The following is a 141,115-nucleotide window of genomic DNA, read 5'->3' on the forward strand; positions in this document are numbered from 1 at the left end:
TAGCATTTGCTTGATGCAAACCACAGTGCAAAGAGAGGAGGTCCCAGTGACCCAGCGAAGGTCACTGTGACCCAGCAAGGTCCTCACAAAACTCAGTGGGTTGAGTCGAATCTCCAGAGGCTGATCCGTGAGCTAGGGGAGGCCAAGCGGCAAGCAGGTCAGGTGGCTGAGACTGCCTGGGCTCCCTCTGCTTCACATCTGGCATTTGCTTTCTTCCTGTCTTCATGGATGGCTGCCACCTTTGGAATGGGCTTAGGTGGGAACTGTGCTGACACCCCTGTGTTGTTCCAGCATGTTCCGTGGTCACTCTGCAGTTCGTGGGTCTGACGGATGACTGTTGGTGTGATTTTTCCCATTTCTCTGGTTGACTGGCGATGTGTGACTTGTATTTTCACAGGACTCATCTGCATCTCCTCCTCTGGTTTTCTTTAGCGGCCTCGTTTTCCACTGAGATCCCTTTGTTTTTTGCCCCCCCCCCCCCACCTTGGGGATCTGCAGCTTTGCTTTGTCCTTCCATTCACCCATAATAATCCTCTGTGGTCTCACTTTGCATGCACTTGTGTCTTCCCCAAGTCTACTTTTGTCTGCTTTCTTTGCTTGATGTCTGTTATCAAACAGAAACTTGGCCAGCATGAATGTGGTCAAGTCTGTTTGTTCTTCCTTTAAGGGCCTTTTTGTAGTAGCTCCACTGTAGTAGAGATGCCCTCTTGTAGGAGCTCCAAGGTATTAGATATGCCCTCTGTGTAGGAACTCCGTGGCATTGGAGATGACCTCTGTGTAGGAGCTCTGCAGTATTGGAGATGTCCTCTGTGTTATAGGAACTCTGTGGCATTGGAAATGACCTCTGTGTAGGAGCTCGAGATGTTCATGATGTTCTCTGCTTTTTCCCATGGCTACATTTACACCTCTTCCTCTCGCACTTGGATCATCAAGGTCACTGGTCAATTTGAACTTTATTTTTGTACACACGGTGAAGACGATTCTAATTTATTCTCCTTGCCCAAACCCCATGACCTAAAAGGAAAAGGCGGTATGGCTCTGGACTTGCAATGCTATGCTACTAGAGCATGCTGGACTCTGTGGGTCACAAGTTGAGACCCAGAACAGAAGGTTCTTCTTCGATTTGTAATTGGCCCTTCCCAGCCGATAACTAGACAAGTTACAGCTGCTCTTCATCTCTCTCCCTTCTCTGCAGAGTGGAAACAACCGTGCACGTTCTGACAAGCCTGCAGAGTCAGTCTGATCATGGTGAATAACATCACATCTCTAAAGGTACCTCGTAAATGAACGTTGGCATACAGACACACAGCAACGTCACTAATTATTGTCCGGGCTACTCCAGCGCTAACATTTCTTCCCTCTGCTGGCTTGCATGTGAAATCACATGAGTTTTATAATAAAGTGGTACAAAAATGAAGGAAAAGAGGCCTAGATGTGGCGACACTCAGCTGTAATCCCAGCATTCTGCCTCCCAAGTGCTGGGATTAAAGGTGTGTACCACCACACAGCTACATGGTAGGGAATAATGTAACCAAGGCCATTGATGGCCTACAGGGATTCCTCATTGGCTGTTCCTTTCCAAACTCCTTCCTTCCTCTCTCCCCAGCACCATAAACTGGAAGCCACCCTAACTGAGGCATAACAGTGGGGTGATGATTCTGAGTTACACAACTTCTGCTGTGAAGAGATTTCTGATCTCTCCTTTTGTCCACAGGTGTGAGCTGTTCCAAGGGTAGTGGAATGGTCTATGGGGACCTGGGTACTCCCATCTCTTGTGACCCAGAGGATGTGGTCATTAGTAGTGGTGTCAAGTGCTCTTCTCCTGTACAGTCTACTGGTATGATGTTTATCATGAAGGGAAATCAGGGCAGGAACTCAAAGCCTGGAAGCAGGAATTAAAGCATAGGACACAGAAGAGTGCTGGCTTCTGGCTTGCTCTCCATGGTCTCTCAAGCTTGCTTTTAATACAACCCAGGACCACCTGCCAAGGGGCAGCACCACCTCATGACCTGGGCCCTCCAATGGCAATCATCAATCAAGAAAATTCGCCACAGACACGCCTACAGGCCAATCTGATGGAGGCATTCTCTCGCTTGAGGTTTCCTCTTCCTAGATGATCCTAGCTTTGTCAAGCTGACAAAAAACAAAAGCAAAACAAAACAACCCCCCAAAATCCAACACAAACAACCCCTAAACAACAAACAAACAAACAAACAAACAAACTGACCAGAACATAGTCCCAGAAAGTGCCACCTGTGGAGGTCTGCTCAGCATCTCCGCTGGCTGCCTGGGGTGAAATAAAGACAACTTTTAATGGACAGCTTTCCCTTCTTGTTCAGGAGATATCTACTTCCTGTATGTTCTTTGATATTAACATAAAAAAGACCTAGAAAAGATACCACCAACGAAAACATATTTTGGCATAAGAGTACACATTTGTTCTCCAGTCATAGCAAAGCCTTTGGACAGTTTTCCCTGGTAAAGAAGTTCTTCTGATGCCTTGAGATGTGTCTCCCACAGTCTCAGAGGTGAGGCCATCATAGTAGGGCAGACAGTCATGGGGTTGGAGCTGGAGCTGGAGCTGGAGCTGAGAGCTTATACCTGATCCACAAGGAGGAGGGAGATGGAGAGGAGGGGGAAATGGGGAGAGGGAAGGAGAGGGAGAGAGGGAGGAAGAGGGAGAGAGGGAGGGAAGGGGAGAGGGAGAGAAGGAGACAGTCATTCACTCTAAGGAAACCATGGGGCACACTGGCTGTCTTGTCTTGTGGGGGACTGAGCAGGGATTTCCAGGTGTGCCCAGGTGTGTAGGCATAAACTTTTCCAACTACTTTTAATAAGCGTTCAACCTCTCTTCTAGCCCAGCACGCAGCAGAGGGTAGTGGAAGAGAAAAAGTTATTAGGATATGGGGGAAGTGGATAGTTCTTTGGGGTCGAGCTTGATCTTGTCAGCAGTTCAGTCCCGTAGCAAACACCAAGTAAGATTCAGCAGCTGAAGACACCCTTTCACCCGTGTGGCCCAGCAAAACATCTTTTGACATAGCTGACCTTCCAGCAAACCAGAAGTTTCCTTTTCACTGGTGACAGATGTCAGAGGCAGGATGAATGGACTTTTCTTACCTCAAGTCCTTCCAGTCAGGCCCCCACATGGACAAAAGCAGGTCTTGGTGCTGGTGATTTAGTTGCAATACTGTTTAATGAGCAAACACTTTCCAGGGTCACCTTGCAGTGCCCACATGCAGAGAGCAGCGGGGGGTGGGGGTGGGGGACGTGAGTGGCCCCAATAGGATGCGGTCCCCATGTGGTCCCCAGTAGGTTGTCTCCCTGTGGGCTCACCTTACAGTCCCTGGGCATTGTGGGGAAATTCCGTTATTCACTGTGTCTGCCTCAGGAGCAGTAAGATGAAGTTGTGTTTCCTAAGACCACAGAGACTGAAACAGGAGACAGAAAAGGACAATGGGGCTAGAGAAGGAACCATCCTGGGTGTTTATTAGAATGAGGAAGCAGAGGGGTTGGGGGCTGGATGGAGAAGGCTGGCTGCTTCGGGTGGGGAAGGAATAGACAGCTCAGACCAAGCTTATGGTTATTTCAGAAGAGCTGCAACCCATGCTCCCAAACCTTCCGGGAACTTTATGTTTGGGGAGAACATAGAACATTTAAACAAGAATTAACTGCAGAGGGCTGACTTCTCTGATGAAGATGTTAGCTTGGTTTGTGATGTTTTGAAGAGGAAGCAAGCAGACCATCCTCGTTGTTTGGGTTGCTCACTTTTCTGTCTTTACCTTAATCTCAATTCTAGAGACCTTGACTCCTTTAAAGTTCTTTCCCCAGAGGGCAGTTGAGCCAGTAAACTGCTTGCTGTGCGAGCACCGGGACCCCATAAAGCACTTAGGTTTGGTTATCAATGATTATAACCCTAATGCAGGCTGAGGAGACACCCATCCCAAGAGCTCATGTGCACCATTCTAGCCAATCAGCCAGCGCCAAGTTCAGAGAGACCCTGTCTCAAAAGAAGAGAAAGCAGGAACACTTTCCTTGTCCGGTGCGCATATACACATATATGTAGGCTTAAAGCTTTCAGGATGGACAAGAAAGGAAAGTCTGTGGGTTTAACAGTGATATCTTGGTGTGTTGAGTTGACAAGGGGTCAGTTGTTCTGGCTAGTTTTATGTCAACTTGACACAAGCGAGAGTCATCAGAGAGGAGGGAGCCTGAAGTGAGACAATGCCTCCATAAGCAAGCCTTAGGGTATTTTTTAAAACTAATGATTGGTGGGGCGGTGCCATCCCTGGGCTGATGGTCCTGGGTTCTATAAGAAAGCAGACTGAGCAAGCCATGGAGAGCAAGCCAGTAAGCAGCACCCCTCCATGACCTCTGCATCAGTTCCTGCTTCTAGGTTCCTTCCCTGTTTGAGTTCCTGTCCCGACTTCCTTTGACAATGAGCAGAGCTAAGGAAATGCAAGCCAGGGGCTGGGGATTTAGCTCAGTGGTAGAGCGCTTACCTAGGAAGCGCAAGGCCCTGGGTTCGGTCCCCAGCTCCGAAAAAAAGAACCAAAAAAAAAAAAAAAAAAAAAAAAAGAAATGCAAGCCAAACAACCCCTTCTACCCACAGGTTGGTTTGGTAAGGTTTCATCACAGCCATAGTAAGGTTAATCAGGACAACAGGATGGTTTATTTTGCGGGGAGGATATATTGTAGGGAAAGCTGGATCTATGTCCAAGTCAGCAGGGACAGAGGAGGAGAAGAGGACGAGTGTATCAGGCTTTGGGAATGGACGGGAAAAGGAGGAGTCACAGGGATGAGTGGAGAAGGTCACCTTGTGACCTACGGTACTGGCTTTTCAAAAATGCTGGTTACTGATGTGTGACTGACTTAAGACTGGTTGGTTGGTGCAGGCAAAGAGTGTGTGTGTGGGTGGGTGGGGGGTTGCTGACACAAAACACACACACTTGCATCACAACAGTATTTATTGAAACACAGATGGGGTCAACCCAGGAGGCAAGGCACCCACAGACAGAAAGTGGTCATAGTCCCCATCCCGCTAGCTCTCCCTTGGACAGTTTCCTGTGCACAGGCAGGGGAGGCCTGAGCGAGTATGGGGCCTTTGAAATGTGCAAAGGCTTCTTGAACAGCAAGACCTGTTCAAAGCTCCCTAGATAGGGGCTGTAGGTAGTAGGCCTCCTCAGAGCATAGACTGTTTCCTGGGAGGTAACCCAAGAAGTGTAGTTACAGCAGGTTGCCCCAAGGAAGGCAGTCAGCCAGGGAGGTTAGCAAACCCAACCAACGATAGCCGGGTGCTTGCTGCCCCTGTACCTGGGGCCAGAAGGGGAAGCTGCTTGGGAAGGTTTCTCTCTGGTTCTTGGATGTTGGGGGCATGGCTGGGTGGTTAGGTCATGCTTGACCCAAGAAGGCCGTGTTATTGTCACCCTGGGTGACTGGTCGTATCCCAGAGAGCTTGGTGAACGATACAAATCATTTACAAGTATTTGAAGACATGTTAGGGTTAAGGGACGGGTTGGGAATGAATGACCTTCTAAAGTAAAGCCAGAGGAGAACTGGGAGACAACTCCCTAAAAGGAGAAGGCAGAGGAGAGTGGCCCTGAACTCTTTCCTCTAACAGGAGCATCTAGAAGATTCTCAAGCAAGCACACATTTTCCATTCACACACCACTCCACTCTGGGGCAGACAGGTGGCTCATTTGGAGGTCCTGGCACTAAGCAAAGCGCACAGAGCGGCTGCTCCCACAGGTGAAGCTGGAGGCACGGGGCTGGCAAGGAGAGCAGGAGTCAGGGGCCATCACTGTGATGCTGCCCCCGGTGACAGAGGGTCCAGAGGCAATCTGGCGCCCTGGGGTAGTGCCATAAGTGAGGCCCCCACATGTGACTCCTCCACGGGAGCTGCTGACACCTGTGGGAAGAGGAACAGGAAGAGATGAGAGGCTTGCTGGGGTGTCACCCACCCACCAGAAGTCTCTGAGGGCTTCACACACAGGACCTGCCTCCTCCTCAAGGGATCAGTTGCTGACAGGTTCTACTTTTCAACCTCAAAGCACATCTGGAGAGGTGTGAGGATTTCTAGACTCATTTCCCTGGACTGCAGTTCCTGGTGACCACCAATAAGGGGCACTCAACTTTTTGGATACCCTTTCCCACCCCCAGTAGTCCTTAGAGAGGAGCCTTGATAAGAAGAGGGACTGAGGAAGTTGGGGAACATTGGGGTTCAGTGGGGTAGGCCTGTGATCAGCTTTGCCCATCCCTAAAGCCGTTTTTCTAGGGGGCATTTCCAGCAGATACTTACAGACATTCACAGAGCCCACACCCTCGCATAGCCTAGGGGAAAAGAACGTGCCATTAGTTTCAAGCAGTGAGCTGGATTCCTTGAGACAGTTGCCTGGGGACAGACAGGGTCAGCTTTTGTCCTAGGTAAACTCTATCTCCTGAAAGGAGGAAGGGCTCCCCCAAATCCTCATCAATTGTTGACTTTCTTTTTGTGATGTATCCCTAATCCATGGAGACCAACCCTCTTTCTTTAGAGCAGCAGTGAGTGGAATTGTGACTTTCACACACTGCCTGCAATCAGAGTGACTGACCCTGCTGAATGCCAGTAGTGCTTTCAGCAAGGATTAGATTGAGCTAGATGAATACAGGGAACATCATCCTTATTACACATGAGCTTAATGTCAAAGGAAGCTATGAACGGGCTCTAGGAGGCCAAGTGTAGGGTTCGAGCTCTGCAGCTTAGTAACTTTGTGTCCTTGGGACATTGAGCCAATCTGCTTCTGCTTTTGGATAGGAAAAATGGTACCTTCCTGACAGAATGGAGGATTAAAAATGGGCACTTGACATAGAGCATGTGATATGTGATAGGTAACCATTAGTACTGAAGCCTGGCCTGGAGTAGGGTAGTCAGACTGTGTGTCACATTTAGGAACAGACAGTTCCCTGGGAGGACCAGGGTCATCTCCTTCCATCCAAGGTCTGACAGGCCTTAGACAGCTTGTCCCTCACATCAATTCCCACAAGGTTCTCCTCAGCTCACCTGTGCTCCTCGCCCTCCAGCAGGCGCCTGTAGGTGGCGATCTCGATGTCCAGCCCCAGCTTGGAGTTCATCACCTCCTGGTACTCCTTGAGCAGGCAGGCCATGTCCTGCTTGGCCTTCTGCAGGGCAGCCTCTAGCTCAGCCAGCTTGCCGCGGGCATCGGTGAGGGCGGCCTCTCCCTGCTGCTCTGCCTCAGCCACAGCAGTCTCCAGCTTTGCTCGCTGTGGGGGTATCGAGGGGGTATCTTGTTAGAACATGATATGAGTCGGGCGGGGCCCCAGCTGGGCTCCTCCTAGTGTGTAGAGCAAGAGAAGAGAGAGCCCTAGAGAGTCCACGGAAGGTAGTTAGCTCTTCTGGCAATCCAAAGAAGAGAAGGAGGCGGGAGGATTTTCAGCATTTCGCTTTGCTGGTGAACAATGGCTACTGGATGTCAGTGAATGTGTCACCCCAGTGTAAGGGCTGTATGAGATGAGGGAAACCCTGCCTTCTCTCTAGGTCCCTACTACCTCTCGAGCTTTATTGGAGCCATGTCATTTCATTCTAGCGGGCCAAGGGCCTGGTGATGCTGCCTGTCTCTTCTCATCGCTTGCTTGAATCTCCCTTCAACCCACCTGGCACTTGGCGTTCTCGATCTCAGCCGTCAGCCTCTGGATGATGCGGTTCAGCTCGTTCATCTCCTCCCTGGTGCGGCGGAGGGTCTCCCCGTGCCGGATCACTGTGGCCTTCATCTCCTCACACTGGTGATTGGAGATGGAGACAGACGTTCGTGAAGCACACAGTAGGACCATAACACCAACGAGTGTGCAGCTTGTACATTTCCACACAGCAGTGCTGACCGGCCACCCCAACCTGAGATCAGCCTGCCCTTCCCTTCCCAGTCCTTTTCTATTAGACACCTTGCATGGCTCCTACAACCAGGTCTAGGAGGCAATCACCTTGGTGCGGTACCAGGACTCAGCCTCTGCACGGCTGCGACTCGCGACGTCATCATACTGAGCCTTGATCTCAGCCACGACGCAGTCCATGTTCAGGTCCCGGCTGTTGTCCATCTTGACGATGACGGAGGTGTCTGAGATGTGGGCTTGGAGAACACGGACTTCCTGTGGAGTCAGCAGTAAGAGCATTATACTTGGTGACTTTTCTGGGCTTGGCGCCCATTCCTGGGGACAGTGTTGATTCTCTGGAGGAAGGTCTGTGATTCCTGCCCTTTCCTCCTTGATTCACACATGGACACAATATAGAACACCCAAGGCAGGAGCCCTAAACCTCACCTGGGGCCAGCCTCAGACTTGAAAATGGAAGATGTGTGGGAAAGGCCTAACTTGAAGACCCAGGCAAAGAATCTGGATTTGAATGCCCAACAGTATCTAGTCCACTTTAGACCTTCGCACATGGAATTCCTTTTATATCCATCTACAGATTAGCATGCACACACACTCTGACATGCAGAGAAGTCCACAGGCACAGGAACAGAAGCCAAACATATAGACATGGCTATCCTTATACCTGTCCTTATATCCTTATACAGATGCCTGTAGCTCTGTAACCCGACATTCTACACCCTGTGCAGTGGGGCCTTTTCACACGGCTGTGGGTGGTAGGTTTATCCATGTAGCATGTTGCTGTGCATTCTCAGACATGGGCCCCTGAACCTCCACCCTGTCTCTGTGTGTCTCTGGCATGCGAGTGAGTGAATCTACCTCTTCATAGAGACGCTTCAGGAAGCTTGACTCCTCCACCAAGGCCTCCACGTTGGCCTCCAGGTCCGATTTACGTAAGTAGGCGCAGTCCACATCCTGATGGGGGGACAGAGAGGAGGGAAGGCATGTGTGAAAGAGTCCGAGGGTAAGTGGTCTCGCTAGCCCTGCAACTGTGCCTGGAGGTCACAAAGGTGGCTCCTCCCTCTCTGCCCTGCAGGAGGACCCTTACCTTCTTTAGAACCACAAACTCGTTCTCTGCCGTAGCCCTCAAAGCCACCTCCTCTTCATACCTGCATGTGGAGAAAGGACTAGAACTCAGAGCTGGAGCCTCAAATCCTGCTTCAGCACCTAGCCAAGTTCTTCCAGGGGTCATAAGAGGGATCAGACCTTTCCCGTCTGACATTGTCTTTGGGCGATCTGTCTGTGCATTGCTCCCAGCTAGGTCTTATCTCGACTGGTATTCTCAAGTTCTTTGCCTCTGGGGCAGATTCACCCCAGGTCTAAATCATTCTGGCATCCTAGTACTGTGCTGGCATGGAGAGCCTTCAGTCTGGTGCCCAGAGCAGGAAGGCAGGCAAAGAATAGAAAGACAGCAGTGGGACTCCCATGCGGACTCCTATCCTAATGCACTTGGTCCCCTGGACACACTCTCCAAGGCCTGGGATGTCCTACGGGGGACCCTACAGATGCTGCAGCAGAGGCTTCTCGTCCCCTTCCCTCCCGGTGTCCTGTAGGCATGCACACTCACCTCTTCTTGTAGCCCTCCATGGCTTCCTGCACGTGGTTGAGCTCAGCAGCCAACCTCCCGCCGTCGGCCTCCACACACTCAGCCTCCCGCCTGAGGGTCTCTATGTAGCCTCCAAATAGTGGCTCCAGATTGCTCTCACAGCAGCGCTGGTTCTGGTAGAACTGCCACTTGGTCTCCAGCAGTTTGTTCTGCTGCTCTAGGAAGCGCACCTGTCATTCAGGGCAAGGAGAGAGACAGAGTGGGAGTTTAGAAAGTGTGTGTGTGTGTGTGTGTGTGTATGTATAGTGTGTGCATATGATGTGTGTATGTGTGGTGTGCATGTGTGTGTGGTGTGCATGTATGTGTGTATATGTGTCTGAGTGCATGGTGTGTGTGTGGTGTGGTGTGTATACTGTGTGGTGTGGTGTGTACATATGTGTGGTGGTGTGTATGTGTATATTTATTATGTATGTGTTTTGTGTGTATTGTATGTGGTGTGCATGTGGTGTGTGTCTGTGTGTCTCTGTGTGTGTCTGTGTGTGTGGGGAGGTGTGGTCTGAGGTGTGAGGTGTGTGTATGTGTATGCGGTATGTGTGTATTTTGGTGTATGTGTTATGTGTGTGAGTGCGGTGTGTGTGTGTGTGTGTGTGTGTGTGTGGTATACTTTGCCAGAGCTCTCTGCCCTTTCATGCAGGCTGAGAAACACAACTTTGGCTCAAAGCCAGAGGTCAGGCTGCAGCTGCAGTTCTGTGGTTGGAGATGGACAAGCTGTTGAGCCTCTTGCCATCATGCTCCTCACTTCTGAGATAATAGTGGTACAGCTATGAAAACTGAGCAGGTTCACACATGTAAAATGCTTAGTACAGTTCCTGACATGTAGCAGGGATAGCAAGTCAATAAAGCTACTCTAATTACCAATGGTCCCTCAATCATCCATTCCTAACAAACACATCATCAGTACCACTGTGTGGTACCCAGGCCTGTGCAAGAACACCCCCACATGTGTGCACCCTATACCAAATGTGTGTACACATACAGCACACACACAAACATACACATACCACACACATAGACTTCATGCATGTGCTCATACATATACACCACACACATACCACATACCATAACACAATACACACACTACACCATACCACATACATACACTACATGCACACACCACACCAAACCATAGCACACAACATCATACACACATACACCACACCACACACACACACACACACACACACACACACACACACACACACTCTACCCAATACCTCCGTGGCTCTCCGTTGACATCTATGTCTAAGACCTTTATTTTTTCTATGTTCATGTCTTCATCTGTTTCAGTGTTTTCTTTATCAATGTCTGTTTTTTTCCTGTTTTTATGGCTCGCTCTCTCTCTCTCTCTCTCTCTCTCTCTCTCTCTCTCTCTTAAGGTTTTGTGTCACTGCAGAGTGATGTCCCTGTCCACTGCCTTCACTGGTATACAGTGCATCTGGTGTCCCCAAGCTTCCTTGGTTCCATTTCTCTGTGTAATGTGGATATTAGGATCTACCCATGAGATGATTTTGAGGATTTATTAAGATCACTAAAGAAATATGTCACTCTTCTGGTCTCTAGAACCTAAAGTCAGACCTGCTCTGCTAAAAGACGGCTTTAGACTCCATTCCCATAGGCCCCGGGAGACATCTGCCAGCATTGATGGGTAACCTTCCAGGCAGGCCACCTCCCTATTCCTCTTCCAGTGCTCACTTCCTTGTTCAGCTGCCGTATGTCCACTACTGTCTTTGGGAAAGACAGTAACTATTGACATTTCTCCAATGATTGCTACTGTCCTATACTTTCCATAACTGCACCCCAGAATCCTTGAATAAATCATAAGGCTGGTCTTGCTAGTCAGGGCTGTATCCTGCTTGGGGTGTCACGTTGCTAAGTTGTCACAGCCAGTGCATGAAGAGGCAGTGTGACCTGCACAGCTCCTTTCTACTTCCGCTGCTGCCTAGACAGCCACTGTGCCTTCTGTTTGTGTGGCCTTCCATTCTCCTAACCCTCAGACCCCAACCAAGCTTCTGGGGACACCCATGCTTTTCCTATTACACACACACACACACACACACACACACACACACACACACACACACACACTTTAAACTGTAGACTCCGTTTCTAGACTACATAGTGACTTTTCCAAGTACCCAAAGAAGTCAGTGGATCAATCCATTTATCTATGTGGATCTATGTGGTCTGCATTTCTCCCCCTCTCCTGTCCATAACCTGGCAGCCAGTTTGTCTCCCCAACAGACTGGGACCTTCCCATGGAAGGTCAGCGCTGAGGTCTGCTCTGGACCATTGCAAGCCACACCCACCTTGTCGATGAAGGCCGCGAACTTGCTGTTCAGACACTTGATCTGCTCCTTCTCCTCATGCTTCACGCACTGAGCATTGGGGTCGATCTCCAGGTTGAGGGGGGTGAGCAGGCTCTCATTGACAGAGACGGTGGTGATGCAGGGTGGGCTTGGACCACAGACGCCTCCAGCTCGGTATCCAAAGCTGCGTCCACAGGAGCCAGAGCGGAAGCCCCCAACAGCCATGCGTGGCCCGCAGGGGCTCGGGTTACAGAGGCTTCGACTGCTGAAGCCTGTCAATCCCCGGTAGCAAGACACTCCTCGGAAGGGAGCTGCGCTGATGCAGCAGCGGTTGCCAGTTTTTGGGGCCACAGCTGAGCAGGAGCTGAAGTTTCTGGTAACTCCACATCCTGGGCTGATCCTGTAGGAGCGACAGGACATGGCGGGAGCTGGACGGTGTCTACGCGGCTGTGGGTTTGGTGCAGGTTGCAGAGTGTGAGACTTGGAATCCTTTGGGTCTCTCTGATCCTCTGAGGTCCTTTTATTGGTGAGGAGAGCTGGGGTTGGCCGTGTAAAAGCAGTGAAAAGCCATTTTATGTTGTTTATGGGCTTGGGGAGGTTGCCAGGAACTCCTTAGGGACTCATCTTAAAGGTGAGCTCAGAGGTGATTTGGGCCCCGTGAAGGATTGAAGATGTTATTACGGACACTGGGAAGCACTTTTCATCTTCAAAGCTCTTTACACACATTAAGTAATTAATATTCACACAGTCTCTCTGAGATGGCCTCAACCCACACCTGGAGACAGATTTGAACTCCATAACAATCTGGGGGCGGCTAGGTTTGGGATAGCAGTGGGGGGTGTAGAATCAAGAAAAGGCTGGAGTGCCAGTTTAGGTGAATCCCAGCTGTCTCTACTCTGTCACTGGCCCCACACAGACATATCCTCCTATGCTCATGTCCATCACTGTCCCCGGACCAGTCTCACAGTCCCCGACATCTTGCCCTAAGGTGGTTAAGGACTAGAGGGGTCTCTCTGACCATGTGTTCTTAAGGACAGAGGACCAGAGAAGATGGTCTCTTGGAACCTTCTGGATTCCAGCCCAGAGAGCTGTGGTCCAGAACCTGTCTTTCTCACCCAGCAAAAGTGCAAACCTCTGAAGTTTCAGTGGCCACATAATGACCACTTGTGGGTAATAGAGAAACTCTCTTCAGCCACTTTCTTCCATGTGGCCAACACAGAAGGGTGTACTCAACCTTGAGGTAACCTGAGTTTGCACATCGGTTTGCTCTGGGTCCAGTCTATTTGCTCCTTAAGAAGAAACATCTTGTAAGTACCAATCCCTTCCAAGACCATCAGCCACAGCAGTGAACCTTTTCCTAGGTTGTCCCAGAACTGTCCCTCTGGAGGTCTGCTTTGAGCCTGCTCTGTATGTATAAAGTTGGGAGTGGATTTCTGTCTCCTGGGGGCCTCCGAGACCAATGGCCTTCTAATATCCCTGTTTCCTCTGTCCCTGGGACACCTATTAGGATAATGATACCATTCCTCGATTGTTAATGGAGCACAAACACCAAGGATGTGGTCTCTGTCCCCAGGGAGGCTCTGCAGCCACCTGAGGACTTAGGTCCTCGAGGAAGGAAGAGAGCTGATGAACTTGCCTAGGGACAGATTCTTTTTACAGAACCAAATATTCCCACTTAAATATGCTCTGCTCTCTGCCCTGGGTCTGCCCTCACGCCCAGGGCCTGGCAACCTCAGGTCTGCCTGGCATTAGGTGAATGGACACCAATCCTATGTCCCATTCTGATTCGTCATGAGAAGTGGAGAGACTTTGAACAGCAACAGGGGAGACCTAAGTGCTTAGTGGTTGACCCTAATGGACATTCCAATATGGTGCCTCATGAGAAAGCAACAGGGGTGGCAACCAGGGTAGTGGGGTCACAGCTATAAGACCTAGTCCTGCTAGACCTTTTCTACTCAGGTCTTTGGAAGCTCTCTCCTCTCTAAAGCCCTCCCCAGCTCATCCCGTTCCCTTCCAGAGTCTGATTCTGTTCTAACCCTCCTTTTTGGTGGAGGCAAGTAGCACATGCATGAGACTGTGTTTGGGGGATCATAAAGGTCTGTGCAAGGGAAGACCCTCCTGTCGGAAATGTCCCCACCCCACCCCAGCCATGTGGGCTGGCCCTGGCTCTGCCCTTTGCAATTCGCAACTTCTTTACCCTTTCAAGGCTGCGTTTAATGTTTTCACGACCTGATTTCACTCTTATAAAAACTTGGGGTGGGGCCTGGGGGTGGAGGGAGAGGCTGTTCTGGGGTGCACAGGTGATGACTCCAAGCATGTGTGGAGCCCTCCTGCCTGGGGTCCGGGTGTACCCCAGGGCTTTGACAATAAACTCATTGGCTATTTTGTATAGGCCTGGAGCTTGTGTTGAAGGTATGCATGCAGTAGCTGAGGATTAGTGGGAGGGAAGACTCCTCTCTCCTCTGCATGGCTGCTTGAATCAGAATCATCTCCTGCTGTCCTTGGGGCTGCAGGCAGGCTTTATCCCGAGGGACACATGCATGCATGCGTGTGTGTGCACGTGCACAGACACACACACACACACACACACACACACACACACACACACACACTCTCAGTCCTTGGCTTTTTCCTTCCCAACACACACGCATGTTCTCCACCATCACCCAGAATCAGTGGGTACTAAGGAAAGGGAAGCCATGGTTGTCCACTGTTTCAGGGCAGGGCTCGTAAGCCAGGGATGGAGCAAGGGTGTAGGGAACAAGCTGTGCAGGTGTGCAAGGTGTGAAGTCTTGTGGTACATGGAAAGAATAGCTGTCTCTGCCTCAGGAAATGTGCCTCCCTGGGGAGAAGCTGTCCCACAAAGCTCTAGTTGGATTGGCTGAGTAGAAAGGGACAGGGAGGCCAAGTCCTCGGTGCTGACCCCATGTGGCACAGAGCAAGTGCAAAACTGGCAGGCCAGGTCAGTCTGGGACAGCTGTCCTGGAGGGCCCTGATAGCTGTCCTGGGTCAGGAGCTTTGAGGACAGATGGGAACAGGTCTTCCCACTGCCCCTCCCAGCTGTCATTGCCTGCCTCTGTGCTGTAGTCTCTATACCATGTTCTTCTCTTTGCTTCTGAGTTTTCTATGCAGTTACACCTTTGCTTGGAATGTTCCGGAACAGCTGTCTCTTCCAGGAAGCTGCTGTGAACTACTCCTAGGGAAGGAATCTGCGATTTCTCTTCCTCCCTGTCTCATAAAATGCCTCTGTGGGGTGTCCCAGGTCACTCGGATCATGTCCTTCTACAGCCTGTTATACTCCATGCTGTCCGCCATCGTGCCTCCTGGCCCTGTTCCCTCCCAGTCACTCATCTTTTAAGACCCCACCTGTTTTTAGAACTTCCATTCAAGAGGCCATAACTATCTCTAATGTGAAGTGTTTCCAAGCAGCCGTTTCTAAGGAGGCTTCAAAAGCTAACCGAATGAAAAAGGCTAGTCCTGCCTGCTCTGGAGTCCCTAGCTTCTGAGGCCCTCTGAGTCACCTATAGTCATCTACAGCTCTCACATCTGTGTTATTTGGAGGCCCAGGAACTCATTTCTTCTTGCCCTGCTTGGTCCTCTCCTCCTTCTCTCTCTCTGTACTGAGGCTGGGTGCTCTGGTCAGTCTGTTTTTTCTGGGCTTGGAATCGTCTGCTTCCAGAAAGCCTTCCTGAATTTACCAGAAAGCAGGGGATCACTGAACTTTTACTGGTCCTGCTCTGCCTGGCCCTGGAGATACCTGCTGTTCCTACCAGCTGTATATGATTATCTACCTGGCTGCCTTCTTCTGGGCCATCCCCAGAAGGTTTTCCACAGAGGAGCTCTATCCCAAGTGTGGCCATAGGGGCTCTGGGGACATCTGGTTCACCTCAGGAATAGCTGCTGTTGTTTTGTTTTATTCTGTTTTGTTTTTAAACTTTGCTGGTTACACTTAGGCTATGCCTCCAATTCTGTGCCAAATGCTCATGATTGGAACAGCTCTTTAAGGGGATTCTTGCCCCTCCTGACTTTTAAAAAACATGTTTACAGATTTGGGGCCAGTCTCAGAGACTCAGCATGACAGAGATAGGGACCAGAGAGGTAGGGAGCTGTTGGAGGAACAATCATTCCTCCCATGCCATCACAGGGTAGTCTCCCATCTGCGGCTAAGCTGATCCCTGTCCTGTCCCCACTTCTTTCTCATGGTTTTCCTTCCCAGAACTCCATGAGACTCCATTTCCTCCCATGGAGTCCTCACATGCAGGCATCTTGACTGGGACAAGTGTTCAGCTCAGGTGCAGTTGTCTGTGTTTGGCTGAACCACGGACCCAGAAAACAGCTGTGCGTTTCGTTCTGTATTTAGGTAGAGAACAGACAAGCTGTGTCACCGGTCTCCCTGCCGCTGGCCTTAGTCCCCAGACCCTAGTCTCAGCTCAGGAGACCTGCACAACTCAGGTTAGGCCAGACTGTGGCACTTACCTGTAATGTCCCTGGGACTCCTTATGTCACCCGGACTCTGAAGAGCAGGTGACAAAGGCCTCTCTCTGCCTGTCCTTCTGCCACCTCACATGTCTCTATCCTATGATCTCAACACTCATGCTGGCCCTTGATAGTGACAGGCACACTCCTATCTCAGAGCTTCCTCATGGCTGTCCTTCCTGTCCAGTGTTCTCTTCTTATCCATAGGCTTGCTCCATTGCTTCTTGTGGGTCTTCTGTGCAATCGCCGTCTTTCAGATTCTTCTTTCAAAAATGGTAACCTCCTACCCTTGGGCTGCCTCCATTTGGATTACCTTGCTTTAATCACTGCATGTGTGTGTGTTGTATGTGAGTGTGCATGCATTCTTGCATGTATGCATACATGTGTGTGTTCATGCATGCATGCATACGTGGTGTGTGTGTGTGTGTGTGTGTGTGTGTGTGTGTGTGTGTGTGTGCATTATAGCACATACCCATGTGTGAGCTTGTGGAGGCCAGGGGCCAACTTCGGTTATCTTCCTCAACTGCTGTACATCTTATTCAGAATCCCTTCACTGAACCACAGCTCTTTTTAGGTTAGGCTGGTGAGCTCTGCAGATTTACCTGGCCTTGCCCCATTGCCTTGGGGTTAGAGATGTTCATGACCACAGCCTGTTTTTGTGGGTGCAGAAGATCCAAACTTAGGTCCTTGTGTCCACATGGCAAGCACTTCACTCACGGAGTCATCTGGCAGGCTCCGATCTGCACTGTATAATCCACATATCCTTACATATCCACCATTGTGTGTTTCTTCCCTCATCCTGAAATAAACCAAAAGGGTACAGGCATTTTGTCTGTCATCGGTGGGTCCCTAGCATTTGCAACCACTCTGAGAACTCAGTGGGCGCTTATGTGCTGGCCGATTGTATAAGTGTATAAATGAATAGCTTTCTCAAATATTTGAAGGTGAGAAGAAAATGCTATATTTTTTTCATCCGTAGACTTCCAGCCCACAGGATCACTCCAAGTTGGAAAACCGCAGGCCTTAGAACCTAAGAATGGCTCTTTCTTGCCCCAGAGTGGTGTGAGCACCCTTTGGGAACAAAGACTGCAGGGCATAGGAGTCTGAAAAGACAACCATGCTATGTTGTTAGGAGGGAGAGATAGGATTCGTCTGCAAAGTTTTTCCACGGTAATGTTTGGGTCCTAAATACAATTTTGGTGGGGGAAAATGGTTTTAAAAGATGTTCAAGTTTCCAGTCACCACCTGTCTTGGATTCTCTAGTTTGAGCCTCTGGAGCTAGTGGCCAGCAGAGGGCAGCAAATGCCTTCAGTTGGCCTTCCTGAAACCTGGTGATGAGCAGGAGGGAAGTGAAGGAGGAGTCTGGAGTTGCCCAAGATGCCAGCCGGTTGGCAACTGAAGCTGCCCACAGATGCCTGTGCCCACCTGGCATTCACCTTGGATGAGAGTGCAGTAATGGGGTTTCTGTCCCTAGCTGTCCCTCAGTAGCAATAACAATATGGTGCATCCATCAAAGCAAAATCAAGGGTTACTTGTGCAACACCTACTGTGTACCAGACTACAGATTAGCTAAGCGCTTCAGGTACACTGTGGCATGAGCTTGATCTCCACAAACTCTTTGAGGTTGGAAACAGGTCTCCAGTTTACCCACAAGACAAGTAGCTCCTTCGTGTTCAGGGACAGGCAAGCATGTGTCCCTGTGTAGGACTTTAACCTCTTGGACCTTGGGTTTGCTTCTGTTGATGGAAGCAGAAGAGGGGAAGCTCATGCCCCCAGCACAATGATGGGCCATGTGTCTCACAGCCAATTACTAGCATGGGTCTGTTTAAGTCTATAACTTTATTATTTTTTTTTTCATTTTGATCTTCCTGGTGTTATCTTCTATTACCTCTTTCTTGTTTTCTTTAGAGTCCTTGAATACTTAAAATATTCCTTTAGGGGTTGGTGAGATGACTTGGTGGCTTGCTATAAAGGCCAGGTGACTTGAGTTTGATCCCCAGAACCCAAATCCATGCAAAGGTTAGGGAGAAAACAGACTCCACAAGATTGTCTTCTGACCTCCATAGTCACACCCTAACACACACACACACACACACACACACACACACACACACACACACACACCCCATTATAATAAAGTAAAACTTAAAAATTTACTTAAACTTATTTAGAGCCGCAGTGCATATAATAAAATATTTCTTGTTCTACTTAGAACTAGAATATATATGTGTGTGCACACACACAGAGAATGAAAGAGAGGGAGGGAGGAAGGGAAGGAGAGAGGGAAGAAGGGAGGGAGGGGGTCTTGTAGGTAGCCTAGATTGACCTGGGGGTGTTTATATAGCGTGGGCTAGCTTCACACTTACTTCCTCAACCTCCTGAACACTAGGACCTCAGGCATACACCTGTACTCCTGGGTAGAGCCAGGTCTTTATTACTTCCATCCCCATCTTCTTTATCTTACAGTTGTCATAACAACACTCCTGGGTTCATTACCGCCTAATCCAAGGAGGATGCTGTTTTGTTTTCAATAGTTCTGCCGGCTTTGAAGTCTATAAAGGAAACAAGACAGTGTCTTATATCTAGTTGGATACTTTGTATCCTTCGTCCCTGCATTCCTACAGAAAGCAAGGCAGTCTCATATCTAGTTGGACATTTTGTATCCTCCACTCCTGCATTGCTACATGAAGGAAGACAGTCTCTTACATCTATTTGGATACTTTGTGTCCTTCACCCCAGTGCTGCACGGTTCCCCACCATGTCACCTCCCTTTACTTTGAGGAGTTCAAGCCTGTGTCCACAAAGACTTGTAGGGAATTTCTCTCAGTTCTGACGAAGCATGCCTGTCTCTTTTTTTTTTTTTTTTTTTTTTTGGAGCTGGGGACCGAACCCATGCCTGTCTCTTTTTTTCTCCCTGCCTTCACTTCAGAAGAATGTGCTTGCTGGCTATGTACGGAATCTCGTATTTGCAGGGCCAGGATAAAGCTCAGTGGAAGAGGCTTTGCCAGGTCACACCATGCTCTGGGTTCCAGCTCTGGTACCATACACATAGAAACATAACCAAAGAAATAGGCACCGGAAGTCCTTTTCCTACTCGGCCCTTGGGACTTGCAGCACACTGCTCCAGTCTTCTGTGCTTCCGATGAGAACTCTATGGTGATTTGAATTATTGCCCCTGTATGCAATGTGCTACTTTTTTCCAGTTTAATATTTTCTAGTCCTTTTTTTCTTTGTTCTTTCTCGTGAATAATGACTATTATTCTGTCTCCGGCACACTGATTCTTTCCTGTGTCCATTCTTCTCTGTTCTCACTTTCCAAACATTCTACTTTCCAGTTCTAAAATATCTACTTGGTTTTGTCTCTTATCATTTGTTCTCTATTTCCCTATTTCTCTTTCTTTCTCCTCCCCTCCCCTTTCTTTCTTTATTGAGGATTGAGTCTAGGGCCTTGAATACACTGGGTACATACTCTACAGTGATCTATGTCCCATCCCCTTTTAAGCTTTCTGTTTTAAGGCAGGGTCTTGGAGTGTCTAACTTCAAATCTCCAAAGTCAGTTCGGCTGGCCTTGAACTCTGTCTGTAACCCAGGGAGACCATGGATTAAGTTTGTAATTTTCTGCCTCAGCCAGCGTGCTGAGATTATAGGTCTGAAATGTGTGTGAGAGTCCTCTCTTACTCTCTTACTCATCAGATGTGTGTCTCTTTACCTTACAGAGCTTGGTTACAGTCGTGTTTCATAGTCTCTGGGTGATGACCCTTGCAGGCATATCATTGGTGATGAGTATCTGTTGACTATCCCTCCCTGTGAAAAGTACTCATGTTTCCTTGGCTCCTTGAACATCAAAATAAGTTTAGTTCACACACACACACACACACACACACACACACACACACACACACACAGAGAGAGAGAGAGAGAGAGAGAGAGAGAGAGAGAGAGAGAGAGAGAGAGAGAGAGAGAGTGTTGGTGCTGTATTGACTCAGGGGCCTGATACCATTCTTTGGGAATGTTCAAATTTGGCGTGGTTTGATTTTAGTGGAGAATCAACCCTGTCAGCAGTTTCAGGTTGCATGCTCTAGGCCTCCTGGAGGGGTTGGTAGCCAAAGACCATTCACTTTCTCAAGCGTGTGCTGACTGCTTTGTGGCTGGCTGTTCTGTGGTATCGCTCAGGGCTTTGCTAGAAATGTGGGCGGGGTATAAGTCTAATTTCAAATCTCTAAGTCCTTGGAATGTTGCTCTAGGTTTGCACGCCAGTGGAGTTCAAGGAAAGCCCAGGATGTGGGTGGACTCCCACACACAGGCATTTCCTTCTCCAGTTTCTCAGCTTGACTCCACCTACCCTTCTCAGGAACCTTTTATTTTTTTCCTGGTTCCTCATGCCAGAGTCACCAAACTTCTTAGGGTTTTCACCACAACCCTGTTACAAAGTCGTGCCCAGCCCTGCAGGGCTGGGCCCTAATTCAAGCCACAAGAGAACAGGCCATGGACTTTGTTTCTGTGTTTTTCAACCTGGAGTCTCTCTCCTTTTGTATTTGGATGGAAAGGCTTTTCATGAGAATCTTAGCTGTCCAAGCTGATACTTTTCCACTCCCCAGCTGAGGCCCACCCTAAGCTCAAGGCCTCCGGAACAAAGAGAGAATAAAGACTTGGTCGCTTCTTGAATCCCCTGCCTCTGCCTTGATCTGCCCGGTTCTGTTCACTTTTCAGGAGACTCCAATAGTTGAATTTATCTAGACTGTTAAACTTTATTGCATTATTTTTTTAAATCTTCTTCATATCTAGGGATTGTTTGTAGGGCTTTACTTGTGCAAAGATCAAACTGACACTGAATTATAGCCTCAGCCCCTGGGCTTGCTTTCCACAGCATCCTTCTGGCTGCTCTTTGCCAGAGGCTGCCCAAGCGCCAGTTCTCAATGGAAGGCAGCGATGGGGGCAGCATTGGCAATTCTTTTTGGAGGCAAAACTAAAATTTTCAAGGGCTAAAATGTTGCTTATTTTGTAATATTTATCTTTCTTGACTCTTCACTGTTCTGAAACCAGAAACAGCTGGCTTCAGGAGCCTGGCATCTGCTGTTTAACAAGAGTTCAGTAAAGGAGTTATTGCTAGGGTTCCTTTCTCTGGCCAGGAAAGAGAGAGAGAGAGAGAGAGAGAGAGAGAGAGAGAGAGAGAGACACTAAGAGCTCATTAATACTTTGTGAAATAGAGTGAAAAGAAAAGGAAGAAAGAGAGAATTCAAGTACACACACACACACACACACACACACACACAGGCTAGGCCCAACCACTTGTCTTATGCATGCACTATGGTGTTCATGCATACTTACATACATGCATACACATACACCTACCCATGTATGTATATACATACATGTAGACAAACAGACATATACACATATACATTTCATAGGTGGGGCTGAGCCACACTTTTTCCTTCTCCCTGGCAATTCATAACTTCTTAGACATAAGTTCTTTTAAATCACCTCATAGATAAAATGTTACACAAAAGGAGTCACAGAAGGATGCTGATAGTAAGTTCAAAGCGGTGTTTCATTCTGTAAGCTCATCATAAGGTCAAAGCAACAGTGTCACATGGCCTTGCTTTATCATAGTGCACACCTGTGGCTTCGTCCTTGGACCTGACCTAGAATGAATGCTTGTCCTTGATCACAAATCTGTCCCAAGCCCTTTTCTCTTCCTAGTGAAATTTACTCAGTTGTACTCTTTACCATGCAGCCTTTACTTACACGATTCTATGAGGGGAGCACATTCTGTTCTTGAGTCTAACTTTATCATATCTTTCTGGCAAAACAACTAAAACCATTTTTTTTAAAAAAACTTTCTTCCTAAAATTGTTCAAATTGAACCAGGAATTCTATAAAATTCTATAAAAACCATTCATCCGTGTGAACAGCATTGATTCATGAACGTTCACTCATCCTTGTGTTGATCTGCAGGAAATGGGCCCAGTAGGATGGGCTGATGCCCAGGAATCATCAGGTTCTGTCAGAGAGATAGGAAAAGTCACATTGTCTGTGAGAAGCAAGGCTGAGGTGAAGTCTCTTGGGACCTTGCCTCTCAGAGCTCACCCATTGTAAGCCACGCGAAAACAGTGGGCCACCTCCAGAAAAGTCATCTGCTGGCCTTAGCTTCTCCTAGGTGACAGCTGTTTGACCACAGGTGCAAGGAAGGCAGAGGAAGTGTGGATCAGTGAGGAGTTGGCTACAGTCATCCAGGAAAGAGGTAACACTTTAGGTGTCAGTGCCAGCCATGAGAGCAGTGGGAAACAGCTGGATTGTGGGTTTTACTTAATGGCTAAGATGACAGGATTTTCTGATGGAGGGGATATGGGTATGGGAGAGAAAGAGAGGTTAATGGTGGCTGCAAAGATCTTTGTATAGCCACTAAATGCCACATTGCCTGGTACTGCAGACACCTGCTGCTGTAGACACCATCTATGCTGTGGGAACCGGGTTTCGGAGAACCTGAACAAGAAAGAGCCTTTGACAGAGCGAAGGGAAGTAGACCTCTACATTCCTGCGGTCCATTGATGTTTACTGAGATACTTGTTGGCAAGACTTGACGTCGTGCCAGCTAACACAAACAGAAAGGTTCCAGATGCATTTTGGAAGAGCGGGTGGTTAAGAGGTCAGTTTGGAGCTTGGGCAATAAATTGGTCACTAAGGTGGTGTGGGAGGTGTTGGTCTGGCTGAGAGAGACACCAAGGCCTTCTGGGGTAGCTTTCTATGTGGCTGCCTCTGAGGGACGCATGCGACTTTGCACATAGAGATGAGTTGGATATTCAGGGGCCCCTGGAATACAGGGCAGGGTCTGGTTAAGTCTTGGATTTGAGCAGGGTGAGATGCTTCAGGTTGCTGACTGGGGTCTAGGAAGGCAGGATGTGTGAAGAAGCAAGGCATGCTCCTGCCTCAGAAGAACTGTGATGGGTGTGGCTGAGATCTAGGCCCTGTCAGCTGTACCAGGCTGCTGGCTGGGTCTCATGTTGATGGACTCCTGTCTCCACTTGCTGGTGTGTCTTGCCCTCTAAGGACATTCTACCCAGCTCCAGGCAGGTCCCCCCTACCTTCCGTGTGCTCTACAGCCTTTAGGCTTTTGCACTTTTTTGCACAAACTGTGGCCTCTCTTGGGACTCTTTGTCTCACTTAGATGGCTCAGTCACCATCCTTTGCATCTGTCTCTACTGGGTACCACATCCTTCAGGAAGCTGGCACCATCTAAGTCTGCGCTGGCCTACTCTATATACTGTGGCATCTGTGCTGGCCTTAGCACAGCACTCAGCCTCTCTAAGTCCCCGTTAGATATCTATCCTCCTCTGAAGGGACGAGACCAGAAGCTCCTTGAGGATAAGAACCGGATTTTATTACCAATTATTTGCCTGGCGTCACGCCTGGCATGTAATAGGCACTGGACAGGTGTTTAATAGTAGGTTAGATGTATGGTGCACTGAGGGGGTGACTGGAAGTGGGAATACGTAGACAGATTCTGCAGGACCAGAACGCCATGTTAAGAAGCTTGGGTTCCTCTCTGAAAGGCACTGGGAAGCCACAGAAGGCTTTAAGCAGGGGAGGCACAGTTAGGTTTCTGTGTTGAGAAAGACTTCTCTAGTAGCACTGTGCTGAGTAAGTTGGATGGAGACAAGAGTGGGGACAGACTAGAGAGGGGACAGACAGACAGACGACAGACAAGGATATTATTATGATGATCTCAGAGGGCTTGGTTGGGAGAACACGGGCAGGTTCAGCGTGTTTGGGAAGAGGACACTCTGACCTGGAGAAGAGTGTGGGGATGGGAACTTGTTTTTTAGGACCTTGTCCTTGTTCTTTGTCACATCTGCCTTACAGAACTGTAAGTCCCTCCCTGGAAAGGCTTGTACCCCTTTCTTTCCGTGGGCCCAGGATATCAGCCCCTCCCTCGTCACACTCTCATTAGGGTGAACTAGTGGGTTTCAGTCAGCCACCTCCCCAGCGTGATGTGGAGGGACAGGCAGAGTCCTTGTGAAGTTAGCTTAGCAAGTTTATTGAAAACCCAGGAATACAAAGAATAGTACAAACAGTTGCCCACCCACCCCCAGACTCCCAGAGTTTGCAGACGCAACCCTGCGGCAACCACAGGGCCCAGAGTTGGGCCTTCTATCACCACAAGGACAAGGCACACGGAGCAGAAGAGACCACCTCTCCGTCTGAACTCCACCTACTTGGCAGACCCATATACCGCAGACAAACCAACAACCTTAAGAGAAATGGCCTGGATGAGCCACTGGGAGGAGAACCATCATGGGAACTTAGGGGCCACCAAGGACTGTGTGTCCTTTGGGGACAGGGGAGAGGGACTATGAAGCATCTTCTGCCAGGGAAGGGAAGAGGGAGGAAGGGGATGGGCTGAGGATGCCTGCAGGCCCCAGGGGTCTGTGCTCATGCTCATGCTCTGAATGACCCCTCTCTCCCCAGGAGGCTCTGCTTTCTGAAGTGGTGCTGAAAATACATTTACTGTGGCTGGAGCCTGCCGAGGAACTGAAGGAAAGGAATTGGGGAGAAGCCCCTGGGGCTGGGACTGGCGTGTCTACACAAGGACATGGGCTAGGTTTGTATACTGGCAGGGAGAGTTTCTGGAGATCCCTCAGGACCAGAGTCTATACACCTCAGGGGATAGGAACAGGGGATGTTCAGCTGGTTCTTCTCCAGGCGGCGGCCCCCTGGGGCTAGGTGCTCAGTACCTGCTCCTACGGGAGGTGGTGGTGGACGAGAAGCGGATGCTGGAGCTTCTGTTACCGCGACCACCACTGCAGCTGCTGAAGCCTCCCTCTGTAGGCAGTGCACAGGGGATGCTGGGGGCACAGGCGTCACCCACTAGCACTGAGCCTCCTCTGGTCCCAGAACTCAGCAGGTCTCCACCAGCCCTCAGGCTTGAGGAAGCCAGAATCCCTCCAGTGGCACGAATGCCACTGCTGCTGGAGAAGGTGACTCCACCGCTGTGGGAAAGGCCGGATCCGCAGACCAAGGACTCAGGCCCGCACAGCACACCTCCTCGAGAGCTGCTCACAGCTGTGGAGAGGAGGGGAAAGGATTATTGACTCTAGGACTCACCAGTCACCAGCTGACTGGCACAAAGACCAAGACTGCACGGAAAGCAGATATCCAGATGGAACTGAATGAATGCTGTTGTATCTATCCCTGGGTGTGCACACACCCATGCCCACAGACTGGCCACCATTATTGTGTGCACATGCATGCAAACTATTATTTATCTGTGTCCCACATCAGGTGGATTAGGAGAGGCTGAGCATCCAGACACGGGAGCAGTGACCTTCATAGAGCCATACGGGGGTTCCTCTGTCGCCATACTGTCCCTCTTGCTTGCTTCCATGTAACCTTCAGGTAAGAAATCCAGCCTGTTCCTGGCCAGCCATCTCTGCCCCACTGATGGCTCTGCTCTGTAGCCCAACTGCCTCACTCAACACAGCCCTTATGTCAGGACTAGAATCCAGTTTAGCCCTGATTGAAGCAGCCCCGGCCTGGGTGCTTTATATTCTCTTCTCTGTTGTTGTACCAGAGTCCTTGTGGCCCCTGTGACCTCCGGGCTTGACCTTCTGCAGAAGGCCATTGCTGACCCTCTCCCTTCCAGCAAATCATGGCTCTTCTCTGAGAGGACAGCTGGTATCCTTCCAGGATTAGCATGGCATTGGCTAGCTCTCCCCTTCTCAAGAAGACTGGAGTTCTCCAGAGTGGAGGCTCACCCTGCTCTACAGTGCTGGTGTATGCATTATGGCGCCTGCTTTAGGGACTGTCTATACTCTTAGAAGCAGCAAGAAGTTGAAGAAGGAGGGGGTTCATTTAGCATTGCCCTATCCCCATGACCCAGATACGAGTCACTTTTGTGACACAGCCTTTCCCCTACTTCTGAGTCTCTGTGATGGTGGCTTACAATGCCACCGAAAGCCAAAAGTTTCTTTCCAGAAACCTTCTCCTACTTCGAGAGCCACACAAACCGTTGCCTACTCTTTGTTCTGGGAGCCTCTGCTGAGGACACACTACAGTCTTGGGACACTGATGGCCCTGCGTCCATGACTGTACGTCTTGGCCAGATCAGCTATCTTGGGAGCTTCTTGATCCCCACAAGTGCCAAAAGGAAATTTGATGGGGAGAGAAGAAACGGTCTGAGAAAGGGGGAGATACTTACATATGTTTACTGGCCCAACACCTTCACAGATCCTGGGGAGAGAACCAGACAAATGAACTTCTATGAGCTAGGAACCTGCTTGCTGTCAGAGGGCATATTGTCTGGGTAGAGCAGGAACTGGTGGGTCTTCCCCCCAATTGTTAGTGCATTTTGAAACATGTCATGCATTTTGAGACACTGTCTCTAAACTGTCGAACTGAACTATCTGATGACCTATTACTACTTTAACAAATTGATCAGCTAAGCAAACTGCCCGTGACCTGGTGCAGCCTGTCTGTAATTGCATTTGACAGCATGGCGCCTTCTCAAACCCTGCCCCAGGGCAACCAGCTAAGATTTTTGCAAGATATATTGCTCCCTCAAGAGACTGCGCATCCCAGGATTCTTCACCTGGTTCCCTCCCCTGATTTGGTTAACCTTTCTAGAAGTCTGACCTCCATCCTTCCCCGTCTCACCTGATTTCCTCGCCCTCCAGCAGCTTCCTGTAGGTGACAATCTCAATGTCCAGCGCCAGCTTGGCATTCATGAGCTCCTGGTACTCCCGCAGCTGCCTGGCCATGTCCTGCTTGGCCTGCTGCAGGGCTCCCTCCAGATCAGTCAGTTTACACTTGGCATCGTTGAGGGCGGCTTCACCCTGCTGCTCTGCCTCAGCCACGGCGGCCTCCAGCTTGGCACACTGCAGAGAACAGAGTTTGTACGTGAACTTTGCTAGGGACTCAGGGGATCCCTAAGTTAGGTTGGAAACCCTGCTCATGATGGGAGACCTGGTGCCATGCCTGGGTTGCAGCTCTCTGTGGCTGCTTTTCCAGGGATAGTGACTGTGGTCAGTGGGAGGCAGAGTGTTGCTGTTCCCCCATTCTCCATACCCATTGGGTTTCTGCTGCCTCCAGACCTAAGGAATCCAGACTCTCCCACTCTTTCTGCCTCCCCTACTTAGAGAATCAGCCCCAGGCCTTTCTTCTTGTCCACATGTCCATATTTCTGTCCCCAGGGAAGGTTTTATGGCCAGCCCTTGGATTTGTGTCCAGGTCTTACTAGGTCCTTTACTTTCACCAAACTTGGCGCTCCTCAAAGCCAGGCCCCTGCCTCCCTCGCTCCCTCCACAGCTTTCTCCTCTTTTTCCCACCTGAGCCTTGGTGTGCTCGATCTCAGTTTTCAGCCTCTGGATCAGCCGGGTCAGCTCATTGATCTCGTCCCGTGTATTACGTAGATTGTCGCAGTGCTGGCCAGCGGTCACCCGCATCTCCTCATACTGGGGGCAGAGGCAGTGTTTTAACCATACACGGTCTGGGTTGAAGACCTCAGACCAAAGTCTTCACTCCAGGACACCCGCACCCCTACCCTGGGCTCCCGTTGCCCACCTTGGTCTGGTACCAGGACTCCACATCTGCACGACTCCGCCTTGCTACCTCCTCATACTGTGCCTTGACTTCCGCTATGATCCCATCCAGGTTCAGGTCCCGGCTGTTGTCCATCTTCACAATGACAGATGTCTCTGAGATGTGTGACTGCAGCAACTGGATTTCCTGTATTGGAGACACAGCAGGGCAGAGAGGCTCAGTGGTCCATCAGCAGCTGAGACTTAGCCACAGGGTCCCCAGTGAACCAGGGACAGGGAGCATCGCTTCTTGCTCTATAACTCTGCGAGATCGCATTCCTACCCAGCCTGGGGCTCAGAAAAAGGAATGCTTGAGAAGCAATCGAGTCTGACTTTAGAACCCTTGCTGTAAGCTCAGGCCATGCCTCTGGTACCTGCTTTGGCTTTAGTGACTATTGAAACCTGGGGTACCTCAGGTGAGCAGACCGACAGTTGCTTAAATTCACGTTTGTCTGGCCACAGTGGCCATGGTCCACTGAGCAGTAATGATATTTTAAAACACAGAGTAGAGCCTGGAGATTCCTAGATCCAGAGTCTTCAGAGAACCAAGGTCTCCACCCTGGTGTCCCCTTCCCCCACATCTCTGTCCGGCTCAACTTCAGACTGAATAGGTTGCTTGGAAGAAATGGCATCGGTTTGTGTAGTAAAATCATCCTTTCTTCTTCCACATTGCTTTGCCAGGCATTCCTACACTCAGTCTTTAGCTTGGACAATGAAGGTTTGAACCACAGGTGACGGGAGTTCATTGTCAGGCCTAATACGGCTGCGGAGATGTCTATCTCCCCAGCCTTCCTCACCTCCAAACACAGTGTCAGAGAGCCCAAAGGTCTGAGTAGGGGTGGATCTAGGCACAAAACCAGTATCTGGAAACCCGAAGGCCTGCCTCAGCCCCTAGGGCATGCAGGCTGAGCAGCCAGGGCTGAGCAGTCAAAGCCGTGAATTCTTACAGAAGGGCCTCACCTCCAGGTACAGAGCCTTGAGGAATTCAATTTCCTGGGCCAGAGCATCCACGTTGGCTTCCAGGTCAGATTTGTTCAGGAAAGCTGCGTCTACATCCTGCATAACAAAAAGAGAGGGGTGGGCTCACCACCTGTGCTGCTCAGCCTTCCTATTAGGAGGGGTCCGGCGATGGCAGGAGGAGCCGTCAGTTCCTCCTGGGTCTCTTTCCCTATTGCAGTGTGGACGCCCACACAGGGGTTGCTGGGCCTCATCCAGGGCTTTTGTAAAAGCAAGGAAGGGGCCATAGAGATGACTCGGATGGTAAAGTCTGAGTTCAATCCTGGAGCCCCACATGATGGAAGGAGATAACTAATTCATTCCCTTGAGTTCACGCATGGACCAGGGTGTACGTGTGCCCCTCCTGAACCAGCCCAACAAATGAAATGACTTTTACAGATAAAAGTAAAGAAAGCCTTGCTCATTCAAGAAATAGAAGAGTCCATCGTTTTCAAATGCACAGTACTCAAACTCAAATAATCTGTGGTCCTGTCAGAACTTTGAAGGGAACCTGATGTGATCTTTGGGGCTCTGCTGTTTGGGGGAAGTTTCTGGGGCAGGTGCTGGGTTTCTGGAGAACACGTGCTTCCGTGTAGAATTTCCCCTCATTGCATTCCCTTACCTTCTTCAGCGCTACAAACTCGTTCTCCGCATTAGCCCGGAACACCACCTCTTCTTCATACCTGGGAGCATGGGGATGAAGTGGGTAAGCCCCCGCTCACGTTATCCCCAAGCCCTCACTCATCCTGCAACGGGATCCTGGTTTGTTGAGGAACATGGTTCTCTATTGCCTCTCACAGGTTAGCATATCTCAGTCCTACCTTTAAAACATTCTCTAAGCTTCTGGCCCGACAAGTTCCTTAATTTCTCACCTTGAATTTAGGGTCTGAAATCTGGACCATTACTACATGTCTCTGTGAGAGACAACTCAGGGTCCTTGCAACTGAGCATAGAGGAAGTAGGACATGAATGAATGTGGGCACTCCTTCCAAAACAAAAGACATCTCTTCCAGAGTCACATCTCCACCAGTAGTATTAAGTCCCCTATTTCCTCAGTACCCACAGAGGGTCTCCTCATCCCTCCTCCTGTACTACTGTTCCCCACACATCCCAGAGCTGGGTTTTGTAGCCAACAACTATCTAATCCTCATTCATGCAGCTTCTGTCATCTGCACTGGGCAGCATATGGGTCCCAGGTGCATATGGGTCCCAGGTGCATATGGGTCCCAGGTGCATATGGGTCCCAGGTGCATATGGGTCCCAGGTGCATATGGGTCCCAGGTGCATATGGGTCCCAGGTGCATATGGGGCACAGGTGCATATGGGGCACAGGTGCATATGGGGCACAGGTGCATATGGGGCACAGATGTGGGCAGCTCAGAGCACTCACTTCTTCTTGAAGCCCTCAAGGATGTCCTGCATGTGGTTCCTCTCTGCCTGCAGCCGAGCCTGGTCGCTGACTAGTACATCCAGCTGCCTCCGCAGGCTGGTGATATAGTTATCGAAGAGAGGCTCCAGGTTGCTACGGGCACATTTCTGGTCTTGGAGGAAGCTCCACTTGGTCTCTAGGAGTTTATTCTGTTGCTCCAGAAACCTTACCTACATCCGGGAAGCAAAGGAGAGACATTAAAGTGCTTGGTAGTGCACCAGTGCACTTTGGATGGCCGGCAAAGACTGTCCTATTATCGGTGTTCTTCCCTCTGCTAGCTTACATTACGCTTCTAACTCACCAGAAGCCAGGAAGGCAGGTCTGTGACTCTCTCCCCACACCCAGGCAGTTAATAAAAACATTTAGTAATAAAGACATTTCAGTATTATTGAAGTGAGGTGTCAGCTGGTCCTGAGGGAGTGTGAAACATGAGGTTTTTGCTGGGCTTGGCTGCATCTGGGAATAGAAACCAGCTATCCCCAGCAGAGTGCACAGAGCAATGACACTACATTGGGAGTCACCGTGGTACTAGGATGTGGCTGCCTGGGACTGCACACCATGGTCAGCATTCCTGATATTTTATCAGCCAAGCTCCTTGGCTAAAATGAGGTCACAGAGGTTCCCTCCCATCTCCAGAAAGAAACCGAGCCTCGTCTCAATGCAGACATGCTCTACCTAGCATCTGCTTTTGGAAGGCTGACACTGTTATTTCTCTATAATAGCTACTGGTGCACGTCCCTCAGTTCTGACTAGGTCTCCGTAGCCTATGTTGGGCGTATGAATTCTTTGCTTGTTATTTAAATATCACTCACTCCATTCTCAATCAGCTTCAGAAACTATGAAAATCTCCTTCAGACCACCAATCGGACACTTGGCTGAAACCCCCCACCTGTGTGGGAGACATGGCCAAGTAACTGAGAAATAGGGCTTGGTTTGCCCAAATGCCCTTAGGTTTGGCTGGATGGTCTTTCTTTTTTCTCAGAAATTGTGGCCAGCATCTCAGTCTGTCTCATGGCGCAGCAGTTCCTCTGGCTTTGTCTATTTTCAGTGCAGAACGTTCCAGAAGCCATTCATCCCTCTATGCCCTTGGCAGATGCCTTGGCTCAGCCTGGACCAGCTCTTTTGAAGGGGAGAGCACCCCAGACCCCTTAATTCTAAGTACCTTCCCCAGAGATTCATCCTCCAAGCTACCTTATCAATGAAGGAGGCGAATTTGTTGTTGAGGGTCTTGATCTGTTCCTTCTCATCTTTCTTCACCCTCTGGGCATTGGGGTCAATCTCCAGGTTGAGGGGTGTCAGCAGGCTCTGGTTAACAGTCACAGCTGTGATAGCAGGGGCTGAGGGGCCTCCGATTCCTCCAATTCTGTAGCCAAAGCCAGGCCCACCAAAGCCAGGGCCACCAAAACCAGGGCCTCCAAAACCATAACCAAGGCAACTGCCAGCACCAAAACCCAAGCCAACGCCACTGCCGGCCCTATAGCCCAGACAAATGCCACTTCCGTCACCAGAGCCAAAGGCTATCCCATTGCCAGCTCCAAAGCCAACTCCATAGCGGATAGGACGAGAGCATCCGACTGCTATCCGGGGTGAGGATGATCCAAAGTTGATGACGCTCCGACTACCAAAACCACCCAAGCCCCGGAAGCCAGGTCCACTCCTGCAGGAGACAGAGCTTGCCCGGAAGCGGTTCAGATGCTGAGGGGTCATTGCTGAGCAAGAACTGAAGTTTCCCACTCGACGGCCAGAGCTGACTCTGTAGGAGCGGCAAGACATGGTGGCTTTGTAGATGGCAGCTGAGGAGCAATGTGGTGTGGGGTGAGCCGGAGCTGGGAGTCTCTGTGAGGCTAGTGGATCCCTCTCACCTCTTTTATGTGCGTGTGGACTTGAGAGTTGGCCTCATAAAAATGAAAAAAAAAAGCCATTTGGAGGCATTTATGAGCTTGGGTAGTTAGCAGAAACTCCTCACATCTATAACATCCTTCACAATGAACCAATTCAGACACACCTATTCTCATCAGGATGCGGGTTGGAGCAGGCCACCTATAAACATTAAAAACACATAAACACATAAATATTAAAGTCTTATTTCCCCCTATAAGTCCACCGCAATTGCCATTATGGGGACATTAATTTGCTTTGCTCATAAATCCAAAGGCTTCATCCCCTCCCCCCCAGCCCCACTGTAAGTGTGGCTAACCACCAGAGACTTAGAATGCTAACAGTTCTAGTAGAGGCTCTGGAGGAATGTGGATACCCAGAGTTACTCTCTTAAGACAGGAGGGGGAGTCACCATGCATCTCGGAGGGTAGAGTCAGTGCTCAGAACCCTTATCCTTGTTCTATCCACCCTTCGGGGTTTAGCTGTTTCCACGAGGGCTGAATATCATCGGGGCTGAGGTGGACATGTTTCTGACTTGAGACTCTCCGTGGACACTTACTCAGTCCCAGGTACTCTGTGTAAAGTCGCCCACATGACTTGGAGCCCCCACCCTCCACCCCAGGTATGTCCCGGAGCTGAGTGACAGCCCTATCCTCATGGGTTCCTTGAACCGTTCATTGGGTTATGTTTATTTGATTCTTTGATTGGGTTACAGAAGCAAAGCAGTAAGTACCCGGATACAAAATGAAACACTCCAAGCCAGCATAGATCATTGATCTTGGCAATATTGCAGATAACTCAGGACTTCATGCTTCTGCTCATCCTTCACATTCTAGTACGTTCCAGTTTTGAGATTGGGGAATCGTGCTTGCTTGGATGTCTGGGACATGTTTCTTATAGACAGACATTGATACATGTCTGTGTGTAACACACACACGCACATACATACACACACACATACATATGTTTACATATAAAGTTCTATCAGTGTATCAATGTTTTTTTCTGGGAAGCCCACTCAGGAGGGCATTGTTTGTTCTCCCAATTGTTTGTCTAAAGAGGAAGAGGAGGGATAAACAATGGGAGAATGTTTCTAGTAAAAATCACCAGTGACCTCTGCTGCCGACCTCCGTGGTCTCCTCAGCCCTCACTTCCCTTGATTCACCAGCAGTGCTGGATGCAATCCATCTTCACCTTCCAGGCATGGCCGCCTTTCCACCTGCAGACGCTGCATTCTTCTAACTCCTTTTCAGTCTTCTTAGCAGGTCTCCCAGCTCTACATACCCAGTGTCCCCGGGTCAGCCCTCTGACTGTTTCTCATCTTTGCCTGTGATCATACCCTGGTGACATCACACAGACTCAGACTTTAAATATTCTGCCCGTCAGTGAGCACCGCTGCACATTTGCACCTTGGGCTGCCCCTGCACTGTGTCCTGTTTAACATTTATTTTGTTTTTAATTATGTGCCTCTCCCCCACCTCTCTCTCTCTCTCTCTCTCTCTCTCTCTCTGTGTGTGTGTGTGTGTGTATACATAAGAGTTCAGGTGCCCACGAAGGCCAGAAGACAGTGTTGGGTCCCTTGGCATTGAAGTTATACTGAGCTTTGACCTCAGTGTAGGTGCTAGGAAAGAACTTGGCTCCTCTGGTAGAGAAGTGCATAATCTTAACCACAGAGCCTCCTCTCCAGATACCTAAGCATATGTTTTAGTCAATATCTCCCATTTAGATATCAAAGATTATATATATATATATATATATATATATATATATATATATATATATCCCAAACTTCCCCAATTCCTCCTACTTTGTATTTTCCCCTTGCCAGCCTCACAGTCTGCATTTGACAAGTTTAGGGATCACTCTTTTCTCTGTGTTTCCCTTCGTGTTTCCGCTCCATCCACCACACGCCCATCTTCACAAGTCTGGCCCTCCGGGGCTTCTTGCTCTGTGCTGCCAGCCCATTGCTTGCTCCTCACTGGGTCTGCTGACTCAGGCTCCCGAGATGTCCCTGGATTTTGTCTCTGTTCCTTCTGAGCACTCCCAACACCATGGTCAAGGGATCCTTCAAAGGCCTGTTAAGGCATGTCATATCTTTGCCGAGCGCCTTCAGAAGAAGTGCCTCTCTGCAGTGACTCTGTGGTCCCTTCTCTGACTGTACTTGTCCCCACTGTCCCATGGTCCTCTCTGCCCCAGCCACTCCTGTCTGTCTGTCCGTCACTCAGTCAGGATGAACTCTCCTGCTGCAGACAGACGTTCATCACTTGCTGTTTTCACTGCTGGGGCTGCTTCGCCTCTCACAGCTTTCTGGTCTTTGTTCATACGCCACTTTCTCACCTGCTTTGGGGCCATTCTCCCCTGCTTCCTAGGACTCCTTATCACTTGAGCATTCTTGCATGGGGTTCTCTGCAATCATCCGTCTACCCTGGCTGGAGAGCTCTAGGAAGCAACACTATCCTGTGTCTCCTAAACTGGATGGTGGGAGGGTGTGTAGACTTGCTGTTCTGTTTTGTTGAACGGATGAACGCATTTCGGGGGTTAAAAGCAGAAAGACAGAGCAGAGAAAGGAAAGAGAGGGCTACTTGGGCATTTGGCTTTGTGTGTATTTTAGGAAGAGGATCCTCCAGGCACCAGAGTGGATGGCGGTGGCTCTGGAGATGCCAGGGACACAGGAACTTGGGAGGTCCTAGAATGGATCCAGATCTTTCTCCAGGTTTGGTGGTTGGGATTTGGTTCTGCCTGCTTGGAGAAGAGGGATCTGCATGTCTCTGAGGCTTGGCAAAGAATCATGGGAAAATGGGAAGGGGACAAGAGAACCCCACTGGAGGTAGAAAGGGGAGGAGACAGAGGGGTGCAGCAAGGAGACCAGAAGGAGTGAGGCTTGACTCAAGGACAGAGTTGGGTATAAGCCCACTTTCACCACTCCGTAGTGGTGCGTGAGTAGGTGCAGCGATAGAAGTACCTGTCTGCAGAGAAATTAAAAAAAAAATAATTCACTTCCCATTAAAACCCCCAGCTTTACAACACTACCACACCCTCACCAGTGTTAATGGACAAACGTCACCCTGGTACGTGGTTTGCCAGTGACCTTCAGGGGCCTGGTTAGCTGTCTGAGGGTTGGTTTCCTCACATTGGTTCTCGAAGATGGTCCTCCGGCCCAGTCCTCTGTCTACTTCTGAGCAGCCCCCCTTGGTTCTGTACTGAACCCCACGTTCCCATTGCAAGATGGTCATTGCCCCACTAGGCATTCCCAGGCGGCCTTCATCAGGGCTCTCCTTGCGCCCTAAGCAGGAAAGGTGGGAGGGAGTGACTGGAGCCAGTCAAGCGTAACCCTGTTACCATCAGCACTTTACAGTTCTGAGCCATTATTTTGCCAGATGATGCATAGCACAGTCCTGAGCTGTGTTCTAAGGGGTGGTGGGTGGAGGCAGGGGGAGGAGTCGCCCTGGCAACTCCCGGGCTGGAGGTTTTGCTGCTGTGACAGTTTCTCTTGTCAGGAAGCCTGGGTGTAATCCCAGAGATCTGCCTCTCCTCAGTGGTGTGACTGAGTCGCCGTTGCTGGGTCATCATGATACTATCTGGGGCACGGGAGGAGGGAGACAGTCCGAGTGGGAGGGGAGGAGAGGGGAACCCCCTCCTAGCTAGCCAGGAAATGTCCAGGAAGCCCGAAGCCCTGGTCGGCCTGGCTGGGCCTGTGGGTGTGTGTGGGAAGGACAGGAGGGGAAGCCCAGGAGCTGAGGAGGCTTTGCTGAGCTCCTCCTTCTGCCTGGGCATGAGTTTGTGCTGAGTTTCTCATGCTGAGGCCTGCTCCTGCCTGGAAAGCAAGTTCTGGAGTTCCCCCCTCCAAAGTGGCTGGGTGGGTGGGTCAGAGGCTGAAGCCACCATTGTCCAGCACCTTCCTGTCTGTGCCTTCTCAGACTGAGGGTCCAAAGGTTTCCTTAGAGGAGGTAAACTGATCCACGTTTATCGAGCAACACCTGCTATCTACCAGAGGATGGGATTTAATTCCTTGCCCTCCCCACATAACCAGCCCAGAGTGAAAACGTTGCTCCCAGTAGTGTGCAGCTCAGATTGCTTCCCCATGCTTTCACGGTGTGAGCATTGACTGCAATCAGGCTGGCAGGGCAGCATCTTCCTGCCCTTCGGTTCCGATGTCCCAGCTTCCCTTCCTCTGCTCACTGTCCTCTTCTTCCTTTCCCTTCCCTCCCACTCCCCTCTCTCCCCTCCCCTCCCCATTCCTTCTCTTTTCCTCCCCCACCCCTCACTCCACCCCCACCCCACCCCACCTCTGCCCTACTCTATACTGGGATTGAAATGCAGGGCCTTGTGCATGTTAGCAACTGCTCTACCACTGAGCTGTATTTCCACCCCACATCTCATACTTAGTTGCCCAGGCTGGCCTAGAACTATCTGTACTCCATGCAGGCCTTGAATGTGCCATCCTTACGCCCTGGAATCACAGTGCCAGTTTTGAAACTATTGTCCCAATCCGAGCTGCTGGGTCTCTTTTCTGAGTGCTTGGTAACCCTAGCTGGAAAAAGGCTGGAGTGAGTGAGTCTGGGACACAGAGGGGACTGGGTGAGGAAGGGCCACTGGGAAGCACAGGGGTGAGGATTATAGGGACAAGTTCTGGGACAGAAAGCACTTGACAGCCAGGACAGGGAGAAGGGTATGGGCCCGTGAGACACCTAGGAAGGCAGACACAGGAATATGGTGTTCACCTCCAGCTCCTCCCACCTTCCTCACAGCCCTGCAAATTGTTCCCTGGCAGTCTTTACTGGAGCCCTCAGTGAGGAGCAAGGATTAGATTCATGCCACACACCAGGATAGGCAATTCCTCCTGTCTCCTGGCACCTGGCGGGGCTGCACAGAGGGAGGTGTTTTTGACAGTGGAATGAGAATTAGCAGGTCACCACCAGGGGGCACTTTCTGCCTGCTGTGAATCACCTCCCAGACCCGAAGGGAGAGCGCTTTACTGCAAGACAACACAACCTGGAGAAGAAGCTGGAGCCCCTGAGATGTAACCAGGCCTGAGCAAACACTCTCAGGAGCCCCACTGACCTGGAACCAAAGTCTCACAGGGGCTGGTTGCTGACTCCAGGCCTAGAGCATTCCTGTTTCCAGAACCTTGGGTTATAAACCAGGAGGGAGCATGGCTGGCACAGGGGCAGGCAGAGGTGGAGGCTCTCCCTCACTGTGCCCCTGCCAAGCTGCTGTGCCTCTCAGTAAGGGCCTCTCTCTCCTCATAGTCCTGCAGACCTTTGAGGTTCATGCTTGTCTGCTACCTGCTGCTCTTCCTTGGGGAGCTAGCTTTTGATTCCTGCTGACTAAACCGAGACCCCAGCTCTGTGATGCCCTGCCCCCACCACTCAGCCACATTTCTGTCAGAGACAGCTGCTATAATCAGTGCATCAGCTCCGCACGCCCATTAGGCTGCTCTTCAAAGCCCCAGAGTACAATGCAGGGCTACACACAACATGCTTATTTAAGGGGACTTGGTAAAGTGTCCGTTGGTTCCCTGATGTTTGCAGTTGTCATATCCCCCAGCTCCCAGCTTTTCTCTGGCTGGCCCTAAGGAGCTACCCTTCACCTTTTATGCTTCAAGGATTGCCGGAGTTGTAGCCACATTAGTGTCCTAGTCCCTCTCGGGAATAAAGTAATATTTCACTGTCTGGCTGTGCCATATCATTTTGCTTATGTGCCGATGGGTATCTGAGTCATTTTTAAGTCTTAGTTATTCGGAACAATGTAGCAGCTTCTATTGTGTAGAAACACATGTTCATTTCTCCTGGGTCTGTACCTAGGAGTGGACTGGTTATGTGTAACATTGTTGGAAACCAACACTCTGTTCTCAGCTGTGATTGTGTCAGTTAACATCCTGTCACAGGTGTTAGTAATCAGGTGATTTCCTTCCGCCTAACTTTGGGGACCTGGCAACAGATTACATCATCACCTGCCACCTCTAAGTACTCCAGGGGTGGCAGGTGTAGCTCATAAAAGGCCCTAGCCACCCCTGTTCTCCCCCCAGCTTCCACTGGGGACAGCAGGGAAATGGTTCTGTTTCCTTTCTCTGTCTCTCTGTCTCTCTGTCTCTGTCACTCTCTCTCCCCCTCTCCCTCCTACTCCCTCTCCCCTTCTGTGTGTGTGTGTGTGTGTGTGTGTGTGTATCTGTCTGTCTGTATGTCTATCTCTTTCATGTCCTCATTTCGAGGAGACCCTTTGCTCTCCTCCCACCTTTTATACTAGATCAGTTGCATGGCATAATTTCTTAATGGTGTGCACACCTTGGCACTAGCCTGCCAAAGGTACTCCAGTCTCTAACCTATCTAAGGTCTTTTAGCATTATTACTTACAGGGAGGGCTGTTTCCTTCTGTACTATCAGCTCCCAGCAACCTGACTCAAGCAGGTATTTAATATCTGTTGTTGTCTGGGTGTAGTGGTGCATGCCTTTAATCCCAGATCTCTGGAGGCAGAGGCAGGAGGATCTCTCTGAGTTTGAGGCTATCCAGGTTTACACAGCAAGTTCCAGGACAGCCAGGATTTCGTAGAGAGACCCTATCTCAAAAGTAAAAAACAAAAAACAAACAAACAAAAAAAAACTAGATTGTCTAAACAAAAAGTGGATGAACAGGTTCCTTTAAACAAGCTGCCCAGAATCTGCAGCTCTGGGCTTCCTGTCACATTCTGGTCTTAGGTCTCTGAGCCTCTTTAACCAGCTTTCAGCACAGCCACTAGCCTGTTTTGAGCATTATCTGTGGTTGCACAGTTTGGCCCAGAGTTCTCCGAAGTTGGACAGGGCCTCTTTCTCATTTCCGTATCATGGGCCTCTATCTTGGGGCCCTGCACAGGATGGAGGCTCTGAATGTGGTTGTTGGAAGGAGGAGGAGTGGTCTGACTCCAGCAGGGGTCATCACAAGGAACAGAAAACTCTCTGGACGAGGGGTGAACTCTGAAGTCAATGCAGTCAGCAGGGGCCTAGGGCCTCATGAAGGGTGGGACTGCTGGCCTCCAGGCTTGTCTCAAGTCTTTAGGCTCCTTAAATGAGGAGAGGTTAGGGGAGTGTCCTGATCCTCCTCCCAGGCCAGATGCCACTCATTTCCAAAGCTTTCCCCAGGTGGGAGCTCCGAGGCCATGGGGACGAATGGTAGCGATGGGAGACGATAACATTGACCAAGCATGATGAGGGCCCTATGGGTCACCTCTAGGTGTGTGTGTGTGTGTGTGTGTGTGTGTGTGTGTGTGTGTGTTTGTACGTGCACGAGTGCGTGTCCATGGAATGGGGAGGCTGTGCATAACACGTGCTGTACATAGCACGAAAAGGGTCTTGCATCTGTGTGATGTACATGTTTTGGTATGAGCCATACTATGTCATGCTTATCCCACAGGCCACTCCCATATCATGTATGTGAGGTTTTCCCACAAATGTAACTCCTTCATTTCTGTCCCTAGACTGCAGTCCTTGAAGGCTCCTCATGAAATCCCTTACCTTTATGACAACCCCACACCGAGCAGGGTGAGACAGTTTGGTTCCTAGAGTGTGAACAGGGTCAGTTTATTGGAAACAGACAACTGAGAGACTCCTCAGAGAGAACCTGGACTCCAGGCTGACAGGATTTGTATGTTAACCTAGCATCTCTTCCCTCTCTCAGATCCTAAACGAGCCTCCAAGTGACAGGGGCAGCCCCACTCCACTGTATGGGTGAACCATGCTCCTATTTGACCCAAGGCCCAAAGCTACAGGGACTAAATGAGAGGGGGCAGGAAGCAGTGCTATGTACAGAGGTAGGCAGGGTTGGGTCCAAGACAGAGTAACCAAACTTCTCTCTCTGAGAAGAAACCTTGTTGTGCACCATTTTAGGCACGTCTCACCATTAGCTGCCAATGAGCACTGTATTTTACTTTGAGCTCAACACACTATCCAACATTCTAGAGTCTTGAAGCTCAGGAGACACAGTGCCCAGTGACCCTGAAGCTTTGATTGTAGATCTCAGTTTTGAGATTCAGAATGTGATTGGGGAGTCACCTTTTGACTTTTTTTTTTTTACACATATGTAATACCGCATGCCTCAGGTGGGTGCTATGAGTTCCATTTTCTTGGGTATTTGAGAGCCAGGGGGAAAGGAGTGGGGAGGCTTGAGTTTGGGCTGGCTTTGTGAGGGAAGTGGTATGGAGCCTTTTGCGTGATAAAGCTGTAGTGTGTCCAGCTGGCCATCTCTCCTGGGAGAGAAGTGGTAAGACTATAGCCATTCTCTTGACCATATTAGAGTTGACTTGCTACCCCAAGTGACAGAGACAGTAAAGTCCCCTTGTCTGTGTCCCCACAAACTCTGTGTCCAGCTTGGGGTCTGCATCTAGATATGTGAAGGGTGGCTTTGAAGATGTGAGCAGGGCTGGGAATATCTCAGCTCGCAGGAATATCGTAGGGTAGAGCGGGGATTGAGAGTAGCTCAGCTCCCAGGAGTATCCTAGGGCAATGTGTAATTGGTGTGGGAAGGGAGAGTTTTGGAATATTCTGATTTTTAGACCTGTAGAAATGTGATATCCAGGGTTTTTAGACTCCCAGTAGCGAGTAGCGCTAACATCAGTGGCTGCATGAATTGCTTCCTGCCCCCATCTTCATGCTGGAGCTCCGCCCACTTCCACAGCCCAGGAGCCCTTGGGGCTCACAGGGGATGTAGAGTTCACCGGTGCCCACCACGCTGCAGCCCCCACTGTTCCTCAGGACACCGGTGGCCCCGGTGCAGTATTCGGTCCTCAGCATGGGCGTGCCCACCACACAGGGCTCATAGAGAACGGCTCCTTTGGAGCTGCTGACAGCTGTGGGGACAAGAAAGCATGCTTAGAGCCCCACGGGGACCATCCCCTCCTCTGGGCCATCCCAGTCTCTGAAACTCCCAGCACTTCTACCTGCCTCCAAGGATCCATCTATCCTTTCTAATCACACCCAGTGCTTGGAAGCACCCGTCTTTCCCTGGAGCCTTGGTGAAGCTGGGACTAACGCCCGACTCCCCTCACCGACTCTCCTCACCTTGCACCTCTTTCCTGACCCTGCTGCTAACCCTCCAGCAGCACCTCCTATGTTCAGGTGGTGACTTGGGTGGGCAGCCCTGCTGGATTTTCTCCACCCGTCCAGAAGTACGGCAGTCAAGCACATTCCGTGGGGATGTGAGAGGTTCCGGAGGGCTGGGTGGAATGTGGTGAGTTTCCACCCCGGGGAATTTTACCAAAACCCCGGACCCAGAGTCCAGGATTCATGACTCAGCTACTTACAGATATTCACAGGCCCGATGCCTTCACACAACCTAGAGAAAGAAGGGAAAAGAACTCAGGTTCCTGCCTTGAAGGGAGCCCTGCTTTCTGCCCTCACTGTGTTAAGGAGGGGTAAGGGGGTGGCAGATTGTGCTTTGCTTCCCAAGACTGTGGGATGCCAGCAGCAGCAGCTGCCCTAGGGAGGCAGGATAACAGCCACCCTGGTACCCATCTGTGCTCACCTGTGCTCCTCGCCCTCCAGCAGGCGCCTGTAGGTGGCGATCTCGATGTCCAGCCCCAGCTTGGAGTTCATCACCTCTTGGTACTCCTTGAGCAGGCAAGCCATGTCCTGCTTGGCCTTCTGCAAGGCCTCCTCCAGCCCTGCCAGTTTACACTTGGCGTCAGAGAGGGCAGCCTCCCCCTGCTGCTCTGCCTGGGCAATGGCTCCCTCGAGTTTGCATCGCTGGGGAGAGGGCACAGGAAGGTGTTACTGGGACTAGACACACAGAGGAAGTGTGGCCGGGGTAGGCAGGGGTGGGGTTCTGGCTAATAAATAGATGGTAGTGCCTGGCTGGTTTTCACAAGCCTTGGAGAATTGAGTGGGTCTAATTTAATAAGCAACTTAGTCATGTGAAGGTCAGGATCACAGGGTGAGAGCCTGGGTTCGGTCCTCTGAATCGCTGCTTCTCTGACAGCGGGGAACCTGACTTTGTGGGGCTGCTCATGCAGCTCATGGGCAGCTTGCTTCCTGTGACACAAGGTGTAACAGGCTTATCTCTCTTCCTCGATGACAAGGTTTGTCCTGCCCTGTATGGCCCAGCAGGAAAGTGGACCTCTGCTGGGTTCTCCCAGTCACTCTGGGACCTCACCTGGGCTTTGACTGTTTCGATGTCCTGCTGAAGCCTCTGGATTAGCTTGTTCATTTCCAGGATCTCGTTCTTGCGGTTTCGTAGGTTGTCACTGTGGTTCCCAGCTGTCATCCTCAGCTCCTCATACTGGACAGAGAGGTGAGAACCCAGCCCTTCACTGTGGCATCTCTTGGCCCCTTCCTCACTGTCCCCAGCCTCTTGTCCATCGGCTTGCTAGCTTTGGTGCTCCATGACCATACTTATCCTGAATCCTGTTTCTTCCTAGCTTAGGTGCTCCATGACCATACCTATCCTGCATCCCATTTCTTCCTGGCCTACATGTTCCATGACTATACTTATCCCACATCCCATTCCTTTTCCAGTTCTCATTGATGCCACGGGCCTTGTGTGTCTGCTCCTTGTTCCTATATCCCGCAGCCCCAGTCTCTGTTCCATACATTCCTAGATTCCTCCTTTTCAATCTGGTTCCTTCTCTGCACCAGAGCCTGAGCTCTGCTGAGGGGTATTCCCATTTTCTATGTCCCGAGGATTTTAGAAGGACTGTATGTTCACCCTGGAGTTGGACAGTCAAAACCAAAACAACATGATGCCTTGCTTTGGCTAACTTCAAAACAACAATCAGAAATCAGATTCAAAGTGGAAAAAAATATTAAGTTAGCGGTCCTCCTCCTGCTCTCTGCTTATAAGCATCGTGTGTCCTTTGAGAGCAGGACAAATGTCAATGTTTCTATTTGTTCAGACTCCATGTGCTGCCCCTCCTGTCATCTGTGGAAGCCTCTGCTTGTCCTTGGAAACTGCCAAGTGTTCCCATGGGCTTAGGTGTGACTGGACCAGTGTCTTTCCTGATGGGATCTTAGATTCCTTCGGACAGGGACAATCTGTTGTCACCGTCTCCTGCTATCCTATTTAAAGCCACACTCCACAGCACCTCTGTGGGTCACCCTCCCTTACCCTCTTCATGGCGATGCTGTGTGTGTGTGTGTGTATGTGCTGTGTGTGGTGTGTGTGTATGGTGTGTGTGTGTGGGTGTGTGGTGTATGTGTGGTATGTGGTGTGTGTGTGCTATGTGTGTATGTGTGCTATGTGTGGTGTGTGTATGTGGTGCGATGTGTGTGAGTGTGTGGTGTGTGTCTGTGTGTTTTGTGTGTGTATGTGTGCTGTATGTGTGTATGTGTGGTGTGTGGTGTGTGGTATGTGCGTGTGTGTGTGTGCTGTGTGTGTATGTGTGCTGTGTGTGTGTATGTGTATGTGTGGTGTGTGGTGTGTGTGTGTATGTGTGCTGTGTATGTGTATGTGTATGTGTGGTGTGTGGTGTGTGTGTATGTGTGCTGTGTGTGTATGTGTATGTGTATGTGTGGTGTGTGGTGTGTGTGTGTATGTGCTGTGTGTATGTGTGTGTGTGTGTGTGTGACCCCCCTCTTCCGAGCTGGTACTCCTGTCTGTCATGTTTATTGCCTGCCCTCTGCTCTGTCTCCAAGAAGGAAAATGGCGGAAGGCAGGCTTACTGCCCATCCCCGTTCCTGCTGCATCTGCAGCTCCATGTTCTGTGCTCCGCACGTGAGAGATTCTCAACGCACAGTTGCTGAATGTGGGAGCTAGTGTGTGAGCGCATGTACACTGCATTACACAGACAAGCCATTGAGGCTGAGATGACATGACTTGTTAGATCCAGCTGCCCCAGGGCTCCCCTTGTCCTCTCAGCGAGCCCCTAATTACTGAGTCTGGAGCACCCTTAATCACTGTTTCTGCTCCAGCACCAGGAACACCCAAGCCAGCGGCCTCCACCTACACTGTGAAGCTCAGAAACCTCTCTGCCACCAACACCAATTATACTGATTGAATGCTGCCTAGAGGGCTGCTCTACAGAGTCTGTGGATAAACAGAGCTAGGGACCTGGCACCCTGGTGACAAGGCTGGCCTGTTTGTGGGGTCCTGCTCTGCAGAGACCTGACCTGGCAGAAACAGCAGAGCTGAGGTTTCTGTGGGTCCCTGGGTGCTGCGGAGTGGCCCAGACTTGTTAGGTCCTTAGCTATTCTGAGGCAGAGAGCACTGGGACCCTGTCTTCTGTTTCTCCCCATTCCCTGCCTTTGCCCCCTCTGCTGTGATGCTTCTCCCAGCCCCTCTGCACCCCAGCCTTACCCTGCACTGGTACCAGGCCTCTGCTTCTGCTTTGCTGCGGCTGGCGATGTCATCGTACTGGGCCTTGATCTCGGCTACGATGCCGTCCACATCCAGATCCCGGCTGTTGTCCATCTTCACGATGACTGAAGTCTCCGAGATCTGAGATTGAAGCAGGCTGATCTCCTGAAGAGGTCACAAAGGAGGAGTGAGCACCAAGGGCACAGCCATGAGAGGAGCCCACTCAGATGTCCTATGACTGTTCCTGCTCCTCCCGGCCTGAAGTCCCCAGTCTGCTTCTTGTCTTGTCTTTGCCCCTTATTGCTGTGGTGACCCAGACCTTCTCTAGGGGAGACCTGAAAACCATCTATCTGGATAATATGACTCTGGGGAGTCTTGCTCCCGGAGTGCTTGAGATGTCCTTCTAGAGTTTGCCTTGGCTCTCCTGCACACCCGTGTCCCTCCGGAATTTGCCTGACAGATCACCCAGAAGACCTTAAGTGGCCATGGATACCTCCTCAAACAGGGCTTTCAGGAACTCAATCTCATGTTCTAGAGCCTCCAAGTTGGTTTCCAGGTCAGCCTTCACCAGGAAGGCTGTGTCCACATCCTGTAACACAGTGACAGACCATGACCTGGATCAGCGGTGTGCACAGCCGTGCCCGACACTAGCACAAGCCTGGGCAAGTTGATGGCAGGGACGGCTGTGGGCTCAGGCTCTTCTCTGAGCCCAGGTGGAGGCAAAGGGTGATGAGGCCAGCAAGGAGAAAAGGACTGAGCGTGAGCCCCATGGGGAGGATGTAGAGGGATTGCTAGGGGCTCCCCACAGCTCCTGCACAGGGGATCCTGGAACTGTGTAGTTAGCTTGGGGTAAGCCACACGGGCAGGCAGGCAGGTGCTTGGGTAGGTAGATTCACAGCCATTCCCCGGCTCTGAGCCCATGTAAGGTGGCAGGAGGGCATGTGGAAATCAGGCTGGTCCCTGTCTCTAGGCAGGTTGGAGCTGAGTGGAGCATCAGACCTTCTTTTCCAGGGTCAGCACAAGAGGCCAAGGGAGAGGAACTTATTTGTGGGCCTTGGGGCATGGACATCTGGATTCTCTGCTTCATTATGCACCACCTCACCTTCTTCAAGGTGACAAACTCATTCTCAGCACAGGGACGCAGGGACAGTTCCTCTTCATACCTATGGGGAGGGGGAGCATCGTTTTAATCAAGGTGTAGAGTTTGGAAGAGTCCTCTCAGGGGGCTCTGGCCTTCTCTCCAGATCCTTATGACTCTTTCCCTCTGAGGACAGACACTTGTCACCCGAACACCTCGGTTACCATTCATCCTGCCCCTTCTCACCGCCAGCAGCCTGGTTCTATGATGCTTCATACCCTGAGGTCCTCAATACTACCTCATTCTCTTGCTAAGGAGGAAGCCCCCTCATCTAACCATTTCCTTTGGAAATGGGAGAAAGGTCATCTTTCCCAAGCTGTTCTGAGGTGGCTGTAGTCCCAAGGAGATTCCCAGCTGACCCTGTGCCTCTTCCTTGCCTGCAGGGTATGTCTGGCCCCCACCTGAAGCCCAGTGGCAGAGGTAGCAATTACCTACTTACCAGAGCACAGAAACGCCCAGGTGTACCCCTCCCACTTCCTAGGGGCTCCTCAGCCCACACACTGTCCCCAAGGCAGAGGGAATGGGAACGAGGGTTCAACATGGCTACAGAGACTGTTTGGTGAGGAGAGCCAGTCCAGGGAAACATCCCTGTGCTCCTGGTGCCCACCTCTCTTTGGTTTAGCAAAGCTCTCCCTAGCTTTGATAAGGAGGTCTGGAGCTATTGTCTGAGTTCAAATCCCCACTCTGTCACACACTAGACATAACCCAACTGGGTGGGGGGCAATGAGTTTTCAGGCCCCATTATTCACAGGGGTATCCCCGGTAGAACGGGGGCAACCCAGGCCTGTTTCAAAAGCCTCTTATGAGTTAGTTGACACCTGGGATGTCCTCTGACAATGCACTGGCGGCGACAAGCGTTGTGCAAGACTCTTCCCTTGGGGTTGATGTGCCAGAAGGACCTCATATTTAAAACCCCTAAATCTCATTTTGAGCTGTGAGCCAGTCTAAACTTGCCTTGCTATGCACTTCTCAAGGAAGTCATGGCCCCTCTGAGTCTGACCTTTGCTCACCCCCACAACCTGCCTGGCACTCGTCTGCTCCCCTTCCCTCCCTTCATTTTTCTTCAAGTCTACAGTGGCCTTCAGTGAATAGATAAAAGGAGTTTCTGAGATAGAGTCTTACTCTGTAACCCTTGATCTCACTCACTATGTAGCTCAGGGTAGCCCAAACCTCACAATCGTTCTGTCTCAGCCTCCTGAGTGCTGGTATTACAAGATATGCACCATTATACCAGGCTTTTGGTATCTTTTAGAAGAAGGGGTCTACTGGAAGAAAAATTATCTATCAAGGACGTGGTCCAAACATGTCCCCTATCCCTACTCCTTGTCTCTTCTCTCTTCTGTGGTTCTTCTTGCCACTTATTCACATGTAAGTATAAAGGCTTTTGGTGCTGTGGGGTAGGGGTGGGACACTACATCCTAGCACAGTGCCTGTCACCAAGAAGGCCAATTGTTGACACTTAACAGTCATGTCCCCCAACATGGCTCCATTCTACTGACACGCTCTGTGTCCCATCTTCTTGTACCATTTCTCCTCAATGGAAACATGTCTCTCCCACCCCATGCCCTGTTTCTATGAGGCTCTGAGCGGACATGCCCCAGAATCTTCCAGATAACAAGTTCTCTCTCTGGGTTTCCTATAAGCTGGGGGTCTACATTTCATGAACATTGTGTGGCAAGTTCAGGACCTGTCTTCTGGAGAGTGGGTGAGATGGGACGGACAACAGAAACCCACAGTCCCTCTAGGGGACAACAGGGAAGCCAGATGTCTGTCAGGAGACAGGACGTGAGCTGTGATGTCTGGGTGGGGATGAGGGACTCCTGAAAGGAGGCTCGTCCAGTGGAGGGAGGAGGAGCCACAGGATCAGAGAGGAAATAGCACTGGGGACTAGAACATAGTTCTTGGTGTGTAAAGGGTTTGGCAGAATGGAATCCCAGCTAGGAATGTAGCTGGAGCAGCCCTGGGGCTCCATGAGTGGCAGGTGAGAGAACTTTTGCAGCAAGGTCTTTCAAAGTCCCCATTCAAGCAGGGCGGAAGGAAGGGAGACAGGGCAAAGACACTTTCCAGGGCTTCCATGGTTGGTGACAACATGGATGCTCTACACTACTTAATTGTTTTGCCGTCGAGTTCCCCGCTTTATAGGTGAGGAGACGGGGGTCGCAGTTGTTTCTGCGGCTTTCTTGCTCTAGTCCCTCTGCAGAATGAAGGTAGAGGCCACTTACTTTTTCTTATAACCCTCCAGCGCTTCCTGGAGGCTGCAGAGCTCAGCCTCCAGTCTGCCATGGTCCCCAGACACGCAGTCCAGCTGTCGCCGCAGGGCGCAGATGTAGCCCTCGAAGAGTGGCTCCATGTTGCTCTGGCAACTTCTCTGCTGCTGCATGAAGTTCCACTTGGTCTCCAGAAGCTTGTTTTTCTGCTCCAAGAACCTCACCTGCCCCCAAGAACGGGTGTCACCATGTAGAAAGGACCCATAGACCATCACCAGGTCTCTGCAGAGACCGACACCCAAAGGGATGTATCTTTGTGTCTCCTTGGGCTTAGGGACCTTAAAGGACTCTCACCTTCCCCCTCAGTAGTCAGAAGGGGCAGAAGGGCTGCCGTTGCAAATGCATGGGGCTGGCCACATGCAGCTCTCTGGCTGACCCCTCGGAAGCCCCATGACCCGGGTCAAGCCTCCTCCCTTTGTGGGCCTCTCTCTCCTTGCCATAAGCACACCCACACATCAATGCCCGGGTCTAAGGGCACAGGTCAGGTCAGGTCAGGAGTTGTGCCCCAGCTCTGCTGACTCTGTCTGTCTCTGATGCCCCACTTTATGTAGAGGCATCTGAAGGACATAGACTCCCAGGAATGCAGGCTGTGGTCTACCTCTTACATTTTTGTGGGTTGGGCTCAAGATAGGAAGCAGCTGCATGAGTTGATCTGGTCACCTGTGCACCAGTCACAGGCACACAGAGAGAGTATGGTCCGTAGCCTTGCTATGGGCTTCTTATAGCAAACCTGTTAAGATAGCTGCAGAGGGGATGTTACTCCGCTGTGGTCAGCAGCTGCAGCAGCAGCCTAATAGAAGCTCACGGCTGAGCCCCCCCCCCCCATGGAGTGTTTATAACTAAAACATAACAGACTTGAAAAGTAAAATAATGTTGATGGACCAGCTCCTTTCATTCATTTGCACGAGTGTGTCTGTGTGTGTGTGTGTGTGTGAGTGTGAGTGTGTGTGCATGTGTATGTATGTGTGTGTATGTGTATGTATGTGTGTGTATGATGTATGAGTGTGTGTGAGTGTGTGTGATATGTGTGTGTGCATGTGTATGTATGTGTGTGTATGTGTATGTATGTGTGTGTATGATGTATGAGTGTGTGTGAGTGTGTGTGTGTGATATGTGTGTGTGAGTGTGGTGTGTGTGTGCATGTGTATGTATGTGTGTGTATGTGTATGTATGTGTGTGTATGATGTATGAGTGTGTGTGATGCGTGTGTGTCTGTGTGTGTGAGTGTGTGTGTGCATGTGTATGTATGTGTGTGTATGATGTATGAGTGTATATAAGTGTGTGTGTGTGATATGTGTGTGTGAGTGTGGTGTGTGTGTGTGTGTGTGTGTGTGATGTGTTATCACACACATGTGGGGGAGTCAGATCTCTCCCACATCTGGGGATCTAGCTCAGGTTATCAGACCTGACAGCAACTGACTTTACTCTTTGATCCATGTTACTGGCCTGTGTTTTTGGGGGCTGGGGGTTGATGCAGGGTTTTATGTATTTCAGGCTGACCTTATATTCACTATGTAGCTGGGGATGACCTTGAACTCAGATCCTCTTGCCTTTACCTCCCGTGTGTTACAGGCAGGTACCACCATGCCTGGCATCACAGGCACATTTGTAAATCACCTCCTTTGAGTCTCCCACCGTATCATCTGTCTATCCCCAAACCAGGCAGCAAAATCCCCGAGGCTGGGCTGTGATCAGCTTCCATAGAGGTTCCGGGTAAGGGAGTGGGCTCTACCAGGATTCAGGGTATTTGCCCCAATCCTTGGAGTTTCCAGAAACAATAGCCAAATGCTTGGCCTGGACTCTGAGTCTCTAGGGTATAGAAACAAACCCAGGGGAATTAGGGGTGACAGGCCAGCTCAGTGTACCTAAAGGTATCAAGTCCAAAGCTCCCCAGAGCTTTGGTTTGGGGGCTTCCAAGTGCAAAACTCGGGTAACAGCCACCTTGTGCTCTGAACTCTGCTCCGCTTTTGCCTCACCCCAGGCCTAAACAGATGGAAAATTTGGGATTCGTGGTGTTTATGATCTCCGCCTCCAGGCCTAAGAGTTTGGGGACAGCTCAGGTACACGGGAGGCAGTTTTATTCCTCAGGCGGAAGGCCGTTAGTTAGCTCTGGAGCTTTGGGAGTCTCTCTGACAGTCTGCCCTCTGACAAGCTTGATGATCTGTCAGGTGGCACGCTGAGAAAGGTCATATTCTCACAAAGAGAGGAGTGCGGAAGGGCCTGGACTGGGCACGGTTCTATGCACCGGTAACCCAAGAACCCGGGACAGAGGCTGGAGGAGAGCTGCAAATTTCAAGCTAGTGTGGACTGGGAAGCAGGCATTTTCAGTCACGAGCGGTCATGGAATGCATAAGAGGCCCACGGGCGAACCTCCATACAGAACAGATCCAGGATGCTCTCTGCCGCAGTCCTCGCCCCGCCCGACCCTGGCTGCCCTTACCTTGTTGATGAAGGATGCAAATCGGTTATTCAGGCACTTGATCTGCTCCTTCTCATCTCTCTTCACGCTTTGCACCGTTGGGTCAATCTCCAGCTCCAGGGGGACCAGCAGACTCTCGTTGATGGTGACAGGAGTGATGCAGGCGGGAGATCCGCAGGCGGCTCCCGCTCGGTACCCGAAGCCTGGCATGCCGCATCTGGAGGCCACACGGGGTCTCCCGAAGCCCACGTTGCATAGGCTCCGAGAGCCAAGGCAGCCTAGGGCTCGGAGGCCCCCGCCAACCCCGGGCCGAGAGGGCACCTTGCTCACTTCATAGTGGGTGACCATCCGGGGCATGATGGCCGAACATGAGCTGAAGCTCCGGTTGCCACATCTGGAGCTCAACTGGAAATTTCGGCATGACATGGCTTGGGAGGCAGAGGTGGATCCCTGGAGAGGAAGGAGAACGGGGACCACGGGACTGACCAAACCGTGGCTCAGCTTTTCCCCTTTTTATTTGGTGGGGACTGGGGGACTGGATTGGTTCAAACCCCTAATCACTACTAAATCAGGTTTATGAGCTTGGGGTATTGGTAGCTGCTAGGTACAAGGTGCAAATTAGGGTAGCGAAGAGCAAGAAGGAACCAGTTGTCAATGTCAGGGGTGGGGGGTGTCCTATAAAAGTCCATCTGTCCTCCTTCCTTGTTTATGGAATGATGAAAGGGGTCAACCATGCACTTATAGATGCTGTATCCAGTGGCTCAGCCTCCAGGGACAGGAGAGTGGAACTTTGGGTTGCTCATCGAGGGGATTTCCCTGAGAGGGAGGCAGGAGTACAGAGATTTTAAAGACTGTATTTACTAGAGGGCTGTATCAGCGTTTTCCTCTAGATACCTCACTACTCCAGGGGCTTCCAGGACATATCCCTTAGACATATCCATGGAGGAAGAAGCTTCCCATGGTGTACCACACCTTGTCCCTGCATTGGAAGCTCCCGTGTCCCTGCACAGCTAGGTCACACGGTCCTCCAGGCACAGATACTGGATCCAGGACACACATCCAGACTGCAGGGGAGTTGGGAAGAGAGACCTGAGCATGAGGAAAGGAGAGAGGCAGAGAAGAGAGGATTAAAGAGGGGAGAGGAGAGAAGAGGGGAGAGGGGAGGAGAGGAGAGGGGAGGGAAGAGGGGAAGGGAGAGGGGAGGAGAGAGGAGAGGAGAGAGAGACAGAGGAGAGGAGAGGGAAGAGGAATGGAGGGGAGGGGAAAGGAGAGTAGAGGGGAAAGGAGAGAGAAATAGAGAGGGAGAGGAAAGGAAATGACACTCTCCTACACTCTGTGCCCCTGGCAAGAACGACTGTGTGAAGTCTGAACCATTGTCCGCACCCCCTCCCCAGATGATGATGAGGCCTGCTCCAGCTTGGGGGTGTCTGTGGGGACAGTATTGTCCTTGGGAATGTTCCAGATGGATCCAAAGTCTTGGCATGAGATGTTCAAAGCCTCCTCAACCTTTAACTCCTCTTTCTGCCCACCAGCTGGGCCAAATGGCTTTCCCTTTTTATTGAGATTATGTTCCGGTCAGGAGCCCACAGTATGGAAGTGTTGATAGGGGCTGTACTAACAATCCAAGACCATCCTGGGCCTTTTGTATCTATAATCTAATTAGCTATAGTCTAATATGGGGCTGGTGGCCACAAGGCTGGAGCTGGACCCCTTTCTGTCCGCCCTCATGTGCTCTGTGGTTCCAGAGGAAGAAGCCTGGGTTCAGAGCCTGTCTTCCTTGTCTTGCTACCTGTACATCAGCAGACTGGAATGCGAAACTGTCTTGGGCCTTGGGAATTCTTGCCTAATTGGGCCATTTCATGATGTCCTCTTAGCTTTGGGTCTGAGAGTGAGGGGTGTAATTAGAGGCCAGTCGATGGTTGGGAGGCAGAAAGTAGAGTGAGCTGGGGTGTTCCGAGGTGAAGATGGGAGTCTTAGGGCCCAGGAAGCGGTTTGAAGACCAGTGGCACTGCTACAGGGATGGGTAGTGGACTGAGCCACTCGGGTTGCTGGAGCCATGTGCATGCTACAAAGCCACAACCCTCCTCCCTCTGTCTCCAGGATGGATGCTGGTCTCAGGAACCCCAGGCTCAGGGCTGAAGGCAGGATCCTTTACAGCACTTGTGGGACCATTTGTAACCAGAGTTCGCAGTTCTGAGGTTCTGGCTGGGTATGAGACACAACACACTCGGTGACGACCGTGGGTGCTCAGTGACATTTTATTACAGCAGTTCTGGGACATAGACATGCGTAAGAAGAGCGGACATCTCGGGAGGTTTGGCTGCTACTCTGAAGCAGTTAACTTTCTTTTCACACAGCACAGAGGCAGACAGACCAATTGCCTTTGGGAAGTATTTTGGTCTTGAACTCGTAGCAGATATTTGAGGACTCACAACCCTTCAGACTAAACCACTGTGAAGACCAGGTTCTAAAAACCCTCTGTGCAATCCCCTCCTATAACCTCACCCTCCCTCTGTGCAACCAGGAGTGCCCCTGTGTCCCTAGAGCAAGAGCAGGCAGCAAAGATCTGCCTTTCTCTTCCAGCTTCCTGACTGCCTCTGCCCTGAGGGGATTAGAGTCTTCTTGTAGCCAAGACAAGGGATGCACGGTCCTCACATCTCAGAGTCACTCAGGGGCTGGGAATCAAAGAAAGGTGACTTTGGTCACCAAGGTCAAGTTTAAAGTTCCCATGAAGGACTAAGAGCCTCTTCCGGTTGCAGAGTCTAAGCAGGTTGAGAAGAACTTTTTGCGTACCCGCTCTCCCACTGCTTAAGAGGAAAGGTATAGCCTAGAGCAGTAGGGTCTGTGTGGATAAGGTTGGACTTTGAGATCAAGTACAGGCCACTTGCTATCCGTGCCTCTTGCTGGGGACTGCGGGCATGGGGTAAGCATCAGGCCTTAGTGCTGGGGAGCTGGGGGCCTGGGGACAGTGCGGAGGCAGGTGGTACTTTAGCTCCTGTAGCTCTTGGTGGACGATGTCTTGGAGACAATGCGCATGCTTGAGCTGCTGCCGCTCACACTGCGGCCGCTAGTGGAGCTAAAGCCTCCGCTGCTGCCTCCACCGTAGCAGAGGCCACTCCCACTGTAGCCGGCTCCGCCGTAGCCACCGCCGCTCACGCACAGGCCGCCACCTCCGCTGTAGCCTGTGCCCCCGGAGGAAGAGACTACAGCTGAAAGAAGAAGGCGCGGTGGTCATTGGCAGTTGTCAGACATCCCTCCCAGGCTCCTCCCTCTCCAGGCTGCCTCTCCTGCACAGGGCTTTGCTCCAGGCTGCTCTCTCCCCAGGGAAGCTGGGAGGACAGACAGCTGCCTCCATAAGCAGGGGGAGGTAGGGCGAGGCTGACTTCAGGACTCTGTCACTGCCTGACTGAGAATGAACATCCATAAGGGGCTCTGTGACTTTCGAAGCTTCCGCAGCTGTGATGTACAGGTCCCCCAAAGTGGCCCGGTCCCGCGGTTTACAGATGAAGAGACGGAGGTACAAGGAGATGAAGCATCGTGCACAAGGTCACCTCCGCCTGAGACCAGGTCTTAGGCTCCTGGACTGCATTGTCTCTTTCTGTATTGGGGCTCCACATGGGATGGGACATAAGGCTTCAAATTTGCATGAGGATTTTGTCCTCTCCTATCAGGACAGATCCAATGGCCACCTAGATCTCCCCACCAACTATTGGAGTCTCCTCAGCCTCGTTACTAGATATATTAGCATCTAGTGGGCCACAGGCTCTGGCTTCCCTGGTATTCTCTGACCCAGCAGAGGCTGAGGGGTTCTCATCTCCACGACCAGGACTCAGTGCTGCTACGCCACCTAAGACACCAGGGGGTCACCCCTTCCGGTCTCCTGGATGCCCAGGCCATGCTGAGATGTCTGTTTTACTTGTTCAGCCAACTTGCTTCAGTTCTATGGAAGCGGCTATGTACGCGGTACAGGTCTCTAGGCAGCTTCATATTTCTGCCAGAAGAGCTGAGGAGTGGGGACCCTGGCTGGCATGAGGAGTCCTGTCCTGTTCAGGAGCCTCTGAGGCTAGGCTGGACCTATGACCACATCACAATCACTTAGGGATAAGAGGTCCCCTGCAGCAGTCAAGGACACTTTCCCAGAATAAGGAAAAGACCCTTGGACTTCTTCCCCAGAGACTGGGAATGCTCAGCGTTCTTGACACTAGTAGGGAACAAAGCCAAAGGAAAGAGGAGAGGGGCTTAGTGACATATTCACCTAAGCTATTCATTTTCAAATCTCAGGGATGCTAGGGACTCCAGTTTGCCTCTCCTGCCCCACCCCCTCCACTCTTCTATCTTCCCAAGACATTTACTCACAGATGTTCACGGCACCAACGCCTTCTCCAGTGAGCCTGTAGCAGAAGGAAGGAGAAGGCATGTCATTGCTGAGGGCTTAGGGAGCTCTGGGTCCCTTGCGTATGAAATCATCAGTGCTGAGCACCCACTGTGTGCCAAGTCCCCTGTTTAATAAGCTTGTCGCTTCTCTCGTGATCTCTAGAAGCCAACAAAAATACAGAAGGGGCAACCTAGAGGAGGAATCAAGCCAAGGTACAGAAAGAAACAGAAACTGAGACCCCATGCCAATGAACCAGAATGGAGTAAAGTGCAAGACGTGTCTGGGTGATTTACTGTCCCTGAGGTCCTGTCAGTGTTATAAGGCCCAAGTCACAATGTCCCTGCTTAGGGCCTTCCAGGAGACTGTGGCTACCTTTGCCTCACAGCTTTGACCCTGGCCCAGGCCCAGAGCACCTGGAGGAGGAAGTCTCTGGAGGAACAGCAAGCAGCATTGGCATCTGACCTTGGTCTTTCTGTGCAAGGGCACTGTAGTGAGTAGCTCATGTGGCCTCAGTAGTGTACTCTCCTGTTCTGGGAACATCTGTCTGGTAGCCATGGTGGGGGCTCACCTGCACTCCTCGCCCTCCAACAGCTTGCGGTAGGTGGCGATCTCTATGTCCAGCGCCAGCTTGACGTTCATGAGCTCCTGGTACTCGCGAAGCTGACGGGCCATGTCCTGCTTGGCCTTCTGCAGGGCGTCCTCCAGCTCGGCCAGCTTGTTCTTGGCGTCTTTGAGAGCCAGCTCCCCACGCTGCTCTGCATCAGCAATGGAAGCCTGGAGTGCGGCACACTGCTCACAGGAGAGAGGAGGAGTCTGTGATACTGTTCATGGACCACATGTGGGGTAGATTAACTTCCCCGGAACACGTTAATGCAGTGGAAGTCAGAGTATTGTGTTCGAAAACAAGATTGTTCTCAGTCCCCAGGGGTGATGCAGAGTTAATTTGGATGAGAAAATGGCTTTCTGTGGTCTTTCTCTGGGCAGTGGGTAAGTATAAAAGCCAAGACAAGATTGACCATGTAGACGATCCAGAGGAAAGGCCTGTCCCAGTGTGCATCCCAAGTCCTGAGAGGCCCTCCTTCGAGATATTTCTATCTGGATAGCTTTATGTCAACTTGACACAAGGTAAAGTTATCTGAAAGGAAGGAACCTCAATTGAGGAGATGCCTCCATAAGATTGGGCTCTGGCGGACTTTCTTAATTAGTGATCGATTGGGAGGCAACCCATTATGGGTGGTGCAATCCCTGGGCTGGTGGTCCTGGGTTCTATAAGAAAGCAGGCTGAGCGAGCCATGGGGAGCAAGCCAGTAAGCAGCACCGTCCATGACCTCTGCATCAGCTCCTGCTCCAGGTTCCTGCCCTGCTTGGGTTCCTGTCCTGACTTCCTTTGGTGATGAACCTTGATATGGAAGCCGATTTCCCCTGAGTCGCTTTGGTCACGGTACTTCGTCACTGCAAGTGTATCCTTAACCAAGAGAGCCCAGATCCAAGTCTTCCCCGATGCAGGGGCATGGATGGGATGGCCTTTGAGATATCAGTCCTACCTGCTTCTTCAGGTTATCGATCTCAGAACGCAGCCTCTGCATGGCCCGGTTCAGCTCAGAGATCTCCATCTTGGTAGTACGGAGGTCATCCCCACGTTGGCCAGCAGACCGCTGCAGCTCCTCATACTAGGAGGAAGAAAGGACTTTGGGTGAGGGATGTGTGCAGCCACCGGGGATAGTCAGGCACAAGCGGTGAGGACTGTGGACCCTCTAGCCTTTTGGTGCACTGCTTGGAGAGTCCTAGGTTATCTTACCCTGGTGCCCACTGAATCCGTTGACACCATGCCTTGCTCTGAACTTACTCTCCATATCCACACACATCAGCCAACAGGAGACACCTGTGGCTCTTCCCCCTTTTCCTGCTCCCAGCCTCTCTTCCCTCTCTTCTGCTCCATGCATCTGACCCTCCCAGATCAGGGTCATACATGTGGGGATGCTTTTTGATAGGGAATCTTCCTTCACATACATTTGTCATGACACCAGAACATTCTGTCTCCATGACTCCTAGCTCAGAGTATCGACTCCAACTTTGGAAATCTCATTCTGTGATCTATATTAAGTCTTTGTGCCCAGAGCCAGTTCCAGCTGGCTCCTTTTACATCCTGTCCTCTTCTTGAAGGCATTAGGCCTTGGTCTTGACCTCACTGCTTCCTGTTGGTATGGTGACTGCAGCTGACCACTTATGCCCGTTTCTCTGATGTAAAGCTTTAGAGGTAGATATTATCTGTCCTGGAAGGAGACCTGGCATTTCTGCCTATATCTGACTATTCCCCTTGCTCCTGGTGGATTTGACCCTTGGTGATGCTCAGAACATGTGTTAGCTCTAAGTTAAACTCAGGTACTTTGGTTCCCACTAGGCTGAGACACTAGAGAGGGCAGACTGTTATCCGATTTGCCTATGAAACTTCTAGTTCCTGTATCCCGGTAGCTGGATAGATCTTGGCACCTCACCTTGGTCTGGTACCAGGACTCAGCCTCTGCCCGGCTGCGGTTGGCAATGTCCTCGTACTGGGCCTTGACCTCAGCGATGATGCTGTCCAGATCCAGGCTGCGGTTGTTGTCCATTGACAGCACCACAGAGGTCTCAGAGATTTGAGCCTGAAGCTGAGCCAGCTCCTGTGATCAAGCCCCAAGAGGAGAGGTGAGACCGGACATTCATGCATGGGCATATGTGTGTGCACATGTGTACAGTTTTTGTGTATCTGTGCAGATATGTTTGTGAGTGCACACATGTGCTTTGGAGATGGCGATACCCTGGGGCAGGCTCTGGCATGGAGGTTCTTGCATGGTGGAGTGCAACTCCTCTCTCAGTTCTGAAGGGCTGGGAAGGATACTTGGGAGAGCACTGAGTCTATAATATATATCTGAGAACACAGCACAGGTAAATCTAGGTAGAATTCTCCAGAAGTCGCTCCCATTTTCCAGAAAGCCCACTGACTGTCAGTACAATAATGTCTCACTTTCCGAAGAAGCCCAGCCCTTCACACCCAACCAAGACCGCACCTTGAGCAAGAAGCCTGAGTAAGAAGGGACCAGGCACCGCTCAGTCCCATCCTTTTCCCGACTGTCCTGCATGCTATGTTCTTTAGGGATGGGGCGTGAAGATTAGCTAGAAACAGAAGGGGCACCAGAGAAAACTCCAAAAGGGAGGGTCTTGATTATTTCTGTGGTGTTGTCCCTGCATTTCACAGAAGAGAATCCCGGTTTTCCACAAAAGCATGTCTTCAGGAGAGGCAGGCGATTGCCATAACTGGATAGAAAGCACCAGCGGGCTGGGCGATTACTGCTTATTAGCATAATTGCACTGAATTGTGCTCTAAGAACAGCAGAGGGGCGGGGCGGGGAGGGTGGGGCGGGGCTGGGCTGGGCTAAGCGAGCCATAGTGCTCAGGCGGATCTGTAGGAATCGCTAGAATTTGGTAACATGCAGATATTCTGTCTGTTCAACAGAACACACTTATTCGAATTATTCTAGTTGACCAAGATTGAGTTTTTCTCCCTTCAGAAACTTCTTGGTACTCAGGAACCTCACTTTTTTTTTACCCCTTCAAAGATCAGGATCTGTGTTCCAAGAATCACAATCCACAGATCGTTTGGGGGCAGGGTGCAGAGAGGAGGCCAGGAAAGTGATGGCAGCTTGTGTTCCCCTCCTCCAGTGCTTCCAGCTCTAGCCCTCTAGACAGGGGACCCGGGTCTCACCGCCTCATAGAAAGCTCTCAGGAAGTTGATCTCGTCCATCAGAGCATCCACCTTGGCCTCTAGCTCCACCTTGTTCATGTAGGCGGCGTCCACATCCTAGGCACAGAGCATGAGGTCATTCTGGGTCCTACCCTTCCTGGGTTGCCTATCGGCCTCTGGGAATTACTTCTGAATCTAGTGGGACAGCTTCAGCTCCCCAGGGAGCACATGCCTTTCCTGAATGCTATCAAGTGGCACTGGAGAGATGGGTGGTCCACATAGTATGACTCTCAGGAGTGCCTGTCTGTTGCTCATCAGCTAGTACCGTATGCGAGGGTCTCCTATGTCCTCTTCAAAGGTGAGGATGCTCTGCTGAGTGATAGGCTCCTATTGCCTACGAGCTCTTCAAGCCTCTCCCCAGACACTGCATGGCCTCTCATCCTCACGTCTCTGCCCATTCGGTTTCCCTTCCCTTTCCTTCTCGGAGATGCGGTTCCATTATTTCTTCAGTGTAATCCTCAGAGGTTTTTCCTTCCCTCTGCCCAGGACAGCCAGACCTTTAGACTTCCACTGCCTAATCCTCCTACTGCCCTGCCTGACGATTGGTTTTGTGTTCTGGATTCTGAGCTGAGGACCAGGTCTACTTGGCTTCCCTCCTCCTACAATGCCCTGTGCAAAGAGGGGAGCTAGTGTCACGACTCACATATATTGGACATGGGAGTCCTGGGTCCCGACCTGCTTCTAATCACCTCTGTTCAACAAACTGAACCTCCCCAGACCTCAGTGTCCTCATGTTTGAAGCCAGATAAACCTCCAGGAAACACACGGGCTTCCATGAAAGTTCTGCCTCGCCCCAGGAACCCGCCACCAGTGAGATTGCCTTTGCACTTACTTTTTTGAGCACCACAAACTCATTCTCTGCCGCTGTGCGTCTGTGGATTTCCTCTTCGTATCTGTGGGAAAGGCCAAGGAGGGTAGGTGTTGGAGGGAGGGCTTGACAGTGAGGTTGGACTCACCCTGTCTGGCCCGGTTCTTGAAGTCCTCCTGCCTACCGTCCTGCATATTCTTCAACTCAGGGGTATGGCAGGTGGACACACTTGGAGAACATTCTGTTGTAGTGTGGCCCCCTCATACATATGTGGCCCGGAATCAGACTGGGTGGTGTGGAGAACTACTGAATGCTATCAAGTGGACCTGGATAGCACCAGTTTCTCTCCTTTAGCCTGACCTCCCCTGGCCCCACAGCTCTGGGCCAGATAGAGGGGGACCCACTCACTTGTTCTTGAAGTCCTCCACCACGTCCTGCATGTTCTTCAGCTCCATCTCCAGCCTGCCCCGCTCCCCTCCCAGACACTCCAGCTGGCGTTTCAGGTTGGTGATGTAGGCTTCGAACATGGGCTCTAGGTTGGTCCTGGTTGTTTTGTGCTCCTGGAGGAGGCTCCATTTGGTCTCTAAGACTTTGTTCTGCTGCTCCAGGAACCGCACCTGTCCCCGCCAAAGGTAAGAGACTGTGAGGCCTTCCTTTCCTAGCCTGTTACATGCTCTGTGAGGTAGAACCCCCGATAGTGAGGGACACTGCGTGACTTCAAAACTCAGGTGGTGGCTTCTGCCTTCACCCTGAGCTGCAACGACCCTGGGGTGTGGAGCGTCAAGTCAGTGTTGGTACATGGGCTTGGGAGGCTTGATAGGTCCAGAGGGGCTGGAAGCCATCTAGGTATACCAATCCTGTTCGGTAACTTAGGAAAAGAGCACCATAGCTAACTGAGCCCTAACAGATTCTGATTACACAGGTTGAGAGAGTTACGGCAGAGAATTCTACCTGTCCATGTCCTCCTGGGAGAATTTTTCAGGATCTGGAACTTAGAATCAGTTGCCTGTCATTCTAGAAAGGTTAGTATAGGTCACTCTGGAATCGCATTGAGGGGGCATGTACACAATCCCAGCCATGTCTCTCACTAGTCACGTGGCCCTGAGCAATCGGCTCCCTGGAGTTGCTCTCGAGTCTCTTGTGGCCTTGAGCTATTATTTGGTTTCTGGACTTAGCTCCACCAGATCCTGATTCTGGGGGTTGTGCATAGCTTTTCCTCAGCCTGAAGTCCTTCCACTGGGAGGGACTGGAATGTCACTTAGCTTCCAAGACCCCATCCATTCAGAGACCGCGGTATCCCAACAGGGTCTTTCCCTTGCCACTCCCACCATGGGAGAGGGAGTCCTCTGTCTGGCTCCAAGTCCTACCCAATCCCCTGTCACCTCTGAATAAACCAGGAGAAGGCAGAGCCCAGGATTTCCCCTTCTCAGCCAGGTTCCTGGAAGTCATGCCCCTGTTGGAATAACCCGGGCCAGTGACACAGGTCGCTGAAGTGACAAGGTGACAACACTTAAGAGTCTTTGGTTGATCTATCCACCCAGTGATCTACTCTCCATGAAGAGGCATTATTACTTCAACAGAGCCACAATGGGACCTGGCAGTCCATCTGTTCCACCCTCCTGAGGCTTGAGAAGAGGGGTGACTTTCCTCTCAGTAGTCTACGCTATAGCCTGAGCCTCTCAGCGCCACTTCTTCATCATCCCAGGGAAGCCTGAGGGGTCCAGGGCTGTGACAGGGCTCTTTCTCAGCAGAGGCACCAGGTGGCACCCAATGGTATCAGGTCCCACAGGCCTCTCTCCCTGAACATGTAGGACCTTTAGGAGCCAAGTCACACAGCCTCTGGGGCTGAGGCTGCAGTCACACACTTCGTCTCACCCGACCCACACGGCTTCCTATACACCAGGCTATCACCAAGGTGCATCCACAGGGAAATACCTCTGCCTTGGGGAAAAGCAAGGGACCCTACGCACTTCCGTGCAATACAGCTTTTGTTTCGTTATTGCCTTCCCTCCAAAATGCTCTCTGGCTGGGTGGAGATGGGTGCCTTTCTGCTACCCCATCAGCAGACAGCCTAGGCTCTGGGTGCATGCATCCTGGGAGGCCAAAGGTGACCCCAGGAAAACCCAGAAAGCAAAGATTCCAAAAGGCTGCTGTTTAGCAGTGGGGAACCCCGCTTGCCTCTCACCTTGTCTATGAAGGAGGCGAACTTGTTGTTGAGGGTCTTGATCTGCTCCCTCTCTTCCTTTCGAACACGCTGGAGAGATGGATCGATCTCCAGGTGCAGGGGCGTAAGGAGACTCTGGTTGACAGTGACTTCATGGATGCCTCCAGCTCCAGGGGCCATCCCACCTCCGAATCCATACCCGCCATAAGATCCCCCAACTCTGTATCCTATGCCACTGACACCCAGACCACAGGCAGCACCTCCAAAGCTGGCTCGGCTGGAGCGGTAGCCCCCGCCAATGGAGATTCTCTTGTTACCCCCAAAACTGTGTAGGCTTCTTGTCCCAAAACCACCCCCTATGCCGCCTCCGAAACTCTTCCCGCTCTGGGACACGGAGACAGAGCTGAATCCGGGCCGACAGCCAGGAAGGAGGCTAGCTGAGGAGGCGCTGAAGTTCCGTGTGCCCCCAGACTTGATGGTCACCGAGGATCGCTGGGTCATGGTGGAAACTGGTGTCAAAGGGCAGCGGAGCAAAAACAATGGCACGAGTGGAGAGCCTTCAAAGTCTAGCCTGCTGGGACTCCCCTTGAGTTTTATCCCTTTCAAGAACTGGGCTTGGCCAGAGTAGATCAAAGACCACTGTGTTGTGTTCACCCCAATGGCATGTCTGGCCCCAGCCCATCTTCCTGCCCGCTAATCACGGTGGGGAACACCCTACCCTGGGCAGGACCAGGCCTGGGGAGTCCAGCCCGAGGCACACCTAGGTCCAGAGCTCCCCGTTTGCCCAGGTTGTCAGTTACACACTCTGGGCTGTCCCTGCCCTCTGGGCTTCCATCCACACTCCCTCCACCCCACGCCTAGCTCCCAGACTTAAGCATCTGACTATGCCCATCCCATATTGGTCATTTCCATGTGTGTTTTAAAAATTCATTTACCCAGGGTCCAGGCTGTGCCACACCACGTGGCAAGATCTACCACAAACATTACATTTTATTTTTTTTAACTTTATGAAAACAGATGATGGGGCATTGCCAACCTTTTTATGAGCAGTATCATGGGGGATGAACCCCAACTGTTTGCCTTCCAATCTTGGCTGCTTTTGCCCTTGGTTTTTACCTGCAATCATTGGCAACCATGTCACATGGCCAGGGAATGCTGGAGACAATACTAGAACCCAGTGGCTGATTGGGCTGTGTGCCCAGAATCTCTGTACTTCACATAGCAGGGGATAATGAGGTCTCTGGTCTTTCCTAAGTAGTATGAGGTTACCCCAAATCTCTGCCCTCTTCTCTTTCCTCCCCGGTCTTAGCTAGTGAATTTGACGATTATTCCCAGGGTTTTTCCTGTCTACTCTGAAATCATTCCCCTCTTAACCATTCTAGACTTCAGTCTCCTATTTCACCTTCCTCTCCTCTGACTCCTATAACAGAACTTCTCCTTTCTGAGCATGAGTGGTTTTCACAGTTCTGCTCGGCAGCTCCTGTCAGTAATCTTAAGTGACAAGCCCACCCTGTTCAAACACCTGGACCCTGCTCACGATTAGTCCCATCATCCCCCTTGGTCTTGAGGGGAGGGGTCCAGGAGACTGTAAACTCAGGAATGAGGAGCTTCCTGGGTGTCTCTGTGTCTTAACAATTATGGTTCTTTTGCTCCTTGGCCTCGGGGCTGACTTTTAACTCCTCTCCCGCCCTGTTATTTCTCTGTTCAGTCCTGCAAGTTTGAAGCTGTCAGGGAACAATCAGCTCCTTTGCTGGCCAGGGCCTTGGCCACCTGTCCTATGTCAGGCTCATTTGGGGAGGGTACCTCCCCACCCTGCATGACATACTGGGCAGGAGGCTGGCTGGGCAGGGCTCTGCCCAGGGGTTGGGACTTCCCAAACAAGCATTCCAAAGAATAGCAAGGGGAGTAGGAGCCGCTAAAGGAGGAAGACTATTGGCCTGCCGCCATCCCCGTGCTTCTCCCTCTCCATGCCCCTCCCTCCAGCCCCTCTGCAATGGGCAGCAGCTATTGTGCCCTGAGTACTGCTTGTGTGGAATAACACTGGCTGGGGCCTTCTGAGAGTCAGAGTTACTTGGGGCTCATCGATGCTGCACACAGAGGGCTGAGCCAAACACATGACACATGGATTTAATAGGCGCATTCCAGGAGGAAACAGAGGAGCTTTGACTCCAGCTGGCAGTGTGTAAGCAGCCAGAGAGGGACAAGACAGCCTGGTGTTGAGGTGGACTGGGAGACACGGACTCCTCCAGTGCTGCTGCACCTGGAGGAAAGGGGCCGGTGGCACTGAAGAGGCGTTTGCAGATGTCCGGCTCTGGCAGATCCACTGATTGTGAACTTTGGAGGGGTGCGAGCTTTGGGTCTATGTGTCTAACACAAAGAAGTACCAGGAGCAGCCTAGGGCTGTCGGGAGGCTGCCATAGGCCAGGGAATGGGTTCAGCCGGGATGCCAGGATCCCTGGCAGCTGGGGAGGTGGCTACTATGAAGAGGATACAGGACAAGGGCCCAGACATCCAGTTATAAATGTATGAGAGGCTTCGGAGCAGTGGCAAGGGGGACTGCCGGCTGACCACCTCAGTGCTTGTAACTCTTCCTGCTGGATGACGTGCTGGAGACAAACTTGATGCTGGAGCCACTGCCCACTGGGCCCCGGCTGCTACTGGTGGTAAAGCCAGAGCCTCCCAGACCTGTACCCAGGCTGTGCCCACCAGTGGTCGTGAAGGAGTAGCCACTGTTCCCGCCAAGACCCAGGCTTCCACCTCCGATGTTGGTGCCACCGCCGTAGCCACTGGAAACTGTAGAAGTGACCACAGCTGTAGGGAAGAGGAGGCGGGCTCAGAATTGCAGGCAGGAGAGAAGGTGCCAGTCAGCGCAGCCTGTGCCCGGGAGCGTCTACAGTCACAGATGCTGGCCCTCCTATTTCCTGCTTGTGCTGTGAGATTCTGCCTCGGGCCTCCACCTCTGCCGGTCTGTGGTGCCTCCCCTCTGCTGCCCACTGCTTCTCCTCTAGAACCTATTGGGGACATATCCCTCTCCGCTATGGACGGCCACTGCTGCTCTGTCTGAGCCTGCCTGCTTCTTCAGGTTTGACTTTGGAGTCTCCTTCCTTCTGAATGCTCACAGGAATATGCATGGCTTTCCCCTAGAGTCCCCCTGGCATGGCACTGTAAACCCTGATGGTAGCTTCTGGAAAAGCCTCGCACCTCCTAGAAGTAACCCTCTGTAATAGCAAACTCTCACCAGACTGTTCAGAGCTGGCAGGGCCATCTCGAGTGCTAGCTATGGTTTGTGTTTAGTGTAAGTGTTCTCTCCAAAGGACCTAGGCAAAGCCAGGAGTTTTTGTGTGTCCCTTCCCTGTCAAATGCTCATCTCCAAGCTCTTGAAACTAGACTTACAACACCAAGGAATCCTGTGAGATAATCTCAGGAACCACCCCGACCTGTACAGTGGTTGACCCCTAAAGACTCTCATCTAATCTGGGGAACTAGAGGTAAGATGGTGTTGGAACTTGAGGCCAGCCTGGGTCCCATGAAATCTGTCTTAAAAATCAAAAACATCCCTCCAGTTCTACACCCATGATTACTGAGGTGGCTTGGATTTAACTCAGTGGGAAACAGAATGCAAAGCCATGACCAGGATGAGACAGAGGTATGAGACAGAGGTAAGAGAGGGTGGGCATATGGGAGAGTATTCAGGTGAGGCCCTAGGTTCAACTCCCAACACTACAGTAAGCAAATAAATAAACAAGCCCCTCTAATCCAGCATGACTTTTTCCCCAACAAACTCAAGCCCCCAAACTTTCTCAAAATGAACTCTGCCTGTAGAGTTCTCACAGCTGCCTTGTACCCACCCTTCACCTGACCACGACAGCCCCGGGCCACAGGGGTCATACTCACAGATGTTCACTGGGGAAACTCCCTCTCCGCTCAGCCTGGTTGGGAGGAGAGGAGGGAAGGTTACTGTTCAGGTTGATGATGGGTTTTGTGATTGTTTTAAGTGCATTTTAAACCCCTTTATTATTTTTGTTTTATCGCAGAGGTCGTGCAGGCTGAAAACTCTTAAAAATACTTGAGATGCTAAAAATAGTAAGGGTCTCATAAACGGAGCCTGTGGTTTGTAGCTGTTAGGACATTGTCTGTAGCCAGATTTCTCTCTCAACAAGGGATTCTTGTTAGACACCGCCAAGGCTGTTGTTATAGGTGTGGAGAGGCGTGCAAATTGTGACCATAACAGTAGTTTCATCCTGTCGATTATTGTCTTAGCAACTGGCCTTCATCCCTAAGTGTTCACTGGGAGCTAACACTAACATTATCGACAATCCTATTAGGTAAGAATTATTATCTCAGCTTTACGGTGGGGAATTGACGATCAGAGAGGCTAGTGGTCATGGTCACAGGGTTTGAAACAGGATCCATCTACCCTCAAAGCCCATTCCTTTGGCCACTAAACTGAATGATAGCAATATTTTTATTTTTTAACTTAAGTAAAACTTTTTTTTAGGGGTGTAGAGATACTGTGGGGTTAAGAGCACTTGTTCCTACAGATGATCCAGGTTCCCACAACCCATATGATGGTTTACAACCAACCATTCAGGGGATCCAATGCCCTCTCTGGCTTCCACAGGTTCCACTCATACATATATAAATCAATAAATAAACCTTTAAATTTTATGTGTATGTCTATGTGTGGGTATGTGCATACAGGCGTAATTATCAGATGAGGCCGGGAAAGGGTGTTGGATTTCCTGCAGCTGGATTCACAGGCTATTATTACACACCCAAGGTGGGTGCCAAAAACCAAACTTTGGTCCTCTGTTAGAGCAGAACATGTTCCTAACAATTGAGCCATCTTTCCAGCTCCAAGGGCAAAACAAAACAACAAAAACCTAAATAAAAACCCCAAACACTTGTTACATGCCAAGAACTGTTTCAAGTGTTTTATAATATTGCCTTATTTTAACCTTTTTTGTTTGTTTGTTTGTTTTCTTTGAGACAGAGTCGTGCTATATAACCCTGGCTATGCTGATACTGTGTAGCACAGGCTGGCCTCAAACTCATCATTCCTCTTACAGCCTCCTAAGGACTGGGGTTACAGGGGTGAGCCATCACATCTGACTCTTCTCTATTTTAACACATTTTTAAGTGTATTTATTCTTTTATGTTATGAGTACACTGTAGCTATCCTCAGACACACCAGAAGAAGTGGGACACATCGGATCCCACTACAGATGGTTGTGAGCCACCATGTGGTTGCTGGGAAATGAACTCAGGACCTCTGGAAGAGCAGTCAGTGCTCTTAACCTCTGAGTCATCTCTCCAGCCCCCTATTTTAACCCTTTAAACAATATACGACATCAGAATTTTCACTACCCTCATTTTACAGATAGGAACACGGAGATGCAGGATGGTTAAGTAACTTGCCCTTAGTGACATGGCCGCCAGATGGGAGAATACCAAAATCCCATGAGCTTCGGGATGTCACAGAATCTAGTCCCTTTAATCTATCCCCGAAGAAATTAAAGGACAGAGAGGACCAACGAGTGGGGACCTATAAACCCAAATCTAGGACAGTCTCTTTCAGTCGGGAGTCTTTTACCCGACTTTTTCAAGTCACCAGGGTAACCAGCCCTCCCTTTAACAGGATGTGATTGCTCAGGCCTTAGGTCTTTGTGAGGTGCACCTAGTGGTCTGGAAAGAGCTTTGCACCTGCTCAACACCACAGCTCAGGCTGCTGAAGTTAAGTACTGTTTGCTTTGAGAACAGTCTGCTTGTTGGTCACCCTGCCTCACCTGCACTCCTCGCCCTCCAGCAGCTTCCTGTAGGTGGCGATCTCCACATCCAGGGCCAGTTTGACGTTCATGAGCTCCTGGTACTCGCGCAGCAGCCGGGCCATGTCCTGCTTGGCCTTCTGCAGGGCGTCTTCAAGCTCCACCAGTTTGGCCCGAGCATCCTTGAGGGCCAGCTCCCCACGCTGCTCCGTGTCAGAGATAGCAGTTTGCAGGCTGGAGCACTGAGGAGAAAGAAGTGCTGAGCCTGTGGACAGACCCTGGAAGTGCTGTGACTCCTGGGGTAGGCGTCCCTGGAGGTGGCGGGATGAGCCGGAAGGAGGCACAAGCATTCTTGTGCTCCCTGTGCTGTACCTGCTTCTTGACGGCATCAATCTCAGATCTCAGCCTCTGGATCATCCGGTTCATCTCCGAGATCTCCTGTTTGGTGTTGCGGAGGTCATCCCCGTGCCGGCCTGCTGTCACCTGCAGCTCCTCATACTGTTAGAACCAGAGCAGACCAGACCACCTAGTCAAATGCCTGTGAGCTGGGCAGGCACTCACTAGCCAGCCTTCCCCTCACTCGTTTTCCCTGGAGGTTCTTCCTGAGCCTATCTGCTTGTTGGGAGGTAACAGGCTGTGGACACAGCCTACAAGCACCGGCTAATCCTGGTTCCCAGATGCTTACGCTATTGCCCGTGTGTGTCTAAACATGTGAGACATGTTAAACATGTCTCCGGAACATGTGACACATGGTAAACAGACAGGGTCTCAACTTGGGTTTGAAGGTGGGTCGTGTGGTGGTGGTAGGGCATGGACGGGAAGCGACGGAAGGGGAAACACTAAGCTGTCATCTGCAGCGTGGGTAAGAGGGGCTTAAACAGTCAGCTCAGAGAGAGAACATTGCAACCCGGAGAGAGGACCTGTGGGAAACCCTGAGGCAGGGGAAATGGTGGTAAGTTGTAGAGGTGAGGAAGCAGCTTGCTCACTGCCGCTGTGCCGTGGGGGTTCTTGTATCAGAGTCAGCTATGCCCATGAATTAGGTAGCCTTGGAGACAGTGGTGTCCGGAATGCAGGAGGAAGGACAGGAAACCATGTGGACAGTGCCAAGGCTGCAGGAGGCACAGCATTGGCTTGGTAGGGGCTCTGGTCTCAGAGGCACTCACGCTAAATGTGCCCTGGGCAAGCCTGTGTACGAGGATTGCTACACCGGGCCTCCTCCAGCCTATCCTGTAGAAGGGCTCCTGTCCGAGTCAAGATCTGTTCTGTTTGGAAAGTGCTGGACAGCTCAGCGTCCTCTGCAGCCAGACTCTCAGGATTAGAAGGAACAAACAACCCCAAACACTCAGGGGTATGTCTGTTACCAATTTACTTCCTGCTGGGGCTAAGTGTATCCTAACTCCCACTCGCTGTCAAGGAGTTTCACAGTGGACCCCTGGCATCGGAAAACTGCGTCTTTTCTCCCACTTCCTACCAGAAGGGCAGGACAGTGGCTGGGGATGAGAGAGCAGTAAGCAAGGGCCCCTGTGACGGGTCTGAGTTTGGCAAGTGGACAGCTGTGGGTCTGCCACACTGTTCTAGGACAAGCCTTCTGGCCACCCAGGCTTTCAGTGGTATTTCTCTGAGGTCGCGTGCCTTCTGTCTTTCAGGAGTGCTCATCCTCGTCTTGTAGTTGCTTGTTAGCCCTAAACTTCATCTTGGTTCCTCACTGTCCTTTCTTAACCCTTCTCTGCTCACCTGCTGGGCCAAAGACCTAGGTCTCGCTGGAAGCTCTGTGGTGTCTTTTTCCCATTCTGCAAATGCCCATCCTCTTTCTGAACTTCTAGACCCCGAATCCTCTGATTGCAGCTTCTGTATTTGCAACCCTACACCTCTGGCAGAGCGGAGGAGACCGGATTAGAGGAAGAATTCGTAAACCCTTCAGGGCTGTGGTGCAGACTTCCTCACCATTTTGGAGTCTCACCCAGTTCCGTCTTTCGTGAGAAATGTGGACTGGGCGTGTCCTTCTGAGCGCCCTACACTTCCTGGGCCACACCCTGGTGTGTGGTTAGACTTGTGTAAGTGTTTAAGCTAGATTCCCCTGGTGTCAGACCTGCACTTGTGAAGTTTCAGTGAGGGAAGTGAAGGAGTACAGCCTTGGAGTACTACTCACCCCGAGCACAGTGCCTCACCTTGGTCTGGTACCAGGACTCAGCCTCTGCCCGGCTGCGGTTGGCAATGTCCTCATACTGGGCCTTGACCTCAGCGATGATGCTGTCCAGATCCAGGCTGCGGTTGTTGTCCATGGAGAGGACCACAGAGGTGTCGCTGACCTGGTTCTGCATCTGAGACAGCTCCTGCAGGGTTGTGAACTCAGAGTCACCCCAGGAACAAGCGGAAAGGACCTTGCACTTCTGAGGTGACTAACTACTTAGGCTAAGGATCTTGTCTCTGGCATCCCTGGCAGAAGTCATTCTGGGTGTCCCTCCCACCCCACCCCCCCAGTTCTGTTAATCGTGTCCCCGGAAGTTTCTAGGCGACTCATCAGTGAGGTGGTGGGACGGCTCTCTCTGATTCTGGTGATGCTCTCCACTGGTCGACACGATCACGACATGTGGCTTTCTATGCCTCACAGAGGTGTTCTTTGGAATCAGCCAACCTAGTCATCCCACTCCCACAGTGTGACTTCATCTGCTTTCCAAATGGCAGAGCCCCCTAATGAGGCCTCTTTTAGAGGCCAAGCAGCCATCGAGCCAGTGAGTTGAGCTATAGCTGAGGGAAGAGAGAAGGTACAGTCTTCGTCCCCTCCTTGCTAGGACTGTTTGCCATTTGTGAAAGGGGGAAGGTCTAGGTTGAAACTGTTTCTTGAGTCAAAGTTCCCAGCAATACTCTCCCGCACTATGTTTCCCCCAGGCTTTGACATAGGATGCCTCAAGGGAGAGACACCAGCTCAACTCAGTAGGTGAAGCATCCTTTCCTCTCTAGGCCTGGTACCAGGAGCAACAGAAACACTTGCAGACTCTTACTGCCTCATAGACCATCCGGTAGAAGTTGATCTGGTCAGTCAGAGAGTCAACCTTCGCTTCCAGCTCCACCTTGTTCATGTAGGCCCCATCTACGTCCTGAAATGACCCCAGATCAGAACAGTACGTCAAAGGGAGCTGAGAGTATCTAGCCTCATTTCAAGGGGTTTGGGCTGGATATGCTGGATAAGTCCCGCCCCTGAGCTGCATACTCAGCCTTTCTTTCTTTGAGGCATGGCATGACCATGTAGCCTAGGCTGGCTTCAGACCCCACTCTTCAGAGTGTGGGTTGCAGGCTCATAAATCAATCTCGCTCAAGAGACGTGCCCCCGCTCACCTTTTTCAGGCCCACGAACTCGTTCTCGGCAGCTGCACGCTTGTTAATTTCGTCTTCATACCTGCGAGGATGAGGGCAAGGGGGCGTGAGGTTGAGCAAAGCTTCCGCTTCATCCTCCTGCTGCTGTAGCAAGAGTTAAAAGGCCTTCCGTTCTTTCCAGCTCTTTGGTGACCTGCGCATGACTTTGGGTGATTCACTTAACCTCTGCTTCTTCCTCCATAAAAGGTAGATAATTCCTTCTGCCAGCTCTTTAAAAAGCAATCTTTTTTTATAAGATCAGAAGGTCAGCATAGACTCATGGGAACAGAATCACGTGCTCAGGCAGTCCTGTCACTTTATAGACGCGTAGTCCTGATCACCAGAAAGACGCGCTGCCTCTGAAAACCCCTCCTGAGACAGCAAAGACTGTATTTGCTCAGGACAGTCTTTCAGGTAATATCCTCATCAGGGCGACCATTGAGAACCATAGAGTGTAAGCTAAAGGGTTTGCTAGCGTAACCTTTGCACTGTAGCCCAAACAATGAATAGACAGTGTTCACCCCCACAAGGAAGAACAGAACCCCTCCTTCCTTGCTACCTTCCTTCACTCTGAGCTTATGTCATCTGGGGAATTCAAGCCATCTCAGCCCCTGGGCTCACATCCAGTGGAGATAAACAGCATGCCAGAGGTGAGGCAGCACCGTTTACCAGAACGAGCAGAGGTGATCATTTCGACAGAAGATGTTGGTGCCTACCTCGATGGTGTAGACAAATAAGAACAGACTCCTGGTTAGCCCTGGTGCTGAGATGAAGGCACCTTGGTCCCCTCCATCTTCTGTACTCCTGGCTGGTGTGGCATTCACACCACTGCATTTTCTGGACGGTTGTGTGCGGCCCGGAGCCCGTCTCCCACTCACCTGACTTTGAAGTCTTCTACGACCTCCTGCATGTGCCTCAGTTCAGCATCCAGTCTGCCCCTTTCAGCTGTGACGCTGTCCAGCTGCCGGCGGAGGTCATTGACGTAGGCATCGAAGAAAGGCTCCAGGTTCTGTCTGACTGTCCTGGAGCCCTGCTCCTGTAGGAGGTTCCACTTGGTCTCAAGGACCTTGTTCTGCTGCTCCAGGAAGCGTACCTGCAGGGGAGCAGAGAGAGTGAGCCCCACTCGAGGAGTCAGGGAGGCAGAACCAGGCACACCTGCTAACAAAGGAGGCAGCCGTGTAATGACAACTCCACTTCCAAATGGGAACGTCCACAGAGGCACCCCAGAGACTCTAGGATTTTTATGGACTGGGCATGGGAGTAGGCATAGCCTCTATGGTGGGAATCATGGAGTCGGGGCTGAGTTTCCCAATGCTGATACTCTGGGTCAGGGTAGCGGCAAGATAGAACCCCTCTTTCTGAAGGCGGACTCCCAGAGAGGAAGCATCTCCACAATGTCCTGTGGGCCAGATGATTTGAACATGTCTCTGTCCATGGCTGGCATTGGTTGAGGAAAGTTCGTCTCCTGGGGACCCCATGTTGTTGCTATTTCCAGGGATGAGCCACCCCCACCTAGTTACTCCATGCACTGGGGACTTGAATGGGTGAGCATGGGCCCCACCTTGTCGATGAAGGAGGCGAACTTGTTGTTCAGGGTCTTGATCTGTTCCCGCTCTTCTTTCCGCACCCGCTGGATGGTGGGGTCGATTTGCAGGTTGAGGGGAGTCAGGAGGCTCTGGTTGACAGTAACTTCTTGAATGCTTCCAGAGGGACAGACAGGGAAGCCAGGACCACCAAAACCCCCTCCATAACCAAAGCTACTGCTAGCCCTGCCACCAAAGCCACTCCTGAAGCCACTGCCAGCACAACCACCAACAGAGACCGGCCTGGTAGCCCCCAGGTTGTAGAGGCTGCGGCTCCCAAAGCCAGAACCAATCCCACTGATCCTGCCCAGCCCCCCACTGTTTCCTGAGGAGCGGGCTACGGACACCGAGCTGAAGCGGGAGCGTCCAGCGGTAGGGGTGGTGGCTGAGGCTGTGCTGAAGCCCCTGCGGCTGCCGGAGTGGAAGGTGACAGTAGATTGCCGGGACATGATGGGTGAGGAAGGCAGCACGGGCGCTCCGAGGTAGATGCGTGAAGGGGGTAGAGAAACCAGGCGGTTAGGGAGCTGCAGGTCCTTAAGCTTTTATGGGCCTCCCCCAAGGGGCGGGGCTTGATTAATGAAGGGAGACCTGCTGATGGCATCCCCTAGGCATCTGCCAGCCCTGAGCTCACCCTGAGTACCCTGAAGAAAATGGCATTAAAAAAAAAAAGCCAGCCGTTGGTTGGTTTGCTGCCTCCCTCTCCCCCTCCCCCACGTGGAAACTTCTTTCTAGTTGTAACTTGATCAGCAGACCAGTGAGAATAAACTTAATTGCTTTCAGTCATGTCCTAACCACGCATCTTCTAATGGACGCAAAAACACTGCCTCATTTTCGAACCGCTTTCTTAGGCCCAGGACCAACTCCCTCCAGTCCAAACACCTTGTGTCAACACAAGCGACTGCAACACACTGTCTCCTGTTCCTTCCTGTGTTTCTTACGCCCCGAGCATTTTCTCAGCAGCTTCTCCAGCCTCCCCCCAACCCCATCAGGCTGGTCCTCCAGGTCTGTGTTCATCTTCCTGAGGGTTCCACGCAGCGTTAATGGCCCTTTGACTCTGCTCTAAATCAGGCATGCCTGCTGGGTATCACATGAGACTTCCTGTAGCACATGTGTCAGTGTGTGCACACGCATGGATGTCATGTCTATACCGATACTTGCCTTTGATGATTGTCTTCTGTGGACCGAACTGGGAACAGAAAGACTTGGGTTTAGATTCCAACCCCTCCGGTGGTTAGCCATGAGTCCTTGTACTCGTGATATGACTTTTCTGAGCCCCAGTGTGTGTCTGTGAAATAAGCGTTTATGGAGAGTATTCACGTGTGAAAAATACTTTCAGAGTGCCTCGGCCATGTAAATGCAGGGTATACACCCATTGTGTCAGTCTCCTGCAGATAAGACAGGTATTAAGGAACCACACGTCCATCCTAGAGTGAGTCCCGTGAGGATTGGGGAGAAATAGAGCACACATTCTTGATCCGTATCAATAAGCTCATGGTCCTGTTGGGAAGACAAAACTGAAGCCTGCTGGGTAGCTTTGAATGAAATGATACACAATAACGCTGTCTTCCAGGCTATCTTCTTCCTGAACAAAATGATACACAATAACGCTGTCTTCGAGGCTATCTTCTTCCTGAAGTATCCCGTTCTGAAGATCTCTATCCCCAACTCTTATTTCTCTCACCAAAACAGCACCAAGTGATACTTAGTGGAGAAGCCCTCATTTGATGATGATGATGACGATGACAATGATGATGATGATATGATGATGATGATGGTGAGTGTGTGTGTGCGTGCACTGCACACACATGATAGTATATATGTGGAGATCAAATGGTAATTTTCAAGAGTTCTCTTCTTTGACTACGGGATCCAGGGATGGAACTCAGGTCCGGTCCTCAGGCTTGCAGAGCAAGCACTTTTTCCCAGAGCCATGTTGTTGGCCTCTCATTCACCTTGAGCACCTGATTCTGCATCAGGGCATGGATGGACAGGTTGTTTCTGGTGTGCCTCGTCCTCTTTCTTCCTGTATCCCTCTCCCTGTCTCTACTGTGAGCGGTGTGGCAGATGGCTCGTCCTCCTGGGTCTTGCTGTCTGCTTGCTTCCTGACATGGTTTGGAAGAGTGGGCGGGTGCAAGAGGAATTGATAGCAAGGCGTTCATACTCCATATTTGGATAAGGAAGCTAGACTCACGAAAGCTTATTTAGAGGCAGACTGATACAGGCTGGCAGGTGGGAAACAGTGCCAGGTGCCGTGGTCTTCCTGTACAGACATCCTCTGGGAACTCCACAGTGCTTGGCTGATGTTCTCACCTGCCTGGAATGGCAGCTTGGCACTCGGAGGGCTGGTCTCTTACCTGGGATTCTGGGCCTCTCCTCTTGCTGGGGTTGGAGACTCCTTGTTTCTTTAGGGAGCCTGTGAATCACAGCTTTTGTTGACGCGGGGCTAAGCAGAGGACGGGTTGTTACTCTGTTGCCTCTGTACCTAAGTCTGGCTCAGTTGGTGCATGCTCGCCTTTGCCTGTAGGAAAAATAAAAAAACTTTGTGTTCTTTGCTTCCCTCTGTGTGATAATCTGTCTCCCAGAGGAAGGCGTGCTGCTTTGTCTCCTGAGCACTGTAGACCCTTCTGCAGAACAAAGGCAGGTGCCCAGCATGGGACCTGCCCACCAGAAGGAGTACAAGCGAATGTCTCCCACATTCCCTCTAAGCTGCCTGTATGGCAACTCAAGGTTGGCATCTTCTTGGTCACTCCTCTGGCCACCTTCTCACCTGCTCTCCTGGCGCCCCCTTTTCTGTTACTGTAGCCTTATTTCCTCACAACCACATCTTCTCTGGGGTAATTCACTTACTCTTTCTTCTTCCCTTTCTGACTTTCCCACCCATATGGTGGCCGCTCAAGTTAGGTGGCCTCACTCACTTGGGAACTAAACCAAGGCAGGTGAATCTTTTCCATCGCGTCTCACGCTTCTTCTGTGACTTTTCACTGCGACCTTTTCTTGAGTCTGTGGCAAACACCTAGGGTAGCCACCATCCCTGACATAACCACTCCCCCTTTAGCTGTATTTGCTTTACTTTTGTTGTGTTGGAGGTCTTGCTCATGCTAAGCTTGCCCCCCCTACAAAACCTCAATATTGTGGCTCTTTTAGTAAAATAGTATCTTTATTTATTCTTTGTGTGCATACATATTTTATTCATACTATATACATATTCATATTGTGTATGTACATATTTATGTCATATATATATGTACACACACACACGGTCACATTATATTCATACATATTTCATTCATGTATAAAATATGTCTTGATCGTGTCCAAACCTCAAACCATACTCCTCCTCTCCTACTTACTTTTTTTTTTGAACAGGGAACAGATTTTATTCTAAAAATAGCCCTTAGTAACAACCAGATACCAAAAGTTGGTCATTGTGATAGAAGAAAAAGGTAGGGCAGTTTGCTCTAATTTCTTCCCCGAAGCTCCTACCTATTCTTAATACTTTTCTTCTTTGCTTTCCGCTAAGGAAGTTTGTTGGGGGTATTTATTTGTGTGTGTGTGTGTGTGTGTGTGTGTGTGTGTGTGTGTTAACGTGTATGCTCACAAGTATTGTGCAAGTATATGCGTGTGTGAGCATGTGGAGGTCAGAAGTCAACCTTGGATGTTGTTCTTTGGGAACAATCACCTTATTTTCTTCAGCCACAGTCTCTCACTGGGAGCTGGAACTCACCAGTTAGGCTAAGCCAGCAAGCTCCAGGGTCCATTTGTCCCTACTTCCCTTTGCTAGAATTATAAGCAGGAGCTCCCACGATGGTCTTTCTGGGGAATAAACTCAAGGCTTCATGCTTGTGTGACAACACATGCACCATCTCCCAGCCTTCTGACATGACTTCCTAACTTCCTTTGCTATTAACTAAACACTAACCTCCACGAAGCCTCAAGTAAGCTGGGGCCGTGTGCTAACTCCTTTCGACCTGTCCCAGGAACACATGCACTTCTGTGTGTCTGTCGGGCTTCTGGTGGTCTGGGTGTTGGGATATCTCTGTGGTTTGGGGTGTTTCTTCCCCAAGATGTGTCTCCTCTGATCCTTTGACAGAATGGCAGCAGGAGTTTATCTGATGGGGGGAGGAGTGGAGAGGAGGTGCATGGATCCCTTCTGCTCTCTGACCATGTTACTAGGCTTACCTGGGCTTTATTTGTGGTGTGGGGTGGTTCGCCTAAGGACACTGGGTGTTCTGGTATCCAAACCTAAGATAGCTGGATTCTGTGGTTCCCTTCATACCTGCTGCCCCTTTGGCTTAGGCTGACTGCCATATTCTCAGTGGAATTTGAGGCCCTTGACAGAGTGCTAAGCCCATTAGTAGTGGGCTAGCAAACGTTGAGATGGTCCTTCAAAGTGTAAAAAGTTGGGAGTATACCTGAGAGCTTTGGCCTTCAGTCAGGCCAGTGCAGAGAAGAAGCATGGTTAGAATGCAATTGGACCAGGAGGAGTGGCTTCCTCCCTAGGCCATGCTGAGGGTTTCATAGGACCCAAGCCACAGTCACACTCTACCCCATTGCCCCGAATCTCCTCCCTCAACAGAACCTATCATGTGCTAACTGCTCACTGTTATAGACATGGGAGGCAGAGCTTGGGGTAAGGACACAGAGCCTTGTTCCTCCTGGAGCTCATGCTGGAAGGGACAGTTTAAAGATGCCTTCACACTGAGCCTTCTTCCAGCTGGCTTATTCTGCAGGGCTGACTCTGAAGAAAGCAATTCTCTTGAGGAGGAACGATGGACATCCAGACTTGAGGCACTTTTTTTTCTCACTTGACTGTGCATGACAGTGGCTATACTCCTCAATATTTGGTGTGTCTGAAGGGCTCAGACTTCATGCTTGGTCCCCTTTGCACCTGTGCTCAGCCTTGACAATTGCTTTCTCACTGGCTCTGTCAGTCAACCTCAGTGTTCTGATAAAACTCAAGACTTGAGACAGCAGTCGAAGTGTAGCTACACTCATTGTGGGCTCCTTCCCCTGGGTTGTTCCTGTGGCCTGGGTGATGGGCAGTGCAGAGTCCTTGAGATTCTCCCAGGCAATTTTACTAGCAAAATGGCACACTCTTTCCATCTGAATTTGTACTTCTGAGAAGCCAGACATGCCTTCCTCTATAATCAAGAGCCTCAGATACACCCAGAGAAGTTACCTATGTGAAGGTCTACAGACACACACATCTTAGCATTAACTCATCCAACAACACATGGAGACATGCGGGTGACTGGGCACAGTGGCAAACAAATAAAACAAAGGAGCAGAGTTGGTCTTTTAGAGCCTGGAGAAGCTGCTTAGATGAGGAATCTTGAGGTCACAGAGGAGGCAAACCTGTTATCAATCATCCAGTCACTTGGCAGCTAGGCTACTTTGTTTCTTTGTTTCTTTGTTTGTTTGTTTGTTTTTTCTTTCTTTCTTTTTTGTTTCTGTTTCTTTCTTTGTTTCTTTTTTCTTTCTTTTTTTGTTTCTGTTTCTTTCCTTGTTTCTTTGTTTCTTTCTGCTGTCCCTCATATGCTTAAGCCTCCCTTAATCCTGTAGATTACTGAGGGACAAACTCTCTGTTGCCTGTGACACACTTTAGTTAGTTGCCTTCCTGGGGGACATGGTGGGTGAGATGTCATCATCTCATGGGGGTTGGGGGATCGAGACAAGCTGGATTTGAAATGTATCTTGGCCATTGACCTCCAACCACTCCAGTGGTCTTTTTTTGTCCCCAGGATGGGCTGTCTCATCCACTAAGTCTCTCTGGCTCTTGTCAGGAGGCTATGGGAAGCAAATGGTAAGGGAGGAAAGAAAGATGAGAATGAGATGCTGCTCTGTTTGGAGGCAGAGACCCGGAAGTCCTCCAAAGGACAAGGAGTACACTACATAGAATCTTGGCATGCTGAGCACTGGTGTGGAGACACAGCCTGTAGGCAACAGTTTGGGTGGGCTGGGCGATACTGCTGTACTGAGGGACGCTGTTGACACAGCTTTGTTGGCTTGCAACTGGTGTGGAGGTGGCTGCTGAGTCTGTTGTGTGCCTCACAGCTGGGGAGGAAATCTCAAAGCAGTCACCTCACCCCATTACCCCGTAGGCTCTGCTTTAGTATTCATGAACTTTGAGGACTTGGAAACTGGATCCTCCTTGCTTTCTCCACTCCTCTGATCCCAGTTACCTCAGAGACTGTTTTCTGCCATGCTGTACACTCACTTTGCACTTCTTTCATTTGGTTAGGGACTGGTGATGCCATTTTTAGATTTATTCTTCACATACTCCTCTATTCCTCCTCTTGACTTTTCCTTTTAGTATATTTACAATTTCTTTCATAGCTGTCATATCTCTGTTAGGTATAGGGTAAATTATCGCTAAGTGGTCTTTCTTTTAAAACCTGAAATTGTTCTTTTGTGGGGTGTGATTATGACAGGAAGGAAAGTCTCAGACTTGTTTGAACAACTTGTCTGTTTTCTTTCCAAGGCACTCAGGCAGTTGACTGTATTGGTTTGGTAATGGTATGTTATCCCTTTAGGGGTAGGTCCAGAATGCATGGAAGCTTTGCAGTCTCTGGAGGGGGCACCCCCTCCTTGGAAGCCCCATGCTTTATGAGTGAAAAGAGGGAGTCCCAATGTCCTGGAAGAAGTTTAATGTAAAACTGGACTCAGGACTACTGTCTTCCTAGCACAGTGGTTTCTATCTGTGCCACGATGGAAGGTGACTTTTTTCTATGGTTCCCACCCTCTTGTGGCTTTCTGGGCTATGAGGTTGACTAAAGGACCATATAGAAAACAGTAGTCATATGCAAGGGTGTATGATATTATTAGAAAATATAATATTTAGATAGTATTTCGGCCAGTTTCTGAATGGGCCTTGAGAACTTCAGAAGAGCTGTGTTCTACCTGGTTGCTCCATATGTCACCTTTTGGGCACACGCAAGAGAAAGACATGACTTGGTGTCTGAACATAGGAGAGAAGCTTGATGGTGGCTAGGCTGACTTGGATTAAATAAAGCCAGTACTGCACAGTTAACCTGCCCAAGTCCCTGGGGATGGGTCTGTGTTTACTTGTTACCCATTCTCTTTTTCTGTGTCACAGCTCTGTGGAGTACAGCTTACCTGAGTGCCTCTGGATGTGTGACTGGGCTTTTCACCTTCTCCAGGAAGACTGGTCTCACGAAAGACTCAGAACTGTGCTAGGAATCACTGTCCCTTTGGACTGCACGACACCTAGGTGAGCTGCTGGCACCAAATCAGGAATTCTGACCACGAAGATAGTGATGACACTGATGTTGGAAACTGGGAATGATTGACAGAAGGGGAACCATGTTCTGTTCCGCTTTCACAGAGTACAAATCCAAAAAGCCTAGATGCAGAGGGATAGATCAAGCTCGTGACTCACTAGCACAACAGAATCAATGTCTCTGAAGAGGAACTTGGTTGAGGGCCTTTTAAGTTAGTCAGCTCTCTTGATGTGTAATTGGCGTGTAGTTGATTGACATGTAGATCCAGGGTGTGAAAACAGACATGCCACTGGACTCAGAGGGGATGGAACACATGAAGAGATCGGGCTACATCTGGGCCATTTGGACACTGACCTTTATCTTCATGGAAAATGGTAAAATGGCAGGCGGCCTGTGGGTGAGGCTACTGTGCTTTCTGTATGGTTCCTGCTCGTGCATGCTCTGCATGTGCTCCCACCAGGCCAATAAGAGACAAAATTCCTCTTAAAGGAAACAGCTGAGAGTGCCCCTCATTCACCCTGAGCACCTCCTTATTAAGCAAGAGTTGGGCAACCTCAAGTGAGCTCAGAGACTCATGAAGAATGACGAATGGATTGAGAAATAACAGGCATGAGGAACGGGGGAGGTGGTTGTGAGAGAACCCATGGTGTTTCTTTGTTGTTGCTATGGCAACCAGCCAGGGACTACTTTAAGGAAGAATTCATTGAAGTATCAAAGGGTTTCTATGTTCTGGCACTATATGGGGAAAACTGTCTGGAGATGTCTAGACTATCTAGAGATGGTGTAGAGATTTTTGGAGTGGCCAAGGGACTGTGATTCTGGCCAGTTTATGTGTTTTGTTGTTTTGTTTTACTTCTCATTTCTACAAGATAAACTGTTCTCTGTCCTGATGGTGTTAGGGAAGCCTCATGGTATTTTCCTAAAATGTCCTCTTGAAGATACAAGTGCCCACTTGGCCTTTCTGAAACTGAACCTACCATGTTCACACACCACACACTTTTTACCCCCTTGCCTCTTGGTCTGTGTTGCTATGGTAGTAATGGCGTGTGCACGCATGTGTGTGTTTGTGTGTGTGTGTGTGTGTGTGTGTGTGTGTGTGTGTGTGTTTATGGCCACAACTCTGGAATTTACAGGGACTTTTTATTTTAAGAAAATTACAGAAGTCAGTTAAGTCCAACAGGCATTGAGTAATGTGCCGACCTTATTTTAAGTTTTTCTTCAATATTCAGAGCCTTACTCAGCCACAGGCAGACTTAAATTGTGTTGATGAGTGAGTGCTGACCTGCTAAGTTCCTAAAGATACAGAAAAGGCAGTAATAAGGTTTCAAAGAGAGTTTTGGAGGCAAAGTAAGAAGGCAACAAAGTAACAGGGCAACAAGAGCTGTTGACAGACATGTTTTACTCCTTATCACCAAAGAACAAAGAAGGGTCAGAACAGGGGAATGTGGTTTCAGAGGCACAAAAGAACCCTTGGAAGGTGACAGAAAAATGAAGCTTGGCTAGGGTCCAGCGCTGAGGGAGGAGAGAGTGGTAATTTATCAACCTCCCACTGCTGGCTGGAGTCACCAAGCTGAAGAGTAAGCATTGCTTGGACTTCACCCATGATGTGTAGGTGTATCTGTCACCAGCTGAAGTCATGGCCTTGTCAGGTGCTCCCTATCTCCTCTCTTAGTATTCTAGGCCATCTGTATCTCCAGCAGGGGGCAAGCAAGGCATGGAGGGCTGGAAGGAAAAGACACTGGCCAGGTCCTCTCCGTGGTCTGAGAGGGAGGTGACAGAGAGCCCAGTGCATAGTGAGACCAAGCCTCCCCGATAGAGGGAAAGTCCAGCATAGATCCTCAGTCCTCATCCCTGGGACCCAGCCTTTCCTATTAACTTGTCAAGGTACTTTTCTGAGGCTGGGTCTTTCCCCCTCTCAACTTTAAGATGGGATTGAGTAAGATCAAGAGAAAGACCAAGGAATAGAAATCAATATTTTTTTCATGGACTACCTTGGAGGAAAAACGAAGCATAGAGAGTTGTATTTCACAGTGCAGAACGATGATGCTATACCTAGGGATGCCCAACAGCAACGGCAACGAAAACAACTGGAAAGCACCGAACGTCAACAAGGACTTGAGGCCCTACTGTGTACACAAAACTGGTGACGACAATGGCAAGGTCAAAGGGCTCGATGGAATTTATAAGAAGCAGAAGAAATGGCAGCAGATCATAGTTGTCCCCTAAGACGGGGAGTAGGGCCCTCCCTCTGTAGCAGCAAAGTACACACAGCAGAGCAGGCTCTCTCACTGCTGAGAATTAACCAGCATTCATATTTTGGCCTATTTGCTTTTGTCCTGCTTTCCTTTGTGAGGACCTTTTAACCACATAGAGAGTAATCAATGTATTTTAGCACAATCCATGGCTCAATTCTTACCAACATGAGCCACCAGCTGGAGCTGCTCTCTCCTTCCTGCAAGGTCAGGAGATAGGGAAAGGGGTGTGTGTGTGTGTGTGTAACCAGTGAGGGGAAAGTTTTCAGGGATGATGGTTGGTCTTGGTTGCCACCCTGACTGGATTGGTAAAACACACCTATCCTGTGCCTGTGAGTGTGTGTCTAGAAAAGTGCATCCTGGTAGAGTGACTGGGGGAGAAACACTCCTATTGAATCGGGGCAGCACCACAATAAGGGCGTACGAGGGATCCATTCAGCAGTCAGCGCTACATAGCTTCAGGCTCACACACTGGGGATGGGTGCTTTCTAACTGCACCACTTAGTTTAATAAAAATATTTCAAAGCTGCTCTTTCAAGACAAAGGACTTGGTACAGAGTTCAGATGCTCTGGCCATCTTCCCAACAACTTCTGTGCTGGAGGATCAGTGCTGGATTCCCTGAGTTCCTTGAGGTGGGGAGTCAGAGGTAGAGAGTTCGGCAAAGAGCCTCGGAGACTTCGAGGACCAAATCACTAAAAGGTGGGGCTGAAAAGGAAAAAAAAAAAACCCCTGCGCTGGTCCAGTTTTTGGTGCATAGTTTCCCTTTCTATCCTGATGCTACACGGAGAAGAAAAACGTTGAGTGCAGAGGCCTGAGTTCATGGTGACTGCCCCTAGAGAGTTTCTACAGCACCAAATGAAGATGTCCGGTAAGTTTAGGAAGAGAGCATAGGGGCAAAGGACAGCCTTGGGTTCCCAAAGACATGGACAGTATGGGGGAAGAGGAAGTTTCTGAACCACTGTAGGTAAGAAATTGAATGTTTTAATCCCGCTCACTGGGGGCAGGACACTCGATGGGAACTGCTGAATATAACCTCCATAGGCAGGACAACTAGGATTCTCAGGGAGGACTCTGCATGGCAGAGATCAGCTTTCTTTCCTTGAGGGCACATGATGGGCCATTCTCAGATACACAGCAGACTCATATAGATGGGAGCCTTGCTGCCTGACAAGAGCTGGTGATAGAGAGAAGGACAAACAGAGAAATAGTGAAGGCACATGGTCTCAGCCCCAAGCAGAGAGCAGAGCTGGGAAGTTGGTGAGGAGAGCTTTTGAGCATGGAGCTCTGAGCAAAGGGCTCTGCAGCCATGATGTCTGGGATCAGGGTAAAGCTCTTAGAGACAGAATTCACGGCCTGTAGCTCTTCCTGGTGGAGGAGGTGGTGGTGTACTTGATGGTGGAAGAGCTGCCACCAGAGGAGCTGAGTCCACCGCTGATGCCTCTGCCACTGCGAGCACTGAAGCCACCTCCAAGGCCATGGCTACTGCCACAGGAGTAGCTGCTGCCTCCTCCCAGGCCTATGCTGCTGCTGGCACCACCTGCACTGCCATAGCCGCTGGACACGGTGGACTGCACTGTGAAGAAAGAGGAGGACAACACAGACATGGTGAACTCACTGTGACCAGCTGAGCCAGTCACAAGGGCAGGAGAAGGGGAAGCTGGGAAGAACGCTTACAGATGTCGACTGGTCCAACGCCCTCACCTTTCAACCTCGGAGCAGAAAGCAGCAGGTGAGAACTAGGCAGCCATTGCTTCCGTCACCATGGAGACCATCAATCTGATGCAGGTTTGCAGAGAATCCCTTCAAGGAGTTCCTTGAAGGAACAATTATGGCCACAGCTAGTGCTACCTCATCTTCTGCTCAGTTCCTGGCACTGTGGGGGATGTGGAGGTTAACCTTGTGAAGGAAAAAGTGGGATGGCGAGAGCGAGGCGCCACAGGCTCTGGAGACCCCTCGAAGAGTCCTGAGCTGCTGTACATGGCATTAGATCTAAGATGGCTCCGGAACACCGACGAGTCAGCAAAAAAGAACCGTGGCCAGGGAGGTGGCTGCTTCCCCTATTTCCTCGGAAGTCGGCGATGCTCCCCCCAACCCCCTCTGAGTTACCTCATCAGGCAGGGCTTCTATTGGAGCATGGTGATAGTGTGGTGAGACACGATTGGGTGAGGATTTAGGGGCTTGGGATTGTCTTGAACACTGTGCGTAAGAAGCTATGCACTGTTCAATAAACTTAGATCTGCACCCTGATGCTGGTTTCCCGAGTCTGATTCCCCAGGGTTTTTCACGTGACTGTGTCACCTCTTACTCCCCATCCTCTGTCCAGTTCCCACATGACACCGTGGAGGTGTCATCAGGGGTTGGAGGATGTAGTGATCCATCTGTGTGCCTCACCTTCCAACAGCTTCCTGTAGTTGGCGATCTCCACATCAAGGGCCAGCTTGATGTTCATGAGCTCCTGGTACTCCTTCAGCGCCTGGCCATGTCCTCCTTGGCCTTCTGCAGGACGTCTGCAGGGCGTCTGTCCTCCAGCCCTTCCAGCTTGTTCTTCCTGAGAAGTCGTGTGAAGCTGGGCAAAGCAGCACTGAGATGTGTGCTACTATACTCAGCTTCGCATGAATTCCGGGGATTCAAATTCAAGTCCTTACACTTAGGAGACAAATTCGCTGCCCACTGTACTGTCTCTCCAGCCCCCAAGGACCGTGGGGTTTTTTTTTTGTTTGTTTGTTTTTTGTTTTGATTTAAGATTAACAGTGGATTCTGCACTTTTTTTGTTTTACACCATAGCATGCCCATAGTGAGAGTGCAATGGACACTCCATCAGTTAGTGACACAATTCTCATGAATTCTGGCCCAATCTCTTCCTTTCCAGTCAGTTGCCATGGGTAACTGCAGTCCCTGGATCTCCTGCCATGATGCTTAGCCTGTGAGCCACAGCTGGGATCAACTAAGATTGGTTCTGCTTGGATGATGGGACCATTGATTAGACTGGCTGTATCTTGTTAATCAGCTTGTTTCCTAGGTGTGGGAATCACATGGCCTCTCCCTGGTGCTCTCCCTATCCCAGCAGTTATTCCTGAGTTAGTTGTTAGTTCATGCTCAGACCAGCCTATCCCTTCAACATTGCCCCTTAGCACAGTTACTTCTTGATCTCAGCTGCTGGGTCATGTAGGCTGAGAAATATCTCTCCTCATGGTGTACGGGGAGGGGGGCATCCCTCAGCAGAGTTTAGCAGTCAACCTCCTGTGTGTTTGTCCTCTTTGGACAGCATTCTGTCTGCAGATGAAATTGGGGCATTTCTTGCCCAGTGGCTGGTTTGCTGCAATGAAGTAACTCTGCCTGGAGTTATTGATGCTCAATATCGTCTTTGAAGTGGAAGGGGGTTATGGTAGGCAGTAGATAGGTCTTGTAGTCAAAAGATCTTTTAATAGTGAAATAACATTAAATATCATATTCTGTTGATCTCTGACACTTTTGAAGACATATATAATATCTATCTATCTACCTCCCTATCTATCTATCATAACTGAATTGTTAAACATTGTGTCTTTTTAGCTATTTACTGTTTGAGTAAGCTTGAACACACTTTATTGTCCTTAACTCCATCAGAATCTAATGTGACCATTTGTTTCACTTTCTGAGCACAAACTTGCATCATTTAATCATCCTAAAACGTTTGTAATAGCAGCTCTTAAAAGGACTGGGTCTAAGCTTTGTATTCTTAAATGAGTTGCATAAGCACAATGCCTGTCTAAGAGTAACAAAATTAATTTTAAATTCCATATCAATAGACAAAGACTTATACCAACGAAAACCTTAAACCTTCAATATCCAGAATTCTGTACCAGTGTAAGAGAATATAACTTCAAATCTGCATCAATATACAAAGATAAAAGATGTAAGATTATGGCAAAAAAAAAAACGCTCTCCATAAGAGTAAATTGAACAATCCACCCACATATATCTAATTTCTTATAACATTACTCTATCCTTCCTTTTTTTCCTTTCAATGTCCTTCCCTTTACCTAAGAAAGAAGGGTAGGGATGAGGAAAAGAAAGATAGAAATCCTTGAGTCTAAGCTCTCTATTTAGTTTCCTCCCTGTCCAAAATTACGACCATTTCCAAATCATCCCTTAAATGACAACATATCTATAAATTCACAAAATAACCAAAAACCAGACACCCCCAATTTAGGGGTTTGGGACAATGATTTTCTGAGACTGCTTCCTGCTGAATTGGGACAAAGAATTCCTTTTGGGGGTGGGGGAAGAAAATTGGAAAAAAATGGTTAGACTTAAGAAAGCCAGTGGTAGCATTTGCTGTCTAGTCTCTGTATGCTGAGAAAGTTCAGGGCTTAGCTGAAGTCCTACTGGAACCATCTGAAAGGCTGGATGAACTGAAGTCACTGGGCATCAGCGGCCATTCCTGGAGCTGCTCTGGAGACAAGTCTCTGGAAACAGCATCAGGTGAGGCAGGGATCAGGCAGGGAGCTGGCAAAGCAGGTCATCTCAGCGTCCCCGCGTGAATCTTGTCCAAGCCGAATTCTTGGTATTTCATTTTGTAATATATGAACCTTACAACCAATATTTAGTTCCATAAAGATATTTGTATGGATTGTGCAAGGTGCACAGATCAGTTAGGATGGACTTTTGCTCCTTGTTTGAGCAGGTGGGAAAAAAAAACCTGTCCTTTGTTTTATGAGTTAGTTTGATCAATAACTAAGTTGTAATAAATCTTCATTCACACCATATGAAAGGATGGCATAAGTGAGGATTCTGTACCCAACAAGACTTACTAGCTATGACTAGCTGAAGTTTGAATAGAGGTGTTTCTATATCTCAGCCAGTTTCAGGGCTGTTCCTCTGTAGAGAGATCAGCAAATCAGGTTACCTTTCATGTTTGATCTTCTTGAATTTTTCTTTCCTATCTGCACCCAAGATCTTTAGGGGGGGCTCTTCCTCTATCATGCTTGATCCATATTACTTTGGAGGGGGGTCCAAAGCCTTTTCTCCTTTCCTCTTGACACAAACACAGAGACTCTTTCCCCAAATACCATGTCCTTGGTCTGGCAAATCAATTGATTGATTCAAATCAGCAGCCTCTTTTTTTTTCCGTTAGGCTCTACTTTGACCTCTCTCAGAGAGGATTTGTGATCTCATTAATACCACCGAACTTATAACCTCCTTCATTTTCATAATTAAAGCAATCTAAAAACAATTATTACTTAAAAACACTTAAAGGCAATTAAAGAGACTTTCACTTATTCCTCCCTTCTATGGAGACTAATATCTCTTTAGAATACAATCACCTCCCCTTTCTCTTTTTATAAATTGAATTGATTTCCTTTCCTATGCATTTAACTTCAATCGAATTCCCTTCTATTTACTGTATAAGCCTAGTCTCGGGCCATCAATTTATCAAATGGCAGCTGAGTGATCCCAGAATTTCCTCTGAGCCCACATTCAAAGTTGTTTACAATAGTATTGACTTCTTAAATTTCCATTAATCTTTTTACTTGTATCTTGATTACCCCTGCTCTCTGTGTAGCCTGACTTATTTCCCAACAGGGGCTCCCAGAATCCCTGGCTTAAGCTCTCTGCCTCAGCTTAGAAGCATTTGAGAAAGCCTCAGGTGGATCCTTCACCCCCAGCCTGGGTCAGCTTGGGGGTGAAGCTGTATCCCCCAATTATGCAGGCCAAATTAGCATGAATTTTGTCCTAGTCCCAACCCACAGCTCCAGGATAAACAATGCAGCTCTGAGAAACCAGTTCTCCCCGCCTGCTAATCTTAAAGGGATAGCGTGCGCTTTTCATTCAGGAATCTCAAATTAATTTTTAAGAAGTGAGTTTTTGCCCCACGTTGAGTGCCATTTTAGTAAAATGTATTTTTAAAAAAAAATCCCTGTGTGGGGTTTCTTCCCACATTATACCATTTATATTCTTTGATGAAAGACACACACACAGCCTTTACATTCTAATATGCCTTAAGCAGCACAATATCTGGGCACTTAAAGAGACTCCATGCTGTGAGACAACCTCCTACCCATAACTACATTTCATCTGGGCTGCTCTTAGCTCCAGCGAGGCAGCCCTCTAGGCCATGTTCTCTTGGTCCCTAACCCACTTAGTTCTTCCTCTCCTGCACATTCTTCCTTTATCCCATGGTGGCTCTCTGTTCTCTCTAAGCCCACAAAAACTCAACCCCACCTCTTTCTCTTTTCCCCAGCTACTTTATTCACCAATCACAATCAACTGGGTCACTCAGTGTCTTATGAGCAGACTCACTCGTCTTTGTGGCAAACAGCCTTGGGGGCCCAAATTTGCATTAGAATATAAGCCTGTTTGTTTTCTAAAGAAAGAAGGGAAAGGAGCTGGGAAGCCCTGAGAGGGCTGTAGGGAGGAGAAACTGTAATCAGGATATACTATGTGAGGAAAAAAAAAACTATTTTCAATAAAAAATATGCTGAGGACACATGTGCACTGACTAAATATTAACTCAAAACTCAAATGCATAATGGATCCCAGGTGTACCAATGTTCCCTTGGGAAGTTTCACTGCAACCTTAGCTCTGGGTGTATGTGTGTATGTGTGCATACACATACACACAAACACATATACACATACAAACACATACATGCATATACATATAAACACCTGCACATAAACACATACACACATATACATACATACACACATATGTACATATACACACATACACACATGCACAAACACATACACATACATACATACATACACAAACACACAACATACACACAACATACATACACACGAACACACACACATGCACAGTTTGTGCACTCTCAGTGGTAATGCTGCCTACCACACAGCACTAACATGATTGAAGCAACCTCATATTGGGACTGCTGTATGTGAGGGATCATGGTATCTTTCTGGCCTACAAATTTCTGCTCTTACACAAATGGTTTGATTATAGAAAACAGAGGCTTTAGTATTTCCTACCACCATTCCTCAGCATGGAAGTGTCAAATTGGTGTATCTTTGGATTATATTGTTAGAACATCTAATTTTAAAAACTGGTGTTTGGCTGAAATTCTATTAAGAAAATTCAATCCCAAGGGATGCTCCAATATATGACAAGGACACGTGCTCCACTCTTCGTAGCAGCCTTATTCATAATGCCCAGAAGCTGTAAACAACCCAGATGTCCCTCAACAGAGGAATGGATACAGAAAATGTGGTACATCTACACAATGGAATACTACTCAGCTATCAAAAATAATGACTTCATGCAATTCACAGACAAATGGATGGAACTGGAAAATATCATCCTGAGTGACGTAATCCAGGCACAAAAGTACACACATGGTATGCACTCACTGATAAGTAGATATTAGCAAAAAAAAAACAAAACAAAAACAAAAACCAAAAAACCAAAGCTCTGAATACCCACGGTATAACTCATAGACCACATAAAAACCCAAGAAGAAAGAAGATCACACCAAAGTGTGGATGCTACAGTCCTAGTCAGAAAGAGGAAGAAAATAGGCTTGGAAGTAGAGGGATCTAGGGATCTGGGAAGAAGGGAGGAGTGGGCAGGAAAAGGGGGAATGATTCAAATAAGGGGAGAGGTGGGGGAGCAGTACAGAGGGTCAGAATTTGAAAGGAGATGTGTAGAAGAGGGGAGGGGGGACTGGGAGTAGCTACTAAAATGTCTCAGATGCCAGGGACCCAAGAGGGTCCCAGTACCCAACAGGGAGGACATTAGTCGAAATAACCAACAAAGGGGAGAGAGAACCTGTGGAGACCACATCCAGTGGATAGGCGTGTTCCCCACCCACCCGCCTCAAAAACATTAATCCAGAATTGCTCCTGTCAAAAGGAAATGCAGGGACAAAGAGTGGAGCAGAGACTGACAGAAAGGCTGCCCAGAGACTGACCCACCTAGGGATCCATCCCATACACTGTCACTAAATGCAGACACTATTGCGGATATCAAGAAATGCTTGCTGATAGGAGCCTGATATAGCTGTCTCCTGAGAGGCTCTGCCAGAGCCTGACCAATGCAGAGGTGGATGCATGCAGCCAAACATCGGAATGAGCATGGGGACCCCAATGGAGGAGTTAGGGCAAGGACTGAAGGAGCTTAAGGGGTTTGCAACCCCATAGGAAGAACAACAGTATCAACCAACCAGACCTCCCAGAGCTCCCAGGGACAAACCACCAAAGAGTACACATGGGGGAACCCGTGGTTCCAGCTGGATATGTAGCAGAGGATGATCTTGTAGGGCATCAATAGGAGGGGAGGCCCTTGGTTCTGTGGAGGCTTGATGCCCCAACTGAGGGGAATGCTAGGGCAGTGAGGCAGGAGTGGGTGGGCTGGTGGGGGAGCACCCTCATAGAGCCGGGGGAGGGGGAGGGCAAAGGGCATTTGTGGAGTGTAAACTGGGAGGGGGATAACATTTGAAATGCAAATAAATAGAATAACCCAAAAGAAAATTAAAAAAGGATCTCTTCCACCACCTCCCCCCTCTGTGTGTGTGTGTGTGTGTGTGTGTGTGTGTGTGTGTGTGTGTGTGTGTGTGTCTGTGCCTTGGAGGCCAGAGGTGTCAGATTTCCTGAAGCTGGGGTTACAGCTTCGAGCTGCCCTGTGTTAGGATTCAAACTTGGGTCCTCTGACGGAGCAGTAAACGTTCTTAGGTGCTGTAATCAATACCATCTCTCCAGCCCCTTGCCAACTGTTCCTAAGGCCAGCTACAGGGTTGAGTTATAGCTCAAGGATTCCTCAGGGTTGCCTCCTCAGGCTAGGAGCAGCCTGCTTAGCAAACATTTCCCTCTCTGACCTTGCTTCACCTCTGGATTGGGCTCCCGTGCACATGGGTAGAGTGGATTAGAGTGTATTCTTGAACTACTCAAAAATGTCCTCAGATTTCAGGGTACACTAAAACTCCTTTATTGTCTTCTGACCTGAATGCTAGCCACCTTTGGAGTCCAGTGAAGTGACAACCAGCCTTGTCATGGTGCATCCTTCTGTGTCTTCCTGTGCCAGTGCCATTGAGAAAGGACTCTGTTGTTTCTTCTGCCGTCCTCGTCCTCCTTGGGTGGGGGAATCTGGTGCAACGCTTCCTCTCAATGGGCCTTAAATTCAGAGTCCCTTCTCCTGTGTGACAGAAAGAATAATCAGGTTTTACCTCAGATGTTCTATGATTAAAGCCTGTTTGGGAAACTATTTCTAATAGTCTTCTCTCTTTAAAAACGTTTTTTAAAAGGCAGGTTCCCACTATGTAGCCCAAACTGGCCTCGATTTCATAGCAATCCCCCTGCCTTAACCTCTTAAATGCTGGGATTACCTACATGAGCCACTAAACCTGACCTCTTATTCCTTTCTAATATGTACATTAAAATTTCAAGAAAGGACCCAGACATAGTGACACACAACTTTAATACCAGTCAGCACTCAGGAGGCAGAGGCTCTGTAAATTGGAGACAAGCCTGGTCCAAGTGAGTTCTAGAGCAATCAGGGCCACACAGAGAAAGCTTGTCTTAAAAACTAATTAAGAAAGACCACAAATTTAGAAATGTTACAGTGAGGTGGGCTCACACCAGCTTGATAGAATTGGTATTTTAGTGAAAATCTCTGAATTCTGACCTGATTCCTTTCCCTTTCTTCTTCTCTCCCCTCCCTTACTTCTTTCCCTCCTCCCTCTTACCTTCCCTTCCTCCCCTTATTTTCTCCCTTCCCTTCCTCCTCTTATTTTCTCCCTTCCCTTCCTCCCTCTCTCCCTCCCTCCCCTTCCTACCTTCCCTCCCTCCCCTACTTCCCCTTCCTTCCTCCTCTTTTTCCTTTCTCCCTCTTCCCCTCCCTTCTTCCTCCCCTCCCTTTCCTTCCTTCCTCCCCTTCTTCTTGTCCCTCCCCTTACTTCCTCCCCCTTTCCCTTCCTCCCCTTACTTCCTTCCCTTCTTCCCCTCCTTGCCTTCCCTCCTCTTACTTCCTCCTTCTCTTCTTCCCCTCCCCTCCCCTTACTTCCTCCTCTTCTTCCCTTCCTCCCTCCACTCCCTCTTCCCCTCCCTCCTTCCTCCCCCTTCCCTTCCTCCCCTTACTTCCTTCCCTTCTTCCTCTCCCTCCCCTCCCTCCTCTTACTTCCTCCTTCTCTTCTTCCCCTTCCCCTCCCCTTACTTCCTCCTCTTCTTCCCCTCCTCCCTTCCCTTCTTCCCCTCCTCCCTCCCCTCCTTCCCTCCCTTCTTCTTCCCCTCCTCCCTCCCCTCCTTCCCTCCCCTCCTTCCCTCCCTCCTTCTTTCCCTCCCTCCCTTCCTCCCCTCCCTTCCTTCTTCCCCTCCTCCCTCCCCTCCTTCCCTCCCCTCCTTCCCTCCTTCCTTCTTTCCCTCCCTCCCTTCCTCCCCTCCCTTCCTTCTTCCCCTCCTCCCTCCCCTCCTTCCCTCCCTCCTTCTCCCCCTCCTCCCTCCCTTCCTTCCCTCCCTCCCTTCTCCCCTCCCTCCCTTCTTCCCTTCTTCTCCTCCCTCCCCTCCTTCCCTCCCTCCTTCTCCCCCTCCTCCCTCCCTTCCTTCCCTCCCTCCCTTCTCCCCTCCCTCCCTTCTTCCCTTCTTCTCCTCCCTCCCCTCCTTCCCTCCCTCCTTCCCTCCCTCCTTCTTTCCCTCCCTCCCTTCTCCCCTCCCTCCCTTCTTCCCTTCTTCTCCTCCCTCCCCTCCTTCCCTCCCTCCTTCTTTCCCTCCCTCCCTTCTCCCCTCCCTCCCTTCTCCCCTCCCTCCCCTCTCCCCTCCCTCCCTTCTTCCCTTCTTCTCCTCCCTCCCCACCTCCCCTCCTCCCTACCCTCTTCATTCCTTCTGCACACCTCACTTTCTTGCACGTCAGATCGTAAGTCTGCTTACAAAATCAGTGTTAGTTAAAACTACAGATGCCACTCTGAGGCGGGTGGCGTCTTAGTTTTGCTTTTTTAACCTCAGTTTGGAATCATTTTAGATACAACCAGATGTGAAGGCAGCACAGAGAGGCTCTGTGTGGCCTCACCTGGCTCCTATTAATATACTTCACAGTGACATGTCCACAGCTCATAGCTGAGGAACAAACAGAGTATGGAGGAGTCCACACTCCATCCCCTTAGTTTGGGGTCTTCGTTGGGTGCAGGGTACCCTAGCACAGTTTTACTACGTTTCCTTAGTCTCCTCCTGAACGACACAGCTTCTCAGGTTTCTGTGCTCTCGTGGCTTTGAAAGTTTTGGGGAACAGCAGCCTATTAATTGTTTTTTGACATTTTTTTTCTGATGACTCCAGCAGGGGTTCTGGGATTCTTGGAGGAGAGCCAGAGGGTAAGGCTCCTTCTGATCGTGGGATGATATCAATAGGTCCCATCGCTGCGGCTGGAGCCCTGGATCGCTTAGGTAAGGCGGCTCCACACCTTCCCTGCTGTACGGTGCCCCGTCACCTCCTTTCCACACCACACCTTTGGCAAGAAGCTGTTCTCTCGGAGCGCACACCTGAGGAGGAGGAGTTGCCCTCTGCCTCACTGGGGGAGGGATTCTTATACAAACGGTTTGAAATCCCTCTACCTAAAAGTTGCCTCTCTTGTGGCTGTTGATGTATTTCTTTAGTTGTTTGGTTATAATTATGTAGGCCCATGCATGTTTACTCTGTACATTGGGCCACAATCGGATATAATTCCTTATTCGACAAGTGGCTTAAAGTATTCTAATTCAGCCACCGGGGATCTGTCCCCTGTGGGTTTGCTTTAGGGGCTGGTTGATGCTGTACACTAGATGTTCATGCAAATGACTAAAGAAATCTGTGTCTGAACACTTCCTTACTGTCTGTCTTGGCCAGACGCACTAGGACCCTCCCTAAAGTGAATCATTTCTCTGAGGGGCCTCCCTTTCTGGTTGTATCAGTTAGCATTCTTCAGAACGACAGACCCAGAAGGACATTCATGCATGAAGACTTCCACTTTGTGGAACTGGCTTGCCTAATTATTGAATGGGAAGAATCGCAAATCTACAGAACTGAAATGTCACTTTGAGTCACTCACTTCTGCCTAGCCAGGAGGACCTAGAATCCCAGTTTAAAGGCCATGGATAGAAGCTCTGTCTCTCTTTCTCTCTTTCTCTCTGTCTGTCTCTGTCTCTCTGTCTCTCCTCTCTCTCTCTCTGTCTCTTCTCCTCTCTCTCTCTCTCTCTCTCTCTCTCTCTCTCTCTCTCTCTCTCTCTCAGACTCAGGTGAGCTTCCATTCTACCCTGGCCTCCCATTGGTGGAATGAAAGGTACTCACAGTGTGGTAGCAATTGTCCTTACTTGGCCTACTCTCCAAATGTAGACACCATCCTTGGAGGAATGCCCAGAGTAATAGTTGATCAAGAATCTGGACACTCTATGGTCCTTTTGTATTGGCACATGAAACTCAGTGTAATTGTGACATTGGGTCATAGTGTTAAAGACAAAGACCTAGATAGTAGATGTGTTTGGTGATACTAGAATGTCATAGTCTCTAGACCATTGGGTAACAGAAGGGAAAGAATATATGAATTAATATCATATATATTACATACATATACACATATACACATACACACATATATGCATATATATGTATATGTTCACTATTCATTTATATATGGTATTCATTTGTTTTCACAGTGCTGGAGATTGAAGCCAGAGGCTCCCACATGCTAACCAAGCACTCCACCACTGAGCTGCATCCACAGCTCCATAGTTTCACAAGCAACCATCTATGTCCAACTCCAGATCCTTAGCATGGTAATCATTCCAGGCTCTTCCCTTGCTTATCCAGAAAGTCATGAGAAATGTCACTCAGACCATCTGCCACCCATTTTTTTAATCGTTCCATTTCGCAATCTACATTATAATGATTAATTTTATGTGCCAACTTGAGTGGAACAGAGGAGCCCAGATACTTGGGTGTGTGTTTGTGTTTCTTTGAGATTAACTCTGCAATGGTAGAATGGAGCATACTGCCCTCAATGGTGAGAATAGCTCTTGTTAAATGAGTCGAAGGAAGTGACAGAAAAAAGAGGCCAAGTCACAGGGCATTCCCTTCACCTGACTGTCACTGGGCCAGCATTATCTTATCCCATCAAAGTAAATATTGACTGTCCTTGTCTCCAGTTTGGCAGGTGTAGATGTTGTAACTTGTCAGCCTCTGAAACAACACCATCTGAGTATGTAATAACAAATCCACCCTTCTCCTCCTCTCCCCTTCCTTCTGACGGATCAGTCTGTTTTTCTGTTGGCCCTGCAACACAAGCTTAGGAACCTAGAGCTGAGGGGTCAAGGCAGGAGGATCCCTGAAGCTTGTAAGACAGACAGCTCAGCTGGATTGGTGAGCTACTGGTTAAGAAAGGCTCTGGGAAATAGTATCTTAAACCAACTTATTGGGGATTTCATCCATGCTTACAGTGTATTTTGATCATATCTGCCGCCAGTTCCTCCTCCTACCAGATCCCGACCCTCAGCCATAGGTCATCTCCTCATTGCTCTCCTCACTCCTACAAAATGTAATTTGTGCTTCCTATGTACACATAGGTGTCAGGCCCCCCATTGGAGTATGATTGACCTATCAGGGGCTGCATCCTTAAAGGAAACCGACTCTCCCTTTCTCAAACGTATAAATCACTGAGGGGAGGGACTTCTGGGGAAACGGCTCAGTGAGCACAGTAATCCTGTGCAGGCACGAGTTCCTTCCTGTTCCCTCCTCTGCAGTGGTCCCTGAGCCTTGGAGGGAGAGTGTGACTTAGATGGTCTGTTTATGGCTGAGCAGGCCACAGTCTCTTATTCTCCACACTTGGACCTGTCTCGAGTTTTGTTGGATATTCTTCATCGAGCTCAGGAGAGTGTCTGTCAGCGGGGGCTTTTCCACCTGTGCCCCAGTTCCCGGATAATGACTCAGAGTCTTATTACTTAATAAATGCCTAGGTCTTGGCTTTGGCTTTTCCCTCAACTACTTCACAACTTCTGTTCTCCTGTTTTTAGTATTCTATGTCTGCCACAAGGGTAGTTAGTTATCTCTCCTGGCTTCCTCTAAGTCTGGGCAGGGAATCTTCCTGTGCCTGACTATATCCCAGAGTTCCTCTCACCCTGCCAGATGCCCCTCCCTTTGAGTCTATCCTTTCCTATAGGCCACAGGTTTTGTTTTGTTTTTTAATTGACAGGTGATGTTTCCACACAGTACACAATAGGTTAGCCCCACAGTTCCTTCTAGTCCTTATGAATTAAAAGTTTTATTTGTTTTACCTCAGAAGGGTGTTGGTTTCTTCCTTGCTGATATGATTGTATGGTCTTTTCTTCTTCTTCTTCTTCTTCTTCTTCTTCTTCTTCTTCTTCTTCTTCTTCTTCTTCTTCTTCTTCTTCTTCTTCTTCTTCTCCTCCTCCTCCTCCTCCTCCTCCTCCTCCTCCTCCTCTTCCTCCTCCTCCTCTTCCTCTCCCCTCTCCTCCTTCCCTCCCTCCTTCCCTCCCTCCTTCCCTTTCTCCCCTCTCTTCTTCTTCTTCCTCCTCCTCCTCTTCCTCTCCCCTCTCCTCCTTCCCTCCCTCCTTCCTTCCCTCCCTTCCTCCTTCCCTTCCCCCCTCCTCCTCCTCTTCCTCCTCTTCCTCCTCTTCCTCCTCTTCCTCCTCCTCCTCCTCCTTCTCCTCCTCCTCTGCTTCCTCTGCCTACTTTTGCTTCTTCTTCTTTGGCTCATTGAGATACTGGATTGTACTCTTCGCTTTTGGATGTTGAACCGGCCTTACATATTTGGAATGAAAACTGGTTAGTCACTATGTAGAATTCTTTGTCGCTGCGACAGCTTTCTATTCAGCACTGTCTTGTTGAGCCCTGTTGTATAAGGCTTGTGAGAGGTATTGGCTAGTTTGTGGTTTTCCTTCCTCTGGATAGCTTTATCTAGCTGTGCTGTTAGACTGACCCTGGCTCAATAGGGTGGGTTATAAATTTCTCCCTCTGTGTCTGTTTCCTAGGGGTGGTTACAGAGCACTGATCCCATTTTGTTTAAACATTGTTGGCATTCTCAGACAATGAAAATACCTGGGCCTACTGTTTTCATAGGTTTGACTGCGTTCTGTAGCTGGTACATGGCTATCCTGACTATTTCTCCATGTCTTACTGTTTTACAACCTTTAAGGTTTGGGTACATTTCATTGAAGTTATCAAATGTATTGACATAGAGTCATAGTTCTACCTTATAGTACTTTAGATTGCTATTTATGCTAAGATTTTAGTTAAATCCGTATCCATGTAGGTGAGAATGTATACATCTATAGGTGAGCTTTGTGAATCACTTCCACCATTCCTTGTGGACATAGAATCACATGTGCAGTATGTGGGCTTAGATCAGCCATCTCAGGCCTGATATTGGGGAAGAAAGTGAAGTGGTGCTCATGTAAGAGGGGGAGGCATCCATTTTCACGAGGCGGATGATGGTTAGGAGTGAACACAGGAGGATACCTAGATGCCAGGAACTTGAATTACTTCATACAAATAATCAATCATGTAAAATAGATCTAAATATTATGGCCTAGAGGCCTACATTAGTTTGATTTCTCTGCCAACTAAAGAACTAAAGGGCAGGGGAAATCTTGAATGCTACAGGTAACAGCAGGGGATATCTCAGACACAGCAGAGGCATGCACACACACACACACACACACACAGAGGTTTGCACACACACACACACAGAGAGGCATGCACACAGAGAGAGAGAGAGAGAGAGAGAGAGGCATGCACACAGAGAGAGAGAGAGAGAGAGAGGCATGCACACACACACACAGAGGCACACACAGAGAGGCATGCACACACACACACAGAAAGAGAGAGAGAGGCACGCACACACACACACAGAGAGAGAGAGAGAGAGAGAGAGAGAGAGAGAGAGAGAGAGGCATGCACACACACACACAGAGGCACACACACACAGAGAGAGAGAGAGATGCACAGAGAGAGAGAGAGAGAGAGAGAGAGAGAGAGAGAGAGAGAGAGGCATGCTCGCACACACACACACACACACACACACACACACACAGAGGCATGCATACACAGTAGGCACATAAAGCTTTTCTACAGAGCAGAAGGGGCACATAGGAGCTTCAAGAATGGTCTAGTCTCTCTTTAAAGGTGAGAGCTTTTTAAGGGTCTTTGAAGAGTCTTCCTCCCCTAATTTAGGGTTGATCCATTTGAAAAGAAGACAGGGAGGCTTGTGGGCCCACAGACTTTGAGCAAAGGTGTCCTGATCAGGCTTTGAACTTATCAGACTGGGAACCAGCAGGGGTGCCCTACTGGCTGGAGGAACAGCACTGGTCTTTTGTCTTGAGTTGCCAGGGCGTTGTCAAGAGGGTCAGGAGGGTGAGGAAAAGCAATAAGTTTGACATCTTCGTTATCTAGCTGTGATCACCTCTCCCTGTCTGTCTCAGAGCCTGAATGTTAGAGACAAACGTTACTTGTGAGGAGAATGGCAACTACTGCAGCCTTAGTGGGAAGCAGCTAAAGTGTCTACTTCAGTATGTCCTGAGCTTCCTCTTAGTCTGCTGTCTCACCCATTCTTAGTCTGCCATTCACCTTTTGAGGACTGGAGCAAAACACAAACTTAATATCTTTGAGTGAAGATACCAGGAGTGAAGGGAGTGAAAAGAGGGAATCTCATTCTCACTTTGCCCTTTTTGCCCCTGTGACTGAGCATCTGAGCTTTTGTGCCTGGCTCTAGGGGTTGTAATTTTATCAACAGAATATCTCTAGATTTTTCCCAGTTGGGACAATTATGTTCTATGCATCCACATGGATACAGCTCTTTATTCACAGACCCGAGGAAACCTCTCCAAAACATGATTCTAACCCCGAGGCGTGTATACCTGTTTGCTCTTGAAGATCCTGTGGTCAAGCAAGTATCTCGGCCATGAGGAAATTCTAAGAATAACATAGAGATGTGTAGTAGAACCATTTTAAGTTTATCCCTGACTAGTTTACCAAGAAATGAGACTCAGACAATGGTTATTTTATTTGGCTTTGGCAGTTACTAGGGGGTCACCCCTAATCTGCTCTTCTATCTGCTGACCTGGCTATCTTCCCAGAAGTGTACCCCAGATTCTTGCTGTTTCTCCTGGCCATGTGCTCACGGTCCATCTCCCTTCATGTTGGCTTCCTCCTCCCTTTTCTACTTCCTCCTCCTCCCAGGCTACTCTAATCCCACCTGTCTCTAATTCCTCCAGTGATTGGCTGTAGCCATTTTTATTTAGCCAGTCATTTTGAATCAAGGAACAAGGTCTGTACAACAAAGTCTAGTAAACATGATAAGTCACGCATAGGCCTAGACTGTCTGGTGTAGAACTTAGCATTACAACACATAGCAATAGATCAAACCTCAGTATTGTAGTTGGAAGATGGCTCAGTGGGTAGAATGAATCCCCAGAACCAACACACACACACACACACACACACACACACACACACTCACACACACTCACACTCACACACACTCACACACTTAAACACACACATATACACACACTCACACACGCACTCACACTTGCACACACTCACACACATATACACATGCACACTCACACACACACTCACACACATATACACCCACACATACATACACAAACTCATACACACATATACACACACTCACACTCACATTCACACAGACACATATACACACACTCACACACACAGACACATATACACACACTCACACACACAGACACATATACACACTCACACTCACACACACAGACACATATACACACACTCACAATCACACACACAGACACACACTCACTCACACACACTCACACACATATACACACTCACACTCACACACATATACACACACTCACACTCACACACACAGACACATATACACACACTCACAATCACACACAGATACACACTCACACACAGACACACACACTTACACACACACTCACACACTACACACACACTCACACACACAGACACACACACTTACACACACATACTCACACTCACACACTCACACACACACACACTCACACACATATAAACCCACACATACACACACTCACACATACACTCACACACATATAAACCCACACATACACACACTCACACATACACTCACACACACACTCACACACACTCACACAGACACACACACACTTACACACATACACACATACATTCACACTCATATACACCCCCACACACATGCACATACTCACACACATATACTCACACAATCTCTCTCACTTACTCATGCACACTCATATTCATATGCCTTTTGCTCTAAGTAGGTATCTCCAGCAGATATTCTAAGTGAACACAAGAATAGAGGGAGACATAGTCTCAGAAAAACAAGACAAGAGGAACTAGGCCACCGAGTTTGTATAGTTAGAACGGTCCATACCGTTCACATCTGTGAATTAAAGCACCAGGGAATGGAAAACTTTTGATATAAAATTCACTGAACATGTAGAGACCTTGTCCTTCTGTCAGTCTCCGACCTTTGCACACTGAGGGGTTAGCTGTAGTCCGGGGATGAAGCACAGCTTACAGAAAGTCATGGAAAGATGTTATGCAAACACTGCAACATTTTATACAAAAAGAGAGAAGCACCTGAGATCCTGGAGTCTTCTTTTTTTTTTTTTTTTTTTTTCCTTTTTTTGGAGCTGGGGACCGAACCCAGGGCCTTGCGCTTGCTAGGCAAGCGCTCTACCACTGAGCTAAATCCCCAACCCCAATCCTGGAGTCTTCAAAGGTCCCATAGTTAATATAGTATGGATACCATATGAGAAATAAATACATATGGGGCTGCTTCAAAGCAGCTGACTATGACTTGCCTCGTGCTCTAGAAGGGGTATTTTGCCAATAGCAGATAGTTCCTGCTACTGTGTCACATTTGGAATTCTGGGGACATCTCGGAGTCTATTGCAATACTAGATAGCCCAGATAGAAAGAGCTGATTGGCCAGTTGGTGTTTGGGTGCTGTTGGCTGCAGTTTATCAACTAGTCATGAGTGAAGTGACTAGTAAGAAGTAATTAGGTATCCTGACAGTGAAGATCAAACTTGACCCAAGGAACTCGACGCCCATAACCAGCAGGAAGTAGGCTAATGATATCACCGTCCCATTTCCCCTCTATCCTTTGTTCTCTCCTACCTAGTGTTAAGGGGTTGATAAGGTAGAAGAAGAGGGGTGGAGAAGGACGGAAGAAAGGAACCCACAAAGTACCCAAAAATCTGTGGTTATAATACCCTGTGGTTAGACAATTGGCACAGCCTGGAGGTGTTTTTGATGAGATATATCAATAACTTCCCCAGGAGTACCTAAAAGTTCACCCCTAATTTCATCATGGGCTGTCTAGGATTGCAGGACTATTAATCTGAGTATCCCACTGTTGTACTTGACTGCCTCCCCATAGATTTATGGCTATGTCAGCCACATAAGGTCTTAACTTCCCTATTAGACCTTCTGGTCACACATATTTCACCCATTGCACACTTGGTTATCTGAAATAACTTTCCAGTTCCTAGGAACTGGCTATGAACCTTTTGAAGTGGCCATTCTGAATTCCAAGGTTTTTATGAAATGATATGTGTTATCCCAGCTCCTGTATCCATCAAAGCATCTACCTAAATACCATTTGCTTGCAATTTTAATTTCGGCCTCTGATCATTAACAACCATTTGCCAGAACACAGGCTTTCCAGTACTCCCAGACTTTCCTATTGTGCCTACTGGAGTGGCTTTGCCTTTGACGGAGGGAAACAATAGCAGCTGAGGAGTCTATCACCTGGATTACATTGCGTCTCTCTTTTTATATAGGCTATTGATTGGCGTTGGTTACAGGTGCTACAGCAGAGAAGTAAACTCACCAAGACGCTAAAGCCTTCCTTTCCCAAAGGCACAGAGGGGTTCAGCCTTCTTGGGAAAGACTGACACCCAGCTAGCTCACTCCAGTTACTTTATTCAAACATTATACAACATTGACTGGGACTGGGAAAGGTTCCAACTACAGGTTATCTTGCCCTTGCGGCCAATGAGAGCAGACAACCCACACAAGTATTAGTCCCGTTTGAGCATGGCTAGCCATAAGCCAAAAGTAAAAACCACTTGAACCATGGCCGCCAAGTTCTCACATAGTATCAAGTGTAGCTGCTCTGGAGAGACAAAATTTCTTCAAGGTTCAAGCAGTCTCAAAACAGTTTATCAGCCTCTAGTGATTGACCCAAACATAGCAGAGGCTTTGCTGAAACATTTCACTCAAAGCCAGACACAACGGCTTTACCATTCATTCACTTTGAAAGCCAGCCATAAAAGCTCTATTGCACGTATCGCTACAATAGACCATAATTATGATTTTCCCTTTGAAATATTCACCTGTAATTTTCGGATGTACAATGAGTCCTTGGGAAGTCATTCCATCCTTCCTAAAATCATCCCTTTTGTCCCTGCAGGCAAAGGACCATAAACTCCACTAGTTGTTTCATAACATTGAGTTTGGGGGCATAGAATACGATGTTTATCTATGTCCAAACCTAGAGCAGCACTGCTTGTGTAGCATGCGTTGGATATGCAATACTTAGTTGAGGTTTTTAGGTCTGTGTGTTACTCCTTGTCCAAAAATAGGCAAATTTGGCTTGTACTTCTTTTGTGGGGCCTCAGTCCAGGCTCCCAAGGCTGTTTCCTGATGGTAAGAAATTGTCTTGGATATCTTTCTTGAACCTGTACTCATTGGTCCAGTGGTAACCATTGGCACATCACCTGCACACCCCCAGGAAGCCTAGGCCTTCTTTCTGGTAATATTTAGAAAACCCATTGCCCTTAATTGTCCTCAGAGAAGCTTTGTTCATAATTTTGTTGCAAATGACCACATTTCTCACAATTAAAACACTGAGCATTTTGAGATCTGAGACCTTTAGTGGCTTAGTTATAGTCTCTTTGTAAATGACTATTTCCTGCAGTTGAATTGCCCTGCATTTGACATTGGAGATCGCTAGCCACAGCTTGACCTATGATGTTAGCATGGTACACATTACAACCAATATTGGTCGTATCCCTTATCCAATCATCCATAGGTGCTGCCTGATAACATTTTTACATTTGGTATTTGCATTTTCAAATGCTGTTGTTGTAAAAATATAAAAAATAAAAAAAGTACAGCTGTCTTTTATCTCGCTAGGTCCGGCACCTCAGTGCCTCAAGATATCTGCTAGATATCTTGGTGGAAACATATCCCAACTCCTCAGTGGCAGCCCAGTGTCTCCAGCTGCCGCACACTTTCCTACACTCAAACCGTCACATAAAAGAACACACAACACAATATCCTTAGATTCAATTGATAATCTATAATTGCCCACCTAAACATACAAAGTCCAGTACCATCCATCCCTTAAGAACATTAATAACAACCTGTAAATACAGAGCAGAATCTTAATGTCATCTATCATGGCTTCTCACCCTCTCCCTCCTATCTCTTCCTATCCGTTCTAGTCTCTTCCTCTTCCTTCAAACTTCTCTCCTGCCCATCCTTCCTTCTCCTCCAATGACAGGCCTCCTTCTATCCTGTACCTGCCCCTCACCTGTATTTTACAAATTCAAGGGGAAGAAGGTTCTGGTGAAGTCACCTGAGTCCTGAGCACATGACTAGGCAGCAGTCCTTGGGGCAGCAGGATTAACATCAAAATACAGATAACTCCAGGGCAAACCACAACAAAATGCCAAGGTCTCTATCAATACCTGCCTTGTAATGGGGTCTGATATGCCTTTGTTCACAGTTGAGATGAATATTTGAAAAAAAATTCAGTGAAGTCTTCTCCAGAGTCTTGAATAATCTTTGTAAGTGAGGTGGACCTTTTCTAGGGATCCTCAACTTTGTCCCAAGTTCTTAAATCTGCTAAGCAACATTGTCCTATAGTAGAATTGTAAAAATGAATCTGTGTGGGGTCAGGGAGCCAGGAGACTGGAAAAAACCAGTCCAGAGGTAGAGTGGGGTCAAGGTCTATCCAATCCTGAGATTGGCATGAGTAGAACCACTCCCTCTTCCCTCACACTGGACCCGTATGTCCCAGTGCAGGTAATCCTGTGCCACCATCTACCTTTGGCTCAATGGAGGAGGCCACCTAGCAGGTAGCTACATTAATGTCCTTTCTCCTTGTAAGGTCATATTCAACAGCACCTGGAATTCCTCCTCATGCAAATGAGACATCCCCAGCACCCTGGCCATAGCCAATGATGTACACTTAATTCATAGCCCCTATTCACCCCACAAAGGTTTAAGTAGCCTTTGTCCCCCTTCCCCCAATAACTGAGGTGTCTCAACTGAAGCCTGTCTTCTGAGAGTCTTCTTGCCAAGCTCATTCACTGACCAAGGTCTCACTTGGCAGTTCCCACCTCGCATTGTCTCTCAGGCCATTTGTTATGAACTCAGGAGATCATGCCATTACTGATAGGGGAGCAGAGCAGGAAAGACAAATCTGTTCTTATGTATCAGACTACCACTCTTTATCCAGCAACTCATCTTTTACTATATTCATTCCCATGTTCATTTTCACTCTTCAATATTCACAGCTTCTTCCCTCCACCATGTTAAATTACTGCAACTTCAGACCGGCCTTAGGCACATCTGTTAACCAATCCCTTCCAGTCTTGGGGAATAACTCTATTTTGAGTAACTCAGTTATTTGAAATTTGTCTCACATAAGGTGAGTGCATCCCATATGAAATCATAGCATTTTGAAAATGTCTTAGATTTATTATTTGTCTAGGATGCCATCCTATTTTGTTGTAATCTTGCTCCACACCATTAGCAGGCGTGGACTGTATGACCACTGGAAAGTTCATGGTGATCTCATAACCCCAGGCCACCCCTCCTCCTACTCTTCCATGGCAGTTGTTTTGAGATTAACCCTTTCTCTTGAAATAGGCTGTTCAATAAGATTGCCCTCCAGCTTTTCTTCGACCCAGATGCTCTCTGTCACAGTTTCTTTCCCTCTTTCCTCCTGTGGGAAACTCCTACTCTCTTGCTCAGTCACAGGGACTGAGCCATATTTCCCCCTCCCCTTTCTGTTGCTCCTCTCTTTCCAAGCACTTCCACTTTCACCCACAATTTGTTCTAGTTGCATAGCCAACTTTGCAACCCTTTCATAAATGAGAGAACAGAGTGATCCTTTTTGTTTTCTCATTTTTTGTTTCTCAGGCCCCTTCATTTTCACCCACATTTTTTCCAACAGCTCAGCCATTCTCCCAACCTTTTCCGAAACAGAATATACAACGAAGAAAAAGAAAAAAAATGAAAAATTCCCTCTGGAAGCAAAGTGGGAGATATTCCCAGGCCATAATACATTTTCTTTTCTTTTTTTCTCTCCTTCTCCTTCTCCTTCTCCTTCTCTTTCTTCCTCCTCCTCTTCCTCTCCCCTCCCCTCTTTCCCTCCCTCCTACCTTCCCTCCCTTCCTCCCTTTCTCTCTCTCTTCTTCTTTTTCTTCTTCTTTCTTCTTCTTCTTCTTCTTCTTCTTCTTCTTCTTCTTCTTCTTCTTCTTCTTCTTCTTCTTCTTCTCCTCCTCCTCCTCCTCCTCCTCCTCCTCCTCCTCCTCCTCCTCCTCTTCCTCCTCCTCCTTTTTTTGCTGTCATCTTGGAAAAAAATCACATCTTCATCCTCTGTCATTTTCTCTATGGCATTGAAATTAGATTTCTTACTGTGCCTAGGCTCACATCTGGGTGCCACTTTTAGCCAGTGTTGCTAATTTGTGGTTTCTGCTTTGTTCCACCTTTCAGCTCTATAACATTAGGTAGGAGAGAAAAAGGATAGAACAAAAGGGGAGATGCTATCAATAGACTATTTCTTGCTGTTTAGGGGATGTCAAATTCCTTGGGGCAAGTTTGATCTTTGCCATCAGAATGTTAAAATTCTTCTTCTTGTCGTTTCTTCTTTCCATACAACTGCTTAAACAAACCACAGTCAACAACAAACAACATCAACCAACCAACAACCAAGAACTCACTCTGCCTCCTAAAGTCCTCAGATACCAAACATCACACAATTGCAGAAACCATCTGCCACTGGTAACTCCACTTCCCTGCTACAGCATGAGACAAATCATAATGAGCTAAGGTCTGAAGCAGTCCCATATCCCACACCAGGGATAAAAAAGGACGACACATTCTTATAATATTTCTGGTTTTTAAAGAACGCAAAATCCCAACATAGTCACTACACCCACCCCACATGCATACCTTCTTAGCACTGTCAGTCTATAAACTTGAGGACTGGATCATGTGATTGCTCTCTGTCATATCCTACTTTCTTGTCCCCAGGTCAGTTTGCTGAAATATTTGAAGCTCCTCACACTGTATACATAGGAGAAAGACAGCAAAATATGTTTATTGTTGTTGTTGTTTGGTTTTTACCTTGACAACCTCTAAACTTATGTGAGTCAGTTCCTAACTCCTTTCTCTCTCTCCATCTCTGTCTGAGCCTCCTTCTCCATCTCCTGACTTCCTCTCTGTCTACCTCTCCGTCTACCTCCCCCTACCCCTACCTCTCCCCTTCCCCCCTGTGTGTATGTCCCTATCCCATCTCCCATGTCTTTGTTTCTATTTGTCTTTATGTTTGAGAAGTTTTAGATTTAGAACAGAACACCCATGTTTTGGATTCAAAAAAGCACTACTTTGTGCATGGAGTGTTTTCAGAATTGTTAGTCATGGCTCAATGAGAACCAGTCATGTCAAGTGCAGCTATCACAATGCAATTATTTCCCCTTAAGGCTCATATATCCTACTCACTCACTCCAGAGTTGCTCAGTCAGCCTTTTTATCACCCCTCCACCCTATATTTTAATAAGGTTAGATTCTTCTGTCTTGTCTTACTCTCTGTCTTGGGTTATCTTGATCTCATAGATTATTAGTTTTGCTTTTAAGAATTAAGGTTTGCTCCAGTGTATAAAACTCTGTGAAGGCTGTGTTCAAGGAATCTTTGTGGGGTCAAGCTACAGACCAAGCAAATGCTGGCATGGGGCTTATCTCATAAATGATATGGATTAACAAATTGTGCAAAGAATTTTCCTTTTTATTGAAAATAGATTCTTTATTGCACATAATATATCCTGATTATGGTTTTTCCTCTCTCTACTCCTCTAACTTTCTCCTAACATCCCCTCCCATCTGGATCCTTTTCCTTTCTAAGGCTTCCAATGAATAATAATAAAAAGTCATAATAAGTTAAAGCAGAATTAACACATCAGAATAGGACAAAACAAACAAACAGAAGGAAAATACCCAAGAAAAAGGCAAAAACCAAAACAAAACAAAAAACCCAAAACTAAGCAGATATAGATTGAGAAACCTATTTGTTCACACACTCAGGAATTCCATAAAGAGACTAAATTGAAACCCATAATATTTATACAAGGACACTTTTTATGCTCCACTTACACAGGATTTGCTGAGTCTCTTGGGGAAGGATTTGATGGAGACATTTTGTTTTGCACTGAGGTTTCAAGATCTCCCTCTCCACATGATCTGGCTCTGGGTCTTTGTAATTGATCCCACCAGCTTCACTGGTGATAACTAAGTGTGGCACTGAATGAACTATGAATTAAGCAGAACATCATTAGTAGTCATTTTACTGCTATGTTCTTCTAGTAGAACAGTAGTAGTATTTGGTATTACCCTAGGTCCCTTAGGCTACCTAGTCTCAGGTTCTTGGTTACCCAAGTAGTGCTGGCGATGGATTCCACCTTGTGAAGTGGGCCTTACTCTTACAGCATTGTGCTTTTATATTGCACAAGCATATCTTCTAGGCAGGACACCTTTGCAGATCAAAGGGCTTGCCGCTGTCTTGCTGTTTACATTTCTCCTTTGGAAGAATGAAGAGTACTTGCCCATACTAAAGATGCTAGGATGTTGAGGTGAAAGCTCTCTGTGTAGGCACCAACTGGAGCTTTCCATCTTCAATGACCTGTGTAGGTGTTCTCTGCAGCAATAGAGCCTTGCCATCATGTTGTGTAGAGCAACTTAGAAGTTTGGCAACAGGCTGGGTTGTTTGGGGTAGAGGTTGTGAACTCTTTGGACGTATACTCAATTAGATGCCACCCAATCCTGGCACTGGAAGTCTCATTTGGTTACAAGATGTCCAGTGGGGGCTCTGTGTTCCCCATTATTTTTTATTTCAGTTAGATCATATTCTATGTATATATTTTAAGGAGCTTTACTCTATTGGTTTTCCATGCTGCCCCCCAAATGGCTGTTACATTTAGGAGTTTCTCCCCATATCTCCTCGCTCACCTACCTCTGCCATCCTCCTCCAAGCTTGTTCCTCCCCTTCCAGTCCCCCAATGTCCATCCATAACTATATTATCTTGTTTCCTCAATTATCCTGACAGAGGTAAAATGAGGTCTCAAAGTAGATTTGACTTCCATTTTTCTGATGATCCAGGATGCTGAACATTTCTTTAAGTGTTTCTTAGCCATTTGAGTTTTATCTTTTGAGGTTCCTCTTTTTAGATGTATACCCCATTTTTAAAATATTCTTTAGCAGAATTTTTTATTGAATATTTGGGAATTTCACATCGCACACTCTGATCACACTCACTTCCCTGTCCTTCCATTTCCACCCCTCCCTTGTCACCTCCCCCCTAAATTTAAAAATTAAAAAGACAAAGAAATTAATGAAAAAGAACTCAAATTTGTGTTATCTACATATTCATTAGAGCATGGTCAGACCGTTAGCTGTCTGCCCCTTAAATAGAACTGAGTCATCCCCAGAAGCCATCAATCGTGGGGAGCTAACTTCAGCATCCTTATTAACACTTCTTAAGAGTTAAAGACTTCTCTTTAGTGGCCTTCTGCTACTTTTGGGGGGTTGGGGTTGGGTAGAGGTTGTCACACAAGCCTTACATGTCCCTTTTTCTCAACAATGCATCTGAGGTCAAGTATATCATAGCAAAAATAGCCTACATGTTCTTTACAGTCAGCAGTGACATGGATCATGGCCTTCCACACTGTTTCTGGTGACAACATAGACCGTAAACCCAATACCCAGCTGTAGTTGGGCCTTGGTCAGCTGCATCAGCCTGGTCCTCCCCACGGTCCTGTCTCCAGTTCTCTCCACAGTGCACATCCTGCTCTGTCTTTCTATCTATCCAAACAGTGCACATCCTGTTCTGCCTTTCTGTTTTTCCAATCTCTCCATCACATACTCATTCATCATAGTGGTACCCAACTCCCCTGTACGCACAGTGAGACTAGTGGCCTGGTTGGCTTCACCAGGGCAGCATCTATATCCATTTTAAATTTGGGTTATTTGTCTTCTTAATATCTTGACCTCTCTACATTTTTGGATAGTAGCCCTCTATCAGATGTACAGATGATAAAAACATCTTTACTCACTAGGCAGGCTCCTGCGTTTTTCAAAAGATTGCATCCTTTGCTGTACAAACACTTCACAGTTTCATGGGGTCCCCTCCAAAAATTGTAGCTCTTTTGTAGCCTGTATTAATGGTGTTCTGTTCAGAAAGTCTTTTCCAGTGCCAATGATTCAAAGCTATTCTCACTTTTGCTTATATCAGGTTCAGTGAATCTCATTTTAGTTGAGATTTTTGATCCATTTGGAGTTGAATTTTTAGCAAGGTAAAAAGTATGGGCATATTTGGAGTCCTCAACATGCAGACATCCAGTTTCACCATCCCCATTTGTTGAAGATGCTGCTTCTTTTTCCCAGTGTGTATTTCTGGCTTCTCCACTGGGAAAAAAAAAACCAAAAAACAAAAAAACTGGGTCTGTAGGTGTGTAGATTCAAGTCTATTTCTTCAGTTCAATTACATTCATCAACTATGTCTGTTTTATGCCAATGCTGTGCAACCCAATAGTTCTATAGTGCAATTTGAGGTCAAGGATGGCAATTGTGGTAGACCCCCCCCCCCGTGTGTGTGTGTGTGTGTGTGTGTGTGTGTGTGTGTGTGTGTGTGTGCGTGCGCACACACGCGTGTGCACACATGTGTTTCTATAAAATTGAAAACTTATAGATTGTAATGAATCTGTAGAGTGCTTTGGTAGTTTATCCATTTTCACTATGTTTATCCTACTGATCCACGAGCATGGGAGATCTTTCCACATCTTGATACCTTCTTCAATCTATTCATCATATTAAAGTTTCAATCACAGGAGTCTTTTTCTTGCTTGGTTAGGGTTACCCCAAACTATTTTATATGATTTGAGGCTGTTGTGAAAGGTCTGTTTTTCCTGATGTTTTCATAGTCAGGTTGTTATTTGTGTATAGGAAAGGTACTGATTTTTGTGACTTAATCTTATATCCAACTACTTGCTGAAAGTGTCTATCAGCAGTAGAGGTTTCCGAGTGGACTTTTTAGGGTTACTCATATATAGTCTTATACCACCTGCAAATAAGGATACTTTGAGGTCTTCCTTTTCAATTTGGGCATGTTGACCTACTTCAGTTGTCTTATTTGTGTAGGTAAGACTTCAAGTTCCATATTGAATAGTTATGGAGGGACTGGATAACTTTGTCTTGTTCCTGATTTTAGTGGAATTGCCCTGTGGTTCTGTTCAAGTTGATGTTGGCTAAGAGCTTAGTGTAAACCGCCACGTATTATGCTGAGTTATGTCCCTTGGATTCATAGCACACCTGGGCTTTTATCTTGAAGTGTGTCATACTCTGTCAACGGTTTTTTTTTCTGCCTCTAATGAGATGATTATGTAATTTTCTTTCAGTTTATTTATATGGTGGATTATATTAATTAAAGGACATATGTTGACCAATCCCTACATGTCAGAGATGTAACCTATTTGATCATGATAGATGATCTTGCCCATGTATTCTTGGATTTGGTTTTCAAGTATTTACTGAGAAGTTTTGTTTCTATGCTTATAAGGGCAATTGGTCTGTAATTCTCTATGTTGAATTTTTATGTGGTTTTCATGTCAGGGTTACTGTGACCTTATGAATGAATTAGACAATGTTCCTTCTGTTTCTAGTTTTTGAAATTGAGGAGTACTGGCATTAAATTTTCATTAAAATATGGTAAAATTTGGCTCAAAAAACCATCAGGCCTAGCGTGTTTTGGTTGGAGACTTTTAATTACAGCTTCTCTTTCAGTAGGGGTCACAGCTGGCTTCAGTGGCTATCAGAGCTTAACTTTGGTAAATGGTAAGTATAAGAGAGAAATTAACCATTTCTTTTAGTTTTTCCAATTTGGTGGGCTAGAGGTTTTTCAATATGTCTTTGCATTCTCTGGATTGCCATGGTGACTTTTGTTATGTCAGGCTTTTCTCTTCATTAATTTGGATATTTGTACTTTTTCCTTCTAGTTAACTTGAATAAGGGTCTGTGATTGTATTTATTTTTATCAAAGAACCCACTCTTTTTTTTTATTAACTTAAGTATTTCTTATTTACATTTCGAATGTTATTCCCTTTCCCGGTTTTCGGGCAAACATACCCCTAATCCCTCCCCCTCCCCCTCTATTTGGGTGTTCCCCTCCCCATCCTCCCCCCATTACCGCCCTCCCCCCAACAATTACGTTCACTCAGGGTTCAGTCTTGGCAGGACCAAGGGCTTCCCCTTCCACTGGTGCTCTTACTAAGCCATTCATTGCTACCTATGAGGTTGGAGCCCAGGGTCAGTCCATGTATAGTCTTTGGGTAGTGGTTTAGTCCCTGGATGCTCTGCTTGGTTGGCATTGTTGTTCATATGGGGTCTTGAACCCCTTCAAGCTCTTTCAGTCCTTGCTCTGATTCCTTCAACGGGGGTCCCATTCTCAGTTCAGTGGTTTGCTGCTGGCATTCGCCTCTGTATTTGCCGTATTCTGGCTGTGTCTCTCAGGAGAGATCTACATCCGGTTCCTGTTGGCCTGCACTTCTTTGCTTCATCCATCTTGTCTAATTGGGTGGCTGTATATGTATGGGCCACATGTGGGACAGGTCCTGAATGGGTGTCCCTTCTGCCTCTGTTTTAATCTTTGCCTCTCCCTTTCCTGCCAAGGGTATTCTTGTTCCCCTTCTAAAGAAGGAGTGAAGCATTCGCATTTTGATCATCCGTCTTGAGTTTCATTTGTTCTAGGCATCTAGGACAATTCAAGCATTTGGGCTAATAGCCACTTATCAATGAGTGCATACCATGTGTGTTCTTCTGTGATTGGGTTACCTCACTCAGGATGATATTTTCCAGATCCATCCATTTGCCTACGAATTTCATAAAGTCATTGATTTTGATAGCTGAGTAATATTCCATTGTGTAGATGTACCACATTTTCTGTATCCATTCCTCTGTTGAAGGGCATCTGGGTTCTTTCCAGCTTCTGGCTATTATAAATAAGGCTGCGATGAACATAGCGGAGCATGTGTCTTTTTTTATCAAAGAACCCACTCTTATGTTATTCATTTTTTGCATTGTTTGTTCCTATTTATTGATTTCAGCCCCAAATTTGATTATTTCTTGCCATCTACTTTTTTGGGGGGGTATAATTTCTCCTTTCTGTTCTAGAGCTTGGAGCTGTGTTGTTATGAAATCTCTGCAATTCTATTATAGGCACTTAGTTCTATGAACTTTCTTTCATTGTGTCCCACGAGTCCGGGTATATTGTGTATTCATTTTCATTCAGTTCTAGAAAGTTTTAAATTTCTTTTTTAGTCATTGTTTTCGGTAGTGACTTGTTTATTTTCCAATGAATTTGCAATCTTTCTGTTGCTTCTGAAACGGTTTGCTTTGTATCCAATAAGTGGTCAATTTTGGAGCACGTTGTATGAATTTCTTAGAAAATTATATTACTTTGGGTTTGGGTAAAATATTCTGTAAATATCTGTTAGGTTCATTTGGTTTAGAATATCAATCAGCTACAGCATTTCTCCCTTTAGTCTTTTCCTGGACAGCCTGTCTGTTGATGAGAGTCAGGTACTAATATCTCCCACTCTCAGTGTGTGAGGGTATATAGATGACTTAAGTTGTAATAATGCTTCTTTTACTAACCTGGGTGCCTTTGTGTTTGCTGTATAAATGTTGAGAATTGCAATGTCCTCTGGGACATTTTCCTTTGAGAAGTATGTAGTGTTCTAACCAGAACGACAGAATCTTAAATAAAAGTAGCAAATAATAGCCCTGGTAGAATTCTTAAATCTTTTCTTTGAAATGTCACAAGCCAGGCCTCCATCTTCTGCACTACTCCAAAAATTCTTGCGTACACAGTTCTTAAAGAAGTTCCCACTGAGGTCTAATCCTCTCTGGCTTTTCTAGATCAAAGTTCCAAAGTCTTTCTACAATCCTCCCTAAAACATGGCCAGGGCTGCCACGGCAATACCCCCACCACACTGGTACCAACATCTATCAACTGCTGCACCCAACCACCATGGCAATAAAGCAAATCGGAGAAGAAAGGGTTCATTTGTCTTATATTTCTGGATTATCATTCATTAGTGAAAGAAGTCAGGATAGGAACTCAAACAGAGCAGGATCTTGGAGGCAAGAGCTGAAGCAGAGGCCATGTGTACTTGCTCAGTCTACTTTCTTTTAGAACCCAGAGCTACAAGCCCAGGAAAGACACCACCCATAGCTGAGAAGCTGTTTTACAGCTAGACCCCATGAAGGCATTTCCTCAGAGGAATCTCTTTTCTCTCAGATGTCTCTACTGCGTGTCAAGTAGATGCACAAAACCAGCCAGTATACCAGGATTGATACACAGGGCTGAAATCATCATGCCTGCACAATGACATGGAAACCCAAACTCATTGAGTATTCATGGGGGCAATAAAGTTATAAGGATGGAGGAATATTCTCCTAAAGTCTTTACACATCCCACAATAAGAATTTCAGGTTTTGAATGAGTCTTGTGTTCCTTAATTTGAACAGCTTCAATGCCTCCAGTATTTCTCAGTTGTAGGTGTTATAAGTGGGGTGCACAGTCATTTTTGAATAGCCTGCTGTGTTTGAACTCTTTCTTTTCTTTCTTTCTTTTTCTTTTCTTTCTTTCTTCCTTTCTTTTGTTTTTTAGTATAAAATAGAGTTTATTCAGGGCATGGGGAGGGGAGGAGAAAGGGAGAGAGAGAGACAGATAGACAGAGACAGAGAGAGACAGAGAGATGGAGACAGAGAGAGACAGAGAGATGGAGACAGAGAGACAGAGAATAGAGAAGTAGAGACTGGCCATTAGCATGTGGAGAGAGGGGGGAAAGGGGCGAGAGGACAGAGCAGGAACAAGAAGACAAGAGCAAGCGGTTTTTTTAAGATGCAGTTTCAGTAATGAAGTTTGAGCTCAGGAGAAAGCGATGTTCCCTGCTATTAGTTCTGGTTGTCAGGCAAGTTTCTTGGTCATGAAAGCAATTATAATTCTAAAACAAATACCTTATTCTCTTGTCAAATGCCCAGGCTATACCTGTCCAAGAATATGTTTCTCTACACAAATGCTCTGGCTGAGTACTGTGATCTGTTGGCAATCCCATCAGAGGAACCTCACCACTAATTCCTAACAAGGTGCTGTTAGCACAAAGTGTATGCCAACAGCTGCAGATTCTTGTTCTCACTGACAGGAAGGCCATTCATGTGGGAAGGAACTCTGAATAGACATTTGTTGAAAATCTCTGCAGAAAGAGAGAGAAACACATGGGGGAATGGGTACAGTGAAAATTGTTTAATAAAAATGAAGGAAATAAAGGATCCCCAAAAGACCATCAATTTGAGAATGGAGGAGCAGGTGAGGGTTTGAGGTGAGGAGGGACTGGTGGGCGTAAGTGGGAAAGTGATGAAATTCTATTTTAATGAAAAATATTAAATACAATAAAAATAAGAACTTAAATTTACATTAGAGTATAAGAATAAATGAAGATATATATAGCTGGGAGAGGGAGCAGTAATGATACCCTAAAATTACCTTGTACAGCAAGGTTGCAGACTTTCTATAGCAATGTATTTGCTATTAAAAATGTAGTGGAATTTCCCCCTAATTGATTAAATAATAAATACAAGAAGCCAATCACTGGGCGAGAAGGAGACAGGACTTCTACTTCCAAGAGGAAAAAGGAAGGCAGGAGGAGGGGACTTCCTTTTGGACCGTGGAAGCAAGGCAACCAACATGTAGGCTGGCGACTGTTAACTCGGGTGGTGGATCTACTAGGATCTGCCAGTGGGAAGATTTCTAACATAAAATAGTTGGTGCAATTAGAATTCTAGATTCTGCACCCAGCAATTGTGATATCTGTTGATTCTAAACTCAGATTGTCTGGTGTTTTCCATCCTGTGTTGATTCAACTGAGCTCTGGAGTAAGGTAGAAATATGCGGTTTAGGTACCAGTTGAAACAGACCTAGACCACAGGCCAGTATCTAGCTAGCAGTGGTGTAGATTGCTTTTTAATATTACATGCAACAAAAAAAAATACACATGGCAAAAGTCATTATGTTATAAACCTGCTTTATTTAGTAATTTCCAGAAAGCAGACAGTAGAGAAGACATCACATGAGCAGAGACTCTATCTACATCACAGGACTAGTGACTGTGCTATCACGGTTACTGACAGGGAGGTTTATGATGTTGGAAGATGGGTTTTCCCTGGCCATTGGAAACTGAAAGGGAGGTACCCATTTCTTGAGGAGGACAATGATTTCCAGAGTGAAGGGGACAGAGACACCCTTTCACAGGCACCTCAGAGACAGAGGTAGGGAGGCAGCATGAAGCAGCAAATGTGAATGAATCACGACGTGAGCTCAGAGGGTGACAATCAGAAGGTGATCAATGGCAGTCATGGGAAAAGGAAGAGGAGCAACAGAACCCAGCCTCCTCGGCTCCAATCAGAGAGCAGAGGTCAGAAGACAGCAAGGAGATGCCTCTGACCACAGGTCTCTGCAGCCAGGGCATCTGGGAAACAGGAGAAGTTATGGTAGCTGGGACTTCAGTGCCTGTAGCTGTTCCTGATGAGGAGGTGTCGTTGGTGTTTTTGATGGTGGAAGAGCTGCCACCAGAGGAGCTGAGGTTACTCCTGATACCTCTGTCTCTGCCTCTGCCAGCACTGAAGCCACCTCCAAGGTCATGGCTACTCATGTAGGAGTAGCTGCTGCCTCCTCCCTGGCCAGAGATACTGTTGGCACCACCTGCACTGCCTTAGTCTCTGGATATAGAGGACTGCACCACAGCTGTGAAGGAGGAGAGAGAATACATTAGAAATGGTGAGGCCCCTGTGATCAGCTGAACCAGACACAAGGTCAGGAGAAGGGAATGCCCGCAAGCAGAGTACTTACAGATGTTGACTGGTTCAACACTTTCACCATCCAACCTAGGAGGGAAAGCAGCAGGTGAGACCTAGGTAGCCATGCTTCAGTCTTCATTGGAATGCTCCATCAGGTGGAGGTTCACAGATAATCTCCTGTCCAGGAGTTTTTGGAAGGTACCATTGTGGCCACAGCTAGTGTTCCCTTACTTTGGGCTGAGTGATTAGCACCATGGAAGTGTCCTCAGGGGTTGGAATATGTAATTACCCACCTGCCTTCCTCATCCTCCAGCAACTCTCTGTCGCTGTTGATCTCCACATCAAGGTACAACGTGATCTTTATGACTTTCTGGTACTCCTTCACCCAACTAGCCATGTCCTGCTTGGACTTCTGCAGGGCGTCCTCCAGCCCTTCCAGCTTGCCCCTGGCATCCTTCAGGGCCATCTCCCCACGCTGCTCAGCCTCAGCAATGGCAGCTTGCAGCTTGGCAATCTGGGCAGAGACAGCAACAAAAGCAATCGTGTAGAGATGTAGAGCGCATCTCTACAGAGCCTGAGCCACACCCATCGGTTTCCAGTGAGCAAGAGCTAGAGGACAGGAACAAGGCCAGCGTCCCCTCCATTTCTCTGAGTACCCACCTGCTTCTTCACGTGGTTGATCTCAGACCTCATCCTCTGGATCATGCGGTTGATCTCAGAGATCTCCTGCTTGGTGTTGCGCAGGTCGTCCCCGTGTCTGCCAGCTGTGATCTGCAACTCCTCATACTGAAGTCAATGGAAGAGAGAACATTTGTGTGATTGTCACATGCAGAAACAAATCCACCTCTAAGTGTCATGCACTTTCATGGATGAGTTGACTTTTCCTCAAGAGAAGCTTTAGGAGACCTCAGACTCCATAGCTCCCTCAGGAAGAGGAAATGTTTTCTAGTGTCTCCTGAGGACTGGTGTTTAGCATACAGCTCAAGCAGAGAAAGCACAGAATTTATGGCAACTTTGCATCTATCTCTGGGTTCTTTTTCTCTTAGATTAGAACATCATTCTATACCACAAGTACACAGTACATTTGCTTTAAGAAAAACCTCAATTTCTCTTTAATGGACCTCCATGAGTGAACTCAGAGATTATGACCTTCAGGGTGAGTTCGAGGCATTCTTATTAACCTTAACCTCAATACTCACTTTATTTTGGTACCAGGATTCAGCCTCAGCCTGACTTCTCTGAGCAATGTCCGAATACTGGGCCTTGACCTCAGCAATGATGCTGTCCAGATCCAGGCTGCGGTTGTTGTCCATGGAGAGGACCACAGATGTGTCTGAGATGTGAGTTTGCATCTGAGGCAGTTCCTGCAGATCAGAAAGAACTACTGTCGTTTCTATCTGCGTGGATCACAGAGGTTTCCAACATTTTGCACAGGGGAAAAGAAAGGGAGTGGGGAGGTGGAGAAAGGGAGAAGAGAGGGGCCTACTGCCTCAAAGAAAGTCCTCAAGAAGTCGATCTCATCTTCCGGACTGTCTGCCTTGGCTTGCAGGTCAACCTTATTCAAGTAGGCAGTGTCTACATCCTGAAGAAACCATCAAGAACATGGAATCAGGCTGTCTCTCTTGTCCAGACAACTTTCCTTAGTCTCTAAGACCACCACTTCTCTGTAATGACCCAGACATTCAAGGCCATTTCATTCTTTCAGCTGAGAAACCCCTCCCTGTGATTGGTGAGCTCACCTTATTCAGGGTTACGAATTCATTCTCTGCTGCCGTGCGCTTGCTGATTTCATCGTCATACCTACAAGAGGAAGGGTGCACCACATTGGAGCCAGTGTGTAGGTGCCATAATGGTGGCCTCTGACCCAGATGCCATTTCTATAACATATCCACTTGTGATTAAAAGATACACTTTTATTAAATAGTTCATTCCTTTTCTGTCCCTCAATGCCCTATAACCCAACTTGGTCTGAGGCTTTTGCTCTTTGCCAATGAGTTGTCCTGTTCATCTCCATAGCCAAGTTTTCTTGATTCCTGCTGCCCATGTCTACATTTGGGTTCCCATTTTTATAAAGTTTAGGAAACTGGAGTCTTTCTTCCCCACGACTCACTTGTTCTTGTACTCCTTCAGTACATCCTGAATTCTCCTCAGCTGAGTTCAGGTTGCCTTTCTGACCAGTGACGAGGCTCAGCCTTCTTGAAAGGTTGTTGATGTAATCCTCAAACATGGGCTCCAGGTCAGGCCTCCTGGTGAGCAGGGCACACTTGGTGTCCAGGACCTTGTTCTGCTGCTCTATGAACTGCACCTGGATGGGTAGAATGTGAGAGGAAGAAGTTTGAGTTTCCTCCTTCTGTGACCCCTTCACTAGTGTGTATGTCCTTTCAGGCTGTCGGCCTAAACTCACTCAGTGTAGTTAGAACCTGGCCCTGGGTCTGAGATGGACAAACCAGACTGACTCTCCCAACGCCAGCTCTCTAAGGAGGGCAAAGCACCCTTGCAGGGCGCTGGCAGCCTAACTGTGTGTTGCTGGACTGTGTTGATCTTACTGAGGCTGGCATGGCTCCCACTTCATATAGATAGAGTACATTCGTCTGTGTGTGAATCTTTAGGTCATCCCAGTCCATTGGGATCTGACACCCTAATGGGGCAACCTCTGGAGGAGAGGAACTCTGACCCTGATTTCCAGATGCCCATCTAACTGAAGAGGACCGCAAAACCAAGACAGAGGGTCAACTAGAAACAAAGGCAACATCTGAGCCAAGCCTGAAGCCTCTTCCCTCCACCTCCATTCAGCATTCACTGCAGACACACAGGCTGCTCTAGGAAGCACCATGTCTCACCTTGTCGATGAAGGAGGCAAACTTTTGTTGAGGGTCTTGATCTGCTCCCTCTCCTCAGTCCTGACCCACTGGATGGTGGGATCGATTTGCAGGTTCATGGGTATGAGGAGGCTCTGGTTGATGGTGACCTCTTGGATGCCTCCAGGTGGGCAAACTGGGAAGCCGGCTCCCCCATAGCCAGCTCCAGCCCCAAAGCCAAGGCTACCTCCAGCTCCTCCTCCATAGCTTAAGCTTCCTCCGAATTGGCCGCCATAGCCTCCTCCAATGCCACAGCTGCCACCTCTGATGGAGATCCTCTGGGAGCTGCCCACTCCACAGAGACTCCTGCTGCCAAAGCCAGCTCCTCCACACACTGCACGGGAGCCACCGCTGCCCCTGGAGCGGCACACAGACACACTGCTGAAGCCAAAGAAGTTGAGCCCAGGCAGTCTGCTCTGAAGCTATATTGGCTGGTTTGACTTCTGATGGTGGTTTTGGTGGATGTGGTTCCTTGAAGTGAGAAGGCTCCAACGTTGAGAGAGGCAGAGCAGGGCTGAACTGATGAGTGTGTTGTAATCTGGGCAGTGGCTTATATATGATACAGATGGGATGGGCTGGGTCCTGAAGGTGGAAAGGACAGGGCTTTATAAACACTGACATCACCCCTAGATTATTTGAAACTTATAAGGAATACTCAGGTTGCAGTTTTGGCCTCCTATAGTCAGGGACAATGCTCCTGCCTCTGGTGTTAACTTGATGTGAGTACAGTATGTCATTCTGTCACTGCATCTCAGAATTAGTAGCCAACTCTACACAGATTTTCCATGTTCTGCTGAATGAGCTGCCCACTCTGCTTCCTGCCTTCTCTTCTCTCTCATGGAGATACCGTAGACCAACTGTCATCCTACGCCAACAGAAAGACTGTAGCTGACTATCAGTGATTAGGAAATATAACCTGTTTTCCTATAGATCCCCTTTCCAATTGATGGAAAAGTCAACAACGCATTTGTCCCACACTTGTGTGACTGGCTTTTAAACAAGCAGCTCATAGCCAGCCTTTTCTTTGTTTCCATTCAACTCACTCAGTAGATCTCAGAAAACATGAAAATTTCAGTGTAAGTTATGGTGTTTTACACGTATGTAGAAATGACATATGTCTTAAAATTCTCACATATATATTCGTTTACCTTAAAACATTATTTAAGGGACTGCAGAGTTGGCTCACTGCTGAAAAGCAAATGCTCTGACAGAAGACTTGAGTTTAGTTCCCAGCACCCATATGTATTCCTCTAGTTCCAGATAATCCCATGTCTGTTTCTGATGTCTGAGGGCATCAGACACATCTCCAGTATCATACTTACCTTTGTGAAAATATTCCTATACATTAAAAAAGCAATAAATATAACAACAGAAGTAATTGATTTTTCTGTAACCCAGTTAGCATTAGTGACTTTAAAATGGCGATTGTTCAAATTTGTAAATACATTTCATTCTTGTTTTATTTAAGTCATGTATCTTAAACAGTCCAATATAATTTGTAATTCTCCTACAATTTTTTTCTCATGGTATGCTGAAAATATGTTTTGTCTGCATGAATAACATAAACCACTTCCAAATCTTGTTCCCTCAGAGGCCAGAAATGGGAGTCAGATCCCTTAGAGCTGGAGTTAGCAGAGGGTTGTGAGCTCAGAGCCATCATGTGGGAGGTGGGAACTGAACCCAGAACCTCTGCAAGAGGAGGCAGTGCTCTTTACCACCGAGCTGCCTCTCTACCCTCTCTGCTAGTAACTCCTGTGCTATGGAATCCAGATCAACTGTTCTCAATGCTTCAGCTGATGCTTTTCTACTTAATTGTTCCTGATTTCCTCTTTGGAAAGCCACTGTATGTAGGCTTAGATTTTTCTCAACCCTATTTTTAATCATGTTCCTTAAATGCTTTAACCTCCCTTCTACACCATCATCCATCACAAGTACTGGAAAAGAAAGGTTATTAGGATATAGGGCAAGTAGACCTGTTTAGAAATGGCTCTTTGGAACAAATCCCATCTGCACCGTAAGGAAAGCAACAGTGAAACAGAAATCAGTAGCAGTAGCCCCATCCACTTGTAAACACTTCACAAATATACCAGCAGTCCAGTTTGGTAGTGTCAGGGTTGCAAACAGGAATCAGCAGTGGCAAGACCTAGCAGAGACCACTAGGCATCAGCAGAATCCGTGTGAGTCAGCAGGAGGAACCAGGACCAGCAGGGATGCCAGAAGTTCTCCGCTGGGCCTTTCTCAACAAAGCAAAGGTCATCAAAGACAAGAAACTAAGAACTGTTGCAAAGCCAACCATGCAAGCCCCTCTCACAGTCTATTGAGTCCTATTTATACTCCTTCCAATCATCATGCATCCTCCACTGGTCTTGCTTGCCTCAACACTTGTCTCCCCTCAGCGTATGAGTCTGTCTTTGCAAAAACTTCACATGAGTCTGTATCAGCTGACATCACTCTGCCAATTGGCCTGAGTCCACAGAAATGTTAAGAAACCACTAGTACAGCACCAGAAGTTTCTTGGTGTGTTTCTCTCTTTAGAATCATGACAAAAGGAGCTCAGCAGTGCATGTAAGGTAAGCCAATACACTCATGTCATTAGCAAAGAATCCTTCATCATGCTTCCTTTCACATGCTTGCTTTAGCAGAACATCCTTTTACGTGTGTTCACTTCAGGGAAACATTCCTTCATGTGTGCCCCAGCAAAACACCACCCAACATTGCTGTTTTTCCAAGGAAGCCAGAAGTTTCCACTTCATATCTGTTGTAAAAATAGAAAATAGAAAGTGTAGGTGTCTTTTACCCTGCTGGGTCCTGCACCGCAGTGCCCAAGGTATCTTGGCTAGATATCTTGGCGGAAACACATCCCAGCCGCACACTTTCCTACACTCAAACCCTCACATAAAAGAACACACAATACAATAACCTTTGACCTAATTGGTAAGATATAATTGCCCACTTAAACATACAAAGCCCGGTACCATCCATCCCTTGAGAACCATTAATAACAACCTGTAAATACACACAGCAAAATCTTAACATCACCTGCCATGGCTTCTCACCCTCTCTCCATCTCTCCTTTCTCCTCTAGTCTCCTCCTCTTCCTTCAAACTTCTCTCCCTCCCATCCTTCCTTCTCCTCCAATGACAGGCCTCCTTCTATCCTGTACCTGCCCCTCACCAGTACTTTACAAATTCAATGGAGAGGTGGTTCTGGTGAAGTCACCTGAGTTCTGAGTCCTTGACTAGGCAGCTGTCCTTGGGGCAGTGGAATTAGCATCAAAATACAGTAACTTCAGGGCAAACCACAACATTTCACCCTTTTTGTCCAGTTAAAAAGCCTTTTCACTTATATATTGAGTACAATTACCATTCTACAATTTATAAAGCATATGATATACTCAACGCCCAGTCCATCACTATATCAGTTAAACAGAACATTCCATTCCAGCTTAAGAAAGGCTTAGAATCTATATCTTGGCTAGCTTGCATACTACCTGATAACTATCCAATAAAATATGTATATTTAGAGTTAAACAGCCTGATCGGCTATTTAATGTCTTCAACCCCGTCAGAAATCTGGGAATGACCAAATATCTATACACAAAGGAAGCCTAACACAGCTTCCAGAACTGAGAGGTTGTAGAGACAAATCTCCACTAGCACAGTCCCCTGTTAGCAACATGTGAGCGCAAGTCTTCAGCCTTCTGGCCCAAAATCAACTGACAGACTCTTGAAATGCAGGTTTTTGAAGGGCTGATCACTCTGTCTTGGCAGAGTTTATCAGTCAACTATTCTGCACAATTTGTCCTTTTCTGGACAGTATTAGTCTGCAAATGAAACAGGCAGTTTTGTGTGGTGGCTGCCCAGCCACAAAGTATTGCCTCACCTGGATGTAGAGATGTTCACATTCTTCATTAAATCCACCAAAGGGGAACTGTAGGGGCAGATATGTCTCAACAAAAGATAAATAACTTTAAATCTCAAATTGTATGGATTTCTGATGTTTTTGAAAACCATCTATCTATATAAGACAATCTGGACTGTTGTCCCCATATCCTAAATTTTATCTTGAAAGCACTCTCAAAAACTCAGAGCCATGACTTTGCTATTTGAATCTTAACTCACAGGTGTAATCAACTCAGAAGTTTGTAATGACAACAATAGAAAAACTGGCTCTAAACCTTGTACTTTTAAACTTTTAACAAATAAATTCTACATCAAAGCAAAGATATGATTTTAGTTTAGTTACCAAATGAGATTATGACTGTACAATTCAATCTAGCTAATTCCTCCCGGTTAAATTACAACCAGTTTTAAATTCCTCATAAAAACAATTTTAGAATAACCACTTTCAGCCCCCCAAAGTCCAGGGAATTGGGGCGACGACTCCTCCATAACTTCTTCAAGCTGTACATGGGCGTTGAGATATCCTTAGGGGTAGGGGGTAGGAAGAATGAAGCAAATGCTGTAGCTGATGTGTCCTGACTGGACCCAGCTGAAAGTCCTTGAGACCAGGATTCCAAGTAGGCACACTCTGTAAAATACAACTCTCAAGTCAAAAGTTTAGAATACAGATATCTTTTTGTTTGATTCTCCTGAATACATTTTTCAGGCAGTCTACCTCTATCAAATCTGATCAGTATGACTCTGTGAGATTTCCAGAGCCTAATCACACTTTTTAAAAACACAAAGACAAAATCTTTCTCCCAAAATACTGTGTTCCTTAGTCTGAAACCAGAAAAGCTTGTATCTTGCACTCTCTCCCAGAGTAACAATATAACCATAAAACTCAAAGTCACACCCATCATGAAGACTAAACAATTTTTTAAAAAGGAAGTAAGCTAAACAATGAGCCTGATAGGCTTTTGTACTCTATGATATCAGGAAATTAACCTAAAATTCCCGTGGAGCCCTTGTTAAGAGAATCTGAGCTTCCTGTGGTGGTAGATATCAAAAGTAACCACAAACCCTCACTAGCCGGCATCAACGAGCCATATGGCCTTTAGCAGGGTAATTCATAAAACAAACTAAACACCTTTTATCAATTCCAATACCAATAAGCAATACATCAAACCAGGACTTTTGCCCAAAATATCTCAATCTGTTAAGCTCTCTACCCGGAGCCACAGATTTTTCTTTAACCTTAATAACTTCTATAATATATGCCTGCATTCACTCTCCCTGGTGTTACAGACATTGATCACAACTCTCTACTTGGAGGTAGTGACTAATTTTTCCCTATCTAAGTTCTGAACCGTGGATGAAAATCCCCACCTGATTCAGGTAATCTCTTTACTCTCTTCTTTCTAAAAACAAACTCAATCACCTTTTAATAATACCTGTAATTAAGAAGTAGCTTGTCTAACTAGGATTTCAACCCAAAATTCCCGTGGAGCCCACGTTAAAAAGAATATGAGAATCCTGAAAGTCTTTCTAAACAACCTTCTTTAAAAAGCAGCTTTTAATCTCTGACTCTCTGATCTGTCATTATTTATCACACTGCAGGGGACCTACAGCCTGCCAGCCCGGGTGGTTCCCCTTTCTTTGTTTGAATTCCCTCAATTAAGATATCACATGACTTAACATGGCGCCAGCCTCCTCTTACTTAGAAAATAAAAACTTTCTCTCAACTGGTAGGATTACTAGTGGATTCTTGCCCATCACTTTGACTCACCATCTGTTGTTGTAAAAATATATACATAATCAAAGTATTGTTGTCTTTTGCCCTGCTAGGTCCGCGCTGCGGAGCCCAAAGATATGTGCTAGATATCTTGGCGGAAACACATCCCAGCCGCACGCTTTACTACACTCAAACCCTCACATAAAAGAACACACAACACAATAATCTTTGACCCCATTGATAAGATATAATTGCCCACTTAAACATACAAAGCCCAGTATCATCCATCCCTTAAGAACATTGATAACAACATGCAAATACACAGATCAGAATCTTAATATCACCTGCCATGGCTTCTCCATAAGTTCTTTTTATAAACTATACATGTTTGCTTTTTGGATGTTTGCCATTAATTTCACCCAAGTAGTTACTACAAGTTCATTGCCCATCTTCACTGATCACCCATAATGACATAATCTCAGCATTTGTAAAATGGCTGCATCTGTTTCTGACAGTTAACGTAGGCTTATTCTACCATTTATAATTAATTTACAAATCGTTTCTATATAGTTCTTCAATTTTTTTACTTTGTTTATCTTTGTTTATTAGCTAAGGAAATCCATTCCATAATACTATCTTCCCTTTCTATAATGAGCCAATAGGAGAATGTGTTGAAGGTAAGATGACCAGAATACAATCAAGCTTAGGATTAATTCTATCCACATATCCGTATTGTAGACTTTCTTCTACCATAGTTAACTCTTTTTCTGCTTCAGCTGTTAGACATCCTGGACTGTTCAAATTTGAATCTCTGCGTAATGTTTGAAAACATTACTTAATTCCTGTGAACTTCATCCAGTTGTAGGTCTTAGCCAATTAATATCTCCCATTAATTTTTGAAAAACCTCAAAAGTTTGAAATTGGTCCCTATAGACCAGTACCATTTGTGGTTGAATTTTTTGTGGATTGACTTTATAACCTAAATAACTAAGTGAATCCATTCTTTGTATTTATTTCTGGAGCAACCTGTAATCTCCAGGGTGGCAGAATTCTTTGTGTCACCTTAAACATATCCCCTTAAACATCTTTGGCAAAGTCGGCCAACAAAACATCATCCATATAATGATAAATGATGGATCAAGGAAATGGCTCACAGATGGTTTCTAATGGTTGTTGCACTATATACTAACATAAAGTTGGCCTGTGTAATTCTCTATGGAAATACCTTCCAGTAGAATCTCTTTAGTGGACGGTTATTATTCAGAGTACGTACTGAGGAAGCAAACCTTTCCCCGTCTTCCTCATCCAAGAGAATTGAGAAAAAAACAATCTTTCAGAGCAGTTCTTATTATTTTAGAGCAGGATTTTGGTAACAAAGATGGTAAAGGAAATCCAGGCTGTAAAGAACCCATTGGTTGAATGACCTTATTCATTGCTCTTAAATCCATTCATCATGCTTTATTTACGTGATTTCTTTTTTACAGCAAACGTGGGGGAAATCCTTGGGCTGGTAGACTATCTGTCTGCTCTTGCCCAAGGGCCTGCAATATTTCTTTTGGTGTTATCAGCCACTGCTCTTGCTGGAGAGGCTGATTTGATAACCATTTTAGGGGCAAGGCTGTCGGTATGCTATTTAGCATTTCTTTAATATAAGAAGAATGTAAACTCTCACAATCTGCTATTTCCTCTACATTAGAACTAGAGTTAACCATTATGACTAATCCAAGTAGTTTTTCTCAACCCTACTTGTAGTAACAGTCCTTAAACATTTTTTTTTTTTTGGTTCTTTTTTTCGGAGCTGGGGACCGAACCCAGGGCCTTGTGCTTCCTAGGCAAGCGCTCTACCACTGAGCTAAATCCCCAGCCCCAATCCTTAAACATTTTAACCTCCCTTTTAGCCCATCACCCACCAGAGGTAGTAGAAAAGAAAGGTTATTAGGATATGTGGGAAGTGGACCTGTTTACAAATTGTTCTTCGGAGCAAATCCTATCTGTGCTGTTAGCAAGTCAGCAGTTCAGCTCACAGGAATCAGAAGCAGCAGCTCGATCCACTTGCAAACACTTCATGTATACACCAGCACCCCAGTTCCGTAGTGTTGGGATAGCAAATAGGAATCAGCAGCAGTGGCATGACCTAGCAGAGATTCCTTGGCTTCATCCAAACCACTGCAAGTCAGCAGGAGGGAACAGGACTAGTAGGGATGTCAGGAGTTCTTTGTTCTGCCTCTGTCAATGAAGCAAAGACCAGTGGAGTGGGGAGACCAAAAACTTGCAAAGTTAGCTATACAGCCCACTCTCACAGTTTGTTGAGTCCTATTTATACTCCCTCCAAGCATCTTGTGTCCTCTAAGACTCTGGCCTCGCCATGTTTCTTGCCTGAGCATGTGAATCTGTCTTAGCAAAACTCCACTTGAGTCTGTATCACCTGACATCCTCCCTCTGTCAATCAACCTGAGTCCTTGGAAGCAGCAAGAGGCTGCCGTCACACCACCAGAAGTGTTTTGTTGTGTGTTTCTTTCTACAGAGTCATGGCAAAAGGAGCTCAACAATGCATGTAAGGTGAAGCAATACGTTCACGTCATTAGCGAAGAATACTTCATCACATGTCCTTTCAGTGCTTTCTACAGCAAAGCATCCTTTGCCTGTGTCTGCTTCAGGAAAACAGCCCTTCGGGTGTTTCCCCAGCAAAACATTATCTGACACAACTGACTTTCCAATGTAACCAGAAGTTCCGCCTCAACTGTGCCCACCATGTCGTCTATACACTGAAATTACTGAAATTATGAATCTTAAGATATGTTCAAGACACTCAGTTAGAGTGAAACTGCCAGAATTTTGTATACTATTGAAAATAGTTATAGCTATTCTGGGTTTTTGTGTCTTTCAGAAGCTAAAAGTTTTCCTCTAAAAATCTGTGAAGGATTGTGTTAGAATTTTCGTGGGGATTGTGTGGGCATGGAATCTATAGATTCTTTTAGGTAGGATGGCCATTTTGACTGTGTTAATCCTACCCACCCACTAGCATAGGAGATGTGTCTGTGTTCTGATATCTCCTTCACATTCTTCAGCATCTTAAAGTTTCTATTCCAGGAGTCTTTCCTGGCTTGGTTAGGAGTTACCCCAAGATATTTCATAATATTTGAGGCTATTGGGAAAGGTGATGTTTCCTTGACTTCTCTCAGTTTTTCATTCGTATATAGGAAGGGTACTGACTTTTGTGAGTTAATCTTATATCCAATTCTTGCTGAAAGTGCCTATCAGCCGTAAGTGTTTCCATGTGGCCTTTTAAGGTCACTCATGTATAGTGTCATACCATCTGCAAGTTAAGAGACTTTGACTTCCTCCTCTCTAATTTATGTCCCCTTGATCTCCCGAAGCTGTCTTATTGGTCTAACTAAGACTTCATGTTCTAGATTGAATAGGTATGGAAAGAGTGGACAGCCTTGTCCTTGTTCCTGATTCTAGTGGAATTGTCCTGAGATTCTATATATTTAATTTGATGTTGGCTATGGGCTTATTGTAAACCACCTTTATTACGTTGAGGAATGTTCCTTGTTAATTTTAGTGAAATATGCACATGCGAGTGTAGTAATAGTGGGGCCCTATGTGGGCACTGGGAACTGAACGTCTGCTCTGCAAGAGCAGTGCTTTTTATTGACCACTGACCCATCTCTGTAAGTCGTACTTTTTAAAATAAATGTCTCTACATCTTTTAACCAGGGAATTAGGGTCACTTTAAAGACATATTTACTCATACCGATGGTTTGATGTTATTTTCCTGACTGACCTATTAGGATTTGTTCTTCTTTAAAACTCTTTATTCATTTTGAGGCAATGCTTATTTACTGAGTTGGACATGTTTGATTCTTTCCTTTTTCTCATTTGTTCAAGCTTCTGCTTGGTGATTTTTTTTTTATCTTCTAAGATTTTGTGTTTCTGGTTGCCTTACTTCTATTTTGTATGATCCGTTGAAGTGTCCTCTTGGATATTAACTTATAGGTTATAAACTGAATTAAGCTGTCTTTATTTCTCTACCAGTGAAAGCTAACTTTTATGGCTATACTGACCGTAGTGGGCAGGTACTTATTTTCAGGGCTTTCAATATAATATTCTAGTCAGGCATGGTGGCACACACCCTAAAATTCCAACACTTGGGATGTGGACGCAGGAGGTTCAGGATCCTGTTCAAGGATGTCACCTGTTACACAGGAATTTCCAGATCAGCCTGGGATTCACTGATAACCTACTTCAACAAATATATATATATACACACACATATATAAACATTAAAATGCATATATGCATATATAAAATATGAATGTATATACATATAAAAGAAAACACACATGTGTGCATATATGGGTGTATAAATATGATGTTTTTTAGGATTTTAGAGTCTTGGGGGCCTGGGGGGTTGTTTTGTTTTTTAACAGTTTTTAAATTTATTTGCGTTTTACTTGTTCACTTTATATCCCACTCACTGCCCCACTTCTGATAGCCCCCTCCCACAATCCTTCCCCTATCAGCCCATTCCTTTCTCCTCTGAGGAGGTGAGGATACAGTGGTTACCCCCTTAACCTGGCACTTCAAGTCTCTGCAAGGCTAGGCACTTCCACTCCCACTGAGGCCAGACAAGGCAGCCCAGCTAGAACATATCACACATATAGACAATGGTTTTTGAGATAGCTCCTGTTCCAGTTGTTCAGGACCCACATGAAAACCAAGCTATACATCTGCTGCATGTCTTCAGGGAGGCCTAGGGTCCAGCCCTTCTGTGCTCTTTATTTGGTGGTTCCATGTCTGAGAGCCCTAAGGGTTCAGGTTAGTTGGCTCTGTTGGTCTTCCTGTGGAGTTTCTATCCCTTTTGGGGCCTGCAATCCTTCCTCCTTTTCTTCTTCCATAAGAGTCACCAGGTTCCATCCACTGTTTGTCTGTGATGTGCCATCACCAGGCTGAGCAGTTACCAGTTTCCCTGTGGGAGTTCACATTCATGGAGAGCATCTGTTCAATGTGGTGTGGCGCCATAATCCATGTTAATCTCTAGGATTTTTTGACCATGGGAGGCATGCAGCCCTGCTCTCAGCACCCTGAGAGGCAGGACGTTGCCTGCTGTGTTGTGTAACCAGGGCTCTCAGTATCTTAGCAATTAGGCTTCGGTCCATTCCAAGTGGCCAATGCTGCATATTTGGCAGTGTAGAGCAACACCCAGCAGAGCCCAGGCTGGGATATTAGCCTGCCTGTTTGTAGCTCACGGGCATTGATTGAATGGATTCAGGGGGCATAGCTGTATTTTAGCTCATGCCTTAACTCCTGAAAACACCCCCCCCCCAAATTATTTGTGCCAAACCAGCATGTTTTCCAATCCTTGCCAGAACCCTGCAAGGCTTGAGGAAAGGTCAACATTGTTATGGAACCATTTCTCCTTGCCTCCCTAGCCTTAAATGGGCAGTGTGCTTTTCTTTTTAAATCCGGGAATCTAAAAATCAACTTGTTACAATTAAGTTTTTGCCACATGTTGGGTCACCAATATGACATTGTAAATGCTTAATCTCAGTCGTGGGTTTCTGTCCAGCCTTCGATCATGCAGTTCCCAGATAAAAGACGCACAACATTTGTACTCATAATAGGCCTTTAATGCACTATAATTGGGAAGATATCTCTCCCCTAAACTATTAAAATCTACTTCCCCACCAATAACCCCAAGTTATAACTTGCCATGTTCGCTCTGGGCTGATCTTAATGCCGATTGGCCCTACTAGTCATGATTTCAGGACTAAGTTACCCCATACCATCTTCTCCCCTCCCCACCTTCTCTCCAGTGATCCTCCTCACACCCCAAGCCCAGGAAACTAAACCCCACTTACTTTTCCTGTGTCCGGCTATAGGCTGTTGGCATCTTTATTCAATCAATACTTTTAAAGAACAAGGTCACATAACATCACTTGGTATATGTGCAAATCCTCTTGTTCCCGAGAGCCAGCAGGCCCTGGGGGCAAGTATTTAGCTTACAATATATGATATTTTCATATATCCACCCATATATGTATACACATATACATGTATACATGTATACAAATATGCACATACACACATATGCATTTATACAGGTGTACACTTGCACACATATCAAGTGGAAATTTTTGGTTTCTTTGGAGACTCCGTTGTGTCATGATTTTTGGAAACTGTCTTAGGAGAGGATGATTTTTGCCAAAGCAGACACATGAGAAGCTGTTTTACTGAGGTGAGATGTGTTTTGTTTTGTTTTATTTTGCGTGGTAAAAGGGCATGTGATGTTTTTCTAGAGTGGACGCTTGAAGAACACATCATGTTAGGAAAAGGCATAAATAAATATAATCCAACGGGCAGTTGACGGAACTGTGTGGTGTTGGTTCTCCTTGCCACTTTTTGTTGACCGTCTTTTTTCAGGACTTCATAGAGAGAAAATGCACCAAAGATCTTCTGGTGGTGTTCCAGCAGCTCCTTGGTTCTTCTGCTGACTGTGGCCTAATGGCAGAGCCTTGCAGTATCTTCTGGACTGAAATGTAGTTGCTGATTCGTGAATGGTGTTTGTGAGTGGGCCGAGCTACCACTGCTGATTTGTGTGAGTTGAACTGCTGATGTCCTGACAATGCAGATAGGATTTGCTTGAAAGAACTATTCCTAAACAGGTCCACCTATGCCTTTGTCCCATTAATCTTTCCTTTCCCCATCCTCTGGAGAGTGGTGGGCTAGAAGGGATGTTAAAGTCTTTAAGTGCCCTTATTTCAGTGGTTTTGACAAATATAAACCCATAAGGCCCTGATGGTTTTTGAGCAGAACTGTGCTAGATTTTCACAGAAGACCTAGCACCAATACTCCTAAAATCATTCCACAAAATACAAAAGCAGAAACATTGCCTAATTCATGTACTAGGCCAAAGTAACTCTGACACCCAAGCCACATAAAACCCAACAAAGAAAGAGAATTAAAGACCAATTTCCCTTATGAACATAGATGGAAAATTTATTAATAAAATACTTGAAAACAAATTCCAAGACCACACCAAAAACATGGATGGATGCATCTTGATCAAGTACACTACACCACTGACATGAGGGGGATGGATCAACATATGTAAATCAATTAACTGAATCCACCATATAGACAAATTGAGAGATAAAAACCACAGAGTCTTCTAATCGGAGGCAGAAAAGACAAAATAATACATCCTTCAAGATGAAAGCCCTGGTGTATTATGAATACAAGGAACTTACCTGAACTTAACAAAGGTGTTTTTTTTTTATTTAGACCCATAGACAACATCAACTTGAATGTATAGAATCTCAGGGCAATTCCACTAAAATCAGAAACAAGACAAGGCTGTACACTCCCTCTATACCTATCAGAACTTGAAGTCTTAGTTATAGCAATAAAACAACTGAAGTGGGTCATGGGACACAAGCTGGAAAGGAAGAAGTCAAAGTATCTTTATTTGCAGAATGTATGACAATATACATGAGTGACCCTAAAAAGTCCCCTTGGAAACACCTATGGCTGATGGACACCTTCAGCAAGTATTGGATACAAGATTACCTCACAAATCAGTACCCTTCCTATACACAAATGAAAAACTGACTGAGAGAGAAGTCAAGGAAACAACACCTTTCAAAATAGCCTCAAATAACATAAAATATCTTGGGAGTAACTCTAACTAAGCAAAGAATAGAAATTTTCCAAGGCTGAAGAAAGAAAGTGGAGAAGATATCAAACGATGAAAGATCTTCCATGCACATGGGTGGGTAGGAGTAACACAGTAAAAATGGCCACCCTACCAAAAGCTCTGTACAGATTCAAAGTTACCAAAGTTTCAACACGCTTCTTCACAGAATTTGAGAGGAAAACTTTTAGCTTCATACAGAACATAAGAAGCCCAGGATAGCTATAACTATTCTCAATAATAAAAGAAAAGCCGACAGTACCACCATTCATGAAAGGCTTAAGTATATCGTAAGATTCACGATTTAAGTAATGATGGTTTACAGAGGATGTGGTAGACAGTGATTGCTGAAAACAAAAGCAGGGGCAATTAAGTGGAAAAGCAGCAGCCAAAGCATTAAGGACGGTTAATCTGGATTCCGTATCACAGTTACTAGCAGAGGGGACAGAGAGACGGTAAAGAGCACTGTCTGCCCTTCCAGAGGACCTGGGTTCAATTCCCAGTTCCCACATGATGGCTCAGAGCTCACAACCTTCTGGTAACTCCAGCTCTAGGAGAATCTGGCTTTTTGGCCTCTAATGGAACCAGGCATATAAATGGTTTGCATTATTCATGCAGACAAAAGAAACATTCACATTTTGAAGTTACTGGAATAAAAAAAACGATTATAGGGGAATTAAAAATTCTGTTAGGCTACTTAATATCTGATATATAAATAAAACAAAAATGAAAAGTATTTACTAATTCACACAATCAAAATAGTAAAATGAATGATGCTAACTAGGGTATTGGAAAATCAACCATTTCTGTTTTTTTTTAATGTATAGGAGTATTTTCATGAAAGTAAGTATGTGTAACACAGCTGTGGTGCCATTAGAGATTAGAAACAGACACGGGGTTCCATGGAACTGGAGTTATGGATGGTTGCAACTCACCATGTGGGTGTTGGAAACTAAACTCAGGTCTTCTACAAGAGCAACAAGTGCTATTCACCAGTGAGCCACCTTGAACGTTTAAAGCCCTTTGAACAATTTTTAAGGTAACTGAATATATATGCAAATATTTTAAGACATAAGATCATTTCTACATATGTATAACAAAGCCTAGTTTTAGATGTAATATTGAATTATATACTGGAGGAATTACATGATTTCTGAGATCTGCTTTCAGATATTCTCCACCCCCACAGTGACACACTGCCTCCAACAAGGCTACACCTTCTAATAGCGCCACTCTCTGGGTCAAGCATATACAAACCATCACATCAGCTATGGTCTTTCTGTTAGCATAAGATGACAGTTGTCTCCAGCATCTTCTTGGGAGAGAAGAGCAGGCAGGCAGAAAACAGAGCTGGCAGGACATTCAACAGAACATGCAAAACTTTTCTTAGAGTTGGTGACTAACTCTGAGACATAGTGAATAAAGAACTGATTTACTGCACTCAGATCAGGTCAACACTAGACACAGATGCATTGTCCTTGACTAAAGGAAGCCAAAACTGCAACCTGAATGTTTCATAACATTTTCAAATAATGTAGGTGTTCTCATTGCCCTGTCCTTCCCACTCAGCAACCTCACCTCAGGACCCAGCTCAGACCATGTGTACCATATATAAGCCGCTGCCCGGAGCTCAGCACACTCACCTCCTCAGCTCTGCCCTGCCTCTCTCCACTTCTCCTCTACTGCCTCTCATCTCATAGAACCATGTCTACCAAAACCGTCATCCGGAGTCAAACCAGCCACCGTGGCTTCAGTGCGGGCTCAGCCAGACTGCCTGGGCTCACCCGCTCTGGCTTCAGCAGTGTGTCTGTGTGCCGCTCCAGGGGCAGCGGTGGCTCCCGTGCAGTGTGTGGAGGAGCTGGCTTTGGCAGCAGGAGTCTCTGTGGAGTGGGCAGCTCCCAGAGGATGTCTGTCGGAGGTGGCAGCTGTGGCATTGGAGGAGGCTATGGCGGCCGATTCGGAGGAAGCTTCAGCTATGGATTAGGAGCTGGAGGTAGCCTTGGCTTTGGTGCTGGAGCTGGCTTTGGTGGTGGCTATGGGGGAGCCGGCTTCCCAGTTTGCCCACCTGGAGGCATCCAAGAGGTCACCATCAACCAGAGCCTCCTCGCACCCATGAACCTGCAAATTGACTCCACCATCCAGCGGGTCAGGACTGAGGAGAGGGAGCAGATCAAGACCCTCAACAACAAGTTTGCCTCCTTCATCGACAAGGTGAGACTGGGTGCTTCCTAGAGCAGCCTGTGTGTCTGCACTGAATGCTGAACGGAGGTGGAGGGAAGAGGCTTCAGGCTTGGCTCAGATATTGCCTTGGTTTCCAGTTGATTCTTAATCTTGGTTTTGTGGTCCTCTTCAGTTAGATGGGCATCTGGAAATCAGGGTCAGAGTTCCTCTCCTCCAGAGGTTGTCCTATAAAGGTGTGCAAGCCCGGTGGAATGAGATGACATGAGGTTTCACACAACAGTAGATTGTAGTGAGATGGAAGTGTGTGTGTGTATTTACCTTTGTATATATGTGTATCTGTGTATCTATATATCATATATCTATTTATCTGTCCATCCATCTATGCCTCTATACCTCTATCATCAATGTATCTATATACCTATAATCATCTATCTATATATATCTATATAGTGCAGTTGAGAGTCATGCCCACCTCACTAAACTGAATCACACTCGCATGAGCCACTGCTAGGCTTCCAGTGCCCTGCATGAGTGCTCACATTCTGTAGAGGGGTAGTGTTGGGAGCTTCACTCTGGATGTCCCTCTCAGGTCCAGGGTCAGGTACAACACAGAATGGGTTTAGGCAGAGAGCGGGAGAGGGGAAGCAAACCAGTGTTGGGTCCTAGAAGGCTGACACGCAAACTTCTCCCCCATACATTTGACCCTTTCAAGCACAGTTCCTGGAGCAGCAGAACAAGGTTCTGTACACTAAGTGGGCCCTGCTGCAGGATCTGGGCTCTGATGTCATAAGTCCAGTACTGGAGGCTCTGTTCGCCTATTATGTCGACTTCCTTTTCTGGGAATTTAGGTGGACTTGTTGGGCAGAAGGGCCCCTTGGACTCAGAGTTGAGGAGCATGAAGAACAGGGTGGAGGACTACAAGAGCAAGTGAGTTACACAGAAGGAATAATCCAGTTTCTTAAACTATAAAAACAGAAGCACAACGATAAGCATGGACTCCCTGAATTAAGAAAGCGTGGGCACAGAGATGAAAATGACAACTAATTGGCAAAGAGATAAAGGCTAGGACAAAGGAAAAACATATCCAGGTGGCATCTGGGTCAGAGGCCACCATTGATGCCATCCACCAACTGACTCCAATGTAGTGGCCACTTCCTCTTGTAGGTATGAGGATGAAATCAATAGGCGCACAGCAGCAGAGAATAAATTCATGACCCTGAAGAAGGTGAGCTCACCAATCACAGGGAGGGGTTTCTCTGCAAAGGTCAGACATGGCTTTGCCTGTCCATGCCATTCCAGAGAAATGGTTGTCATGAGACAGAGGTGAATGATCTGGGCAAGAGAGCTCACCAGATTCTGTGTTGTTGATGGTTTCTTCAGGATGTAGATGCTGCCTTTATGAGCAACGTTGAACTGCAAGCCAAGGCAGACAGTCTGACAGATGAGATTGACTTCCTGACAGCAGTCTTTGAGGCAGTAAGCTCTCCTCTCCTCAATTTCTCCTTCTCTACCCTCTCCACACACCCTTTCTTTTCTCCTGTGCAAAGTGTTGGAAACCTCTGTAGTCCACACAGATAGAGATGACAATAGGTCGTTCCGATCTGCAGGAACTGTCTCAGATGCAAACCCGCATCTCAGACACATCTGTGGTCCTCTCCATGGACAACAACCGCAGCCTGGATCTGGACAGCATCATTGCTGAGGTCAAGGCCCAGTATGAGGAAATTGCAAAGAGAAGTCGGGCTGAGGCTGAGTCCTGGTACCAGACAAAAGTGAGTCCTGGGTTAGAGGCAGGTCAGGATGTGTGGGAACCATCCTGGACTCCATAAGTTTCTGCTTTAATATTGGACACCCATGGAAGAGAATCTGGGGTGTTCTCACAGCAAATGTACTATACTTGAGTTATAGAATGATGATAAAGAACACAGAGAAGAACTGAAGTTCCCATTAATGCGTTCAATGCTTTCTCTTTCTCTGCTTGAGCTGTTCTCTGAACACCAGTCCTCAGGAGACACTAGAAAACATTTTCTCTTCCTGAGGGAGCTATGGAGTCTGAGGTCTCCTAAAGCTTCTCTTGAGGAAAAGTTAACTCATCCATGAAAGTGCGTGACACTTAGAGGTGGATTTGCTTCTGCATGTGACAGTCACACAAATGTTCTCTCTTCCTTTGACTTCAGTATGAGGAACTGCAGATCACAGCTGGCAGACACGGGGACGACCTGCGCAACACCAAGCAGGAGATCTCTGAGATCAACCGCATGATCCAGAGGCTGAGGTCTGAGATCGACCACGTGAAGAAGCAGGTGGGTACTCAGAGAAATGGAGGGGACACTGGCCTTGTTGCTGTCCTCTAGCTCTTGCTCACTGGTAACCAAGGGCTGGAGCTCAGGCTCTGTAGAGATGCGTTCTCCACGATTGCTTTGGTTGCTGTCTCTGCCCAGATTGCCAAGCTGCAAGCTGCCATTGCTGAGGCTGAGCAGCGTGGGGAGATGGCCCTGAAGGATGCCAGGGGCAAGCTGGAAGGGCTGGAGGACGCCCTGCAGAAGGCCAAGCAGGACATGGCCAGGCTGCTGAAGGAGTACCAGGACCTCATGAATGTCAAGCTGGCCCTCGATGTGGAGATCGCCACCTACAGGAGGCTGCTGGATGGGGAGGAGTGCAGGTGGGTAATTATATCCTCCAACTCCTGTGGACAAGATGAGGGATCACGGGCTGTGGCCACAGTGGTTTCTTGGCAAGGAATTCTCTGAACCTTTATCAGATGGAAGGTTTCCATAGAGACTGTAGAGATGCCTCCCTGGTTCTCTCCTGCTGCTTTCTTCTCCTAGGGTGCATGGTTACACTAGACCAGTCAACGTCGGTAAGCATCTTGCTCGCCAGTCCCCGCACACCCCTTTTCCTGCCCTTGTGACTGGCTCAGCTGGTCACACTGTGCTCACCATTTCTGTGGTATCCTCTTCCTCCTTCACAGCTGTGGTGCAGTCTACCATGTCCAATGGCTATGGCAGTGCAGGTGGTGGCAGCAGCAGCGTAGGCCTGGGAGGAGGCAGGTGGCTTCTCCTATGGTGGTAGCCACAGCATTGGAGGCGGCTTCAGTGCTGGCAGTGGCAGAGGCAACAGGGTTGGCCTTGGCTCCTGTAGCAGCCTTTACAACACCAAAACCACCATCAACACATCCTCAGGCAGAAAGAGCTACAGGCAATGAAGTCCCAACCATCAGAGCTTGTCACTCGCCCTGGATACCCTAGCTGTAGAGCCCTGGGCTCAGAGTTCTGTGTACAGGGACTTCTTGCACCCCACCTCTGCTCTCTGCTTGTGTCTGAGGAACCTGCGTCTTCTTGCTCTTCCTTGTGTCTCCATGGGTTCACCTGGCTCAGCTTTTGATAGTCACCCTCTGAGCTCGCATCACACTTCACTGATATTTGGTGCTTCACGTTGCCTTTGGTCTTCAGGCTCCTGCCTCCCTATCCTCTGTCTCTGAGGTGCCTGTGAAAGGGTGTCTCTGTCCTCTCCATTCTGGAAATATTGTCTGGTTCCTTCTCAAGAAATGGGCACCTCCCCAAAGATTAAAACAAAGACAGAAGGGACACCCATTCAGAGCTTGCCCCACATGTGGCCCATACATATACAGCCACCCAATTAGACAAGATGGATGAAGTAAAGAAGTGCAGGCCGACAGGAGCCAGATGTAGATCTCTCCTGAGAGACACAGCCAGAATACAGCAAATACAGAGGCGAATGCCAGCAGCAAACCACTGAACTGAGAGCAGGACCCCCGTTGAAGGAATCAGAGAAAGAACTGGAAGAGCTTGAAGCGGCTAGAGACCCCAAAAGTACAACAATGCCAAGCAACCAGAGCTTCCAGGGACTAAGCCACTACCTAAAGACTATACATGGACTGACCCTGGACTCTGACCTCATAAGTAGCAATGAATGTCCTAGTAAGAGCACCAGTGGAAGGGGAAGCCCTGGGTCCTGCTAAGACTGAACCCCCAGTGAACGTGATTGTTGGGGGGAGGGCAGCAAAGGGGGGAGGGTGGGGAGGGGAACACCCATAAAGAAGGGGAGGGGGAGGGATTAGGGGTATGTTTGCCCGAAAACCGGGAAAGGGAATAACATTCGAAATGTAAATAAATACTCAAGATAATAAAAAAAAATAAAATAAAATATAAAAAAAAAGAGAAATGGGCACCTCCCTTTTAGTTTCCAATGGCCAGAGAAAACCCACCTTTCAATGTCATAAGCCTCCCTGTTAGTAACTATGACAGCACAGTCACAAGTAGAGTCTGTGCTCATGTGATGTAGTCTCTTCTCTTTGCTTTCTGGAAACTGCTAAATAAAGCAAGCTTTCAACATGTGAACCTTTTCCACGTGTGTTTTGCTAGCAACTATTTTTTTGTGGAGAAAGTCTGCAGCTATACAAGGTCTGTTTAGGTATCATTACTGCTCCCTCTCCCAACTACGTATATCTTCATTTGTTCTTACACTATAATTTAAATGTAAGCTCATGTTTTTATTGCATTTGAAAACTTTTAAAATTAAAATAGAATTTCATTACTTTTCTATCTTATACCCACCAGCACCTCCCAGGTGCCCTCACCTCAAACCCTCCCCTCACCCTCCATTCTGAATTGATGGTCTCTTGGGGAGCCCTTATTTCCTTCATTTTCATTAAATAATTTTTCTTCAAGATCTGATCAACTTGTGAGGTATTAACCCAGCACCATTGGTTACAAATTTTTCTTTCTTTCTTTTATTTTTTTCCAGTAATTTTCTATTGGATATTTTATTTATTTACATTTCAAATGTTATCTCCTTTTCTGGTTTCCTCTCCACAAACCTCTATCCCATTCCCCCTCCCCCTGCTTCTATGAAGGTGCTCCCCCACCCACCCACCAACCCACTCCCTCCCACCTCACCACCCTAGCATTCCCCTACACTGGGGCATTCAGCCTTCACAGGACCGAGGGCCTCTCCTCCCATTGATGCCTGACAATGCCATCCTCTGCTACATATGCAGCTGGAGCCATGGATCCCTCCATGTGTATTCTTCAGTTGGTGGTTTAGTCCCTGGGAGACGTGGAAGGTCTGGTTGATTGATATTGTTGTTCATCCTATGGGGTTTCAAACCCCTTCAGTTCCTTCAGTTCTTCCCCTAACTCCTCCATTTGGATCCCTATGCTCAGTTCAATGGTTGGCTTTGAATATCCACATCTGTATTTTTCAGGCTCTGGTAGAGTCTCTCAGGAGAGAGCTGTATCAGGCTCCTGTCAGCAAGCACTTCTTGGCATTTACAATAGTGACTGGGTTTGGGGTCTGCATATGGGATGGATCCCCTGGTGTGGCAGTCTCTAGATGGCCTTTCCTTCAGTCTCTGCTACACACTTTGTCCCCACATTTCCTTTAGACAGGAGCAATACTGGGTTAAACAATTAGAAATGAGTGAGTGGCCCCATCCCCTAACCAGGGGCCTTGCCTAACCTCTGAATCTGGTCTCTACAGGTTCTTCCTCACTTTTGTTGGGTATTTCAGCTAATTTTATCCCTGTTGGGTCCTGGGAGACTCTTGCTTTCCTGGCATCTGGGACTTTCTGGTGGCTACCCCCAGTTCACCATCCCCCATTGCTACACACCTCTTTTAAATTTTCTGACATTGTATATCATCCCCATCTCCTCACATATCTGATCCTGCCCCATTTTCCCCTCCTCTCCTCTCTTCCTCCCAAGTCCCTCCTACTCTCTACTTCCTTTGAGGATATTGTTTCCCCTTCTAAGAAGGTCTGAAGCATCCACACTTTTGCCTTCCTTCTTAAGCTTTATATAGTCTGTGAGTTGTATCATGAGTATTCTGAGCTTTTTGCCAAATATCCACTTATCAGTGAGTACATACCATGTGTGTTCTTTTGTGACTGGGTAACCTCAGTCAGGGTGGTATTTTCTAGTTCCATCCATTTGCCTGTGAATTTCATGAAGTCATTGTTCTTATTGTGCTCTATTGTGTACCACATTTTCTGTATCCATTCCTCTGTTGAGGGACATATGAGTTATTTCAGCTTCTGGTTATTAAAAATAAGGCTGCTGTGAACATAGTGGAGCACGTGTCTTTGTTATATGTTGGGGCATCTTTTGGGTATATGTGCAAGAGAGGTATAGCTGGTTCCTCAGGTAGTGCCATGTCCAATTTTCTGAGGAACCACCAGACTGATTTCTAGAGTAGTTGTACCAGCTTGCAATCCCTCCAATATTGGAGGAGTGTTCCTCTTTCTCCACATCCTTGCCAGCATCTGCTGTCACCTGAGTTTTTTATCTTAGTCATTCTGACTGGTGTGAGGTGGAATCTCAGAGTTGTTTTGATTTGCATCTCCCTGATAACTAAGGATGTTGAATATTTCTTTAGGTCCTTCTCGGCTATTCCATATTCCTTAGTTGGGTATTCTTTGTTTAACTCGGTACCCCATTTTTAATGGGTTATTTGGTTCTCTAGAATCTACCTTCTTGAGTTTTTGTATATATTTGATATTAGTCTTCTATTAGATGTAGGATTGGTAAAGATATTTTCCCAATCTGTTGGTTGCCATTTTGTCCTATTGACAGTGTCCTTTGCCTTACAGAAGCTTTGCAATTTTATGAGCTCCCATTTGTCAATTGCTGATCTTAGAGTGTAAGCCATTGGTGTTCTGTTCAGGAAACATTCCCCTGTGATCATGTGTTCAAGTTTCTTCCCCATTTTATCTACTATTAGATTCAGTGTATCTGGTTATGTGTGAAGGTCCTTGATCAACTTGGACTTGAGCTTTGTACAAGGAGATAAGAATGGATTGATTCACATTCTTCTACATGCTGACCACCAATTGAACCAGCACCATTTGTTGAAAATGTCTTTTTTCCACTGGATGGTTTTAGCTCCTTTGTCAAAAATCAAGTGACCATAGGTGTGTGGGTTCATTTCTGGGTTTTCATTTCTATTCCATCTATCTACCTGCCTGTCTCTGTAGCAATACCATGCAGTTTTTATCACAATTGCTCTG

The 141,115-nt window shown here is 47.8% G+C and overlaps 5 protein-coding genes, 1 long non-coding RNA gene and 2 pseudogenes across 9 annotated transcripts; 2 read left to right on the forward strand and 6 right to left on the reverse strand.

The window, feature by feature from the left end:
- Positions 1-5,448: 5,448 nt before the first annotated feature.
- Positions 5,449-12,322, reverse strand: Krt85 (keratin 85). Of its 2 annotated transcripts, NM_001401219.2 has the most exons (9): positions 11,830-12,322; positions 9,485-9,693; positions 8,966-9,026; positions 8,737-8,832; positions 7,972-8,136; positions 7,648-7,773; positions 7,037-7,257; positions 6,296-6,327; positions 5,449-5,905 (listed from the first exon to the last, which is right to left on the reverse strand). In NM_001401219.2, exons 1-9 carry the CDS (start codon positions 12,247-12,249, stop codon positions 5,712-5,714), a joined length of 1,524 nt encoding a protein of 507 aa, NP_001388148.1. In that variant the 5' UTR covers positions 12,250-12,322; the 3' UTR covers positions 5,449-5,711. The 2 variants fall into 2 exon arrangements, with proteins under 2 accessions (NP_001388148.1, NP_001008811.1); NM_001008811.2 differs by lacking the exon at positions 6,296-6,327.
- Positions 12,323-24,322: 12,000 nt separating this feature from the next.
- Krt84 (keratin 84) lies at positions 24,323-32,144 on the reverse strand. The gene is made up of 9 exons (NM_001008812.2): positions 31,498-32,144; positions 30,268-30,476; positions 29,500-29,560; positions 28,842-28,937; positions 27,865-28,029; positions 27,630-27,755; positions 26,959-27,179; positions 26,504-26,535; positions 24,323-25,368 (listed from the first exon to the last, which is right to left on the reverse strand). The coding sequence occupies exons 1-9, from the start codon at positions 32,077-32,079 to the stop codon at positions 25,034-25,036; spliced, it is 1,827 nt and encodes a 608-aa protein (NP_001008812.2). The 5' UTR covers positions 32,080-32,144; the 3' UTR covers positions 24,323-25,033.
- Positions 32,145-40,766: 8,622 nt separating this feature from the next.
- On the reverse strand, positions 40,767-50,623 carry Krt82 (keratin 82). Its single transcript, NM_001008803.1, has 9 exons — positions 50,288-50,623; positions 47,803-48,011; positions 45,545-45,605; positions 44,936-45,031; positions 44,443-44,607; positions 42,304-42,429; positions 41,677-41,897; positions 41,456-41,487; positions 40,767-41,002 (listed from the first exon to the last, which is right to left on the reverse strand). Exons 1-9 carry the CDS (start codon positions 50,621-50,623, stop codon positions 40,767-40,769), a joined length of 1,482 nt encoding a protein of 493 aa, NP_001008803.1.
- Positions 50,624-52,507: 1,884 nt separating this feature from the next.
- Positions 52,508-61,956, reverse strand: Krt90 (keratin 90). 2 transcript variants are annotated; one of them, XM_063264074.1, is made up of 9 exons: positions 61,416-61,956; positions 59,639-59,847; positions 59,255-59,315; positions 58,384-58,479; positions 57,137-57,301; positions 56,186-56,311; positions 55,210-55,430; positions 54,623-54,657; positions 52,508-53,475 (listed from the first exon to the last, which is right to left on the reverse strand). In XM_063264074.1, the coding sequence occupies exons 1-9, from the start codon at positions 61,893-61,895 to the stop codon at positions 53,255-53,257; spliced, it is 1,614 nt and encodes a 537-aa protein (XP_063120144.1). In that variant the 5' UTR covers positions 61,896-61,956; the 3' UTR covers positions 52,508-53,254. The 2 variants fall into 2 exon arrangements, with proteins under 2 accessions (XP_063120144.1, NP_001008825.1); NM_001008825.1 differs by having other exon boundaries at positions 53,255-53,475; positions 55,210-55,415; positions 61,416-61,895.
- A 405-nt stretch (positions 61,957-62,361) lies between these two features.
- On the reverse strand, positions 62,362-72,610 carry Krt75 (keratin 75). Of its 2 annotated transcripts, none has more exons than NM_001389262.1 (9): positions 72,075-72,610; positions 71,392-71,606; positions 70,496-70,556; positions 70,162-70,257; positions 69,328-69,492; positions 67,532-67,657; positions 67,181-67,401; positions 65,289-65,323; positions 62,362-64,205 (listed from the first exon to the last, which is right to left on the reverse strand). In NM_001389262.1, exons 1-9 carry the CDS (start codon positions 72,543-72,545, stop codon positions 63,967-63,969), a joined length of 1,629 nt encoding a protein of 542 aa, NP_001376191.1. In that variant the 5' UTR covers positions 72,546-72,610; the 3' UTR covers positions 62,362-63,966. The 2 variants fall into 2 exon arrangements, with proteins under 2 accessions (NP_001376191.1, NP_001008828.2); NM_001008828.2 differs by having other exon boundaries at positions 65,250-65,323.
- On the forward strand, positions 69,420-83,837 carry LOC108351555 (uncharacterized). The gene is made up of 2 exons (XR_005487426.2): positions 69,420-69,554; positions 79,193-83,837. It is a non-coding gene; the product is annotated as an uncharacterized LOC108351555 (long non-coding RNA).
- A 31,815-nt stretch (positions 83,838-115,652) lies between these two features.
- Krt6a-ps2 (keratin 6A, pseudogene 2) lies at positions 115,653-129,236 on the reverse strand (annotated as a pseudogene).
- A 3,599-nt stretch (positions 129,237-132,835) lies between these two features.
- On the forward strand, positions 132,836-138,077 carry Krt6a-ps1 (keratin 6A, pseudogene 1; annotated as a pseudogene).
- Positions 138,078-141,115: the final 3,038 nt, after the last annotated feature.

The sequence above is a fragment of the Rattus norvegicus genome, chromosome 7, assembly GCF_036323735.1.
Source record: "Rattus norvegicus strain BN/NHsdMcwi chromosome 7, GRCr8, whole genome shotgun sequence".
Classification (NCBI taxonomy): Eukaryota; Metazoa; Chordata; class Mammalia; order Rodentia; family Muridae; genus Rattus; species Rattus norvegicus.

Excerpts from the sequence above, each read along its gene's own strand:
- Krt84 (NM_001008812.2), bottom strand. The coding sequence starts at position 32,079 with ATGTCTTGCCGCTCCTACAGAGTCAGCTCTGGCCGTCGAGTGGGAAAC. Across the intron at positions 30,477-31,497 it reads TCGCCTCCTTCATTGATAAG|GTAAGGTTTCTGGAGCAACA; the intron begins GTAGCTTGGAGG and ends TCCCGGATGTAG. Across the intron at positions 27,180-27,629 it reads TCGAGCACACCAAGGCTCAG|TGTGCCAAGCTGGAGGCCGC; the intron begins GTGGGAAAAAGA and ends TGTTCTCTGCAG.
- Krt82 (NM_001008803.1), bottom strand. The coding sequence starts at position 50,623 with ATGCCCCGGATGGTCACCCACTATGAAGTGAGCAAGGTGCCCTCTCGG. Across the intron at positions 45,606-47,802 it reads CTGGAGGGTTATAAGAAAAA|GTATGAAGAGGAACTGTCCC; the intron begins GTAAGTGGCCTC and ends CCCTCCCCATAG. Across the intron at positions 41,898-42,303 it reads TCGAAACAGTCAAAGCCCAG|CGATGCAAACTCGAGGGAGC; the intron begins GTGAGGTCCCAG and ends CCCTCTCCCCAG.
- Krt85 (NM_001401219.2), bottom strand. The coding sequence starts at position 12,249 with ATGTCCTGTCGCTCCTACAGGATCAGCCCAGGATGTGGAGTTACCAGA. Across the intron at positions 7,774-7,971 it reads AGTCCTGGTACCGCACCAAG|TGTGAGGAGATGAAGGCCAC; the intron begins GTGATTGCCTCC and ends TCCAATCACCAG. Across the intron at positions 5,906-6,295 it reads TGTGGGCTCTGTGAATGTCT|GTGTCAGCAGCTCCCGTGGA; the intron begins GTAAGTATCTGC and ends CTCTTCCCACAG.
- Krt90 (XM_063264074.1), bottom strand. The coding sequence starts at position 61,895 with ATGACCCAGCGATCCTCGGTGACCATCAAGTCTGGGGGCACACGGAAC. Across the intron at positions 59,848-61,415 it reads TCGCCTCCTTCATAGACAAG|GTGCGGTTCCTGGAGCAGCA; the intron begins GTGAGAGGCAAG and ends TGGCGGGGACAG. Across the intron at positions 58,480-59,254 it reads AGTTTGTGGTGCTCAAAAAA|GATGTGGACGCCGCCTACAT; the intron begins GTAAGTGCAAAG and ends CTCTGTGCCTAG.
- Krt75 (NM_001008828.2), bottom strand. The coding sequence starts at position 72,545 with ATGTCCCGGCAATCTACTGTCACCTTCCACTCCGGCAGCCGCAGGGGC. Across the intron at positions 70,557-71,391 it reads GTAGAAGACTTCAAAGTCAG|GTATGAAGACGAAATTAACA; the intron begins GTGAGTGGGAGA and ends TCATCCTCGCAG. Across the intron at positions 64,206-65,249 it reads CCCGGGGCTGTCGTGGTCAG|CTGTGGTCACTTCTACAGTT; the intron begins GTGAAGGGTGGG and ends TCTTCCCTACAG.